Source organism: Acinonyx jubatus, chromosome A1, assembly GCF_027475565.1.
Source record: "Acinonyx jubatus isolate Ajub_Pintada_27869175 chromosome A1, VMU_Ajub_asm_v1.0, whole genome shotgun sequence".
Classification (NCBI taxonomy): Eukaryota; Metazoa; Chordata; class Mammalia; order Carnivora; family Felidae; genus Acinonyx; species Acinonyx jubatus.
The window spans coordinates 27,265,717-27,394,977 of NC_069380.1; the positions used below are offsets into that span (position 1 = coordinate 27,265,717).

At 40.3% G+C, this 129,261-nt stretch overlaps 1 protein-coding gene across 4 annotated transcripts; it reads left to right on the forward strand.

The window, feature by feature from the left end:
- The first annotated feature begins 24,315 nt into the window (after positions 1 to 24,315).
- Positions 24,316 to 121,224, forward strand: EPSTI1 (epithelial stromal interaction 1). Of its 4 annotated transcripts, XM_027064906.2 has the most exons (12): positions 24,322 to 24,659; positions 41,032 to 41,090; positions 43,096 to 43,179; positions 45,418 to 45,491; positions 46,134 to 46,217; positions 56,671 to 56,744; positions 75,632 to 75,725; positions 83,762 to 83,794; positions 86,207 to 86,290; positions 108,040 to 108,113; positions 114,269 to 114,368; positions 120,680 to 121,224. In XM_027064906.2, the coding sequence occupies exons 1-12, from the start codon at positions 24,481 to 24,483 to the stop codon at positions 120,686 to 120,688; spliced, it is 948 nt and encodes a 315-aa protein (XP_026920707.2). In that variant the 5' UTR covers positions 24,322 to 24,480; the 3' UTR covers positions 120,689 to 121,224. The 4 variants fall into 4 exon arrangements, with proteins under 4 accessions (XP_026920708.2, XP_026920709.2, XP_053071982.1 ...); XM_027064907.2 differs by lacking the exon at positions 83,762 to 83,794 and having other exon boundaries at positions 24,316 to 24,659; XM_053216007.1 differs by lacking the exons at positions 114,269 to 114,368; positions 120,680 to 121,224 and adding an exon at positions 113,905 to 114,243 and having other exon boundaries at positions 24,321 to 24,659.
- Positions 121,225 to 129,261: the final 8,037 nt, after the last annotated feature.

Below are 129,261 nucleotides of genomic sequence, written 5' to 3' on the forward strand. Positions count from 1 at the left end.
AAATGGTTTTGTGCTGACTTGGATGTAGAAAGATCCATTTTATTATTAATGTTTAAGTGAAGCCTTTTGGTGCAAAAATTCACCAACAGATGAAGCCAGTGAAGGGTTTTCCAACTCCTGAACCCTCTTGGCCCCTCTTTTGCCGTTTGTAACCATTGGAAGAGGTGTGAGTTCTAGTGTATGGTCTATCATTTTTCTGGGCTTGTGTCCCTGCAATACCCATTTACCTCTCCAAATCTCTCCTTATCTGTGGAAGGGGAATGACATTGCCCAACATTCAGACTCAGGGAAGTTGCAAGGATAAAATGAAAAAAGGCGGGGGGGAGTGGGGGGAGGAGAGAAGGATATGGAGGCAGTTTGTACGTGCAGTTACCGTTTACTACACACAGTTACTACCACAATGCTGTTGGTATTTATGGGAGGGCATAGTCACTTTTAACAGGGATCTTCAGAGAAGGGTCTGATGACTCCAATTTTAAAGAAAAAGCTTCCACAGAGACTATCAGTTCTCAGCTTTTGGTTCGTTGCTAAGGTCACCCTCACCCCCAAGGAAAGGGTGGAAATGAACAATTAAGTCCCCTCTCGCCTCACACAGATGTCTTGAGCTAAATTCACTTCTATGGTTTCCCTGAGAACGAAAAGGAATGCTTTCTGTGAAACCCGAAAAGGAAGGCACGTTACATTTTCATCAGCCCGTTTTTATTAGTTACACCATTTCAAAGACAGGTTACATTATGTTCAATAGACTTTGTAAAAGAAAGGCAGGTGCTGGTAATATATCTTAGAAACATTTTGGTAAAAGATGTCTTAAACATTTGTTGCTTAAGAATACTTTTAGCAAAAAAAAAAAAAAAAAAAAAAAAAAGACCTCTGTGTGCCTCAGTCTCCTCATCAGGAAAATGGGAGATGATAATGGAACTTCCGTGGTGAGGATTATATGGGTTTTGTAAAGCTCTTATTTTTTTTTAAATGTTTTATTTGTTTTTGAGAGAGCACAAGTGGGGAAGGAGCAGAGAGAGGGAGACAGAGGATCTGAAGTGGGCTCTCTGCTGAGAGCAGTGAGCCCAACAAGGGGCTTGAACTCACTAACTGAGAGATCATGACCTGAGCTCAAGTCAGACGCTCATCCCTCTGAGGCACCCAGGTGCCCCGGCTTTTGTAAAGCTCTTAAAACAGTTCTGGATGCCTTGTAAATTCTATGAAAGTGTTAGTTACTATTTTCTGTTTATTACTTGTTTCACCTATTTGTTTCCTATGTATTTTCTCATTGATGCCCCCTGCCCCCCGCCAGCGATTGTGTTTGATCTCCAAGTGATTGTCCTGTCTTTGAAATGATAAAATGTGATTAAACATTATATATAGTGAGAAAGTGTAAGTGTGGGGAGAGAAAAATTTATTTTTATGAAAATGAAATTAAATGCATTAGAAATACTTCATAAAAAGCAACTTATGCATATATATTTTTTTTAAAAAACAACTCAGGGGTGCCTGGGTGGCTCTGTCAGTTAAGCCTCCAACTCTTTTTTTTTTTTAACGTTTTATTTATTTTTGAGACAGAGAGAGACAGAGCATGAACGGGGGAGGGGCAGAGAGAGAGGGGAGGGGCAGAGAGAGAGGGAGACACAGAATCCGAAGCAGGCTCCAGGCTCTGAGCCATCAGCCCAGAGCCTGATGCTGGGCTCGAACTCATGGACCGCGAGATCGTGACCTGAGCTGAAGTCGGACACTTAACCAACTGAGCCACCCAGGCGCCCCAAGCCTCCAATTCTTAATTTCAGCTCAGGTCATGATGTGGTTTGTGGGATCCAGCCAGATGTTGGGCTCTGTGCTGACAACAGGGAGTCTGCTTCGGATTCTCTCTCTGCCCCTCCCCCACCAAAATAAATAAATGAACATTAAAAAAATAAAAATAAAATAATAGGGCTGCCTAGGTGGCTCAATCAATTAAGTGTCTGACTTCTGCTTAGGTCATGATCTCACAGTTTGTGAGTTCAAGCCCTGTGTCTGGTTCTGTGCTGACAGCTCAGAGCCTGGAGCCTGTTTAGGATTCTGTGTCTCCCTCGCTCTCTGCTCCTACCCCGCTAGTGCTCTCTCTCAAAAATAATAAATAAACACTTAAAGTAAAATAAAATGCTGTTAAATGGTAGGCATGGGGTGAGAATCGTAACAATGGAGCATGATTCTACATTCAGTTTGTTTTTCAAATGTTTTGTTCCCCCTCTATTTTAAAGGAACCCAAATTGGGAATCATATCGGAAGATTATCTATGCGGAAGAAATCTGAGGCAGAGGACCCACATCCATATAAAAGGCCTTAACCCTGAAGATAGACACGGAGCACATGAATAGATACAGCGTGTGTCTGTTGTGTTATCAAAATTTCATAGGCAATGGGAGGAAGGATGCTTTTAGGATAAAAATAAAAGTCTGAAAAAGCTCTTTAGTGAGGAGTGCCTGGCTGGCTCAGTTGGTAGAGCATGAGACCCTTGATCTCAGGGTGGTGAGTTCAAGCTTCACGATGCGCATAGAGGTTACTTAGGAAAGAAGAAGAAGAAGAAGAAGAAGAAGAAGAAGAAGAAGAAGAAGAAAGCTCCTTAGTGAGAAATAGTGATTTATAAGGGATCTTTAAAAAATAATGTTTAGGGGCACCTGGGTGGCTCAGTCAGTTAAGCAGCCAACTCTTGATTTAGGCTTAGGTCACAATCCCAGGGTCATAGGATCAAGCCCTGTGTTGGGCTCCACACTCAGCAGGGAGATTCCCTCTCTCTCTCTCTCTCTCTCTCCCTCTGCCCCTCACCCCAGCTTGCACTCTCTCCTTGTCTCTCTAAAAATAAAATAAAATAAAATAAAATAAAATAAAATAAAATAAAATAAAATAAAATAAAATAAAATAAAACAAAATATTAATAATAATGTTTAAAGCATATGTCATTATCGTTATGATCCCTGATTTATTTGGTTTTTCAATTAACCCATCAACCACTATCCTGGTCTGGTCAGAAAAGAGGGCTCTCCTGTGTGACAAGTGCAGCGAGCATAAAGGAGGATGGGTCTAAAAAAAGAGGAAAGGATTTACAGAAGACAGCATTCAAGCTGACTATGGGAAAATGAATACAGATTTGCTGGATTGATAAGACTGAGACAGGCTTGGGGGAACAAGGTATGAGAAAGCAATGTGTATGAATGGTACTACAAGTAATTCAGTTCTGCTAAAGCTTAAAGTATAGACAAGAGAATATAGATAGATGAGAGTGGACCGATAACCAGAGGAGGGCCAGATATTAAACAGCTTTACTTAATAAGAAATGGCATTTGGAATTGACCTTATAGGTAAAGCCAAGACATCAAAACATGTAGACTGTGGCAGTGACACGATCAGATCTACACGCTAAGAAGATCATTCTGGTAGTGGTGTGGGATTGATGGGTCAAAACAAAAGGAGGGAAATCTGCAAGAAAGTTATTTCAAAAGTCTCAGTAAGAAATGTCGGGTGCTGAACTGGGAACGTAGGCAGACACGGCAAGGAGGGATATGGTGACCTTTATTAGTTTCCTCCCCACTTCAATCCCTCTTGGCCCCACCCAAAGGGACCCAAGGATTGACTCTGCCCCCAACTGTCAGGGTCGGTCCTGAGTAACCTAAGCCAACCAAGGTATCACATCATTCTAAGCATATGTTTGTTTCATGGATGGCACATATCTCTTCTAGGACATTGGGGTTATAGAAAATATTTGCTGGGTGCTTCTGGGAGAGCAGCTTTTTCTCCCTTCTGCTAGACATGAACAGAGAAGCGTAAAGACCTAACTGTGGTTGGCAATCATGGGACAACCATGAGCTACGGTGACCATTTTACTTCCCATCTCAAACTAGGTTACAGGTGAATGAAAGTCAGTGCTATAAATAATTACGTTAGGACTTTAGGATGAAGCAAACACCGTTGAAAGCCACAAGGAGATTAAAAAGAAACTGAGGCCCTCATGATATTAACTACTATTTCAAGCTTCAATTAAAGTCTACCTCATCTCTGAACTTCTTAAAGTAAAAATTCCCTTTGTTTTAATTTTTCTTTAAGTATTTAAAAAGCATAAAGATAGTAGAATGAACCCTCATATTCTGCAAATCCAGATTCAACAATTGTCAAGATTCTGCTGCAATTCTTCATCTATTTTCCTTTTCTGATGAAGTATTTTAAAGAAAATCAAGGTATCATGTCATTTCTGATTATTTCTGATTATTTCAGTAGGCGTTTCAGTGTGGACATGTTCTAATGTCACGTCATTGTGAACCTAACAAAAATTGTTGATAGCCTTTTGTGTTGTCGGGGAGGAAGACTGTCCTCTGCCTTTCACAGTTCTTCTAGCTGGACTTGGCATCAAATTGACATGAGACGGATTAAGAGGAGAAAATCAAATTTAACAGGTGTACGTATGAGGAATCCATACAGACATCGAATTCCAAAGACAATGAGGCAACATGAAGTTTATATGAGCTAAGGAGAGGGGTAGGGTCTGAGAAGACAAAAAGTAGGAAGGCCACTAGTAGGAAGGTGAAAGGAGATGTTTTGGAAAAAGTTTGCTCTATTATACAGGTAAGTTTCTTAGGTAAATGGGAGTTTCTGTTAATAGCTCCCTTTCTGGTACGGGCTCTTCTTTCCAAGGTATATCCAGGCAGTTGAGAATCAGGAAGAGGGCTTTTCCTCCATCTGCTGTGTTCAGATTATATTTATCTCAAAATAGTGTTCATGCCAAGGAAACCCACCTTGGGGCAGCCTGCCCTTGTACAGTACAGTGTCATCTAATATCCAGTACTTATCCAAATTTCCCTGATTGTTACAAAAAAAACCTTTAAAATAGCTGGTTTGTTCATATTGGGATCCGAACAAAATCCAAACAAACATGCAGCAGCTGATGTTTATGTCACACTAGTCGCATTTAATCACAAAAATCCCTTTCCCCACATTTTTCATACCGTTGGCTTGTTGAAGAAACCATCACCCTAGTTTTAAGCCAGGTTTTAGTGGGATTTTCCATATTTGTCACCGAAGTAGCCTTACTAATCCAAGGGGAGAAATCTAAGGAGTGAAGAGATAGTGTCAAGAAGACAGGGGATTGAGCAGATAGAAGGGAAAAGGAAAAGGAAAGAGTTCAAAGTGATTCTTAGATTTCTGCCAGTGTCAACTACTGGGGTAGGAAAACACATATGGAACAGAAAGAAAGAAAGAAGGAAAGAAAGAAAGAAAGAAAGAAAGAAAGAAAGAAAGAAAGAAAGAAAGAAAGAGTTAGACTCTGTGCACACCAAGACTGAGAAAGCAGATGGGAGGAAGGGAGAGAAGAAGGAAACTACGAATAAAAAGCCAGAAAGGTAGAAGAGGTAGAAGTCAGGAGAGAGTGGGGTCATGGAAACCAAGGAAATTTCAAAAAGGATGAAACAGTGGAAAATGCCAGATACCTGTAGGTAAACCAAGTAAGATGAGGGTCTAATGTGCCCATTGAATTTGACAAGTAGGTATGACATAGGCAGGCCAGCCCCAAGGACCCAGAAGGGGTCCTAGAGGACCAGCCAAGGGGGTCCGTGGCTTCACGTAGGTTAGAAATCAAACATCAGCTGGAAGGAAGTGAGAGCAGGGTTTATTGAAGATAGAGAAAGAATGCAGATACAGACAGAGCATCTGGGAAATTGGGAAAGGAAAGGAGAGTGAGTCTCTCCTTTGCTTGGGGTCTGCGGGGTTTTTTGAGGATTGTGGTCTCACGTATGCGTCCTCTCAGGCAACCAGGAACAAAGACAAAGACAGGTATCTAGGCATCCTCCATAAGTCATTTATGTCCTGCAGCCGGTGGTGGTTGTGTCAGGTATCTGGAGTCAGGGGTCTGGAAAACACACATGACAGTCTTAAAGTGACCTGGTCACTCCTCAGATGTTATCTACTGTGCTGGAAGCTTCCAAAGAAATCATGAACTCTTTGACCCTTACAAAGAGGACATACCTATTATAAGGCATGTGTGTGGGGGGGGGGGGTGCAGGTCCCAGCAAAAAAAAAAAAAAAAAAAAAAAATGCAGGAAAATGAACAAAAAAGCAATTCTTCATGGAGTCCCCTTAGTTTCCCTATCTCAGGTGCTCACTTGTGACCAGAGCAAAAATAGTTTCATCCATCACCTCCCATCACACACTCTAGAATATTCTAAAAAATATTCTTCTAAAAAAAAAGTATGAGTTGAGCAATGTGGAATCCTATTCCCCTGTGCACTGATATCAGATAGTTTACATAGCACAAAGAGAAGGCAAAAAACGAGTTAATTTGGATTTTATCATCCATCAGATGATTAGTTTTTTAAAATGACTATTGCTCACTCCATGATGGCTTGGATAATTGCTACAAAGTTCATCCCTTGGAACTTAAGTAGGAAGACAGTGAAATACTCTGCCTTCTTCCCCGTAATAAAATTCACTGAACTACCTAAGGCAAAGAAATACAGCTGAGGCGTGGTTTCAGGACCGTATTTCTAATCAGATAGGAGATTTTAAAAACAAAGAAATAAGCCTCCAGGAAGTCACTAGGGGATAAGCCAAACAAAAATGCATTTTCAGTTTTCCGCTTCAACACGAACCAGCTGGAAAGCTGGTTCTGGCCTATGTCAAAGGCAGTGAAGTAAGTGCCCTTCATGGAGGTGTCCACTCATGGAAAATGGGAATCTACATCATGTAGGCTCGTCTAATGGTCACCCAGAGCAGCTTCTGCTGTTCAGGTGCCAACTAGAGATAATCCCATGAAAGAAAAGCTGGCACCCGTACACACATGTTATTTTCTGGAGCCAATTTACATTTTGTGCTTTTGTCTATCTGAGCCAGAACAGCATAAACAATGCCAAACCCGGTTTTCTGACTATTTTCAGGCTGATTGAATCTGGCACATGACATGGTTTTATCTAATTAACCCACATGTGGTACAAAACAAAACAAATTTGAAATGGAAAGCTCTTTCTGCTTTTATTGAAAGACGGAGGTGAATATGTAATTATTTTGTCCTTGTCTCTCAGCCAGATTTATAGTTGAGAGAGGAGGTCTTTTTCTACCAGATAGCAAAACAAGTTCTTTGTATTACCTGACTATTATGATTAGAATTTATTATGTTTGACATGTTCCCGAATCTGGCCCTTCCTTTTTCTCTCTCTGTTCCAAAAGGAGAAGAAATGTGGGGAAGACGTGTTCTTAATTGTGGTATAATAAGAAATATAGTTGATCTTTGCCCTGGTTCCTGTCATAGATCTCCCAATACAGAGGAGCATCTCTTGTTATCCAAACTAAATTGCTTTGGAGCAGTCTGAGTTTATGCTAATGAGTGGCTTAGGGTGGGGTCCCTGGATAGCCTCAGGATAAGGGGGGTCACAAAAACCAAGTAATTAGAAGGTTGCAAATTTCAGCCCCACCCACCAACCTCTGCGAAGGAGAAAGGGGCTGGAGGCTGCACCTTAGGCTGTTAAAAAGTGCTGAACTAGGAGATTTGATGAGGTTCCAGGTCGGTGAACTCAGGAGCATCCTGCACCCCAGTTCTAAGGGGATAGAAACTCCTGTGCTTGGCACTCTTCTGGACTTTATCCTATGCACCTCTTTATCTGGCTGCTCATCTGTATCCTCTATAGCATCCTTCAGAGGAAACTGGTTAACAAAAGTAAATGTTTCTCTGAGTTCTGTGACTTACTCTAGTAAATTAATCAAACCCAAGGAGGCAGTCTTAGGAACCTCCAAATTCTAGCCAGTCTATCAGAAGCACAGGTAACAACCTGGACTTGTATTTGGCATCTGAAGTGAGACTGAGGTTGCAATTTTGTGGGTCTGAGCCCTTGGCCTATGAGAGGTACAGATACGAAAAAGGGAAGATCAGAAAAACCCTGTGGTATTCAATCAGAATCAGTGTAAATTCCGTTTTATTTTTATCTCATAGTCTATCTGTATAAGTTTCTATTGCTACTATAAAATTACCACAAATTCAGTGACTTAAAACAACACTCATTTATTAATTGGCTCTTAGTTCTGTAGGTCAGAAATCCAAGGGAGTTCAGTTGGGTTCTATGTTCAAGGTCTCACAAGACTAACATCAAGGTGTACGTCAGGCTAGGCTTTTATCTGGAGGCTCTGGGAAAGAATCTGTTTTGGTCAGGTTGTTGACACAATTTAGTTCCTTGTGGTTGTGGGACTGAGGTCCCTATTTCTTTCTGGCTGTCAGGGCCATTTTCAGCCACTGGAGGCCACCTGCATTCTTCAACATATTGTCCCTTCATCTTTATCTTTAAGCCAGCAACATTATGTCAAACCTTCTTGTGCTTCACATCTTTGACTTCTCTTCTGCTTCCAGCTGAAGAAAACTCTCTACTTTTAAAGAACTCACCTGAATAGGCAAGACTTACCTACCTGAAGCATCTGATTTGGGGCTTGAATGATATCTGCAAAACCACTTAAGAGCAGTACCTACATTAATGTTTGATTGAATAAATGAGAGACAAGAATCTTAGGGAAGCTATCTTTAGAATTCTTTTTTTTCCCCATATTGTTATGGGAATCATGGGAATTAATCCCAATGGATTAAAATATCTGTATGGATGGATATGGAAGAGTGTGTGTGTGTGTGTGTGTGTGTGTGTGTGTGTGTGTCTGTATTTCCTATACATGTCTTTGGAAAGAGCTTAGAAACAATGATACCGCAGTAAAAATATATACACCTTGCACTCAAATGGTTTCCAAATATCATTCCTTACTAAATGGAGAGAGGGTTTCTTGGATAATTGTATGGTTGAAGCAGGAAAAGTACAAGATAAGCCTGGAACATCTTGTAACAGTAAGGAAGTACTCAAAAAATGATGGGGACAGGTCAAAAGTATCAGGAGCCAGCATGAAGGGATTTCTCATTGGCCAAATGTGGCAATCTAAATAAATAATGATAATAATGGATTATAACCCATTGAATAAAATAGATACCCATGAGTCCTTATTTGTATAAATGGATATATAAGGGAAAAGAGAAAACTCTTCCTTAAAGCAGAATGTCACCTAATAAGTGTTGAAGAGATGATGGAGCCAGAATTAATTTTGCAATCAAAAATGACTCAGGAAAAAAATATCAGTGGATGTTAAAACCAGTGTGTAAAAGTCTGATGAGGAAAGGGATATTTACATAGTCTCAGAGTATCTTCCCACAGATGACAGACCAGTTGCTTATTAATTATTCATTAAGTATACAATGGAGAAATTGAACATGTACTATTTTCAGCAAATGATAATAGCATGACCAATATTGGAATAAACTGCCATAATACATTTCCCAATCTGGTGTACTGAGGAAAAAAGACAACCTCTGTTGTATTTCTGCCAAAATGCATAGCTTTATTGGAATCTTGAGGAACCATCAGACAAACCTTTGCAAAGAACACTGCAGAATTACTGGCCTGTACTCTTCAAAAAATGTCAAGGTCACTAGCAACAAGGAAAAATTGGGAACAGGTCTAGCTTGAAAGAGATAAGAGTCACGACAGCTAGATTGTTCTAGACTGGATCTTTGATCACGAAGAAAGGGGGCATGGGGGAAAACGTTTGCTCTTTGTTTGCCTAGTTATGAAGGATTTTTTGAGGCAAGTGGTAAAATTTAAGTGGAATATGTGGCCTAGATGGTAGTATGGTATCGATGTTAATTTCATGATTTTTATGTGTATACTATGGTTATGTCGAAGACTGTCTCCATTTTTAGGAAATGCATGCTCAAGTATTTACGTGTAATGGGGCTGTGTGTTGCTGAAGGTTGAATTGCGATCCCCCAAAGAGATAATGTTGAAGATCTAACCCTATCCCTGTGAATGTGTCCTCATTTGGAAATGGGATCTTTGCAGATATAATCAAGGTAAACTTGAAGGCATACTGGTTAGGGTGGGCCCTAAATAAAATTCACATGGAAAAGGACTGGTGTCCTTATAAGGAGAGAGAGATTTAGAGGCACATGGACACACAAGGAAGGCCATGTGATGGCAGAGGCAGAGATAGGAGTGATACAGCTATAAGTCAAGGATTTCCAACAAATACCAGAAGCTAGAAGGCAAACACAGAACACATTGTCCCTCAGAGTATCCAGAAGGAACCAACCCTGTCAACACCTTGATTCCAAGCTTCCAGCCTCCAGAAATGTAAGAGAATACATTTCTGTTGCTTCAAGCCACCCAGTTTATGGTACTTTTGTTACAACAGCCCTAGGAAACTAAGATAAATCAAATCACTTGCTTGCTATTAACAGCAGCATCGTTTGTATGTGATTTTCTGAACGTGAATATTTAAGAGGAACTGAAAGAGCTATACAATAATGTATTTCCATGTACATGTAAAAATATTTGTTCTTTCTCTATGCACATATCTTTTATCCACATACCAATGGAAGTCTTGCAAGTGATGTCACTGTGTCTGCTGTGGTCAGAATATGTGTGTTAGGGTTGAAATCCTAACCCCCAAAGGTGATGGCATTAGTGGGTGGGCCTTTAGAAAGGCAGTTAGGTCATGTAGGTGGAACCCTCATGAAGGGGCTTAGTGCTTTTATAACAGAGATTGACAGAGCTTTCTCCGCTCCTTTTGCTATGTGAAGATACAAAACAAGAAGTCTTACCCAGAAGGCCCTCACCTGACCATGCTGGCACTTTGATCTCGGACTTCCAGGCTCTGGAACTGTAAGTAGTACATTTCTGTCTATAAGCCACCCAGTCTGTGGTATTTTGTTCTAGTAGGCCCAAATGGACTATGACAGTATCTTTTAATTTTTATTTTCTTACTGGATAGTATCTCCTTTAAAATGCCCAATACGATGAAGCAGAGTAAGATAGTGCAGAGGGTAGTAGAGAATTAGAGGAATTCGATTTGAAGCCTACTTTGAGAACTGACATAACACAGGTAAAAATGCCTAACCATGTCTGACACACAGCAGTATATACCCAGTAAATGTATATGTAAATATGTACGCGCGCACACACACACACACACACAGGGGGGTGTGTGTGTGTGTGTGTGTGTGTGTGTGTGTGTGTGTGTGTAAGAATTCTTATGCAATACGGGGCGCCTGGGTGGCGCAGTCGGTTAAGCGTCCGACTTCAGCCAGGTCACGATCTCGCGGTCTGTGAGTTCGAGCCCCGCGTCGGGCTCTGGGCTGATGGCTCAGAGCCTGGAGCCTGCTTCTGATTCTGTGTCTCCCTCTCTCTCTGCCCTTCCCCGTTCATGCTCTGTCTCTCTCTGTCCCCAATAAATAAATAAATAAATGAATAAACATTGAAAAGAATTCTTATGCAATAGTTCTGAATTGCTTGCTTGAAATTAAAGATCAAGAAACTAACATTCTTCACAGGTTGTGTCAGGGTAAATAATGAGATAATAAATGGAAAATTTCTTTTTAACCTTGAAACTCTCCTGCAGAGAACATTTACATTATCTGTAAAAATGCTACCATCACACTACTGCATGCTTACAATACTATTTATAGATCCAGATTATTGGGTATGCCATTGTTAACTTGTTAAGTAATAACTATAAAAAACAAAAACCTTTATGATTTCCAGTGTGGAAGGATCACATTTGGCCCCGAAGTCATGTAAAAGCAAATGGGGAAGAGTGGTTGTACACAGAGGGAAACAGCTTCAGAGAGTCGCATAATTCGCTCAAGGTCATGCTGCTTTTAAGAAGAGACAACATGGGGAACTTTTCTTGTTTAAAATTCCTAAAGTGCCCGCGTCAGTCATCTCTTTGGAACACATCCTAGCCAGAAGTAAACACCTGGTTTGAAGCACAGATTGTTGATGGTACCAGAGAACGAATCCACCTATTACTATCATAATAGAATACTTTTGTTTGCTTCATTTATTTTCCCAGCGGGTTGAACATTCCTCTTGGCATATTCCGTAACTCAGGAGCATGTTTTTTTTTTTTTAATTTTTTAATGTTTTTAAATTTATTTTTGAGACAGAGAGAGACAGAGCATGAGCAGGGGAAGGGCAGAGAGAGAGGGAGACACAGAATCTGAAACAGGCTCCAGGCTCTGAGGTGTCAGCACAGAGCCCAACGCGGGGCTAGAACTCATGAACTGCGAGATCATGATCTGAGCCGAAGTCGGTCGCTTAACCGACTGAGCCACCCAGACGCCCCTTTTTAATTTTGTTTTAATGTTTTTTTTTATTTATTTTTGAGACAGAGACAGACAGAGCATGATCAGGGGAGGGGCAGAGAGAGAAAGGAGCATGTTTTTTTTCTTGGATTAAATACACCCCCTAAAAGGGAATAACAGCATGATGATGCAAGGCCATTTGCGTCTGAAAAGCATTGCTGACAAACACAACTAGAAAATACAAAACATTGATTTTTTGTTAGGGTCCCGACTTCGTGTTTTGTGGCAGCCTCTGTGTGAGTATGTGAGGTTTTGAGACCAAACCTACTGGGTTGTTTTAATCTACCTTGAGCAGTAAAGAACCCCTATCTAGTACTGACAGAGTACGAACTGTGCCACTTCCCGCACATTTTTCTTGTTCTTCCTACTTTACAGCCGTGATAAGTCATTGAATGCACAAGGGAGTATGGCTGATGTGGGCTTGCTCTTCAAAATACTTTTATTTCTATAACACTGTGCCACAAAACTCATGTCATCAAGCTGACGTCCCCATATTCCAGCCACAAGAACAGTGTGAGCTTCTCAGGGTCAGCTGCACGGGGGCCAAGCAGAACCCACAGAATCTCTGACAAACAGATTTCCCAGATGTGTGTTCAGAAGGAGTTTTGAAAGCACTGTCGAACCAGAAATTTGTTACATCGATAAACAATGTTTATATCCTTACCTTTTCCACAGTCTCCTAAAAAGTGTCAGGTATTCCATTCACGGAACAGCCTGTGTTTTAGTACACTCTGTGTGCATATTTTGTTGTCCTTTGTTCACAGGCCAGCCGATGAGTCTGCTCTATGTGGTACAACACCTACTCTATCACAAACCTCAAAAAAAAAAAACCCAAATTGTTGTTCTGCGAGCAGCCAGCACTTAGTCTAGGCCTAATGTTCTGAGAAATGACCTACGGGAAGCAATACAAAATATAAGTTCAAGACTTCTCCCTATATATATATATATATATATATATATTTTTTTTTTTTTTTTTTTTTTTTTTCAGTCTTCTAAGCTGTTGTTTTGTTACAGTTTAGTAACCTCTCTGTAATGTCCTTCTGGACAAAAAGCAAGCCAAGAGCTGCTCCTAAAGGAGCTGATAAGGATGCCTTATGAACTGTAGTGTTGTTTTTCATCTACAGTGCTGATTCTCAACCGTGGCTGTACATGGGAATCCCTGGCAAGTATGTAAAACCCCCAGTGTCCATGCTGTACCCCAGACCAATGAAATTGGAAATCTGGGGTGGGACCCAAGCCTCAGTGATTCTAAAGCTCTCCAAGTGATTCCAAAGTATAGCCAACATTGAGAACCACTGAGCTAGAATATAAAGAGTTGGTTCACCAACTGCAGTGTTGGTCAACAGCTTTTCCACCTTGTGTTCCTGATCGGACTTGAGTTTCGGAGGTTCGGGTATGTCTGTTTGTTCTTACACTCTCAGTGTTCACCCCACACCACCAAAACATTGGCCTGACTCACTAATGCCCACTCCTGGATACCTATACATTCTTACGAACTCATGGGCCTAGATCTGGAGTAAGCAGGGAGAGAATTCTAGTTCTCCTTCGATATTGATGTTTCTCTTCCATAGTGATAAAATTCCTTCTATAATTTAAAACTAGGGAAAAGGACACCCAAATTCTCTTTTCTGTTTAAACTCACTTTCTAGGTAGTCTCATCCAACCACTTGACTTTAAAAACACTTCATAAGCTAATGAGTTCCAAACTTGTATCTTCAGTCTGGACATCTTCCTTGAACCCACACTTGAACTTCAACAGCTTACTCTACTTGGATGTCTAATAGGCTCTTAAAACTCGACATGTCCAAACGTGAGCTCATGACAATACCCTTCCTCACCACCAATACCAGAAACACCCGTCTCACAGCCTTCCCTAACTTCATTGATGGTAACTCTATCTTCTAAGGCTGAAAACCTACATATCATCCTTGACTCTTTTTTTACAAGTCAAATCCAATCTGTTTCTGTTCATCCTACACTTAAAATCCTGTTCATTATACTTTTAAAATATATCAAGAATCTAGGCATTTCTCACCACCTCTACTGTGTGTGTGTGTGTGTGTGTGTGTGTGTGTGTGCACGTGTGCACATGTGCATGGTACAAGCCAACATCATTTCTCATCTGGATTATTGCAGCTGCCTCTCAACTTGCCTCCCTGTTTCTACTCTTGCTTTTCTTCCTATCTATTCTCAAAATATCGGTGAGAGTGACCTTGTTAAAACATGCTATATCATGTTACTCCCCTGCACCAAATCCTCCAAATGCTTCCCATTTCACGCAGAGTAAAAGCCAAAAGCTTTACTATGACTTAAAGGACCCTATATGGTCTGGCCCCATATTAGGCTTTTATCCTCATTTCCTAGTACTCTCTCCTTCTGCTCACATCAAACTTTTTGTTGTTTATCAAAGACAGACATTCTCTCACTTCAGGATATTTGACTATATTCCATTTGCTCAAGGCTGAAATTCAGCTGGGTGTCAACATGGGGCCCTAGGGAATGTTTTTGAACTGTATTAGCTTTTATTGGGTGGGACACATGCTGTGATTGGTCAGTACCTGTGTCATATTGGTTGTTCAATGTTTTGAGTATCAACACGCTCTTCCTGTACCCTTGAATCCCTGAGATCCCTATTGAGAGGTCACAAGAAGATATTCCCTGGCCACCCTATCTAAAATTTCATACAGATTTTACTTCCCATTCAATTTCCACTTTAATTTTTCTCCTTGTACTTGTATTCGTTGTCCATTGCTGCATCATGTATTACCCCCAACATATAGTGGCTTAAAAAAAACATTCAGTATGTGTTTCCCCCAACAGTTTCTGGAAGGCAGAAATTCAGGAGCAGCTTGGCTGTGTGGTTCTTGTTCACGTTGCACCAAGATGTCAGCTAGAGTTAGGGTCATCTTGATAGGGGCTGGAGGTTACACCAAATGGTCGTCTTCAAAGTTGGAGGAAACTACTTAAGGGCAAGAATAGCAGAACACAAGAATCATTAGAGGCCACCTTGGAGACCAGCTACCACAATACGACCACTGGTCCCCACAGGTTCACATGCAAGTTATCCTCATCTCCTCCCAAGACCCCCTCCCCCCAAGTCTCATGCCATTACAGCATCAGCTCAAAATCTAGACTCTTGTTATCTAAAGCAAGTCTGGTGCAGGTGAGACTCCACACATGTAGTTCTTGCGTATAGCTCATCCAGTATGGTTTCTTTTGACCTGAGACCTGTGAAGTAAAGGGTCAAGTTATCTGCTTCCAACGTATCCCACATAAAGTGGTAGGATGTGCATAGGATAACCAGTATAGGTGTTTATTCAAAGGGGGAAAATGGGAGGAAGTTGGTGCCATTGGGCTATAGCGATTCTAAAATCTAGCAAGATAGGGGTTGGTACTTCCTTGATTAGGACTCAAGGCATGAGAATAATTGTTTGTGGCATTTGGCTACACACTGTGGGCTTTAAGTTCTGCCCTTTGAGTTATGTTTCCTTTTCCATGAAAAACAACCCATGTATGTGGTTGCTGGTGTTCCCCGCCTGATCTCTGTCATAATGAGACTTTTCATTTCATCATGAATCTGTCCCTTTCAGTCCAAACTGGTGGTATTTCTGAAAATACAATTGTCTTAAAAAGTCTGAGGGGTTTTTTATAAATCTTACTTGGCCTTATCCCATTGGACAAAAACCATATCTTGTCTTCTGTCTTCTTTGGTCTTCTGCCAGACTGTTAAAGGACAACATTTTTAAGCTTCTGAAAGTTTTATTCTTTGACTGAATGGTTCCTTGAGATATTTATTTCCTTGGATCGTTCTGATGTCTTCTTAACAAAGGAATTAATAGCCACTCTCGCATTTTCCACTTTAAATCAGGCTTTCATGATGGTTCTCTGATTTGATCTCTTCCTGGAGCCAATTCTTAACCTTAGCATAGTTTGCCATTTACAGAGGTTGAGAACTGCCAAAATCAGCAATTCCTAGCTCCTTTTTGGGCAATAACCTTTCATTTAGGTTATCTCTATCTTCCCACATCTTACTATAAGCAGCAAGAATGAAACAGGCAGGACCTTCCATATTCTGCCTGGCTATCTCCTTACCCAGCTCACTTAGGTCATTAGGTACCTTTGCTTCCCACGTCACCACAGGTAACGGTGCTGCTATCTAACACCAAATAACAGGGACCCCTTCTATAATGTTCCTAAACTTGTGCCAGCATTGTCCCCAAAGACTTTCCAGCTTCTGCCCTCAGACCAATTCTGAAGCCAAGCCCATGTTTTCATTTTAGACTGCACCACACTTCCAGGTGCTATAATCTATAAGTTGTTTCCTGCTGCATTACAATTTATCCCAAATTTGGGGTAGGAAGCGAGAATCACTGGAGGCTGGCTTGAAATCTGATTGCCTCAGTATTTAACAGTATCTAACACATTACATATTTTACTTACTTGCTTTGTGAGTTGCCCATCTAGAATGAAAGAATGTGGCAGAGGGATTTTTCTTTAATGTTTATCTATTTTAGAGACAGAGAGAGACAGAGCATGAGCAGGGGAGGGGCAGAGAGAGAGGGAGACACAGAATCGGAAGCAGGCTCCAGGCTCTGAGCTGTCAGCACAGAGCCCGATGCGGGGCCAGAACTCACAAACTGCGAGATCATGACATGAACCAAAGTTGGACACCTAACCAACTGAGCCACGCAGGTGCCCTGAGAGATTTTTGTTGGGTTTATCCACTACTATAGCCTCAGTGTCTGGTTTATACTAGATACTCAAGAAATGTGTGTTAGGTGACTAAAGTAAGACTACACTTCCTGGCCTTTCTTGTAACTAGGTGTAGCTGTGCAGCTAAATTTGACCAGTGAAGTGTGAGCAAAAGTGATGAGTACAATCTCTGGGTTGTACACCTAGAGGTAAACTCACCCTGCAGTTTCCCTTTCTCCCTCCTCACTGGCTGGATTGTTTATGCATTTGATGTAGATAGGGGAAGCACCCTAGAGAAGGCAGAGCAACACAATAGAAGCCTGGACCCTTGACACCATAGTAAGTAACACCATCACTGTGCCAGCCCTGGCCTGCGTGTGCTGAGACTAGCACCTAAGGGACAATTTCTAAGCTGCTAAATCACAGTTATTTTGAGTCTCGACTATTGCGGCCGAACCTGTAGTTTAACTAATCTAGGTGACGTGAGTGAGAGGGGCTAGATAGAAACACCATCATGCCTGAAAAGAGCTTGAGGAAGTTAGAGAAATGGCCAACTAGCCCTTTAGGACGACAACTATAGAACTTCTCATATGTAGTATTACACTGTAGGAATATACCACCGTTTATTCGTCGGTTATCTTGTCTTTGCCTTATTTCACGTAGTTTTCTGGTTTTGTTAAGATATAATTGATATCCGTCGCTGTATAAGTTCAAAGTATACAGCAGGATGGTTTGATTTACAATCCATCTACTATTGATAGGTATGTAAATAGTTTCTGTTTTAAACTCAGATGAATCATGCTTGTACTGGACTTGGTGAGCACGTGAACAGTGGAATGTCTAGGTATGAAAATACTCGGCCCTAGAAGGTTCTGCCAATTTTCCAAAAAGGCACTAATTTACCAGTCCTCTAGTGGAGCACGAGAATTTCAGTTTCCCATCCTGACGCATGGTAGCTTTTTTTTTTCATTTTAGTAATTCTGTTGAGTGTATAGAGGTATCTCATTGTAATTTTAGTTTGCATTTCCATATATTTACTAGCCATTTGGCTGTCTTCTTTTTTTTTTGAAGTTTATTTACTTATTTTGAGGAGGGGGGAGGGGCAGAGAGAGAGAGAGAGAGAGAGAGAGAATTCCAAGTAGGCTCTGTGCTGTCAGCACGGAGCCCAATGTGGGGCTTGAACCCACGAACCCAGAGATCATGTCCTGAACCAAAACCAAGAGTTGGAGGCTTAACTGACTGAGCCACCCAGGTGCTCCTGTGAATTTAAACAGTATTGATCACTATATTTATTGAGGATACCATGTTGGATACATGGTACTGAGCACTTTATGCTTACCTAACATGTATGACAACTATCTTCAGTAGGTTTAGAACTCATTCCATTCTATAGTTGAAAAAACTGAAGCCCTGAGATGTTCAGTGGTTCACCCAAAGTCTCTCGTGTTATAAGTACTGGAGACAAGATCTAAACACAGGTCGATCTGACAAAGCCTGAAGCGTGCATGCTGAACCCTTGTTGAATAACATGGGATTCACTCCCTTTCTTCAGACTGCATGAAACTTCATTATTGTAACCATTTTCATCACCCTCCCTTTGTCAGAGATTGTTTTACTGGAGCCCCAAAAGAGAAGCCATATAGTTGGGTGGCTGCTGAGGACTACTCAGGAGAGTCTTGAACTCCAGCCGCTGTGGTATGCCTGCAGGGAATTCCTACCCCACATCGCACTCTTGGAAGCCTACAAGGCCAAGGGAATTTCTAACATGACTCCTTTCTACAAGTAAAGCAAAATAGGAGGATCCTAAGTTTTATCCATAGAAATGGAACTCTTGTTGGCTGCCAGAAGATATTAGGGATGGAATACTGCCCCAAAATGTCTACAGAGTGCTCAGGGCCTTCCAGTTATGCCAACGGAATTCCAGCTGCACTGGGGACTGTACTCCTGTGACAGGCGTTTATATATTGGTAGGTAAAACTATATACTGCTTTATTTCTATTCTGAAAGGGATTTCAAGATAAAACACACTGAGGATATAGCCTTATGATGTTTTAGCAATTGAAAGCTGGGAGCTGGTAGAACCAAAGTTAAGAACTCTTTGAGGACAAATTTAAGTATTATTGGAAAACATATAAAGTGCTTGCATTGACAGCTCAAAAAAAGCCACAACACGATCTTCCATTTATATGGCATCAAGGTGCAATTTACGAACCACTTCCACAAATGTTATCTCATTTGGCCTTCACAAACCCCCGAAGGTAGATTAGACAGCTGGTCTTATTATGATTAATATTTCATCTTACAAATGAAGCAACCAAAGCTCAGAGAGTTTCAGTGTTTGCCCGAGGTCACAGAATTCTTAAATGGCTCTGCCGGGTCTCAAGTTCAGGTCTTTCTGCCCTTTGCCCCTATGCCATACTCTGTTACATACCTGGCTATACTTACAAAGGATGTGAATACCCACAGGAGTTGGCTTGGAGTTAAGACGTCAGGACAGTCAGAAGTTCCCTAAGAGAGGGCATTTTTGGAAAAGGCATAGTGGTGGGGTTTAAAATGGGTAGTGCTATGGAAAGTTTCTGTTTGGTTCATTTATCATGGCTAAAGAAACTCTTCAGGGGAATTTCTCTCCCATGCCACTGACAGAGTCTTCAGAACTTTCCCCAGTGAAGGGAAATTTCTTTCATCCCTGTAGCCAGCAGAGGTCTGGTGACAGCTACCATACAGTGTGACAACTCAGAGATGGAAGCCATTACGTTTTCCTCAGATATGAATTTATAAACAAAGAAATGCAGCCACCTTCCGGATGATCGCAAATATTATTAAAAGCACATTTCTCCTCATTTCCCCAAGTGACAGTATTCATTGTCATCAGAAAAACAGAGTGAACAAATGTACATCTTTCCGTTTCTACACTATGAAGCTCACTATTTTAACACAGTTAAAGAAGAGGAATTCTAACCCAAATTTAGCATGTTTTCTATTCACAAAAATTTGACAAGTTGTACAAAGCACTGTCTATTGTAAAGATTATTTGACCACATAATTATAGGGATGAATGTTGGAGTGCAACGGTTTTTATTAATGTTGATTCTAATAGGTTTACAGACTTTGCCATAACCGTTCTGGGAAATAATACAAAGCTGCTCGTGGGGAAATTATAACAAATGAAAAGCATTCCAAATTCTGGATTTTGTCAAAAGATATATATTGTCACAATCATCTTCCAAAATGTAGAAAGCTCTATGTGGACTCAGAAGACCTAAATTCGGTTCTGCCACAAAGTTGTCACACAATACTGGAAGTCACTTGACTTCTCTAAGTCTCTGTTTCCTTCTGTCTAAAATGAGGTGATCTTAATCAAGGGGTTAGCATAAGAAGGTTCTGTCTGTTCCCCACTGTAGCTGCTGGGTCTGATGGAGTGAATGGTCTGTGCTTATTATTAATAAATATTTATTACCTGAACTTAAGGTGACTTATAATTGTAGCATTCCATGATTTATGGCATAAATTTAAAGAATTTCTAAAGAATGTGATATTGCCACAAATATGCTCTTATGCAAACATACACACACACACACACACACACACACACACAAAATGAGGAGTGCCTAGTAAAGTAGTCACTGATTCACGTAGATCCTTTGTTGGAAAAGAGAAATCAAATCTTTAACTGCTGTCCTCACCCTACTGGATTAATCTAACTTTTCACTGCAGAATCAAATTTAAGGAAGCATGACTTTTTGGAATTTTCAGAAATTAAGATTTTTCTCTTTCTTTCTTCTTTCTTTCTTTCTTTCTTTCTTTCTTTCTTTCTTTCTTTCTTTCTTTCTTTCTTTCTTTCAGTAGGCTTCATGCCCAACACAGAGCCCAGTGTAGAGCTTGAACTCAGGACCTTGAAATCAAGACCTGAGCTGAGAAATTAAGATTTTTCTTTCTTTCTTTCTTTCTTTCTTCCTTCCTTCCTTCCTTCCTTCCTTCCTTCCTTCCTTCCTTCCTCCCTCCCTCCCTCCCTCCCTCCCTCTCTCCTTCTTTCTTTCTTTCTTTCTTTCTTTCTTTCTTTCAGTAGGCTTCATGCCCAACACAGAGCCCAGTGTAGAGCTTGAACTCAGGACCTTGAAATCAAGACCTGAGCTGAGATCAAGAGTCCAATGCTTAACCAACTGAACCACCCAGGTACCCCTAGAAACTAAGATTTTCACTGAGACATTTTATGACAAGAAACAGCTGAGAATCTATGTCTGTATTTATTCACACTAATGAGAGAGTAATCGAAGGCAACTAATTTAAAAACCAGATATGTATCTTCATTTAGATCCTTGGAAGATAAAAGACATACTTGGATATGTTAGCATAAGCCCAAATTGGTGAAGTTTCTTTTTGATTTCATCTTATCTTTAATCTTATCCCAGCACGCTGGGCTAAAACTGCTCATTGTAGCCTTGAATTGCCATTTCCTATCAATGTCTCATTTTACAACGTTTTCCTTTGTGTATCCTTTTGAATCGTCTTTTTCTTTCCACTTTAGCTTCCCTCTTCCCCAACCAAAATATCTTTTGCTCAGATTAAACTCCTTTACCTAAGGAATGAATAAATGATTATTTCCCGGATGCAGTTACATTTTAAAAGAAAGCCATTTCCTAAGGGAATCTTTAATTGGCCAAATTTCAGGCCATTTAACAATCTCCCTAGATTTCAGGTAATCCCCCTTGTCCTTTAAAATATACAGGTAATTGTCTAGTACAATGATTCCTTGAACTTTCAAAGCCATGGAGCTCTTACTCAAACAAAATCAGGTAGCAATCCAGTAAATAGAAGAGATAAGGGCTGAGGCAGGGGTGGGGATCCAGAATCTTCTCCACTCTCCCTATTTCTCTCCACTAGCCATTGCTGCAGAGGCACACATCTCTGAGCAACCCTAGTAAAAGGCCAGCCCATATCTTCACACAAATACACAGACACATAAGGTGAAAGAATATGTGATATGCAAATAGATAACCCACTCTCAAGTATCTTAAAGGAGCCTGTAATGTCTACTGCAATAATAAACCACATTCACATTTTTTAACACTTTAGGAATGTAGCAAAATGACAAATGAACAGAATAAGCAATCTAGATTTTGCCTATTATCCTCTATTTCTATTTCATGTTTGCAACTTGGGTGTGCTACGCGGTCGGGTTTTAAAATAAATACGGTCAACCGACTGTATTCCTTGAAGTCAGCGTTACTCGTACTAGTTCCTTTAGAAGAACTGATTTTCCTTTATTCAAACTTTGAATTGAATCCAATCACCAAAACAACTTCTTTCTTATCCTCTGAAATAAAAGTTCCAGTGGTATTTTCCCAGCAGTTGACAATTTGAAGAAAATTGCCTCCAGGAAGATCACCCAGATCCACTTTTGGGGGGACTCTGGAACTGCTTTTCTCACCCTGCAGGCACCTACAACCCGGAAGTTCCCCAATCAAAGTCTTTCACCCTTGCCAGAAACCTGTCCCTCCTCTTGGTTACTGATGAATGGTTCTGCTTTCCTCCTATACACAAAGCTAAAACCTTATAGTTACCATCAAACAGCAACCATTAAGTTACTGGGACTCTAAGCTAGGCATATTACCTAGATCAGGATTTTCCAACCTCAGCACTATTGACTTTTTGGGCAGGATGATTCTCTGTTCTGGGAGGCTGCCCAGTCCATTACAGTATATTTAGCAGCATCCCTGGCCTCTACCCATTAGATGCCAGTAGACATACCCCTCTCCCCCTTCTAGGCTTCACAAAAAATGTCTCCAGGCATTCTCAAATGTCTGCTGGAGGCAAAATCAACTGCGTTTGAGAAGCGTTGTTGTGGATTGTCTCTTTATTCTTCACAGTATCCCACAAGGTACATATTGTAACTTCATTCCACATAACGCAGATCAGGAAACTGGGCCTCTAGGGAATTGAGTGACTTGTCCTTGGTCATGGGGCCGGTATGTGGCAGAGCTGGGTTTCAGAGTACTGTACAAACTGTCTCCCCATCTGTCCCATTTGCTACCTCTGGAGCTCAGGTCCCTTCTGCATCTAGTTTTTTTTTTTTAATTAAAAAAATTTTTTTTTTAACATTTATTTATTTTTGAGACAGAGAGAGACAGAGCATGAACGGGGGAGGGTCAGAGAGAGAGGGAGACACAGAATCAGAAGCAGGCTCCAGGCTCTGAGCCATCAGCCCAGAGCCAGACACAGGGCTCAAACTCACGGACCGCGAGATTGTGACCTGAGCTGAAGTCGGACGCTTAACCGACTGAGCCACCCAGGCGCCCCTAGTTTATTATTTTTTTAATCCAACTATGTTAACCTTTCATTTGGAACGTCACGGTTTTGTCCCCTCCTTCCTATTTCCCATGCTGTTGCTTTAGCTCAGATTTCCCACCTAGATTATAATAACTAGGCTTTTAGTTTCTCTCTCAGATTTCAGCCTCTTCGTTTTTCAATCTGTCTTTCACATTGCTGATAGAACTTTCTCAAACATATTATTACATAACTGCCCTAGGGAAAAACCTTCTGTGCCTCCCACGTTGCCCACAGCAGGGTTCTCGAAAGGTGGTCCCAAACCAGCCTCATGGGTATCTGTAGGAAACTTGTTAGAAATGCAAATTCTTGGGCAAGCTGAGGGCTAGGCAGCAATGATTCTCCAGGCAGCCTTGCTCAGTAATTGATCAAACATTCAAGAAGTATTAGTTTCATACCCGGTCTGTGCAAGACATTGGGCAATGATTCGACTATGGAATGGAGAATTTTTTCCTTCCAAATTTGGACTTGCAAGACTCTGTATCTGTAGGTCTGGGGGGTGAGTCTCAGCATCCATATTTTTAGAAAGCTCCCAGACGATTCTGATGTGTAGTGGGTTGATCATGACTGTCCTAATGCTGGCTATACAAAAATGAGAGAAATCTCTTCCCTCCCATAACCTATGTGGTAGGAGACACGTAAGCAAACGCTAATGCCGCCATCATAAATAACAAGAGCTTGCTTCCCCTCTTTTGGGCTTTGGCTTTTGGTTTCACTTTTAGCTTTTGATTCCACTTCACATTTCCTTTAACTTGAATGTATGTGCACAACAACGTAAGGCAAAATTTTGTTCAGATGATTTTATTTATTCACCTAATCTCTGACGTTCCAAGGTTAATCCATTGTTCAGGGTCTCAAATTTCCAGCAGGAACCTCAAATTAGGGGTTACCTATTACACAGCCCTAAAGTACCTTTGAGGGTTCTAGTCCCCTTGCGGCCACCTCCTCATCAGGCGTCCGTGGTTGACCACAGGTCTCTTCATTATCCTCTAAGGTGGCTGCGAGACCTTGAACCACCACGGGTAGGGGCGGAGCAGGCTCACTTCTCCCCGCCAGGGCGGCGCAGCGAGAGCCTTCACCCGCGCTGAGGTCAGAGGGCGCCCGAGTGGAGCCCAAATGGGGAAGTCCTCCGGGGGCGGGCGCACCTGCCGCTGTTGGCGGGAAATCGAAACTCAAGCTGTTGAAACCGCTGCCCCTGCCCTTTCGAATCTCATCTCGAGACTCCCGAGGCGTCCCAGCCCGCGTCCCCGCCGCAGCGGCGGCCGGGCACCCGCGGACTCAGAGCTATGTTCACCCGCACTCCGATGGTGGGCTCCGGGCTCGGCGCCCCCCCCGCGCCCCGCCCGTCCCGGGACCCCCCCGGGCGGCCTCGGGAGCCGGGCCAGCTGCAAGGTCCCAGACCGGGTTCGCAGGCGACCCCCCAGAGCCCTTCGCAGGAGAGCCCACGGCTCGCCGGCCAGCGGTGGTAAGTACTTAACAACCCGGCTTGGGGGCGGGAGCCCAGACCTCAGACAGACTCGCGAGCACTTCCTTGATCATCGGAGTTTGAAACCACGGGGGCCCAGTAACGGGGTTTCTGAGAGAGTGCAGGCTCGTTTGCCTACCCAAAAGCTTTCAGGAATTATTACCTTATAAATTGAGTGTGCCAGTCTGCGGTTCTTTGCTAAATAACAGCTCTCGTTCCTTTCAAGAACATTGCTTCCCCGATTCTCGTGACTGGCTACAGGATTGAAAAGACGTGTGGAGAACTCGCCTGAGCTTCCTACGAACTTTACAGGTGTCTCCAGAACTCATACTCTTTAGCATGAATTATTGTTTTCCTTCCTGGTTTAAACCATCGATGCCCTTAAGTGGTGTCTCCGCGTCAGCTGCCGGGGCAAGGGCGGAGAGGGAATGTGTTATGGGGTAGATGCTCCAAATGCTGGCTTTGGGAGCACGCTTGCATCTCAGCCAAGTTCCCAGATAAATGACCTCTTAGGACCAGAGGAGTGGGACCGGGTGAGGTCGAGAGTGGCCGCAGGGTTTCCTGTCATATAGGTAACCTTGATCTTGGTCTTTGGTTCAGAGTCTACAGTTGGTACCCTGAAAACGTTTGTTACGCCGCGTCAGTGATCCTCGCTTTCCTCCCAATGGAAGGAGCTTCTTTAACAGGATAGTATGGCTACACAGGGCTCCGGAAGTGCTGCTTCTGTGCATTGGAATCCTCTGAATAGTTTCATTTTCAGTTCCCCCCTTTCCATCAACTTGTAGTCGCACAAAAGACCTGCTGGTTGCCAAGGAACAGTGTATCACCGTATGACCCGTAAACAGTAACTTTTCTTTCATCCCTTAACTTTGAAAGAAGTCATGAGTACTGGGCTTTCGATATTATTCCACTTAGGGTTGCCCTTAGATGGGGTGGGTGACCCGGGTGGTTGCAGTTAGAGATTGCCGCGTTTGTCACCTTTGCGGAATGAGAGGTGTCTTGCTACAATAGAGGTTCATTAAATTCAAGTAATCTCAGTAAGCTGTAGCATTTAATGTAGCAGAGGTCATGGGCATACAGTCTCAGGTTGATGATGAACGCCCTTTACATGCCTTTTTGTTGTTAAAGAGCATCTAGTTAGATACAATCATTTATTTGCAAGCTCATATCATCTCATAAATATTAGCATTTGCATCTATCTGTTTTTTCTTTTTCTTTTTCTTTTTTCTTTCTTTTTTTTTTTTTTTTTTGGCTGTCAACATCCCCAGAATCTTGCTGGACCAAATTGCTTGGAAAGGGGCGGTTTTCTAATTCATTGTCCAGGCCTCCATACCTGAAGACCTCACTGCATACTATTTTGTGATTTTTAAGATTTGCCGATAGACCATTAGAGAGTACATGGGAGAGTTGGCTTTCACAGAGCTCTTTTATTTTTAAAAAATGCGAACTGGTTGCAATAAGTAGAGTGTTATAAGACTCATTCCCTTTTAGGTGTTCAGTAGAGGAGATCCTGTTTGGACCACTCCGAATTCTTACATCTCCATTAGTCACTTCTATTGTTTATTCTCACTTGTATCCTTTAATGGAACTGGAAAACCAAGGAAAATGGTTGAGTGGTAAATAATATCTTAGTAAAATGCACACACAAACCCTAAAAGAGGGCTTTATTCTTTTTTTTTTTTTTTTTTTTTTTGGAGCAGAATTATAGCATTTTCTGGTGGGAAGTAGAGAAAAAGGAAGGATGAAGTGCTTAATAAGCTTCATTTGTTCATTCTCAATATGCGCTTATTTACATGACAAAGGATTGGGATTTAACCTTGTATTGTGCACATCTTTCCATTAATTCCTTAGGGAAGTGCCAGTGAGGGCACAGGAGCATGGGCTTTGATGCCAGACTCCATGTTCTCATTCTGCCATTACTTGCTCTCTGAACTTCAGCAAGGTGCTCAAGGACTTTATGCCTCAGTTTCCTCATTACTTAAAATGAGATAATACCAACCTCTGAGGGCTTCTTTATTTGTGTGTAGGTGTATGCGTAAAACAGAACTTCATGCCTGGCAGGAAGGAAATGTCCAGTAAATGTGGGATGCTGACAAACTTAAATTCATTTAACAGATGTTAATTGATCAAGTACTGTGCCGTCACCCTGAAGCGGAGTATTTGTACATTGTAAAAACACACTGGTTTAAAACACCTACTTCCATGTGGAGATGTTAAGGCAATCTCTTAATATTTTAAATGACTCCTGAGAACCTCCAAATAGACTCTAAGGCAAGGCTGTGTTCTTGACTATGTTTGGATTTAAATAATTATAAGTGCTAATTCATGTTGGCTTTCCCAATTATTTTTAGTTGGTGATTTTTATCTTGTCCCTAGGTATCGTAAGCAATTTACACAGATTTAAAGAGAAGAAAGGCTTATATATACTTCGAATCCAAAGTAACAATTTACCTTCACTGTCCCTTTCAATATTTTGCTTTTGTAAAAAAATTTTTTTAAATGTTTGTTTATTTTTGAGAGAGAGTGAGAGAGCACTAGCAGGGGAGGGTCAGAGAGAGAGACAGAGAGAGAGAGAGGGAGACACAGAATCCAAAGCAGTCTCCAGGCTCTGAGTGTCAGCCCAGAGCCTGACATGGGGCTCGAACCCACAGACTACAAGATCATGACCGGGGCTAAAGTTGGATGCTTAAGCAACTGAGCCACCCAGGTGCTCCAATATTTTGCTTTTTTGTAAATATCTCCCACTCACTTATATAATTTCTAGATAAGTATATGATTAAAGCATGGGTTTAATCTTATATATGAAGAAGGAGATTTTTCACCTGACTTTACCCAATTCTGGGCAATAGACTCTTGCTTGTGATAGCAACACAGGGTTCCCTCAATTCAGGTACTTGTCTATAATCATACCTGGAAATAGTCCTTTAGCTTGATGCCATTTAAAGTAAATAAAAAGATATTCTGAAAATGAACCTATAATGTGGAATCTTGCTATACAATTTACTTTAACATCAGGTGAACTGAATTTGTATATAAATTAACATATTTGTGGCCTACTTTATGCTGAGAACTGAAGAGAGTTAAAGATAAGCAATAAAATAACATGTAACAGTTAACATGTGAAAGTGTGTTATGTATATTAACTCAGTCCTCACAACAATCCTGTAAGAAGAGAGGATCTCTAGCTCTGGATATTTAATTACGAATTCAGGGACAAATAACTACTCAACAAGAGATAAGCCCTTATATGGCTTATAGTCTAATTGATGGGGTACACAGTTATTAGATAATTATAGGAATAACAGTATATGCACTATAAAGGAAAGCCAGGGTCTGAGTTCGTCTTGGGAGCAGGAGAAGCGTTACCAAGAAGTGATGTTTGCGCCGCAGTCTACAGGCTGGTTAGGAGGCGTGTGGTTTTTTTTCTGCCATCAAACACATTATTCCAGCACCAACCAGCTTCAGTTCAATTCAGTTCTGACACTACCCAGAGTTAGTGCAGACCCCACAGGTTAGAGCTCAGTTTCACAAAACTGCCCCTGTTTCAGACACCAGCCACAAATGGGGTCCCCAAACTACCCACACTTCTGCCTGGCTGACTACAGATGTGGGGGTTTCCGTGACCTCTCTTCCCCTAGTTTTCTAGAACGAATCAGAGAAATCATGGAAACTGTTGTGCTTACGATTACAGTTTTATTATTAAGGATACAATTCAGGAACAACCAAATGGGACAGATGCAAGGGTAGGGTAGGAGGGTGGGGCATTGCACAGAACTGCCAGGCCCTGTTTAGGTGGGCCACCCTCTCCGCACTTGGATGTGTTCACCATTCTGGGGGCTCCTCAGTCCTTATTCAAGAATTTTTATTCAGCTCCATTACACAGGCATAGTCGATTAAATCATCCTCTAATCTCATGGTTGGTTTTCCTGGCAAATCACTCCTATCCTGAAGCATTCTGGGGTCCTCTCGTTAGCATATAATCAACACTCTTATCACGTGGAATCCCAAGGATTTTTGGAGATCTGTGCCGGGAACCAGGGTTAAGGTCTAAGTATTTATCTTTTATTATACCACAGGAGTTTATGTGGCCCCTATGACAGCCAGGGAAACTTTGTGTTCTGATGTCCTTCAAAAGAACTTACTGTGGGGAGCGTAGTCAACTGGTAGCCCCAGCTGCCACCATCCATTATGCCCTTTGTTCTGAGAGCACTCTTATTCTGCACCCTTCCAGCCAGTGTCCGAACTTTCCAGGGTACTCATGGAAGCGTGTTCCTGGCCTATGTGGGACTTCTCTATTGGGCAGCTTTTGCCAGAAGACTCCCCACTGAACTCTCCGAGATTTTCTCAGAACTATACAGCAGTCTGAGGCTCTTCCCGCTCAATCCCCGCCTCCCCTCTCTCCTTTCATAGGTATCAGACCTGCTCTTGTTCTTGAGGCTTTCACGGCCTACCCGCGCGCATTCCACTTCGGTCCTTCCTAAGCGTTTTCCCCCAAAACATCTTGCATGTCTAACCCTGTCCTGATGTCTTCGAAGTGGAGGACCCAAGCTGACACAACCTCTCAGATACACCACAGCCCTGATTACTAACTGCTTAGACTCGATGCTGTTGAAGTGCTATATAAGTATGCTAGGGAAACCCACTCCTTTTTCTTATTTCCTCCCTTTGCAGTCCTAGTTCCCTCATTTCCTTACTCAAAACTTCAATACTTTTCCCAGTTTGCTGTGCTCCAGGGAAGGAAATAAACCTGGTAACTCATACCCTTTGTCCTTTTCCCTTTGTCCTCAAAGTCTCAAGGAACAGTGAAGGGAAATAAAGGATGGCTTGATAAGAGCACTTATTAATGGCCACTTCCCAATTTTTCTCTCTTTTCTCCTTAAAGAGCACTGTGAAACATTAGTATGAAGCATTTTATAGATATAGGATGGGGTATAAAGTAGAACATATAGTCATTAAGTTATAGCGTTCAATTTTTATGAGCATCACTATTGGAATAATTGTTGAGTATATTCTGAATCCTGAAATATAATGTCTTATGTCTAAGACAGATCATCAAAAACTTATGTTCTTGACTCACCTCACTTGATTCTGAACTGGCTACATAAAATAGTCTTAAATTAAGTACAAGTTTTTACAAACTTATAAGAACTGCTTTCACTATTTCTTCTTCACCGCAATGCCCCAAATTTCTCTTCTGAATCCTCATATGACTCTGAGAAAGTAAGCTTTTGTTTATAGATGTTAAATGGCATGAAAGCATCAGGTTATTATTCCTCCCTGGGGATGGAGAGCTCCAGGCCCTTTTAGCACTATGAAATAATAGTACATGGGAAGAGAAAAATCTATGATTGATTCCGATGAGTAATCTTCTTGACGGCTCAATATAGATGGCTATTCATTAGAGGACTATAACTCAATCTTCAGGCAAGGCTCATAAGCATTCAGAAAGTTTGTAAAACAACAGTGTTTAACTCTTAATGATAATTATATGGCTCAATGAGCTTGTTAGGTGTCTCAATGATTACTATATTCTACTAGCAAACTAATCAGTAGAACTCTGCCTATCTGACTTATTTTAGAAATGAGCTGTATGGCAAAGCATTCCAATACTATGGTAGCTTAAAGTAAATTACTTGTGACCTAGAATAGTCAAAGTGGGCACCCCGAGAGAATAAAACCGAAATAGCAATCAATAGCTTGAACTCTTATGTCTTGAACTCTTAACCATGTGCTAGACCTCGTACTACGCATGTCCTATAATTGCTTTTTCTTGATACAGTAAACACTTTGCCACTTTACAGTGGAGGAAACTGAGTCTTTGGAGATTAAATGATGTCCCAGAGTCTCATGGCTTTTTTTTTTAGTAAAAGAAGCAGCACTCAAACCTGAGTCTATCTACCTAAGTCTAGATCCCGAACACGATACAGAGCGGGAGGAAGGAGTGGGAGTGCAGCTAGCTAAGCTTCCATCAATTGTCATATTTTCACATCAAGAAAATAGAAATTCTGTAGGCTAAAGGGAGTGGCATTGTACAAACGGTAATGTGACCTTTATGTACAGCTTTAAAATTATTTGGACAAAGAAGTCGTTTGCAAGAATGAAGTTTCTGTGGGGGTTCTCTTGTCTCTGCTGCTTTTCTTAAATGACAGCTTGGTGGGCTTGCATTAAAATAATTCTCTTACTGTTTCTGTTTATGAGCAACCTAAACAGCATCCTGCCTTCCAGTGATCTTTCAGACTTCTGACCAAAGGCTAGTGTATGCAACGCACCTGACGTTCATGATCTGGTACATGTGTGGGTAGGTAGGAGTTCATATATAACTGAAAAAGTCTTCACAAAACAACTCTCACCTTCCTTCTATGTGATGAACACTGACCTTTTCTACACTCATTTGTTAAAAATAAGCCCGTTAAATTGGTTTCATGACCCATTAGTGGGTTACCTGTATAGTGTGAAAAGCATGGTTCTGTGCGTGGCAGAAGAGATTGCTGGAGTGGATGGAAAGGAGAGACAGTCTGGTTTGCTTAGATCCACTTTCTCTTCCTGTTTAGACAGGAGGATCGAAATTATGGTTGTGTTTAGAAGGAATTTCCAACTTTTCTGCACTGGATTTCACCCCTCGGTATGGAATACATTTGGCAGTCCGCCAAGTCTTGGGGCGCAATCACTTTTGCTCAAATACAATATCAAAAATGAGTGGGCATTTCTCAAAAAGTCTTTGACAGCTAAAACAGTGAAACAATAAATCAACAGGATGATGAAAGCCTGAAAATACATAATACCTGCAATAATCAGTAGACGCATAGCAGAAATGAGAAAAAAGAAACTTAGTTCAATTACACAGTAAGGTTACTTAACTCAAAGTCAGTAGAATGCTGTAAGGTTATACATATTGTTAAGGTTAATTGCGTCTATTCAGAATCTATTTGAATCTGAAACAAAAGCTTAACAGGAAAAAAAAATCATCAAAGATGAAGACTGCTTTTGAAGGGTCTGTTCTGTATCAGAGAATCAGCTAATGACGATCGTCCTTTGTTCTGTAATGTTCATAATTTTCCCCCAAATATGAAACTTAAAAGGCAGTCTGTTAAAATCCGATAGAAAACCTAACGACGTTTATCATCATTAACACTCAAGGGCTAGTATTGCCCAGTGTATATTTTACTGGTGCACCAGAGAGTGGAAATCCTATGCGACCTAATCTTGTAAGCAAATCTGAGCCCCTGCTTGAAGTCTTAATTTTAAATATTTCCTCATTGAAAAATTCTTTTTTTTTGGAATGTTTCCCCTGATTGTAAAAATAAAGTTATATCTGCTTATTATAAGAACTCAAACATTACAAAAATAATATACAAAGTGAAAGTTCCCTGCAATTCTAATCCTTAGCAATAAACACTTCAAATGGTTTGATATGATGACATTTAAATTAATTAATTAATTAATTTTAATGTTTATTTTTGAGAGAGAGAGAGAGCGCATGAGTGGGGGAGGAACAGAGAGAGGAGACACAGAATCTGAAGCAGGCTCCAGGCTCTGAGCTGTCAGCACAGAGCCTGGTGCGGGGCTTGAACTCATGGACTGTGAGATCATGACCTGAGCCGAAGTCAGATGCTTAACCAATTGAGCCGCCCAGGTGCCCCAAGACATATTTATTTTTAAAGTGTAGGCTGTGCTTTTTGACTCTTTAGGCCAAGTAGAAAGTCTTAGAGCCATTATGCCTTCTGATTTCTATTGCCAATAGAAGGTGACAGGCAGGAGAAGATATGTTCTCTTTCTAATCTTTATTTTAAAACGTGATTGCCCGCTAACTTACAGGCAGATTCTATTCTCACATTGATTTATTATTTAGTTGTGCAAGGAAACAGCCCTTGTTCTAACAATGGAATCTTGGATAATATCTTTTATGTAGTACTCTTCCCCCACGTTTCACCTGACTAATCATGAGGAAGTCATCAATGTTTCACATTCAGATTGTGAGGCATTCTATAAATTCTATTAGACAGTTTACCTGGTGTATTAGGGTTCTCTAGAGAAACAGAACTAATAGATTACATATATGTACTATATATTATATAGATTATCATTATAAGTATATAATATTTATTACATATATAATATGTATTATATATGTAATATGCTTATATATTGTATATGTTTGTATTAAGAGATTATTATTTCATATATATAAAGAAATTTATTATAAGGTTATAAGGTATTGGCTCACATAATTATGAAGGCTGAGAGGTCCCACGATCTGTCATCTGCAAGTTGGAGACCCAGGAAAGCCACTGTGTAGTTGGAAGTTCTAAAACTGAGAGAGCCATGGTGTGCATTCCCCTCTAAGTGTGAAGGCCTGGGAACCAGGAGTACCAAGGGCAGGAGATCAATGTCTCAGCTCAGCAGTCAGGCTGAGATTGGTTTCCACCTTCCTCTGCCTTCCTTGTTCTGTTGAGGCCCTCAAGGGACTGGATGATACCCCCCCCCCCCCCCCCCAAGAGGAAGGGCCATCTGCTTTACTCAGACCATGGATTCAGATGCTTACATTTTTCAGAAACACCCTCATGGACAACCCAGAAATAACGTTTAGCCAGACACGGGGGTATCCTGTTGCCAGGTCAAGTTGACACACGTTAACCATCACACCTGGACTCTTCAGAATTGTTAGTCATGAAAGGAAGAAAAAAGTCAAGGAAACAGTCCAGGATTATAGGAGTCTATAGAGACTTGTCAAAAAACAGGCGTGTGTAATCCATGATTGGATCCAGGGTGTGGTGGGGGTAGGGAAGAATACTTAAAAAATTGGAACAGTTTAGAAATTTGTACAGAGACTACATAGTAATATTAATTTCCTTGGGTGTGATAGTTTTTAATGTGTAAGTAGGGGAATGTCTTTGTTCTTGAGAGACACAGGTGAAAGTATTCAGGGTTATGCATTAATGACTCTGCAGCTTGCTTTTATATGGTTCAGAAAAAATAAACATGAAGGGAGTGAAAGAAATATGGCCAAATGTGAGCAATCGGTAAATATAGGTAAATAGTATATGGGTTTTCATTTTACTAATATTTTAATTTTGCTTATAGGCTTAAAATTTAAGATACAAAAATAATTTCAAGTAATATTCTAAAGTTTTCTATGCCTCTCTCTTTTTTCCTTTATTCTTTTGGAATCTGGATAAATTAAAAGGAAGTTTGTCATGGAGCTGTATACTTAAGATTTGTGCAGTTTGCCTAAAAATATTATATCTCAATAAATAATTTAGCAAAAAACCTGGGCTCAGAACCATGCTGTCTTCTACAGAAGACTATATACTAATCTTTAACGAGAGATTTATCAACACTACTTTGTTTCATGTAGTGGTTCTTATGACTCCTAAGACATGGATGAAAGGAAAGAATCAGGAACTAGGATATAGATGTGAGCGGCAAATGCCAGAACCAGGAGGTAAAAAGACAGAAAAACTAACTCACATACATTGTTGAAGAAGATGGGGCAAAGAAATGGAATCGCAGAATATGATTCAGGACTAGGTTTTATTACATATGGTAAAGGAGGTGTCATATTACACATAGGTTATATGTAATTATTATATTACAATTACATATAATACAATATCTCCAATTAGGTGTCTTGAGCAGAGATGGCTTTGTCTATTTGTTTCTCGCCTATGAGAGAGGTCTGAAGGTAGCTAGCCTACGGGTGATGTAGTACAAATAACAGGAAGACATAATAGAACATATATTTTCTAGCATTGTCCTAAGTACTTTATGTCTGTACTCTAAGAAGTAGGTAGTGGTTAGCCCCATCTCACAGGTGAAAAAAATAGAAAAACTTAGTAATTTGCCCAAAGTTGTAGGTAGAACGTAATGGAATTAGGGTTTCAAGCCAGGCAGTTTGGCAATAGATTACCACTAATGTGGAGGTTTTATAGTCCCAGAGCACCAGATTGCTTTTGTCTTTCTGTTCTGCCATTTTTAAAAATGTTTATCTATTTTGAGAGAGAGAGAGAGAGAGAGAGAGAGAGAGAGCGCGAGCGAGCGCACGCGCATGCACACGTGGGGGAAGGGCAGAAAGAGAGGGAGAGAATCTCAAACAGGTCTGCACTATCCGTGCAGAGCCCGACACTGGGCTGGAACTCCCAAACTGTGAAATCATGACCTGAGCCAAAATCAAGAGTTGGATGCTTAATTGACTGAGCCACTCAGGTGCCCCTCAGTTCCACCATTTCTTTTCTTTTTTTTCATTTATTTTTATTTATTTTAATAGAGATAATAGAGAGCGAGTGGGGGAGGGGCAGAGAGCGAGGGAGACAGAATCCCAAACGGGCTCTGTGCTGATGTGGGGCTCAAACTCAGGAACCGTGAGCCACCCAGGTGCCCTATTTCTGCCATTTCTGATGCATATCTTCCATATTCAAGTTGCCTCGTTGACCAAGATACCTGTCTGAGCACCAGCTACCACTTCAGCCTTCCAGGTAGGAGAAAGCAACAAAAAAGCTTTTCCTGCCTGTTTCCATTTAAAGGAGCTTTCCTAGAAACCTTTCTCAATAGCTTCCCCTTACATTTCAGGTTTCCCAAACTTAATAGCATGGTCACACCTAGCTATAAAAAAGGTTGTGGACTGTAGTCTTTTAATTGGGTACTTCGTGAAGCTGAATAATACAAAGGTGCCATTTAATAAGAAGGAGGTGAAAAGTCAATGGTTGGGTAGGGCCAGCATCTCTCCTAGTTTAAGAATTGAGGAGAGTCAGGCACCAGAACAGAAATTAATCATTTGATCATACTGTTTCTGGGATTTTGGAAATGCAAATGAGATAGCTAAGGAAGAAAAATTTAAATGTCCACATTCCTGTTCAAAGTATTGATTTTTGAGGACTGTTGTTTATTTATTGTTGTAGAGTTTTGTTCTGGTTAATATTCTGTGCAAAGCTGTATTTTTATGCTTTGTACATGGTGCAGTATTGTTTAAAACTGTGAACAGTTGAAACACCTGACATAGTTGAGTGGCTACATTATGATGCATCCATGTTGTGAAATACTATGTAGCCATCTAATATTAAGCTTGTTACATGAATAGTTGGGAAAGCACCTACAAGTGAAAGTAAGACATAAAATTGGACTTAAGATATGTTTGCAATGGTGTAATAATATGTACAGAATATAGATTGGACTGAAATTCACTCAAATGAAACTAATTGTGATCTCTGAGGCGTGGGATTATGAGTGCCTTTTAAATACTTAAAAATATATTTTGTGATTTTCTTCTATAAGCATATGTCTTTCAAAATCAGAAATAAAAGATGAATTTTGTTTTTAAATATTTTATGCAGAGATTTAGATAAAAACCCCTCATGCCTTGCATTTATCTCTGGCCCAGGAGTCTCGTGGCTTTTGCCAGTATCTATGAAACAGTAACATGGCTAAGGTTAGCTTGTTAGGTTAAGCAAGTAGTTTGCAAGTAGGCTCAAATCAAGTCCCAGATCCAACATCTCTATGTTCTGAAAATATGAATTCAATTTCATACATTTTGCAAGTATACCTAACAGTTGGTCCCCATCTCCACTCCCATCATTAGTTTTTGGCCTCTTAAAGATGGTGAGTCTCAATAATACTATGTTTCATATATATTCTTTGTATCTTTAGAGTGAATCCTTCTTGCTTTTCTCAAAGCCCTTATCATTTATGTCTGTATATGTGTTTTAAGTGATGAAATGTGACATCTTTCAGGTCTACCCTGTATGGTTGTGCAGGTTGGTAACTACACAAACTTGTCTGGCTAAGGTAGTAATTTGGAGCTGAAATACATACCAAACCATGCACCCTAGTGTAGGGTTACCTCTACCTGAAAGAAGGAGCACTTTTTTCTCATTTGCATAAATTTTCCATATCCCACTAAACCACGAGCCTACATAGGAATGCTGGGATGGAGGGTGTGTGTGTGTGTGTGTGTGTGTGTGTATACCTTTTCGACTTTCCATAAAGTTATTCTATGCACAAAGGTGCTGATGACCTGTGATCTCTTGCGTATCTTTTCCCTCTGGGTGTCTGTTCTGCCCTCTGGGTATCTATTCAATTGTCCACCAGAAGCTGTGGGTTCAAGAACTAACTTGCTTCACATCAGCTTCTTGGATGTGTAGACAGTGTTTTGGGCTCTGTAGATTTTGAGGTCAAAGAATTCATGAGCCCTTCCTCACTGGAGTTGTGGAGTGCTGGATCAGGGTTGGTGTAACAGGTGTAGTGGTTAAGTATGATTTACTCAGCCGGATCTTGTTATTTTTTGTTTTTCTTGGGAATATGGTCTGTTTATTAAACTTTTGGAAACCTGAATGCTTCAAGTTTTGACACATGTTGGCTAAAAACAGTAAGCTTCAGATGCCTATATTGAAGGTCATATAACAAAAACCAATATGGAAAGCCATAGCAAGAAAAATCCAGTGCCTTTGATTAACCAAAAATCTTTTTTTTTCAAGTTCATGCAAGGTTAAGGTTTTCTTGAACTAAGAAAACCTCAAACTAGTTTTTTGAAGAATGGTAGACTTTACATGTCTCCTGTACTGCTTGAAAAGATCTGTTTGTTACTTAATCTTCTGTTTCTGAATTTTTGCTCCTATGTTTCTTTTTCAGTCAAACCAGTGTTGTTCCTAATTAGAAATTTAAATTACATCTGCTGCAGTTTGTACACACCAGGGGATATATTTATGTAATACTTTTAGCCAGCCAAGATATTTTTCATAACTTCAGCATAACATTTTCATAGGGCGTTTATTGATGAGATGTTATAAAAATTGTGCAGGAATGGACACGAGAGAAGCAATTGTGTAGCTCAGGAGAGACCTTGCAGGAAAAACATTTCTTAAATATATTTTTCTTCTCTCTATTTTTTTTGTATGGTGCAGGAACACATTTTCTCTTTGTCTTCTGCTCTTCTTTATATGTTCTCCCTCAGTATGTCTCCTGGATGTGTGCTGTTGGAAAGTGAAAATAATCTTACAAATTGCGAGATTTCATTAAATTTCAATGAGGTAATTAAGGAAACTCATTTTCAAAGATATACATTTACTTCAGCGGCTTGAATGTTGCTTAATCGGGAAATGCCCAGAATACTAAATATAGGCAGGCTGGGCTTGTCTGGATCAGCATCTTTGAGAGTCAGGCTGTTGAAAGGGAAGACATGCAGGTTAAAACAGCAGAGGCCCTTGCTGTGGGTGGAAATTAATTGGCTGAAAACATGAATAAGTTATACTTGTTATTCATGTCAAGAAAAAGGGAGGCGAGAAGGGACGGATATTTGTATCTATCAAGGCATTACTCTCTGCCACATGATAATAAAAAACCTAAAAAGCAGATCCTTAGAAGTAGGCTCCTCTTTCCATAGCAAGTCAGAGGACTAGAAGCCCAAATACTTGCCATGCTTTCTTCTGAATATTATGTTTCAGATTTGGCAATTTCAGCCGAGAGAATGTTACTAAGAAGGTTACTAAGGAATTCTCTAACATGAAACATTTATTACTGGGACCCCTCCTTGAGCCTGGGGTTATGTTAAAAGGCTTTCAAGTTAAAAGGCTTTGAATTTAGGGTTGGATAATTCTTTCCCTCTTTTCATGGCCCCACACTATGTCTGGGTACGTGTAGGCTACACAAATTGCAATGGATTGACCGCAGTTCTATTCCTAAAACTAAAGATGCTACTGTGATGTTATCAGACTTGAACATATTCAGATTAGATATTGTGGAATAAGATCCTTTACCTATAGAATGATTTTTCTTTCCAGATCTTTAACGAGATTTCAATTTTGGGCATAAGGGAGGCCCATGGGACTTGGAAAATTCTGTGAAGCTGCTCTTGGTAAAACCCTAGCAAAGAAACCCTTCTTTGGCCATTTCAGACCCTGTCTTTTAAACCTCAGCTAGCTATACTTCTCATTTCTATCCCTCTGTGACTGTCCCCCACCTTGAATTTCTACTTAATGTCCTCTTACTTTGACATTTGTTTGGATATTCTTGTGGTATGCTCCAGAGGCTTCAGAAATTGTTCCTAACTAAAATATAAGCTCCATTAAAGTGGTTGGTCTGCTTTTTCATATCTCCCTTCATTCTTCATAAACCCCTTAATGTGAGTCCATAAATAGGTGCTCAGTAAAGTAGGTTACTTTGGAAGTCTATCAAGAGGCTGGAAATGAGTGACGATCGTATCTTCTACTCTCTGTGTCAAGCTGAAGGGTTAGCTGCAAACACCCACCTAATCTAAAACAAAAGTCCTGCATTTGAGTCTGAGTACCATTGCTTAATTAACCTTGTGACCTTCGGTGTGTATCTGTATCTATATCTTTATCAATGATTTAATCCCTAAATTCCCATCAGTCTAAATGTTCAAATATAACTTGATTGATCTACAGCAGTGGTTCTCATAGTGTGGTCCCTAGATCAAGAACATCAACATTGGGGCGCCTGGGTGGCTCAGTCGGTTAAGCGTCCGACTTCGGCCCAGGTCATGATCTCGCGGTCTGTGAGTTCGAGCCCCGCGTTGGGCTCTGTGCTGACAGCTCAGAGCCTGGAACCTGCTTCAGATTCTGTGTCTCCCTCTCTCTATGACCCTCCCCCGTTCGTGCTGTCTCTCTCTGTCTCAAAAGTAAACGGATGTTAAAAAAAAAAAAAAAAGAACATCAACATTACCTGGGAACTGTTAAAAATGCCAGTTCTCACCCCTCGCCCCCGCCCCCAGACCTACTGAATCAGGAACTCTGCGCTTTAACTGACCCTCCAGGTGATTCCGATGCGTGCTAAAGTTTGAGAACTGCTGATCAGTGTAGAGTCAAATCCCTGGGATGGCGAGAAGCTCTGTGCCACGGTGTGGCTAGACTTGAAGGATTGTGCAATCATGTCACGGCGAGCATTTAAATCCAGTATCTTGCGTTTCATCTTTAAGGCTCTGTACAGTGGCTCACCATTGCATCATATTCAAGTGTGTAGCCATTACCCACAGAATTGCAGCTCCCAAGCTCCTGTGAATTGAGGAGTGAAAAATCTTTCTAAGGGTGAACAAAGAATATGCAATGGACAAGGGATTAATTTTCAGTAGCAGCCTCCTCATTTTGTATTCATAACGTTGTATGCATGTGAGGCTACAAATGCAATGTCTGCTGATATATGTTAGGTAATTGGGCATCTTGCAGCCCCATTTGCATGCAAAGGTGATTGTACACTTCCCATTTACAAGTCTAAAATTAAAGCCCAGTTTGAAGCAGGCTGAAGTCTCACTGCTAGGAAAATAACAAGATAAGGAAGAAATGACTTCTGTTAATCAGCACTTTTGGCCTCTACTGTTCAATCTTTGCTAATTTGTCCTTTGAAATTGTACATTCTGTGTTGAAGAGAGAGAATTCTAAGAGTAGCTGGGGCTTTTTAAAAAAAACAACCTTCACTTACAAGCTGATTGTGTGTATTCATAGCATTCCCCCTAAAATTGTACCCACACATATGCTGCAGTCTGTTGCTCTGTGAGGTATTGGTGCTCTTGTGGGGCCACATCCATCATCTCAGAGAAGAGCCTCTCTCCCCCTGCCAAACAGATTTACAGACTGGGTCTGTGGCATCATTTCATTTCAGTTCAGCCCCACAGTCCTCAAGCAGGTACCCTGTGCCAGGCATTGTGCCAGAGGCTGGGTGGGTACAGATCAGTCAAGTTCCAGCCCTCAAAAGCTCACGGTATTTTAACAGCCTCCTGGAATCTCAGTGCTGTGTATATTCGGTTAAATGCCATCTTCCCAGATCCGCACCCCATGAATTAAAATGCTTCAAGGATGCTTCTCTGAGCTCCTGATTATGTTCTCTCTGTGTCCCCAGGAGAAGAGGAGACCTAGTAGATCCATGCCTAGGAGAGTTAGAGCCTGGAAGCACAAGATGTGGCCACATGGCCACTCAGATGGGTCATGAAGAGAAGGTGGCTGCGTTGCAAGTGGCATGGATTTCCAGTTTGTAGGACCCAAGAATGCATGAATGTTTTCTGTACTCCCAACGTGGGTCATGATGGAAGAGAATGCCCGGCTAACGCCATCTCAAAGGGACTTGCCCCTGAGTGCCACCTGGAGGAAGGGTGGATCCCTACAAAGACAGTTTACTAGAGCGAACTGTGAAGCAGTCACTTGTCGGTCTTGATCCGTTGCTTTATATTTCCATATTTGGCCATGTGTACTCGTTTTACTTGACAACTAGATTGTAACCTCCCAGAGAACAGAGCTGGGTCTTAAGAAGATTATCTTCCACAGTACCTATTTGATGGTGATGATCATAAATATAGTATATTAGCAGCAAGAGTGTCTGGAAGTTATATGTATTAGTTTCTCATGATAATCGATTTTTTTCCTCTTTATTCCAGCACAGGCGCATATACCTTGATAACACCAAATGAAAACCGAAGAAATCAGATACAAAGGAGTATGTATATTTATTCATTTAACGTTCAGAATGCTTCTCATCTTAGAGAGTAGGATTGATTTACTTTGGTTTATAGTTTTATTTTCTGGTACGAATAGACTCACCACATCTTACAGAGTTTTTTCTTTTTTTAACTTTAGCAGCTTTAATTATAGCTTTTAAAATTATTCTATTGTTAATCCTTCTAAATTAGTTTCTCTATGTTAATAGCAGAACTCATAGCACAATGGCAAATCTCAGATTTCTGTTGCACTTAAACAATTTCACATCTATTGCCAATAAATTATCTAGTTCCCATGAAATTGGGTTGACTGCAGATATTTTTACAGGACTATGAATACTTGCAGAGCAGATGAGTTATATATGAAACAGATCATGACATAATCTGTCCCCTTCTTGATCTGTCCTGTCCCATCCCTTCTTAATGGAATTTTTCTTTAACCTCTGTGCTCCCATAATTTTGTAAGTATCAGAGTCTGCCCTCAGCTGTTTTTATTTGAGAGCGTCCATTTCCTTGCTCTAGATTACAACCTCTTTGAGGGCAGGGACTACACTTTACTCATTTTTGCCCTCCTTGTACCTAGTGGGTGCATAGCCTATTTGAAGTTGTACCGTAAAATAAATGCTGCCATTTAAATTACAGCATTATAACTTAGACGTAGATGGAGAACTCAAGTTCAACCAGTTCACAAAGAAGTTATGAGGCCTGTTCACTTCAAGCTGTGGGGCTAGCGCTGACATTCTGTGCTCTTGTGTATTAGATTTTTTTTTTAATTAAAAAAATTTTTTTAAATGTTTATTTTTGAGAGAGAGAGAGAGAGAGAGAGAGTGTGTGTGTGTGTGTGTGTGTGTGTGTGTGAGTAGTGTAGGGACAGAAAGAGAAGGAGACACAGAATCTGAAGCAGGATCCAGGCTCTGAGCAGTCAGCACAAGAGGCCAACACGGGGCGCAAACCCACAGGCTGTGAGATCGTGACCTGAGCCGAAGTCAGACGCTTAACTGACTGAGCCATCCAGGTGTCCCTCTCCTTTATTAGATCTTGATAGGAAATTTAATATTGTGACTAAGAATGGACATACAAGCACAACAGGGAAGCAGTTGTCTAAATTAGAGACTTGAGTCTCCACCGGACATGTTGCACCCTGGATGGTACACCTGCATCAGTGCAGAGTATGACGGTCATAGCTATGCAGACAGAGACTGTGGGTATTGCCAGCAACTGAACCAGCGACCCAACTGAGTCCCAAAGGTTCTGGCATTTTACGAACTTGTGATTTAAATACTTTCCAGGAATTTATGCCTTAGTGTGGTCTGGATTTGGGGTATGTTTCAGAAGTTCCCCCCCACCCCCCAATTAAAAATACTACATATGGACATTTGAAACAATGGGGTCTAAGGTGGGGGAGATCTGGATACGCACTGAAGAACAGAATTAGTATCTCGGGCGCCCCCTGCTGTCATGCAGAGTGTGTTATTTGGGCAGTGAGCGCTGCTCCACCTAGAGGAGGCTGTCCTGCCTGGTGGTATGGAGTGCAAGGGGCTGGAGCCCTCACCCCTAGTTGCGGTAAGCTTGGGGGACGTTTGAAACACAGTGCTGTGGGCATCAGAATTCTCTGGGGCTTTGTTTACTGTGTGCAAAGAGTTCTTACTGACATACGAATATTCTAGTTTTATACACACTCTCTATAGAAAATTCAAAAAACTAATTGGATCTAGGGTTTTGAAAATGCCAGAATGAGAGGAAAAACAAAACTCCTTTATTTTAGTAAGAGGTCAGGATTTTCCAAATTTGGACTTTCAGTTCATACTCTTGGAGAGAGAGAGAGAGAGAGAGCCTCAGGGGTGGGCGCAGCGTTGCCCCAAAGGGTGCCTTCCTTTCCTGGCAATTTTGTGCACTCATGCTTGCATGGAGTTAATTGCCCTCTGATGCTTGTTTCTTGTGCTATCAACGGAACTGTTTTCACATTCTAATCATTGATGATTTGACATTTCTCACCTGGCTTAGTTGCTGAGAAAGAGCTGGAAAATCTTGAGAAGTGGAAAGAACAACAGCGAGCGAAGCCTGTTAGCCTGGTCCCAAGGCGCTTAGGTAAGCCAGTAAACCAGGTGCCTGGATTGGGGGAGACAGGGCCACCCAGGGATCCTGTTAGCGCCTTGCCTGCATCTGTCTTTGAACGTGCGTTATTGGTTTGGGGGTCATTGTGCTGCTTGGAATACAATGCATTTAAACTTGAAACTCTTAGGTATGAAGGTATGTTGTTTTGGATCTTCTGCGAGAAGCAAATGTATGATGCCCCAGTTATGTGGGAATAAAGTGATGGCTTAATTGCTGAATAATTTAGAGTCTCTTAGAGGATCACTTCTGAAGAAAGTACCTGGGACGCTGCATATGCCTTGTCATAGCACTCGACAGGACGGGAGTAAAAGCTATCACAAGCATATTAATCCTGGCAGTATTGAATGCTAATGGGAAAAAAAAAAAAAAACCAGATGGAGATTCAATTCTAAAGCGAAGATGAGAGTGAGCTGGGGACACGGTGGTGGGTATAAAGAGAACTTCACCTGTGTTTTCATTATACAGATAGAGACCTTTGGGCCCCCAGAGCACATGCCAGTGTGATGAATTGTGTGGGCTGCCTGTGCCTGGTGTTTGAATCATTCAACAGGGATGCCACCTAATGGGAATCATTCACATCCTTTCTTCGCTTTTCCTTTCTCCAGCAGCAGCTGGGAACTGAAAAGACTGGATACACGGTTCCCACAGATTTCGTTAACAACAAATGCATTAGAGTCAGGGGTTACTTACTGTCACAATAGTTTTAGGAAAGTATTTTTTTCCAGGACAAAGGTAAAAATAAGCTAATTTGGAAATGATTTAATGGGTGAACGTAATGGTATTATCACTATCATTCCATTGTATTTCACAAGCGTCTAGGAGGTAAAAAAGAAAATCCTAGAATATATGAAACTTTGAGATGAGTTTGGAACAAAGCCTTCACATTCTTAGACATCTGACTTTCATTATTTCTTTTTTTAAATGTTTTTATTTATTTTTGAGAGAGAGACAGAGCGAGCACATGCATGAGAGCATGAGTGGGGGAGGGGTAGAGAGGTGGGGGGCAGAGGATCTGAAGCAGGCTTTGTGCTAACAGCAGCAAGCCCCACGTGGGGCTTGAACTCACAAACTGTGAGATCGTGACCTGAGCTGAAGTCTGGATCTCAACTGAGCCACCTAAGAGCCCCTTTCTTTATTTGTTTTAACTCTTCACTCCTCCCCTATTCATCTACCCTTTAAAATATTGGAATGGTTCCAGGAGATACTGACAGTGGCTGTAACATTAGATAATAGCTTCCATATTCCTCACTGTTTCTTTCCCTTTCCCCAGTTCCCCACAACAGAGACCGAAGGGCCACAACCAACTAGGCCTTATATATCTTTTGGGACTCAGAATAAATGTCTCTGTGGTGTGTTTATCAGTTCAATTACAAAAACTACAGTGAATGCAAATTGTTTTAATGCAGCTTCTGTGCGAATGAATCTTTCAGAGAACTGACACTTTTAGTGACCAAAGCACCAGAGAATCATTTCAAAGGAATCTTTATAATACACATACCAAGCTTGCATAAACACCAAGAAATCCCTAAACAGCAATTCTTAGATGATTGGCAAGCTGCAAGGATTTCTGTCCCCGAATTATTTTAGGTTTAAGAGAGAATAGGCAAATAATCTCACTTCCATATTTTTCTCTTGAATACCTCAAGAAAGAAAACTAAGGGGTATGGATTGACAGTCACTAACTAAAATATTAGTAGTTTTAAAAACCTGGTTATAAAGACAGTGTAATTTTCTGGTGGCAAGACCCCTGAGGATTTCCTACACTATGCTACTAAAGAATGAGGCAGTAGGGTCAGGAGAAGACAAGACAAGCAAAGCAAAGCATCATCAGCCTGAGTAGGCTAAGGAATGGCCATCCTCAAGTAGGAGGAATGTTGTAGAGTATTTAAGACCGGCACTATTTAGCATGTACCTTCAGGTGTAAATTCAGTCTAAGTGAAGACGTGACTACCCACATGACTGAAAACCTTTGTAGGATTCTCCTCTTCTTTTAGGCATATGGTACCATGCTCTGTCCAGAGCATGTTTCTCTTTTAAGAAATTCCCATTCTCTAACGTCTTGTTAAGAAAACTGTTTATATCCTCATTTCCGGGGGCATGAAAATGTTAAAGAAACTCCTGGCGTAGACTTATCATGTATTAATTAGTCTCTGATGGCTGACATTTCAGCTTAATATTCATGTTTCACCTTTGTGACTTTTTTCCCCGTAGGTGGAAGCCAATCGGAAGCTGAAGTCAGGCAGAAACAACAACTCCAACTGATGCAATCGAAATACCAACAAAAGGTCAGAATCCGTCTCTTTTAGTTCAGTTTTGGCAAGGAATTTGAGTACTGGCACTTTCAGTCGCCATGAAATAATACATTTACCAAAAGCATAAAACCTTGAAACCAATTACAAAAGGAAACTCTCAAAATCAAAGAAGTCAGGAAGTAAGAAATGAAGAGACGACTCTCTAGACTTCTTATCCAAGCCGTACATGAGTCAGCAGGACCCTTCACAAAGGGATTTATTTTTTATAGTTCAACCCCTGCCACGTTTTGAAGGTTTTGCACCAAGAACATGGGTTTGCACAAAAGTAGTACAGAAAAGATTGAAGATGCCAGTGACTTTTTAAAAATAATGAGGCATGTGAGTTTTATAATAAGGAAATATCATCTGCTGTCTCTCCTCCCCAACCTGGGTGGGTGGGGTGGGAGGACAGAGAGACAGAGACCAAGGAAGAACCATGAGAGAAATGTCATGGACAGGAGATGCAGCCTGACAATTCTCTGTGATCTTAGTAGTGGGAAATGCCAGCCTATCATCATGGCGAGGTAGAACACAAACAATACTGTAATTTGTCTCTCATCATAATTTCGTGTTCCAGAGGTTCAGACTGAAAGATAGTAACTGTTTTTTGTCCTCTGTAATTTCAATACAATTTAGCTAAAAAGAGAAGAATCTGTAAGAATCAAGAAGCAAGTGGAAGAGGCCAGAATACAACAGATGAAGGCAGTTCAGAGACAGAAGGTAAGATAGTGGCAAGGATGCTGAGCTACCACTGACCGAAGGCTCCCTGTGTATGCCAGGCTGTCTTCTGCACACCGCCCATATGCAAATTCGTTCAATTCTCGAAACAGCCTTACGAGTATAGATTATTCTTATTACTTGCATTTACAAATGAGGAAACCGACACAGAGAGGGTAGGTAACTTGCCCAAGGGCTCACGGCCAGTAGATAGGAGAAGTAGGATTCAAATACAGGCGGACTGGCCTCAGTGCTAGGTTTTTGTTTTTTTTGTTTTTTGTTTTTCCTGTGTTTGTTTAGTTCTTTTGAGAGAGAAGGAGAGAGGGAGACAGAGGGAGAGGGAGATGGTGAATCCCAAGCAGGCTCTGTGCTCTGGGTGCAGAGCCCGACGCACAGGCACAGCTCAAACGCAGGGAACTGTGACATCGTGACTTGAGCCGAAATCACGAGTTGGATGCTTAACCGACTGAGCCGCCCAGGTGCCCCTCAGAGCTGGAGTTCTTAGTGACCACACAATCTCACCTCCCAGGCAAGTGATCAAGTAGTGGCTGTGTATTTGACCAGAAGGCAAAGCGGTTAGTAACACCAGCCATTCACGGTGCACTGCCTTTTTCAGGGTGAGTGTTAGATAGGTGAACATGCCTCTCTTACCGGTGCAAGAAAAAGTGTGCATTTGCATTTCAGTATTAGTGACGTGATAAAGCTCACAGTGATGTGTTTAGTTTTGATAACTCTTTCTGGAGCTTGGCAAAAAATCTCTCTTAAAACATGCTTTTCTGCTACAAAAGAAGGAAGAATGTAGTGTTGTTCTACCCCCACCCTTCTTCCTCTTCCCATTCCCACAAGGTCCTAAGCTGTAGTAGGTTTTAAGTATTGGAGGTATGGAGGTGAGGGGTTGGCTCATGATACTGACCACCAAGTATGGCACCTGCTCAAGTATAAGTCATGGAAACACACTTCCTGTTCTTGCTGTCCTTCTGCCTGTCTGTCTGTGTAGCTCTTTCTCCCTCCCTCCTTCCCTTTCGTTTTTTCTTTTCAAGATTGAGGGTTGGTCAAAATTTAAGCCTGGTTACCAAGCAATGGATATTTTTACCAGTCACAGTTAATGAAGCCGAAAGGTGATGGCCTGTAAAACACATGAGAGTATATGAGCCTTACCTGCTGTTTACTTGGTTGGTGAGCAGACTGTCTTTCTTTATAAGGTGTCTTGTTGTATGATCTCGGGCAGCTCTCTGCCATGCCTCTACACTAAGCCCCACCTCCTCTTCTTCCCTCACGGCTCCGGGAACATCTGTCAAGTGCAGAGATGTGGGCTCTAGGGTAGAGATAAGACTGGACTTCTGCATGCGGAACTGTAATGAAATGCTGGAGGTGTAAGACAAAAGAATATAGGAACTTTGCTCGCAAAATTTGATTTGGCAGTCTGTTTCCAATTGATCAGCTATTACACCTTCACTGAAAAGATTTTTGTGACACTAATTTGTTTTTAATCTTCAAAAACATGATTTCGTCTTTCTACCTCTCTGTTCCCCATTCTTTTTCATCCAACCGCCCCCTCCCAATTTTTCTTCCAAGGGAAGTTCACACTTTGGTCTTGTGATTGTAGAGGAGACAGCCCCTTTACATAGTCCTTCTGCATTTCAGTTGGAACTGAGAAAATCGTCAGATCATCACCAGGAATTGAATTAAGAGTCTTGTAGATCCTGAAGAACTACTGTGTTGCAACTTCTTATTCTAAAAGCCATTTATTAGTTGTCATTTAATACCCATAATTAGCTGACTTGTGGGTTATTTATAGCTCATTTCTTCATGGGATCAAATAATGTATACTATTCAGAAATGTTAGTGGCCAAAATGGTCTTCATTTTTTTTAAGCTCGTTTATTTATTTATTTTGAGAGGGGGTGGGTGGGGGAGAGAAAGGGGGCAGAGAGAGGGAGAGACAGAATCCTAAGCAGGCTCCACACTGTCAGCACACAGCCCAATGAGGGGCCTGAACTCAGGAGCCGGGAATTCATGACCTGAGCTGAGATCAAGAGTTAGATAGATGCTTGGGTGGCTCAGTTGGTTAAACGTCAGACTTTGGCTCAGGTCATGATGAGTTCAAGCCCAGCATCAGGCTCTCTGCTGTCAGACTTATGTCGCCGACTCTCGCTCTGCCCCTCCCCTGCTGGTTCTCTCTCTCTCTCTCTCTCTCTCTCTCTCTCTCTCTCTCTCTCTCAATACATAAATAAACTTAAAAAAAGAATCAGAGTCTTACCCAACTGAGCCACCCAAGTGCCCCTGAAATGGTCTTATTTAACACTGAGTAAAAGCAGCATTTTCCTCTTTCCAAGTTGTACTATAACACTAGGTGTATAACAATCATTAACTACAGAAATCTTAATTGGATTTGCTTTTCTAATGTGATAATTGTAATGATTATTGGTATAATTTTGCCCAAAAGTGAGAGATGGGGAGAGAAAGTTGATATGTTGATCCTTCCCATTCAAAAGATGTTCCTTGAACCAGCCCCATGGGCATCACTTGTTAGAAATGCAGAATCTTGAGATCCCCAAACCTTTGAACCAGAACCTGCATTTTAATAAGCTTCCCAGTTTATTCTTGTGCATATAAAATCGAGGAGCATTAATGTAATCTACATAACAACATAAAGAGCAGCCTCCCCTGGTCCTTCTACGGACCTGATTTCTTTGGTAAATTGCCCTGCGCTGCCACCGTGACCTAGCTGTTCTTATTGTACATAAATCTGTAGCTTTTCGTAGTAAATGTGAGCCTATTTAGTAGCATGTGTCAGATAAAAGAAAAATGGACATTAGCCATCTAGAAATGGCATACTTCACATTGCCAGTGTGAAAATGGCCAAGGGAAGCAATAATGGCTGTGCTTATGGAGCATTTATTCTTTAAAATGCACGGCAAACACACATATGGACACCAGCCTGCAAAATACCGCCCTCCTCCCCAGGCGAATGGCTACTGTCCAGGAACACCGAGTCAAGTAGAAGCTGAGCAGCCTGTTGCCACCCGAGAACCCCTAGCTTGGCCTCTTGTCTTAACCCTGTGCCCTTCAGTTTTCCCCTCTCCCAAGAGGGGTCACCTCCCCCCCAACCCTGGGCCTCTAATTGCTTACTACCTGTGTGTGAGTGAGGGTCAAGTAGACTATTCTCTGCTAGCACATGGGGGTGTCCTTTGATCTTTAATAAGCAGAACGTTGTGAAAGGCAGCCAGCCCTTTAGTATCCGGTCTTGTCAATGGGTTCAGGAAGAGTTAGCCCTATAGGTGAGGGGGAAATTTGGAAAGGGCACTAGGATACGTTAGTCAAACTTTTATTCCCGGTCCTAGACTAGGTTGATGTTATGTATTCTTCCCCTGGTGTATGAGAGCCGCTCAAATCCACCTGTGAGAGTGGATTGTTACGTTTTCGGGATTTTTGTAAACTAGTTGACTTCACTGTGGTAGCTTGAAACCCTCCCTGTTGGGAGTATTTTCACCACGGAAATCAGTAAACGCTGCAAATCAACCTCCCCCTCCTCCTCTTTGCTAGAGGAGGTTGCTGAGTTTATCAGTATACCCCTGTTTGGCCCTAAGCGAGAGAGGACCTCGCTCACCTCCCCCCATCACACACATTCCAAAGCCAAGTGCCTGGGGGCTAAGGAGGGCAACAGTTTTGTGAAGTATCTGGCATATTATATGTCTGATACTTATTGACTTAAAACTAGATTATAGCCCATATGGTAGGCAGAGTAATGACCCCTCCCCTGCCCCTCCGTTCTAATCCCTGGAACCTAGGACTATGTTACGTTACGTGGCAAAGTGGAGGGATTACATTTGGAGGTGGAATTAAGGTTGCTAATCAACTTACCTTCAGGTGGAGCTCTGCACTCTCCAGGTAGGTCCAGGGTAATCACAAGGGTCCTTAACTTGGAAGAGGGGGGCAGGAGATTGAGAGCGTGAAGAGATGTTAGCAGGGGGAGATTTGGCCTGCCGCTGCTGGCTTTGAGATAGAGGGAAGGGACCACGAGCCAAGGAATGTAGATGGCCTCAAGAAGCTAGAAGAGGCAAGGACAGAGATTCTCCCCTGGAGCCTCCAGAAGGAAAGCAGTCCCGCTGACGCCTTGATTTTAACCCAGTGAGACCACCTTGGACTTCTGACCTCCAGAGCTGTAAGATTATTAGTAAACTCATGTTTTTTGAAGCCACTAAGTTTTGGCAAATGCGGCTTCATAATGATGTATTCATTTCTCTTTCTGGAATTCCATGAAACAGAGAGAATACCTCGAAAATTAGAACGTCAGAGTGAAAGGAAGTCGTTACATAAAAGCAGTGTACGAGTACTTTGTACATACGACTGCACATACAGGGGTACAAGTAATTTGTTTGCCACTGGATCCTGCAACATAAGTAGACAGATTTTCATAATCCTCCCAGAAAGCCTTTTACCTGCAATTCTGCACTGTGGGAGCAGACCTCCACTGCGGTTTCCCCCCATAATCCTATTGATGAATTAGGTAATACTTCGATTCCTCCTCCAACCCCCCCCCCCCCCGCTTTCATAATACCCACAAACTTGCAAAATGAAAACCTTCTGGTTCCGTGTTAAAGAACCTCCCTACCTCCCGGATTACTCTGATTCTGCCTTTGTTCTACTTCTGTTTGAAATAATATTACACAGTGGCATCTAGTTTCTGCCTTTGTTCTACTTCTGTTTGAAATAATATTACACAGTGGCATCTAGTTTCTGCCTTTGTTCTACTTCTGTTTGAAATAATATTACACAGTGGCATCTAGTTTGTAAATACTTTCACTTAATACACAGAACGTCCTGGGGTATCATCATGTCAGAAAGGGCAGAAGCCAGCCCGAGATCTGAGTGGCACCTGATGACTCTCCTTGTTTTTTTCCGCTAAACCAAAAGTCATAAAGCTGATAGTTATTTGGAGCACCGGGAGTCACTGGGTTTTATGCAGGCCCTGAGAAGCCTTGTTAGTTAATTTTCATGCTGTAAACTGAAGTGGGAACCAACGAGTAGAAAATAAGTAGATGCAGAGATGCATACTTATACATATTTTTAAGGAATCATGTGTCACTATTTCTAGCAAGCGTGTAATAGCAAGGGCTAACAGTTTAAGACAGATTGCAGGGTAAAGCCACACTGAGGAACCACTTTCAATATTGTCTTTATAAATTAGGAAAAATGTCCATTTCTGACATCTCAAGGAACACTAGTATTTCCCAGAAATATGGTTCCTATGTTTTGCATTTCATGGTGGATGAATTAGTGTGGGCAGTTAGCGCCTATTGTTAAAATCTAGTAGGATCCCGTTAATCCCCTAACGTTGGGATGTCTGTCTTTGAAATATAGAGGTAGTACTAAGAAGGTAAGCTGTTAGCTTCTCTATGCCTCACTTCCCTTATCTGCAAAATGGGTACAGTAATAATACAATGGACCGGAAGGCTTAGAGGATACAGTATGTGCAAAGCCCTTAGTACAACGCCTAGTACGTAGTAATCACCGACTAGGGGTTCCTTAACCTAATTCATTGTAAAGGAAAAGAAGTGCTTTAACACTATCTCATTTGAGTCTGTTGTATCAAGCTGTTTTGTGGAAGGCAAAGAATTATTCTTGTGTTACATATGAATTGATTCCATTTTTTCATTTTTACTAAACCTACACGAACGAGGTTGCTGGCGAGAAACAAACACACATGACGCGCGCACGCGCGCGCGCGTGTGTGTGTGTGTGTGTGTGTGTGTGTTGTAATTTTGCCCCACCAGATTTGTGGGCTTCCCGCTCAGCTGGGTCTCTACCAATACCTACTCTGCATTCCTGGCCCACCCCTAAGTACCAAGATCTTCCTCTCCTCATGTTCTTCTTACTGTCTTCTTTCATTTTCAGCTCACGATCTCCTCTCTCACTTGCTAGGCAAAAAAGTCCATCAGGCATAAGCACCTTTATCTTCCTGTTTCCTTTACTCTTCCTTCGCTGTTTTTACTCCTATCCCATCTCAGGAGAAATAAGAAAGAGTTTTCTTCATTGCTACGATAGATGCTTCCACCTGTGTTTGTTTTCTCCTCTTTCATCTCCTCAGGAACCTTGCTGCCCCATCGGTTAAGCCTCCTTTTGTCCTGTTTTGTCCCTGTGCCACCCCCACTCCCTCAGTCTCTTGGTGTAAAATCCTGCTCAAATCTCTTCTTTTAAAAACAAAGGATCTCTCCCTGTTCTGGTTTCCTTTCAACTCCTCTGTGCCACACATCATCGTGGTTCAGCTGCTTGAAGGCCTTTCTACCACATTTGGTTCCCAAGTGCCAGTCTGTGGACTGACTTCTAGCAATCACCTGAACCAAAGAATCTCTTGTTTTAAAAAAAAAATGTCCCTTAGGTGATGCTGAGCGCAGCTGGTCTAGGAACCTGCTGTCTTTGTGTTCTCCCCTCTAATTGTTCCTTGGTGGACTGAGTTTGACTTCTGTCTCTAGTACTCCACAGTACTGATCTAGCTAAGAACACCAGAGGTGCTCTTAATTGAAAAAACCACCACCACCACCAACAATGGAGACTCTTTAATTCCTACCTTACTTAAACTCTTTGTAATATCATAACTGTTAAGTACTCTGTCCTTCGAATTCTACCCCTCTGGATTTCTAGATCCGTTTCCCCCATGTTTTTCTGCTACTGATGTTCTATCCAGGTGCCACCTGTGGGGTCGTCTCTCATCCCTGTGCCTGTGCCACCGTAGTCTTAGGTGAAAGTCCTCACTTTTCCACATTTAAGGATTAGTTATTGCTTGTGCTGGCGATTTTTGAAATCCGTATCTCTAGCCCATATTCCTGAGTCCCAGAACCATGTATTATACCGTATGCTCGATAGTTCTTTCCAGATGTTCCCCAAGTAGAGCTCAAATCCAGTAAGTTCAAAATGAAACTTCTGTTCATTCTGATGCTCTTAATGGCCACCCTGTACCATTCCCCCTTGCCTCACCCATTCTTTATGGATGTAGTCCTCCTCCTCTTATTTTCCCCCTGTCCTATTATATCTGGCCCCTGAATGTTTCTGGAATTTGCCCGTCCTTCTCTGTCCCTGTTGCTGTAATTTGGGACTCCTAATTTATGGGCCGATTACCGTGAGAACTGCTCCATTGGTTTTTATGTTTGTGGTGCTTTCTGCAGCTCACTTGTCTACACTGCTTCCAGAGTGAGCTGCTTACTGTCCTGCTTAAAATAACATAATGGCTCATCATTGCCTTTACTGAAGCCCAAACTCCTTCACTTGGCATATAAATTCTTTTGTAACTACCCCTTCCCTTTTCCTCAACCTTCTCGTCCACCGTGTCACTACAAACACCTTTTAATTTATCCATGAGCTGCTCCAGGCTTCCTTAAATTGGCTAATTCTCTCATGCCTTTGTGTATTGAAAAAATTGTAAGTTATGGGAATATCCCTTCCCTCTCCAGGGCCACCACTAGCCCATCATTGCCTTTGTGCAAATTATAAGCAGATTCTTCATCCAGGTGGTCAGTTCTGTGGGTGCTCAGGTTGGTGATTGATAGTACTTTTGTGGAACATAGAAAAAGATACTTGTGCTGCGCTGAAGCACCCTGTGCTGGGATCTAGGGTTTGGTGAGCTGAATGCCAGCCGTCCTTTAGCCTCCCCAATCCCTTTGCCGGCCCCATGGGTAGTGAGCAACCTGTACAATGGAGTTAAGTAGCCCTGTTCCCATCACCTCTTCCTCCTCCTGGAAAACTTGCTTAGATTTGTCTAGAATTTCTACCTTTCGTTAGACCATGGTCCGTATCCTTTAATTTGGTCATTAACCCCTTGGTGAATCTGAACAAAGCTATGGATGAGCCCACTCTCTGTAGAAATGAGCATACTCTTAACAGAGTTCATCATGAACCCAGGGGTTAGAAACTACATTCTGAATGTCACTCAACTTGGCTCCTGTGCCCAGGGTGGGGTCTGCCGCTCAGTAGACGCTGAATGAATGTTCATGGAACTGTTGAGAGAGTACCTACTTCCGTGCTTTTTCTCTGTTCATATTATTTGCAAACCTCTGATCCCCCAACGTATTTTACAGACTGTCATCATTGGTTCCTTGTCTGTGTTCCCAGCTAGCCTCTGAAATTTTCCAGAGGAGGCAGTACTCTGCTCATATGTATTCTCAGCATCTAACATAGGACCAAGCATATAATAGGCATTTGGTAAATGTTTGAGCAAATGAGATTTGGTAATATTAAATGATTTGTTTAAGGTCACCCGGTGAGGATGGGTCTAGAGCTGGTTACAAAATTTTTTTTTTTTTTAACGTTTATTTATTTTTGAGACAGAGAGAGACAGAGCATGAACGGGGGAGGGTCAGAGAGAGGGAGACACAGAATCTGAAACAGGCTCCAGGCTCTGAGCTGTCAGCACAGAGCCCGACGCGGGGCTCAAACTCACGGACCGCGAGATCTTGACCTGAGCCGAAGTCGGCCGCCCAACCGACTGAGCCACCCAGGCGCCCCACAAAATGTTTTCTTTTAGACCCCATGCTTCTAGACATGTTATACTTGTGTATATATGTATAAGTATGGTTGGATGACTTCTACTCTGTGCAAAATGAAAAGACCTAAACAGTATGGCTAAACTTAAGGATTTGGATTATTATACTAAAACAGCTCCTACGTTGTTAGGTATTGACTATAATTTTCTTTGCAGATACTCTGGTATTTTGCAGTACTTCTCCATCAACCTCTGAGAGATAAACAGACCTTTGTTGGACAGAATTTAGCTACTGAATAACTCATGAGTTAAAAGTTATCAGTTATTCATGAGTTGAATTCAATGCTAATCTATTAGTGGCAAGATTAAAACTGGGTTTCCATTTTGTGACCTTGCTAAAGGAGCCCCGGTCTCCAGATCCTTGTGTGGTTTTCTTGCCATTTTTGAAGTAGCATTTCTAACAGTAGGCTAATGAATACCTACTGCGTGCTTACTGCCTTTTACCGCCCCCCACTTTTTCCCAGAGATGTAGGGGCTCCTCGCAGTCCACCCTTTTGGTCTCATGAGTCAGGATTTTTTTCTAGGTTGAGATCCTGTTGATTTATTTTCACAACTCCCTATTTGTTTGCTTCCTAGAACGTGTTTAATTAATAATCCAATTGCTTTGTATTCTAATTGGTTCCTTTGGCAGTAAATTTCCTTTATGGTTTTTTTGTTTTTTTTTTCTTTTTCCCTGAAACTGAAATCCTCTGTTTCACCTTTCAAAATGGGACCAGTAAATGGTTCTGGGTGAATGAAGACTTTCATGGAAATGAACAATATGAACTGTTTTCCCCCCTCTTCGAAAGATGGGAGCCAAACTAATGTCAGGGTTTAGAAATGATGAGTTCCTTTATTCCCTTTTCACAGGTCTTCCTGCCAGGAAAATCCAATTCCTTTTATTAAAGCAAACCCAGCTGCTTGCCGTCTCCCTTGGATTCATTTAAAACTTCAAGTCTCTCCTGTGTTGTAGAATTTGTTTCGACTCCCCATTAAGCTTGTTTTCTAAGAACTTTACTTGTTTTCCATAGGCAAGTTTTAAAAAACAAAAACACAACAGTTTATGTCATAGTGAACAAAAAGCTCCAGGATTATTTAAATTGGATTAAAATATGCCAGAGCCTTGGTGACTGTAATCTCAAATATGAAGTCCTTTGTTTCTAGATTCTCCAAACAACTAATTAAAAAAAAAAGAACTCTTTTCCATTCCATTTTTTTTTATGACATTGGCTGTTCAGTCTCTCAACAGCTTTAAGTATATGATTCTGAGTCAGAAGGGACTTGAGTTGGCTTACTGAAAATCTTTTTCCGAATGCTTTAGTGGGATGTGGGTTTATATGTATGAATTTTTTATGAACTACTTAACCATTGCTTATAATTTTCATTTAACATACTTGGTGTGGAAATTTCATGTTTCCCTTAAAGCATCTTGAAAACACTTCTTAAAATATAAATGTTGCTATCATTTGAAGTAAAGAATAAAAATGTGAATACTGATTCTGCGATTATACCAATCAAGTTGGGAGAGGGGAACCATGGAAGGAACTTGGGACTCCTCGCTTTCAGTAAATAGTGACCGTGGGTTGAAAGAGCACATCTGGGAGCAAACCGTAAGAGACTCTTAAAAACTGAGAATAAACTGAGGGTTGATGGGGGAAGAGGGGTGGGAGGGAGGGGAAAGTGGGTGATAGGTGTGGAGGAGGGCACCTGTGGGGATGAGCACTGGGTGCTGTATGGAAACCAATTTGACAATAAATTTCATATTAAAAAAAAAGAAAAAGAAAAAGAAAAAAGGGCACATCTTGGAAGCCCTGGTAGGTACCAAATTGAATAACTGAGGCCACTTGAACCTAAGGATTTGGGACCTTGGATAACTTTAATACCACAATTCTGCTTCAAGTTTCCCTAATAGATTGCATTTTGATACTTGCAATTTCAGAGCAATAAACTAGAGGAGAAAAAAAGACTTCAAGAAAACCTCAGAAGAGAAGCATTTAGAGAGCACCAGCAGTAGTAAGTTTGTATCTTCAGAACTTTGTACCTTTAAGACATTGTTTACTCTGCTTTTGAATTCTAGGTAACTTTCCAAGACCTCTGCTTTGGATTATGGGCTGTTATATTAATTATGTCATTGAACTCTGTCATTATGTAAGGTTTGAGGTTGGATACCTCTGTACTCACCAGAGTATTCTTCATCGATTTGAAATAATACTGCTAAATTTGAGAAATCCTTGATTCTAAATAACTTGGAGGGCTGATTCTTTGGCAATCCAAGGTACTTCTGATTATGTTGACTTTCAAAACACTGATATAAGGAAGATAATATTTGAAAAGAAGCACTCTCAACAATAGCCAAATTGTGGGAAAAGCCTAAATGTCCATCAACTGATGAATGGATAAAGAAATTGTGATTTATATACACAATGGAGTACTACGTGGCAATGAGAAAGAATGAAATATGGCCCTTTGTAGCAACGTGGATGGAACTGGAGAGTGTGTTGCTAAGTGAAATAAGCCATACAGAGAAAGACAAATACCATATGTTTTCACTCTTATGTGGATCCTGAGAAACTTAACAGAAACCCATGGGGGAGGGGAAGGAAAAAAAAAAAGAGGTTAGAGTGGGAGAGAGCCAAAGCGTAAGAGACTCTTAAAAACTGAGAACAAACTGCGGGTTGATGGGGGGTATGAAGGAGGGGAGGGTAGGTGATGGGCATTGAAGAGGGCGTCTTTTGGGATGAGCACTGGGTGTTGTATGGAAACCAATTTGACAATAAATTTCATATATTAAAAATAAATAAATAAAAAAATAAAATAAAAAATAAAAACATAGGGATGCCAGTATCTCTCCCATAAGCCATTTGTAAGGATGAAATAAAATAGTTTACATAAATGGCTTAAAAGTGCCTGAATTCTATGGAGACAGAAATGAAACTTACAGGAGTCCTTGTTGAATGGATCAGCCAACTTATATTTTGTAGAGACTGGATAGTGATTCTGGTCCCACCCAGAATTAGCAACTGGCTTCCACTTTCAGATGGATTATCATCTGACTTCCTCCTGTTCTCTCTTTCTGTTATTGTACCTCATTTTCAGAATTTCAGATCATTCTAATGTGGAGGTGAGCATATGTGACGCCCTGATGCGTGTTGCTCTTCTAAGTACAGGGTCCTCTGTTTTTCTCCTTCCGCCAGAATTATCCTGCCTCTATCCTAAGCAGCTCCTCCTTGCTTTGAGTCTCAGAGAGAGGAGTGGGAAGAAGTTTCTCAGTGCTTTACTTTGCTTCTTGGCAAATTAGGTTACTTGGCCTCTGCTACCCAGGCCACAAAATGGGAGATGGGGTGGGTTGGGTACAAGTGCCAATGAGTAACGTCATCTTTTTAAAGTTAATATAGGCATTGCCCTCATCTGAGTCATTGATTCCATAGCGTGTCTTTCCCCGCTGTTCTTCTAAGATAGGCATGGGAGTGAGGGAGCTGGTGGGAAGCTAAATACCAGGAAGGATGAACTGTCTTAGAGCTGGCAGGAGGGAGGCAATAGATTAAGGGTATATTATTGCCTTTCCCTTCATTGCTTAGAGGATGGATGAGTGTATTTCTAGGCCAACCAGAGGAGTTGAAGGAAATAAGGGTACAGTTGTAGCCTAGAGACACAATAAGAACAAATGTATTTATCCCCGTGTCATTCTAGTTTTAGGCTGGAGAAGGGAAGACCTGCTTGCCAACGAGGGGTCTTAAGTACAGGGCAAGGAAGTTGAACAAACCCATTCTCTGGAGAGTTTTAAACATGGTAAAGTGGAGAATAAGAGGTTCTCAGAGTCTGAAAGGACATGGGAGGTTGTGATACTCAGTCACCTTTCTTTCATAGTCCAGCTTGTTTTATTTTTTATTTTTGAGAGACAGAGAGGTGGAAAGAGGGAGAGGGGAAGGGGGGGAGAGAGAGAGAACCCCCCCTTCCCCCTACCTCATGTGTGCACAGGGGAGGGGCAGAGAGAGGGAGACAAAGGATCCAAAGCAGGTTCTGCTCTGGCAGCAGAGATACCCGTGCGGGGCTCAAACTCACGAACTGTGAGATCATGACCCGAGCTGAAGTCGGACGCTTAACTGATTGAGCCACCCAGACGCCCTGTCTTCCAGCTTCTTGAGGTGTGTTTTACTAAACGCTGGAAATCAATCACCCTTTTTCTCTGAAGAAAAAAGTTTTACCCTTAGCCGCCTCCTATACCATCAGTGGAGCTGAATTCAATTACACGCACATTTCACTCTTGCTCTTTCTTCTGCTTATCATGAAAGTCCCAGTTAACCAGGAAAAAGGAGTTGAGTAAAAATGAGAAGTATCTCAAATTGATTTTTAAAGCGTATTGAGAAACATAAAAAATATATGTGAGGGGTTTTTTTTTTGAAGGGTATTTTGTTTTGAACTACTTTTGAAATTAAAAGACTAATAGCTCATGAAATGAATGATCATTATATAGCTAGAAATATGAAAGGGACTCCTTGGAAAACATGGACCCTCTGTATAACAAGCCTTTATCATACCTTCTTATAATCGATGTTTTATGGTACAAAAATTGCCTAGAAGAACTGTTAGGATTGTTTTTTAAATTTTTTTTACATTTATTATTTATTTTTGAGAAACAGAGTGAGACAGAGCGTGAGTGGGGGAGGGGCAGAGAGAGAGGGAGACACAGAATGTGAAGCAGGCTCCAGGCTCTGAGCTGTCAGCACAGAGCCTGAGGTGGGGCTCAAACCCACGAACTGTGAGATCATGACTTGAGCTGAAGTTGAACGCTCAGCCGTCTGAGCCACCCAGGCGCCCCAAACTGTTAGAATTTTAATAGCACAAAGATTTCACCAGACCAACCAGGCTGCTCTCCATTCCCCAATGCGCCCTTCCCCCACCAAAAAATTTACATTATCCTGAAGCTGTCAAACCAAGGAACGCAAAATAGAACACAGCTAAAATTCTTTGAAACCCGTCAATACCTCATGTCCTTGCTAGTTTCAGCATGCTGTGATATGTGGTTCAAATAGCAGACCAGGAATGGTGGTATGTATGTGTGTGTGTGTGTGTGTGTGTTGGAGAGGAGTGCATCCATGGACTTGAGCAGACTATAAATCTAAGCTGCTGGAGAAAAAGCTCATGATAGTATCCTGGGGCACCACCATGAGAATCTTAATGTGCTCTTTCTTAACACCTTATTCCTGACTTCGTTCATTTGCTTCTGATTATTTTTAGTGTTGTCAATTATTTAGCTAACAGGCAGAAAACTAGGCTTTTATTGACATCCAAAGGGACTCTCCTGAGTGTAATAATGAAGGCAGTTTATTGAATGCCTGTGAGGTTGCTTTCTAATTGTACGCATTAATCTGCCCATGCAAGCTGGCTGGAAATACACAAGCAGATTGCGTGTGCAGATGGAGCACACAGGATGGCTTTTGTGAAAAGACCTCTGGAATGTACTTCTGCAGTACTGTCTTTTCCTTAAAAATCGAAGGACTGTGACTATTTCAATTGGCAGCTGAGAGCAGACCAGATTAATGGTGCATTAAGTCTGCTACTCTGGCTGGGGACAGATTCATTTCACAATTTAGAATTAGTTCTAGGATTCTTGAGCATGAAAAGCAAAGGGCACAAATAGGCCTCTAACCTTGGTGTAGTTTCCCCCATTATTTTTACTCTCTGTAACTACCTATAAAAAGTCAAATGTGGCACTTTTCAGGAAGGCCTTTTCTATTAATCATTATTACTGGTGGATTTGAGGGTTTGAGGTGATAGTTAATAAACTTTTGATTGTGCTTTTTAAAAAATATCAAAGGGAGGACGTTGGGATATAGGTGATTTAAAAACACAGAGTAAATACATCTCCACATTTAAAAATTTGAATGGTAGCTGATTTGGGGAGTTCTAGTCGTTTTTCTAATTATGTTTTTTACATAGATATAGAGACAAGTTTGAATTTTGAGCCTATTTAACCAGTGGCGGGGGCTCACATAGGGTGGGAGCAATGGGATACATTTTGTGTGTGGGTCTTAGGAAAAAACAAGGTTCTTTTAAGGATATGCTGGAGAGCTAACAATTGGGTATCTTCCAAACATTTGAAATGTTAATTCATATCTAATAACCATTTAATGTAATAGATTATACATTTGCACAGTTTTTTTTTAAATACAAAATGCTTGGCTCTTTGAAATAAGCAAAATAATAATAAAAGCTGCTGTATTGCTGAGAGCCTCTAGAGTATCAGGAGTATTAGGTATATTATATGCATTTTTTATTTTTTATTTATTTCTTTTTAAATTTTTTTTTAACGTTTATTTATTTTTGAGACAGAGAGAGACAGAGCATGAATGGGGGAGGGTCAGAGAGAGAGGGAGACACAGAATCTGAAACAGGCTCCAGGCTCTGAGCCGTCAGCACAGAGCCCGACGCGGGGCTCGAACTCACGGACCGCGAGATCGTGACCTGAGCCGAAGTCAGACGCTTAACCGACTGAGCCACCCAGGCGCCCCTATTATATGCATTTTTTAATCTAACTTTCAGATCAGCCCTATGAGGGGTATATCCTCCTCATTTTACAGATGGAGGGTTGAGTAAATTACCTGAAGTCCCTAAGACCATAAGTGATGCAGCCAAATCTTGGTCTTGAGATTTGGGGGTCCAGGGGGGCTGGGGAAAATAGGTCATTGAGAGGCATGATCTAGTTGGAAGGTCAGGAATATCTGGCTAGGGTGGGGGGTGATAAGCCCTGGAGTTAAGGGGGGGGTAAAGTTCAGTTCAGAGAGCAAGATTTGGCCAGTGTTGACTTCTGTTTCCTTCTACCAAGATGTACATTTTGCCTAGGGTAGGTGAAAGAAAAACTGAGGAAATAAGTTGACTTTCTCTGATTTTCATCGTAGATGAATGCTATCCTTTCCAGTCCCAACACTGGGTTAGTACCACACTTAAACTTACTGTAGGGTATGTGGGTTTTTGTGATCTTTCCAGGCAGTGCTCTGCTCCTACGTACTGTTTCCAATATTTCTAGGGGATGGGATGGGGGGGGGGATGCTTAGTTCTTTAAAAAACTAGTTGAAAAAGCTCTTGGAACCAAGCTCATTCCAAAACAGGACCTTCCTATTCCTCAACTGCCAAGCACTACCTTGAGCTCAGCCTGTCGATTGAAATGTTGGGAAGTTTACTTCATTTCCACCATCGGAACCGTGCATCTCTTTTATTTCCATTTGAATAATAGTGTGATTAGGTCCTAAGAGGCACATCTTCATCTGTTTTAGTTTTCTAAGAATGGAGGATCTAGGCAGGTCTGCTGAATATGCACACTTAGGCCCCAAGTTTGCCTTCTAATGTGCTCACGAAACTTCTAATGCCCTTCATGGGAGCTTGCAAAAGACACTTAAGGGCTAAATCGATCCCTTATCCATATGGTAGGCTTAAATCCAACTTCACATTTTATAATCCAAGTAAGGTGAATTGAAAGTCATCCTATTCATAACTTTCTATCTTATGCTAATGAAGTGAACTTATAGATACAAAAATCCCCTATCTATTTTGTTCAGAGTAAGACTGAATATTTTATGGGAAATCTGATCTGAGAGAATCCTTGCCTACTGAATGTTAAATCATGCTGATGGTTAAGACCGTATCAATATTTCTATCACTGTCCGTTCTTCCTGTGGATGTCCCAGCACACATTTACTTTTTCATTCCCACTGCCACCACCTTCCGACAGGTATTCCTCACATTCCACTTGCCTTATGGCTTCTGTCTCCTTGTCATCCCCTGGCATACTCGAATGGCTTCATTGCTGTCTTCACCAACTGTCTTTTTCTTTCAGTTATCTTACATGTTTTGTTGGATTTCATTTGCTGAAGCACGGCTTTCATCATGTCACTACCCTATTCTAAAAGGGTATTATTTCCCATTGCTTATAAAATGAATTCTAAACTTCTTAGCTGCATCTTGGGGGAACTGTGGGCCACCTTGGTAAGAAGATGTCAGAACATGCTAAGATTTGGGCCTGTGTCAGGTGACTGCAGGAGACTTTGCGGAAACGGGGCTTCATTCTGGGTTGAACGTTATCAGGAGGCAGGGGTGATTGTGATTAGGTATCTTTATTTTATTTAAAAGGAGGGAAGACCTGAGTGGTTAATTGCAATTGTAATGTAATTGATAAAGAAGCACTGTCACACAAATCAGGTAGGAATTTGGGGGTGTCTGGTTACTTTGGTGGTTTAGACAGGCTCGCGTATCTTTTTTTGCTCAGACATGTTAATGAGGGGGTCTTATTTTTGTCAATATCCATCACAGCCCCAGGGTGACTCTTTTGATGTTGATACTGTGTGAATTGCTTTCACCAGGAGAACACCAAGGCCTAGCTCTGAGTGCTAGACTAGCTCCTGGATGTCAGGGACAGCTTCTAGCTTTCGCAATATGTAATTAATAATTAGTAAAAGGTGAGAGTTGACTAATGTCTTTTTTATAAACTAGTTTCCCTTAGTTATCTCATCGCTGTGACCTGGTATACCTGGGGGGATATGTGTGCACCGCCCCTCCACCCTTCAGAAAAGCTGGCTGCAGAGCCAACTTTATCACTTCTGTATGAGTTCTAAGATCCTTACTGGAAAAAAAAATTAACACCAAATGAACTCCAACCAAACAAAGAATGAATCCAAGAAAAAGGAAGGGAGTAGGTATTAGAACAGTTGTGAACAAAGATTATAGTGACATGTATAGTCAGGTATGTGATAGACTTTTCTCTTTTCTAAAAATTAAGAATAAGCATGATCAAATTAATATAGAGGATTTTAGTGCTAGAAGAGGCACAAGGAAGAGGAGATAGGAAGTAACGTTGAGTGTTTTTTTCTTTGTACGAGTGAAGGCTTGTGAATTCCGCATATTGATAGAAGACTAATTTGTGTTTTATGTGTTTCATTATATGGGATATAGGAAATATAACATAAAAACAGGTGAAAAAATACAGTGAAATACAATGAATACAACGAAAATTTGATCATTGTAACATAAGGCAGAAAAGAGGAAGAACTATGAACAAGTCAGCAATCACAGAAAAGGTATACACGCCAAATCTCCTTATTAAAAGAAATACTCTCGGGTGGCATAAAAAGATGAAATTCTAGCTATCTGCTACTTTAAGAGATGGCATAAAACAAAAGAGATAAAAATAAAGGAATGGAAAGTATAACCATAAATGCTAACAATAGAAGGCAGATTAATTAATATCACTGTTAATAGGAGACAAAATTAAATTCAAGGTGAAAAGCATTCAACAGGATGAAGAGTATTTTATAGAGATAAAATATGTCAGCCAAAAGATAATGTGAATAATAGGTCTTTATCAATTTGAAACCCATAAAACAAACTGCTAAATTCTGTAATATAGATAATGGATTTGTCACCTTCTCCTCTTTTTTTTTTAAGTTTATTTTTGAGAGTGAGCAAACATAAGCGGGGGAGGGGCAGAGAGAGAGGAGACAGAGAATCCCAAGCAGGCTCTGTGCTGAGCCCACAGGGCCCGATGCAGGGCCTGAACTCATGAACCGCAAAATCATGACCTGAGCCGAAATCAAGAGTTGGACGCTTAACTGACTGAGCCACCGAAGGGCCTCAAATTTTCCTTTTTAACTAATTCTCCATTGAAATTAGCAGATCATGTGAACCAAAAAATGATATAAGGAATAGAAGATTTGAATAATAATCAGTATGATTATATAGACAGTTATAAAGTGCTGTACCTAGTTTATGAAAATACAAAATCTTTACAAATATTGACGTAACTACAATTGGCCTTCACTAAGGTTTCAAAGTTTCTCAGAAAATCCCCCCAGTACTCCCAAATCCTAGAGAACCACCATTCCTAAGGAAAATATAATAAAATCATAAATTAAGCAATAAGAAATGTTAATGTCAGGGGCGTCTGGCTGGCTCAGCTGGAGGAACATGTGACTCTTGATCTCGGGGTCAGGAGTTTGAGACCCATATTGGGTATAGGGATTACTCAAATAAGCAAAAAAAAGAAATTTCATGTCTATTCACATAAATGTTTTTCTAATCACTTTTCTGAATGACTGTTAGGGTACAAATTGAAACCAAAACTGAAATTACAAATTACTTGGGGATAAAAGAATACAAGTTTTAAAGTATCCTGTATTATATAAATCTATAGAATGTGGCTATAAAATTATTTAGAAAATAGTTTTAAAAGCATTTAGTAAAAACAGAAACAAACAAACTAAACATCGTATTAACATAGTAATAGAACAATAAAATAAGTACAAATAGGTAGAAGGAAGGATAATACAGGAAAAAAAGTTTTAAAATGTTTATATATTTTGAGAGAGAGCACATGTGCAAGTAGGGAAGGGGCAGAAAGAGAGGGAAAGGGAATCCCAAGCAGGTTCCGTGCTGTCAGCACAGAACCCTACGCGGGGTCAGTCTCAGGAACCATGAGATCATGACCCGAGCTGAAATCAAGAGTCAGATGCTTAACTGACTGAGCCACCGAGGCACCCCCACCCCCCATATTTGTTTTAATGATGTAGAAAACGAATTTATCATCTGTAAATTAACCCCAAAACTAGTTTTTTGCTTTTTTAAAAAAATTCTTATAAAATTTCAGGCCGATTTTGAACTTGTCTGACTTAAAAATAAAAAAAGAAGAGCCCCAAGGATAAGAAAGGAAGTACAACCAGAATTCTGGAAGAGCAAAATACTCCTAATTATCCTACTTCTAATTGTTAATTTTTTGTCACCCAGATTTCCTCATTTATTTCCTGGGGAAAATATACATGACTAGACTTGAAGCCTGAATAGAGTAATAACTAGAAGTGGAAGAGAAAATACAGTTTGGCTTTTACCTAAAAAAAAAGCCCAATTGGGTTTTGGTTTTGTTCTGTTTTTGTTTTTTCAGTGAGTTCTACTAAACCTTCAAGGAAGGTGTTAGATTTCATTTGAAATCCTAAGAAAGAAGCCAGCTTTTCCAGTGAAGTCTGGAACAGGGTGATGAGAATGCTTGTTATTACTGCCCTGTAACTAGAGACTGTTTCTATTTTTAACAAAGAAATAATCTAAATATTGCAAAGAAAGAGATCAGTGTCTCTGATTATCCGTCTAAACCATCCCGAAGGGATCAACCAAAAAATTACTGGACCTAATACTAACAGTTCAACTAACATGAATGAATCTAAAGCTAATATGCAAATATTTGTCTATCTTCTATACCATCAAAAGCTCATTAAAAAATATAATTAAAGAAAAAGCCCACTTAAAATAATCATCCACTGTAAAACAGGTGAGTCGAATAGATAGATCCTACATAAGATACCTAAAAGAAGATGAAAATAAATGTAGACCATTAACTCTAGAAGGAAAAAAAAAAGTCAGTATTATAAAGATAGTTCTCCTGAACAGGACCTTTTGTGGAATTTGATAAATCAAGTTTAAAGAGAAAATACTAAAAAAAAAGATACACTTGAAAGAGAGAAATTGAATGGAGTTGGGAGAGGCTTGTTGTACCATGTATCACGTGTATTAATATAAAAGTATGGTAGTAATAAAGTGTTATTGGCATTATAATAAATCTATTCAGTGAAAGAATCTAGAAGCAGGCCCATGAATAGAAGGGCATTTGGTATTTAGGACTTCAGCTATTGATAAAAGTATCCTTTCAAATCAGTGTCAAAAAGACAATTTGACAAATTGTATTGAGCCAACACAATTAGAATATGATGAAGAATGTTTTTGGAAAGGAGATTCTACCCCCTAAATCATAAGTCACACACATAACTCAGAAGCCATAAGGAAAAATACAGATTTGACTGCAGGAAAAAATTGTGGTAGGTGACAACAGTCAACAGTATTACAAGTGAGTCTAGGAGAAAATATTTGCCTCAAGAGTAATGGACAAAGGCTTAATTTCACAAAGAACTCTTATAAATTAGTAAGAAAAAGACAACTCTAGAAAAATTGACAAATGGCTTGAACTAGCAGTTCAAAGACAAGAGATATAAAATTGATAAAAATATTTGGCCTCACTGATGATTAGAGAAACATAAAAAATTTTATTTTGACACTGGCCAAAATGTAAATGTATTGATAGTATCTAGCATTAGGCAATGGGCTTTCATGTATTCAACTGTGAGCACCTGGTATAGATCAAGCACTATACTAGGTTACTAGGTTCTAGACACGTATGATGAATAAAGCAAATCTAGCCCCATGACCAAGTGTGGAAATTCAGATAATAAACCAGATGACCAAGGAGTATACAGGATAATAGACTATAATTCCTATGAGAGAACATAGGGGAAGATAATGATCTCTACCAGTGATCAAGAATACTGAAACTGGGAGGGGAGAATGTAGGGGAGACCGGCATCTCTGAGAAAATGACAGTTGAGTGAAGGGATGAGAAAGGAACGAGTCCTGCTGAGAACCAGGGAAGTGGGTCCTAGGCTGCGGGAGCAGCACCCAGTATTTTCGGAAAGGAAGCTGATATATTTGGGTTGAAGTGGGGGAAGAGAGATCATGAAGTTGACAAGATTGGTAGGAGCCAGAGAGATCATGCAAGCCATGGCACATAGTTTGGGTTTTATTTAAGCTACAGGAGCAAACCTTCAGAAGCTGTTTTATTGTTTTTAAAGAAGTGATTACTGCTTGCTGTGTCAAGAATAGATTTGAGGAGGCAAGAATGGAAATGGAGAAGCTAGAGACAACGTTACGGCGGTAGTCCAGGCAGGAGTTGGTGTTGGCTCTGATCAGAGTGATGTCCGTGTTCATGAATTTCATGTGAAGCCTGTCTACACCCCTGCCCCCATCCTCCTCCATGTCTACCATCCCCAAACATCTGATAGGTTATTTTTCCCCAAGTTTGATTCACTTGCTCTGGTGCCCATGCAGAGAAAGCAGATGGTCGGCTTTATCTTAGAGAGTCAAAGACATTTGTAAAGGAAAGATTGTAAAAATGCACTGTGGGCTCTAAGCTGCACAATAAATAGAGATGGGTAGGAACTGATGGTGAGAAAAAGGGAGGAATGATGGCTTGGAAATCCCAAACCGGGGAGAAAATTGTTGTAGTGACGATGTTTGTGCCAAGAACACGGAATGATGGAAAGTTCTGTCCAAGAGTGGTGTTTGTCAGTTCTTCTGTTGGAGGGAGGATACTTGTTCATGACGGTAGAGTTTAGGGTAGGACTCTAGGAGTGTGGCTGAGGCAGACTGAAGAGGTGTTGGAGATGAGAAAATAAAAAGTGGAGCCTGGGAACTGGAAGGCAAGGAGGAGATCCGGGACATCCATGTCTCCAACAGTAGTTGAGATAGGGAGGAAGCCTGGTCGTGATGAATGAGAGATGCTTCGGACCAGAAGGTTTGGAGTGTGTAATAGCAAAGAGGGGAGAAGAACGTAGGGTATACTGATGTCAAGGGCACTAACCGGAACATACTTTTTTTTTTTTTTGCAAGTGATGGAGGGAGAAGTAATTGTCTGAAGTAACGTGAGGAGCAAAGAAGAGTCCTGTGTTCCCCCCCCCCCCCCACCACCCTCCAGGCACTGAGGAAAATGTATGAGAAATAAGATGCCTCCATTTAGGGAACTCGGAGGCAAATGCTGTCTTTAGGTTTTGTCTTCTCTTGGTTTCAGGTAAGGAAGAGAGCTGAGGGAGATTCCTTTTTTTTTTTCTTTTGAAATAATTTTCAGCTTAGAGAAAGGTTACAAAAATAGTACAGAGTTTTGCACTGAGACTTTCTAGCTTCCCCTAATGTTAAGATCTTGTATAAACCATAGTGCATTTATCAAACTAGGCAATTAAGATTGACACAATAAACTACAGGCTTTATTAGAATTTCACCAGTTTCTCCACAATGTTCTTTTTTCTATTTTAGGATCTGATTCAGGATCACATAATATAATTAGTGGTCATGACTATTTAGTTTCCTCTAGTCTGTGACAGTGCCTCATTTTTGCCTTATGTTTCATGACCTTGACACTTTCAGTCAGTACTGGTTAGTTACTTTGTAGAAGGTACCTCTAATTCGGGTTTATCTGATATTTTCTTATGATAAGATTGAGGTTTTAATTTTCAGAATACTAAGAGGTGATCCTGTGTCCTTGGAGCATCCTATCAAGAGGGTATATGATGTTGATGTCCTCATTACTGGTGATACTAACTTTCATTATTTGGTCAGGGTGGTCTCCACTGTAAAGTTAATTGTTTTTTGCCCTTTGTAATTGATATTTTGTAGTTGGGGGAAATACTTTAAGACTATTCTAATATCCTGTTATCCTCAAACTTTTCCCCACTGATTTTAGCTTTGAGTGCTTATAAGTGTATGAATGTTTTTTGTTCACACCCACTTATATGAAACTGACTCAGTCAAAACCATCTCTATTTAGTTTATTCGATAACCCATATTACTAAGCACAAAGCAGAGACTGAGGAAGAATTTGTTGCTGGCGCAAATGCATATGTGAACGTAAGAATGATTACTTGCTCACCTAAACCTCACAGTGGCCAAGTTCAGGTTTGTGAAGCTATTGTGAAAGACAGGAAGAACGTATTGTTAGTCCTCCTAGAGAAGGATTCCTAAGACACGCTAAGATTGTGTTTCCAAATGTGTGTGATAGCATGATTTAATCATTAAGTCAGAATCCTGTGGACCTCAGAGAATTACGCATGTTAAATATCCATCGGTACCTCTATAGTAGATCTCAAGATCACCAGGGGTGCTTTTGAGAAACACGGGTTCCCGGATCCGATACCAGACATGCTGAATTGGAAAGTTTAAGTCTTGAGTCCAGGGCTTGACAAGAAGCAGCGTAGATGATTCTTATGGTGTGAGCCACACGTGGGTCTTCCTGGTGGCATTTTGGAAATTATTGCTCTAAGGAATCCAGAATGGCATCTGCAAAACTTTCCCCCATAAGCACCACAATAGTGTGTATGCTTTTTCTCTCTTTGAGAAGCATTGCAAAATCACAGAAAATATGTATCAATCACTAAGGTCACACTTACGATTTTGCCTACATTTGTTTCATTTTTAAAAAAGAAATTAAATGGCATAGTGATGGCTAAAGTGTTAGTTACCCTTTCACTCTCATCCCTTCCCTCCATTTTTTCTCTAACAGCAACAGTGTTCTGGTGTGTAACATTTGTCAGTGCCCTTCAGCAGAAGACCACCAGGGACATACCTGTAGTTGAACATTATGGGTTTATTACAAAAAAGGAAAACATGGGACACCTGGGTGGCTCAGTCGGTTAAGTGTCAGACTTCGGCTCAGGTCATGATCTTATGTCTCATGGGTTCAAGCCCCACGTCTGGCTCTGTGCTGACAGCTCAGAGCCTGGAGCCTGCTTCGGATTCTGTGTCTTCCTCTCTCTCTCTCTCTCTGCCCCTCTTCTACCTGTGTTCTCTCTCTCTCAAAAACAAACAACTAAAAAAGAAAATAGGGAAAATACACACTGTAAGAAATGGAGGGATATCTCAGTAAGAGTGTTAGAAATAACTGATGAGGATTTAGGTTTCAGTTAGGTAATTTGGGGAAGGGTCTAAAGAAGCAGGAGATTGCTCTAGATTGTGTGTTGTCAGCATGTGGGGACAATTCTGTGATTGGATGTCTCACTAAATGTTACCTATAGGGAGGACAGCCTAGATAAGTATGACACTGTAATTGGTAAGGAAGTCTGCATTCATTTAGCAAGATGAGGGATATTTGGTAATTTGTGAGGTCTACTTGGGTAAAGTGGATATTCTGTGGGACCATTTATGTCCATCAGTAGAACAACATGGCTTAGCTGTAAATGTCGGATTAGTTTGTAATAACATTGAGATTAAGATGTGTCAGAACAGTTCCTAAATATCTTGGGCTGCTTTTCTTTTTCTCATCATGTACATTGTTCCAATTTTATTACATATATGTGAATCCACACAAGGTACAGACTGTTGTTTTATGTCCTTCAGATACTTTGGTCACTGTATCATACCTTTACAACTCCTCCCCCCCTCCCCCCGCGCCCCGACTGGATACTGTTTTTTGAGATTTCACCATATCGATTCTTGATGTAGATCTAGTTCATTCTCTTCTTCCTTTCCATTCTCATCTTCCCCTCACCCCACTCCACATCTTCTTTCTATCTCTGGGACTCTCTCTCTCTCTCTTTTTTTTTAATGTTTTATTTATCTTTGAGAGTGAGAGACAGAGCACTAGCAGGGAAGGGGGCAGAAAGGGAGGGAGACACAGAATCCTAAGCAGACTCCAGGCTCTGAGTTGTTAGCACAGAGCCTGATACGGGGCTGTGAGATCAGGACCTGAGCCCAAGTCAGACGCTTAACTGACTGAGCCACCCAGGTGCTGCCCCCCCCCCCTTTTTAAATTCTATCTCTGGGACTCTTATAGCAGTGCTGGATTAAATTATCTTGTTCAGGTGTCTTTAAATACCTATGCAAGAGTTTCTCTAGAGTTGGTACCTAGGCATTATGCACATATTCATCTCTACTAAGCACTGTCAAATTACTCCCTGAAGTGGTAACACCAATTTTCCCTTCCATTAGCAATTTATAAGAGGACCAGTTTTGTAAGACACCCTCCCCAGTATTTGGAAGGTTCATGCTTTTTTATGCTCTGAGCCTAGGTAGCTCCTAGGCCTAACAGGAAGACAGCTCCAGAATGAAGCCCCTTTCCCACCTTCCCCTCCCCTGACTAAGGTTCTGAAATATCTGCTTAGCTGAATCCTTGAGAATCCTTGTTTCTCATCTTCCTCAACTCTTCTTGGCTGCCTCTTACACTTTTGGAATTGATCACTTAATTGAGAAATGATTCTCTTGTACATATTTCTTTTCTTTCTTTTTGTTTTTAATTTACATCCAAATTAGCATATAATGCAACAATGATTTCAGGAGTAGATTCCTTAGTGCCCCTTACCCATTTAGCCCAGCCCCCCCTCCCACAACCCCTCCAAAACCCTCAGTGTGTTCTCCATATTTATGAGTCTCTTCTGTTTTGTCCCCATCCCTGTTTTTATATTATTTTTGTTTCCCTTCCCTTATGTTCATCTGTTTTGTCTCTTAAAGTCCTCATATGAGTGAAATCATATGATATTTGTCTTTCTCTGACTGACTAATTTCACTTAGCACAATACCCTCCAGTTCCATCCACGTAGTTGAAAATGGCAAGATTTCATTCTTTTTGATTGCTGGGTAATACTCCATTGTGTATATGTGTGTATATATGTGTGTACACACACACACACACACACACACACATATACACACATATACACAATGGAGTATTACAATATGTATATATTGTAATATATATATATATAATATGTAATATATATATACATATACATACATATATGTATATATATATATATATATATATATATATATATATATATATACACACACACACCACATCTTCCTTATCCATTCATCCATCAATGGACATTTGGGCTCTTTCCATACTTTGACCATTGTTGATAGTGCTGCTATAAACATTGGGATGCATGTGTCCTTCAAAACAGCATACTTGTATCCCTTGGATAAATACCTAGTAGTGCAATTGCTGGGTCATAGGGTAGTTCTATTTTAGTTTTTTAAGGAACCTCCATACTGTTTTCCAGAGTGGCTGCACCAGCTTGCATTCCCACCAACAATGCAAAAGAGATCCTTTTCCTCCGCATCCTCCCCAACATCTGTTGTTGCCTGACTTGTTAATGTTAGCCATTCTGACAGGAGTGAGGTGGTATCTCATTGTGGTTTTGACTTGTATTTCCCCGATGATGAGTGATGTGGAGCATTTTTTTCATGTGTCGGTTGGCCATCTGGATGTCTTCTTTGGAGAAGTGTCTATTCATGTCTTTTGCCCATTTCTTCACTGGATTATTTGTCTTTTGGGTGTTGAGTTTGATAAGTTATTTATAGATTTTGGATACTAACCCTTTATCTGATATGTCCTTTGCAAATATCTTCTCCCATTCTGTCGGTTGCCTTTTAGTTTTGCTGATTGTTTCCTTAGCTGTGTTGTACATACTTCTTATGTTGTGTTATTAGGGTAGTCTAGGGGTTGTGACAGACTTTAAAGTATACAATAGTTTGAATACTATGTTGTTTTTTTCTTGCTCATTTAAGGAATGGGTGAACAAGTTTGGGTGGAGGCCCTCTCCACTCAGATATTCAGGCACCAAGCCATATGGGCTCTCCTACCTTCAATATACAACTTCTGGGTTTGTGCTGGGGGTTGTCTTTACTCCAGCCAGCCAGAAAGAGAAAAACATATGGAGGTGCATGGGTAAGAAGTTTGTAATTAGTCCTGGAAGGGGTGTGCATCACTTCCTTTCACAGTCTATTGGTCAAGACTCAACCCCGTGGCCAACCTTCACTGCAAGGGAGGCCAGGGTATGTAGTCAAGTTGTGTCACTAGAATAAGAGAACATGAATTTGATGGACATTTAGCAGTCCCTGCTGCATCTGAATTGTATTGAAGTGAGGTTAGGATAAGCTATGGGAATCACCCTAACAACAAACACAAAGTACCCTTGAAGACCTTAAGTTGGATGTGAGTGAACTAAATCTTCTAAACCAAGTCCGACTTAATGAACCAATTAAGTCTACTCCACAGAGTAGAGTAAAGGAAGGAGTCCTGTATTTATGCTTATGTCAGAATGATGAACAAAAGAGGGTCATCCCTTCTACAGGTGGCAGAGTCACAGGGATGACAAAGAGCAAGAAACTCCCAAGGGAAAGGTGACCTAGTGCTGCTGTCAGAGTTCTCAGTCTTGTTGGACTTCCCACCAGGAGATTCTCCTGGGGAGAGGGGCAGAGAGAGAGAGGGAGACACAGAATCTGAAGCAAGCTCTAGGCCCTGAGCTGTCAGCACAGAGCCCGATGCGGGGCTCGAACTCACCGACCATGAGATCATGACCTGAGCTGAAGTAGGATGCTTCACCGACTGAGCCACCCAGGCACTCTGAGATTCTCCCACTTTTGCCCTCAAGAAGGTTCTTCTGTATTTTATTTTTATTAAATGTGACCATAATTGCCTACAAGTATCCCAGTTCAGTTTAGTCAATATATGGAAATTACATTCTATACCTAGGCCTATACTAACAGTTGAGAAATACCAGTCAGTCAGTTTAGTAACTTGGAACGTGGCTTGTCAATATGGTTCATCTTTGGGAATAATCCACATTCTCCACAGACCTGTACTTGAATTCCTGTGGCAGTCCTGTGGCCCTGTCATTATGATTTAATCCTGTGGCATAAGTGGGGCAGTGATAATTGGTAGAAGGGCCATGGCTAGTGGTTGGCTATGCAGGCAGTTTTGTCCTTGGCACCAGCAGGTAAGAAGCCACTGTCAGAACACAACGTGGGGCTGCCCGTCAACTTGGTCTGAGGTTCTTTCCTTGTTTATTGCAGTGTTTCTTTTTCGCCGCTTTTCCTAGGTCTGAACTCAGGATATTCAGAAATCTCATCCAAACTGCTGGCAACTCTCTTCTTTTAACTCTTTTGACTGATGACTTCATAAAGCCCCAGACAGTGGGGCAGCTTCCAGGCTCTGAGACTTCATTAGTCTCCTTGTCTATTCTGGGCAAGATAAGCAATCCTAGACAAATGGAGAGGCTGTTTGTCTCCAGTGCCGAAGCCTTATGTTTCTCAGGGTGATGTACGTCGCTTACCTTTTTGCTCTTCCTTTCCCAGCTCAAGCTTCTGACCTTGTTCAAATGCCATGTTCTATCTAAGTAATTATTTGAAGTGATGTTGGCATCCCTGTTTAGTTTTGAATTCCTTGTTTTGATTTTCCTCCACTGGATACCATTTATTTTTACCAGACCATTGATGCATTTTTGGGTGTCCGTATCTTAAGTGCTTGACAAGTTGAGGACTAAAATATCAGGGGGGAAGAAGGGGGATAACTGAGGGAAGGAGGCAGGCAGTGAGAGGGCTGCAAGTGGCTGGTGCAATATGCATTAGGCCTCCATGAATGAAGTATTTGGTTGTGCATCGGAAATAAGGGGGGAAAATCCCACAAATTACATGGGGAAAGGACAAAGAAACGGAGATCAGTGGTAGGCCAAATGGGGAAGTCACTGAAATAAGGTCTAGGGAACAATTCTAGTGTTCTCTGCTTGACATAGGTGAGAGGAGAAATTGGGGTGATGGTTTGGGGTTTTTAAGGGAAAAACAAAGACCTTCTTAAAACTGAGGCTATTTCTCGGCCAATCTTTCTGAGCTAACAAGAGATGTCGGAAATGCAGGCCAGAACCAGCAGCATTTCTTACCTTTCATGGAAGGTACAAATCAAATGCGAAGGTGTGTCTGTGTGCATGTGTCTGTGTAAGGGGCCATAACTGCTTTCAGAATCCCATAGGGGCTCCACGATCCATATGTGGTTAAGAGTTACAGGATTGGAGGGCCTGTATCCCTAGAGCAGCCAAAGCCATGAGGGCAGCGAGAGGAGAAAGCGGGCGAAGGGCCACAGGAAACCAGCGTGGAATGCGGTCTCATAGGGGACCCAATGTGCCACGGCTCTATCGTGCGGTCTGAATGTCAGGCTTTAAATACTGAGACGGGAAGTTAGGACCCCACACTGTAGAATCTGAGGGAGCATTTATCTCCATGTCAAGGAGATAAAAATGAAATCCCAGTTTCACATGCCACAAACCTAATTTTATACTTTTCAGATGAATGTTCTTCAACAAGGTGGTCTTATGCTAGCGTTTTATTTTGGTTTTCTACGCGACCTTTTTCTCACACTAACCTTTTGTTCTACCCAGGACACTTTAAGTCATCACCCAATGAATGTCTTGGCTAGTATCCAGAGGCACGATGAGTAATGATATTTCTGTTTTTATGAAGGCCCTAACACCTGTTTGTGTCCCTGCTAGCAAAACTGCGGAGTTCCTGAGCAGACTGGACACAGAGTCGCCAGATAGAAGTACCTGTCAAAAGGCTCTTCATGACTCACAGTCTTCAACTTGGGTAAGTGGGAGGCCATGCAGGGTTGCTGTCTGGTACTTTATAAAGAGGCATTTGGTGAATGAAGGCTAAGGTCACAGAGTGAGCTGTGTATAATAGATGGCTGGAACTAAAGGCAGATGGACCTGATCTGAAACTTAACTTCAGCTGTTGCTTCCTTGAGCTATAAAACAATGCTTGCACTTGGTTATCTACACTACGGGCACCTGGACTAAACACCACCCTTTGAAAAGCCTTTGATCTCCTCCAGTCATCCATCCATTTATCTATCCTCCAAATTTTATGTTTACGTAAGGTTACGTAAGGTCTACCAAGTGCATACAGTTTCTGCCTGGAAGGACTGTAATTTGGGTGGGACAGTTCATTGTATGGGCTGCCGTGGGTACTGCAGGATATGGGCACAACATGCTAGAGGTGTCCCCCAGACATCAAGACATCCAGAAATACCTCACATGGGAAGCCAGCAGAATACCACTGCAGAAATTTGTATGCTGCATTGGAGATCTTGGACCTCATTCTTTGAGTGCTGAAGGCACTAAAAATTTTCAAACAGGGAAGGTTCAAAGTCAGGTTTGTATTTTAGTGGGGTCACACTGGTAACCATGTGAAGGATGGCTCTGAGGGAATGGAGAGGCAGAGAGGCCTCTGAGAGGCTCTGCGTTAGTCCAGGTAAGGAATGATAAAGACATGAAATAGGGCAGTGGATGGGAGGATGGAGATGAGAGCACAGGTCAGAGAACCGTTTAAAAGGTGAATGGAAAGAGCCTACATGTCCATCAACTGACGGATGGATAAAGTAGATGTGGTTTATGTATACAATGGAATACTACTTGGCAACGAGAAAGAATGAAATCTGGCCATTTGCAGCAACATGGATGGAACTGGAGGGTATTATGCTAAGTGAAATAAGTCAGTCAGGGAAAGACAGATACCGTATGTTTTCACTCGTATGTGGATCTTGATAAACTTAACAGAAGACCATGGGGGAGGGTAAGGGGGAAAAAAAAGTTGGAGGGAGGCAAACTATAAGAGACTCTTAAGGACTGAGAACGAACTAAGGGGAGATGGGGGCTGGGGGAGAGGGGAAAGTGGGTGATGGGCATTGAGGAGGGCACCTGTTGGGTGAGCGCTGGGTATTGTATGGAAACCAATTTGATAATAAATTATATTAAAAAAAATAAAAGGTGAAGTTGGCAGGGCCTTGGTTATTGACTAGTTAACTGGGGACAACAAAGTAAGTATAATTCAGGATGCCTCTGGAAATGGTTGTAGTTGAAAGAAAGGATGGGTTTAAGTTTTTAAAAGTGTGCGCTTTAGTGACCATGATTTAAAATGTCGAGAAGCTATTATGACACTCCTTGGGATAAGTTCATTGTACTCTTACTTACAAATGTTTAAATGTTCCTCCCCCCACCCTCATCCCCCACTTCTAAGGTGGTGCTCCAAAGTCTAAGATTTGCCATGGGTCCTGTCACATCTGTCCTCTCTCCTCTCACTGCAGGGCATGAAAGGACAGACTTGAAAACTGTAGGTAGAGAGCTAAATCCTGTGTAGGGACAGTCCTTGACGTCTGTCCAGATACCCTGTGGCCATGAGGGAGGGAGGGAGAGAAGACAGGAATTGGATAACTTTATCAACTGGGTGCTTGGCTGCCAGGATGGTCTTGACCCTGTTTGAAGGCTTCCCAAATCCTACGAAACACCCGGCAGAATTGTGTGTGCCTGGCCTATTGATTTTGGTTTGTTTCTTCAAGTTAACAAGATCATCCTGAATTTTAATATTGTTGTCCATAACATGAGTAATGTCTCCCAGGACTGCATTGTCTGTGGATTGATTAGTGCATTAGTCACAAGATCCTCAGAGCTATTAATAGAAAATATGGAGCAGCATTGGACCCAGGATGATTCTTTATGAACTGCATTCAATAGCTGCTCCCATTTCGACAGCAAACTATTAATAATTTGTTGGTGTTCAATATATTTAAGTGACTTTTTTTTTTTTTTTTACCAATATTGTACTCTTCTTCTGTCTAATCCATCTGCGCAGAATTCCTCTGAGAATGCTTTGCAGAACCATTTCTAATGCTTTAGGAATGACACGCCTTTACAGTGCACTTTTGTAACATGGAAGGAAGACAGCTGTAGTTTGCCTTAACTGTGGTCAATGTATAGAATGTCAGCGCTGTGTGACCCCCATTGCTATGGGGGTGTGATAAGCTACAAGCTTTCAAGTTTTTTAAAAAAAATTTAATTCTCACATAATGTACCTTTTCAGAGACAGTTGTTCTTATTACATTTATTTACGTGTGGCTCTTCCATGGGCAGTTGGGAATTTAATACATACTCTATAATTACATCAGTGGAAAAGACGACAAGAATATTCCTTTAAGCGATACGTAAGAGAACTTCAGACCAAAGATACTTACAGTGTTTACTTACACATGGGTTGATACAGTTCTCTGTACCGTGTGTGTGCCTGTGAGAAGTGCCAGAAAATATGCCGCCTTCCTCAATCATAATCATTGAATATTTCTGGTTGTACACTAAATGGTTTCCAGTCTGCTTTGTTGCCTCTTGCCGCCTCCTCTACAGCGAATAGTCGTTTAAAAACATCTCATCCGGTTGTTCCACTGCCCGTGGCTCCCTGTATCTTCAAGGATAAAGTCAGAATGCCTTAGCTTGAGCACAGAGCCCTTTCTGCCCTCTGCCTTCCTCCCTTCCCTCACGACTCACTTAGAATCTAGGTCCATGGACCAGTAGCGTGGGCATCACCCGGGAGCCTAGAGGGGTGTAGATGAAGCTCAGGCGCCACTCCAGTCCTGAATATGAAGCTGAATTTTAACACGGTCTGTGGCGACTTGTGCACACTTGTGCACACATTAATGTCTGCGGAGCGCTGCTCTATAGCTTGTGCCTTTCCAGCCATTTCCTCTCACTCCTGCTTGGAACTCCTTGTGCGGATGGTTTAATTTTTATCCATGTGCCACATGTTTTTTCAAAAAAAGCCAACACTTGAAGGCCTGTGTCCCTTGCACTCCTTTAATCTCACTCCCGCTCCCAGTATTTTAAACCCTCTGTATTAATTTCCCATTGCTTATAAAATAAGGCCTGGGGGTGCGTGGGTGGCTCAGTCGGTTAAGCGTCCGACTTCGGTTCAGGGCATGATCTCGCGGTCCGTGGGTTCGAGCCCGCGTTGGGCTTTGTGCTGACAGCTCAGAGCCTGGAGCCTGTTTCAGATTCTGTGTCTCCCTCTTTCTCTGACCCTCCCCTGCTCATGCTCTCTCTCTGTCTCAAAAATAAATAAATGTTAAAAAAAAAATTTTTTTTTAAATAAATAAAATAAAATAAGGCCTGGCGATGTAATGCACACAGCCTGTGGCCACAGTTAACAATACCGTACTGCGTATTTGGAAGTTGCTAAGAGAGATCTTAAAAGGTCCGTCACAAGAAAAACATTTTTGTAACTACGTGTGGTGACGGATACTAACTAGACTTATTGCCGTGATCATTTTGCAGCACACACGAACGTTGAATCATTATGTTGTACACCTGAAACTAATATAATGTCATGTCAGTTATGGCTCAATAAAAAAATTTTCCGTCGCTGGTGTAACAAATTGCTAAGGACTTAGTGGCTCAACACAGCACAGATGTATTGTCTTACAGATCTGGAGGTCAGAAGTCAGGAATGAGTATGAAGGGGGTAAAATCAAGGTGTCAGCAAGGCTGGCTTCTTCTGGAGACTCTAGAGAGGAACCTGTCCCTTGCCTCTCCTAGCTCTCCTTGGCTGCGGGCACTCTCGCCCCCCTGGCATGTGGCTGCGTCCAACCTCTGCCCTCCTCCTCATGCCGCCTTCTTCCTGCTCTTCGACTTTCTTGCCTTCCTCTTACAAGGACCCTTGTGATTCCACCCGGATCATCCAGCGTCCTTTTCCATCTCAGAATCCTCAATTTCTGCAAAGTCACCTTTGCTAGATAAGGTGACGTTCACAGCTTCCAGGGATTGCAAAGTGGGCATCTTTGGGGGGGCCATTATTCCTCCCACCACACTCGCCTAAGCAGTTTCTTTGTTATGTGGATCCACGTACCTTTCAATGTAGGTGTTGCTGTTGCTTGGCTAACCAAGTTCAGATCTTGTTAATTTATCCCTTCCCCTCCATTCCCCTAATTATTCAGTATTTCAAGCTTTCTCTTACTGTAATGACTACATGAATTTTTTTCTCACTGCCAAGCCAGTTAGTATACTTCACAGTTTCTTTCTGTTAGGACTTCTTAAAATTTTTGCTTTAACATTTGCTTGGTTTCCTCTGAACGTTTGACTGGCTTCCTTCAGATTTTGTGACCGTTCCACAAAGTGTCTCTGATGCAGATTTCCATACAGTTTTCTGTTTTGTGTCTGTCAGGTAACGTATCAGTTTCAGATTTCTTTCCCTTCTGGAAACATCCCTCTTCTGCCTTAACCTGGCTGGTGGTTCATTTGGCCTCCTACACAGCGGTTGTTCTGGGACTTTGCTTTCACAGAATGGTTCTCAACCTCCTCTACACATCGGAATCATCTGGGGGACTTTAAAATTCACTGATGACTGGGTCGTACCCCCAGAGATCCTGCTGTATTGTGGCCTGGGCTTCAGGGCTTTTAAAGCTCCCCCGGTAATTCTAATGTGCAGCCTAGGATGAGAATCATTGTTTTAAAGTCATCTGGGGAATTGTTCTTACTGCTTTCCTATGTTGGGTCCCCTGATTTCTAGGCCTCCTGTCTTCTATTTTCTTGTTTTATTTCCTTGTTTTGATGGAGCATATTATTTAGTAGCTTCCCAGGAGAAGATGTATGGTCAGGTCATTGCATATCTGAAGGTATCTTTATTCAGCCCACACACTTAGCTTGTAATTTGCTGGTAAGTAATCCAAATTGGGAATCCTTTTCCTTCAGAATTTTGAAGGCCTTTCTATTCTACTTTTGAGTATTTGTTCTTGAGCAATCCAAGGCCCTCTGAATTTCAGTCCTTATATATAAGGGCTTTTCCTTGCTTCCCCTGGAAATATTTTAGTATCTTCTTCTTTTTTCTGGTATTCTGTAATTTCATAATGATATGCCTTGGTATGAGGGTCATTAATATTCATTTTCAGTCTGGAAACTCATTTCTAGTTCTAGGTGATTTTCTTGTGTTATTTCTTTGATTTATTTCTCTTCATTTTCTCTAAGGAATTCTTACTGAAATCCTAGGCCTCCTGGATTTATCTTCATTTTTGTGAAAAAATTTTTTTTTTCTCCTTTAATTTATCTCTGACATTTTTTTCTACTTCTTGGCATATTGGGTTAGAAAAAAAAAACCCAGTCCTTTCCCCACTGAGTGTCTCCTTTCCTCTCACATGACTACCACATGCACACTTCTGACAACAGATGTGGGGCGACTTGCTTTACCCCGAGTAATTCTGTGACACCAGCTGGGGATCCTACAATTTAATTCAGTTCTGACACTGTCTATCTGGAGGTTCCCAAGGTAAAGGGACCCGCAACCCTGCCCTCCCCTTAAGATGCCAAATTGCACGTAGTAGGTCCCCAGGTTACCCACAACTTCTGTCTAATATGGCTACAAATTGGGGGTTCCCATGACCCCCTCCTGGGTTCCATTAATTTGCTAGAGTGACTCACAGAACTTGGGGAAACTTTTACATTTACCAGTTTACTAGAGGATATGATAAAGGATACAAATGAACAGCAAGATGAAGAGATACCTAGAGCAAGGTCTGGGAGTGTCCTGAATGCAGGCGCTTCTGTCCCTGTGAGTTGGGATATGGTGACCCTCGCAGTGTGAATGTATTCACTTACCTGGAAATTCCCCACCCTCAAGTACTTTTGGGATTTTGTGAAGGCTTCTTCACACAGGCAAGATCAATTATTGACTCCATATCCATCCCCTTTCCCCTCTCTGGAGGATTGGAGGGGATGGTTGGGTCTGGAAATTCCAAGCTTCTAATTGTGGCTTAGTCTTTCTGGTAGCCAGTCCCCATTCAGGAGCCCACCCAGTGAGCCTCATTCGAACAAAAGATGCTCCTACTGCCCTGATGGCTTAGGAAATCACAAAAGTTTGAGGAGCTATGTCCCAGGAACTGGGGTGGAGACATGTGTGTGTGTGTGTGTGTGTGTGTGTGTGTGTGTGTACATACATGTATATTTTTTTCTGTTTTCTCACACATTTTCTTGAGTATCTCCTAAATATTTTACTGGTCACATTTTTGTGACGGGAAGGAAGATCTTTTTATTTTCCAAGAACTTCTTTTTTCTCTGTTGCTTCGTAAAAAATAGCAACCTGTTTTTGTTTCTTGGATGCAATGTCCCCTTCTAGCTCTCGGAAGGAACCGTGCGGGGAGCAGAAGACGACTTCAGAGAAGGGGGCCCAGAGGCTCACCACTTAGTGTGCAGCATTTTATACAGGCCTTTCATTCTCAACCTGGGTTTAACCACTGTGACCTTCTGTGCTAGGTGTGTCCGATTTAGTTTATCCAGAGAATACACTTCTGATTTACTGTCTGGGTTGGGAGAATTAATGCCTGAATTCTCAGGGTGGGAGCTGGCGTAGGTACTTTCCTATCATCCATCTGTCATACTTGATAGCTGTTACATGCATGTCTTGGGCCCTCATGTTGCTCTGTGGAGAATATTGGCTTCTTGTGGGTATCCTACATCCCTACCAGAACACCTTCTGTTTTGCTCTTTTCCTCTTAGTCACTTACCATTTCTTCATCTAGTTTGTCTTCATAGATTTTTGTCTGAGAACACAGATGTCTCTTGGTTTCTGAACGTAGAGCTTGTTTCATTTTTTCTTCTGTTTAGCATAATTAAAAAATTTTTTAATGTTTATTTTTGAGAAGGGGGGCAGAGAGAGAGGGAGAAACAGAATCTGAAGTAGGTTCCAGGCTCTGAGCTGTCAGCACAGAGACCGACGCAGGGCTTGAACTCACGAACCATGAGATCATGATGACCTGAGCTGAAGTCAGACGCTTAACCGACTGAGCCACCCAGGCGCCCCAAATTTAGCGTAATTTTTGAGAGAAGGATGGTGCAGAAACATTTTTACTCCACCGTCTTGAAGTGAGGACTTAATGTTTGTCAGGGATTGAACTGTGATCTCCCAGGTCATCTCAGAATTCATATGTTGAAGTCCTAACCCTCACTACCTCAGAATGCGACCTTTCTAGGAGATTAGGTCTTTATAGAGGTAATCAACCTCTAATGAGGTCATTAGAAGGGGGCTGTAATCCAACAGGAAAGATGTCTTTATAAAAAGGGGAAATTTGGGATGGACACGCATAGAGGGAAGATGATGTGAAGACACAGGGAGAAGGTGGCCATCTACATGCCAAGGAGAGAGGCTAGACCCTTTCCTCACAGCCCTCAGCAGGAACCAACAGCACAGATACCTTGATTTTGGACTCCAAGCCTCTAGAACTGCGAGACGATAAATTTCTGTTTTTTAAGCCTCCCGGACTGTGGTACTTCACGGCAACCCTTAACAAACTACTGCAATGCTATTTTTCCTTTGTTCACACACTGCCCCTCCCCCTGCTCAGTCTGTTTCCTATTCACTCTTGAAAACACAACTCAGTGTCACCCACTTTGAGGAGGTGTTCTTGATCCCATTTAATTAAATGTCCTTTTTAGCTTCTTCTGTCATAATACCCTTCACGCTGTGTTTCAATCCTCAGTCCTCGCATCAGCCTTCCACACTAGGCTATTAGTGACTTGCTGTCTGAGAGATCGTGTCTTATGACAGTGCCTACACATAGAGGCTTAAATGTTACTTGTTGACTGGGCGTATTATAAGCATAGCTTTTGGGGTGAAGCAAGTAAAAACGTGTATTTTAATTGAATAACAAAAATTTAGTATTAGTATTATACTAATACTTAGTGATAGTGAATACAATGTTTTCAGTACAGTAATACTTCGTGTAGGTGAACACAATGACAGAAATTTCTGGGATTTAGAACTGAGAAAAATAGTGATCAAAGGTTTTTTTCCTCCCTGTTATTTTTGAACAGAAACTTCCTGTCCTGCCTGGGAATCCTACCTCGGTAAGCCTTAAGATAGCAAGTAACTTTGAACTCTTCATAGTTGATGTGCCATGTGACTGCCCTTTTAAATGACATTTTGTGTCTAATCCCTCCTTTTTTTCTTCTGAGTCAAAAACTAGCACCCATATTCTGATAAAAGACCAATTAAGTGGTTAAATTTTTTGTTTTTAATTTTTTCATTCATTTCGTTTATTCATTTTTGAGAGACAGAGTGTGAGCAGGGGAGGGTCAGAGAAAGAGGGAGACACAGAATCCGAAGCAGGCTCCAGGCTCCCAGCTGTCAGCACAGAGCCTGACACAGGGCTCGAACCCGCGAACTGTGAGATCATGACCTGAGCGGAAATCAGATGCTCAACTGACTGAGCCACCCAGGGGTCCCTAAGTGGTTAAGTTTAAAAGGAAGGTATGCAAATAGAATTTAGGTTCTCACTTAAGGCATCACATTTGCTTTCACCAAGTATTTTACTACTGCTTTTAATCTCTTGAGCAGAAGTTGTGTCCCCTGGTCCATTTTCCTCTTTGAGGTCGTATATGGAGTATTTGTGGCAAAGACTAGCTCTCTCTAGTGTAAAGTGAAGAGGTCACTGGGGAACCACTCTCCGCTTTCAGTGTCTTATCACAGTCCTCCTGTGTTTAGGACTTAGATAAGAGAAAATTCGAGGATATGTTTTTCTGTCCCATGAAGCAGGGTTTGAATATGTGAGGACTTTCTGAACACAGCTGGAGTTCCAACATTCCAGTTGGTAGTGCTGTAGATGATCCCATTCCGGAAGCCTCCCCTCTTTCTGGCAAGTGCCTATTATTTGATGGAATATGGATTTTTACAGTGACATAAATGGGGGAATGAATTAAGAAGTGCTTGAGAAAAATTATAGTAAGGAAAAAGGCGGGAACCAGCCTTCATAAGCTTTATGGATTATTAGTGTGAAGAACTAGGCCTGAAATATGTGGTCTGCTGCCATGATGCCTGCTGGTAGTTTTATGACAACAGTGGAATTTCCTACGTATTAGCTTATCAGGCTGCCCGCAGAGGGTGGGCTACAAATCACTGTGAGCAGAGAAAGCATATGACAAATGAACAGACAAACTACTTGGAATCTCATAAATTCCAGAATGCATGGTCACTTTGCCAGTGTGTGAAACCCCGCCATGGTGGGTCAGTGGGGCTGAAGGACACCTTACTGCATGTACTGGTCCTCCTAAGACCGCCCCTTGAAACTCTAATTCAGCCAGAAGTAATGACTCCTGTGTTCCTGAACAGCCTTTGTTTTTCTTCTCAGAAATAAAAATAAGCTTCAGGTACTGCTTAGGGAGGCACGGACTTGGAAAGAAATGCATCTCTGGAATTCTATGGTATCAGTCACCAGTTGACAAGCTATTTAATAGGGTACCATTAATGAGCAGTAGGCATGTCAGTGCTTCTAAAGTCACTGTCTCTATTGCTTATCTCTGATATTAACTGATCAGCTACTTGGAATATATATATATATATATATGTGTATAATATATATATAATATATATATTATACACATATATATTATACACACACACATACACACACACACACACACACACACACACACACACATACAGAAGAATATAGCTTTGCTGGGCAAGGCCCACCTTCCAGAATCTACATGTGTGAGCCATTGTTTGAGTTCTCTGTATGTTGGATGCAGCAGCATTTTAGCTGAGCAGCAAAGCAGTACGAAGGGCTGAAGGAAGGACGTTCCAGGCAAGGATGAGGAACAGTGGATTTGGGGCTTCAGCATCAGATAAACAGGAGTTTTAGATCCATCTTCGCCTCATGATCTTGTCAAGTTATTTCACGTATCCAAGTCCATTTCCTTATTCACAACATGAGGATAATATCTACTTCATAGAATTTAAAGGTTAAATAAAATAATAGAAATAAAATGCCTGGCAGTTTAATGCATTGGCATTGCCGTAAGTGATGTAAAGTCTCCTCTTCCTTGGTTAGCTTATTCTGAGTCCAGTTGGATCTCTGTGCTCTCTCCTTACCAGAGTCTAGTTAGAATTGTTGCCAGTTAGTTGGAATATCCTTGAAAAGCATATTTAACTTTCCTCTGTTTCAATCCTTATCACTAGAAGAATAAACCATGTTGATTATCTCTGAGGGGACATTTTTTTTAAGCTTAATTAAACAAACATTTAGATCATCCTTTAAAATGTGCTGGATGATTATGCTTATACTAGCCTTCTTTTTATATATCCCCAGGGACATCTTCAGACGATATGCATAAATCACTCAGTAAGCAAGTGTGTATGGAGAGCTTAGTGTATGCTTAGTACAGAGGTTGAGTTATTAGAACCAGTCCCATGGTAGGGAGACTAGTAAATTGTGGTGGTGATGTTTTTTCCTATGGTTTTTTTTTCCTATACATTCACAGGCCAGAAGCTGGGCTTACAAGGATTCTCTAAAGGAAGAAGAAAATAAGAAATTGCAAAAGATGAAGGAGGAACAACGTCAGAAGGTAGTCACAAGACCTTATTGGTCACTGCTAATTGTTTGGTTGTAGTACTAGATAATTCTTAAGGTTTTCTGAACAGAAATACTTACATATATGAAAATTGTGAAAAAAAACCCATTAAATATAAAAGGTGAGATTTTGGTGTGTTTTAAGAGTATGGTGGGGTGTGGTCAAAACTTTGGGTCAAAACTCTCATGACACTTAGCCTCATGGGGTTTGCCATCTAGTATGTGTGCTGGAGGGAGGCCAGCAGTTTGCAGAGAAGTTCTGATTTGCAAAATGTAATCACTGTCACTGCCAGTTTTTCAAACCAAAGATGTATGAAATTACAAATCATGTCCAGAGAATAATGAATAATAGATATCCATACAAAGTTATGAAACTGGCTTAAATGTTCACCTAAAAATACACCTGTTATACAACAAAAGATACTCCACACATATATACAAATTTGTGAGGTATTCCAAATTATTTTGAGCAACAGAAATCAGGGAAATGAAGGCAGAGCTTCGTAAGAATAGCGCTTAAAGGGTAATTCTCGTTAGAATCTAAAACTTCTGGTATGTTGACTGAAAACATTCAATGTTGTGACTTAATGGTCATACCTGCCTTTCCTACATCTGCTCAGATGGGGCCAGTGGCTCCTCAGCAAGGGATCAGATGATGATCAGTGGTTAGCTCCAAGGCACCACCTCATTCCAGATCCTTTAAAGAAGCAAAATAGACTATTCAGCTAGTTGGACACCATTACCTTCCCCATCATTATTTTCCAATTTGCCATATTGGTGGCTGATAAATCCTGTCCTTTTGTCCAGAATCTCTCTCAAAGCCATTTCTTCATTTGTGCAATTAACTTGACTTCTAACTCCCATTTGATTTCCTTGATTCAGTTCAAATTATTTTCCTTATGCCTTTGCTGCACAACATAATTTATTATAGCAATTGTGTGTAAAATCGTTTTATGAAATAGGCTGTATGTATCGTCACTGCTATAATTTGACCCTTCTAAGTGCTACCCTCCTTCCAACAGTGGTTCCTCCTTCCTTGTTTGTTGTTTCTGCCAGCATGCAGTCTAAATGACTGTGTCACTCAACTGCTTTGCGCATAGGAGGTAATAATTAAATTATTGAAGGAAATAATGTAAGTTGTGTATTTAGTTATTAAGTTACTATGTAAGAAAGGAAGAAACCAGAAAACATTTTTATTCCTTGGTGTTTTTTTAATATCTTTGTTTTGACAAAGACCTCATAATGAAAGCACAATTAAATAATATTATAGTAACAGTCAGCAGTAATTAGCACATAGAAGCTAAGTCTGGTATATACTCGTGGTGTATTTTCAATAATGTCTGTCAAGGGATATGTAAATGTTAGTCTGTTTCTGTGACCTTTGAAGTCAATATCAAGTCCTGAGGTGTTTAGATACTGAGGAGAATGTTGTGAAGTCAGCGTAGGATATGATTTATATAAAAATAACTTCTAGTGAATTTTAAATAGTGCTTTATAAAGTTTGGGGGCATATTTGGAACGTGAAAACCATTAAAAGTAGAACATTTCACAAAGAGAATGCTCAACAGATTAGAAAATCAGATCTGGGATTTAATTTTCAGGTTGAGCAGTTATTTTAAACAGTGAGAATTAAGCTTTTTATTTCTTAATCTTGTTTTTCTTCTAGAGTTAGACAAATATTGATACATACATATTTTCTGGTTATTGACTGAGCGTATGTTTCTTTTGCATAAATTATTTCCCTTTACTTACTGTAGCTTTCAGTAAAATGAATAACGTTGACATACACATAATTCCATCATTAGAGTTTTCAGTATCAGTAAAATATATGAGGGTATTTACCTTATTTTTATTTCTCTTCTTTTTTCCACTCTATTATTTACATGTCCACAGAAGGGCATTTCTTGATTGGTAGAGTCTTATTCCGTATCACTTCAATGATTTAGCTTAAAAAAATAAGGATCATGTTTATGGTAAGAAGATACAGGAAAAAAAAAACATGTATAACATCACATCTATTCATGTGTTTGTTCTTTTCATTCATTCAACAAATATTTAGTGAATTCCCGCTATGAAGTGAGTCATCAGCAAATAATCTAGGTTAGGTTGAGATGATAGCACATTTATTTTGTTCTGTGTCTCTTTCATATTCTTTCATTACTCTGGGAACAGTAGGTTCTTCCTTAAGGTTACCCTTTCAGTATTTTACATTTGATTCAGTTTCTTCTAGAAATTTTTTTATAATTCCCCTTTCCCCCTATACACTCAATATGTTCTTCTCTTTTCACTACTTTGTGTGTGTGTGTGTGTGTGTGTGTGTGTATGTGAACAGTTACACTTACTCTTGCCTTTCTAAAATAACCCCTTCCTTGATTCTGCTATCCTCAGAGATACTATCTTTTCTGTTTCTACCAGAAAAAAAAAAGACAAAGACAAAGGTATCTTCCACATATTTATTAGCCATTTTGCCCTTTGTTCCTTATGTTCTGGTTTATATTTAGCAATGATCATATACTGAAACTGCTCTCCAAAGGTAAATCCCTTCTGACCATTCAATTCAGTGGTCTTTTGCAATCCCTCTCTCTCTCTCTAACTCTGTAACGGTATTTAATACCACTTTAAAGCTTTCCTTTTCTGGTTTTTTTTTTCACTCTATTACTCTGGTGGATCTACCTCAGAGTAATCTATCCCAGTATTCAGCCAGCCAGCCAGCCAGCCAATCAACAAACATGTATTGAGCTCCTATTATATTTGGAGTCTTTTGTAAGGTGCTAGAGCAGGATAGACCAGAACCCTAACCTCCCAAAGTTTACTTTTTAATGGAGGAGATAGACAATTAAAAGGAGACAGAGAAATAAAACACTATATTTTTAAATTTATAGTGATCAATCACTTTGTAGTAATTAATGCTGTGAAGGGATAAATTGTGTGTTGTGATGACTTCAGGGTGATGTATTGAATGCTATCGATTGCCTGCCTTTCTCTTAAAACACTGATTTTTTTTTCCTCAGTATACATTTTACTTGGCATGGGCCATGTTTCAGAGAAGGCAGGCACTTCCCGGTTCCAGGGATCCAATCCCAAAGGGTCTAACTGCTCCTGGGAGTTCCATTCTCCTCAACGTGATTGGTTCAGCTATGGACATAGGAAATAGTTCCAACCAATGAGACTTACAGGAAACCTGTCATTTAGTTCAGATTTTTATCAATATGAAATGGACTAGTCTTCCTATTCGGTGATTTTCAGCTTTATTTCTTTTTTTGTCTTTTTATTTTGTCCGATTCTACTATTTTCTCTGCTAGCTTTTTTGTTAGAATTTGGCGATATCTTTTTCTATCACTTAATTTGAACCTCTCTGTGTCATTTGGTTTAAATTATATTTCTAGTGATAAAAAGTGGCTGATTTTCTTTTTACCCAGTATCATAGTCTCTTTTAATTTAGTATATTCTCATTTATTGTGATTACTAGTGCTTTTGCACATATTCTTGGTACATAATTTACTTTGTAGCTATATTTTCTTGTTTTCTGTTCTTTATTTTTTTTTTGACTCTTTGAATTTTCTCTGTTCCATTTATTTACCTTTCCTCTTTTCTTTCCTCTCCTCCTTCCTTTCCCCTGGCTCCCTTCCCCAGTAGTAAGAAATTTCAGTGTTTTTATTATTTTATTTTTTACTTTCTATAATTTATTTATTTTTTTATAATTTACATCCAAGTCAGTTAGCACATGGTGCAACAATGATTTCAGGAGTAGATTCCTTAAGCCCATTACCCATTTAGCCCACTCCCCCCCACACACAACCCCTCCAGCAACCCTCTGTTTGTTCTCTAAGAGTCTTTTATCTTTTGTCTTCCTCCCTGTTTTTATATTGTTTTTGCTTCCCTTCCCTTATGTTCATCTGTTTTGTATCTTAAAGTCCTCATATGAGTGAAGTCATATGACATTTGTCCTTTTCTGACTAATTTCTCTTAGCATAATACCTTCTAGTTCCATCCATGTAGTTGCAAATGGCAAGATTTCATTCTTTTTGATTGCCAAGTAATACTACACACACACACACACACACACACACACACACACACATACATACCACATCTTCTTTATCCATTCATACATTGATGGATATTTGGGCTCTTTCCATACCTTGGCTATTGTTGATATTTCTGCTATAAACATTGGGGTGTATGTGCCCCTTCGAAACAGCATACCTGTATCCTTTGGATAAATACCTTGTAGTGCAATTGCTGGGTCATAGGGTGGTTCTATTTTTAATTTTTTGAGGAAACTCCATACTGTTTTCCAGAGTGGCTGCACCAGCTTGCATTGCCACCAGCAGTGCAAAAGAGATCCTCTTTTTCCGCATCCTCCCCAACATCTGTTGTTGCCTGACTTGTTAGTGTTAGCCATTCTGACAGGTGTGAGGTGGTATCTCATTGTGGTTTTGATTTGTATTTCCCTGATGATGAGTGATGTTGAGCATTTTTTCATGTGTCGGTTGGCCATCTGGATGTCTTCTTTGGAGAAGTGTCTATTCATGTCTTTTGCCCATTTCTTCCCTGGATTGTTTGTTTTTTGGGTGTTGAGTTTAATAACTTCTCTATAGATTTTGGATACTAACCCTTTATCTGATACGTCCTTTGCAAATATCTTCTCCCATTCTGTAAGTTGCCTTTTAGTTTTGCTGATTGCTTCCTTGGCTTTGTGGAAGCTTTTTATTTTGATGAGGTCCCAGTAGTTCATTTTTGTTTTGGTTCCCCTTGCCTCTGGAGACATATTGAATAAGAAGTTGCTGCAGCCAGGGTCAAAGAGGTTTTTGCCTGGTTTCTCCTGGAGGATTTTGATGGATTCCTATCTTACATTTAGGTCTTTCATCCATTTTGAGTTTATTTTTGTGTATGGTGTAAGAAAGTGGCCCAGGTTCATTCTTCTATGTCTCTGTCCAGTTTTCCCAGCACCACTTGCTGAAGAGACTGTCTTTATTCCATTGGATATTCTTTCCTGCTTTGTCAAAGATAAGTTGGCCATACGTTTGTGGGTCCATTTCTGGGTTCTCTATTCTGTTCCATTGATCTGAGTGTCTGTTTTTGTGCCAGTACAATACTGTCTTGATGATTACAGCTTTGTAATACAGTTTGAAGTCCGGGATTGTGACACCTCCAGCTTTGGTTTTCTTTTTCAAGACTTCTTTGGCTATTCAGGGTCTTTTCTGGTTCCATACAAATTTTAGGATTGTTTGTACTAGCTCTGTGAAGAATGCTGGTGTTATTTTGATAGGGATTGCATTGAATATGTAGATTGCTTTGGGTAGTATTGACATTTTAACAATATTTGTTCTTCCTATCCAGGAGCATGGAATATTTTTCCTTTTGTGTGTGTGTGTGTGTGTGTGTGTGTGTGTGTGTGTGTGTCTTCTTCAATTTCTTTCATAAGCTTTCTATAGTTTTTAGTGTGTAGATTTTTCACTTATTTGGTTAGATTTATTCCTAGATATTTTGTGGGTTTTGGTGCAATTGTAAATGGGATCAATTCCTTGGTTTCTCTTTCTGTTGCTGCATTAATGGTGTATAGGAATGCAACAGATTTTTGTGCATTGATTTTATATCCTGAAACTTTGCTGAATTAATGGATCAGTTCTAGCAGTGTTTTGGTGACATCTTTTGGGTTTTTCATATTGAGTATCATGTCATCTGCGAAGAGTGAAAGTTTGACCTCCTCCTGGCCTATTTGGATGCCTTTTATTTCTTTGTGTTGTCTGATTGCTGAGGCTAAGGCTTCCAATACTATGTTGAATAACAGTGGTGAGAGTGGGCATCCCTGTCTTGTTCCTGACCTTATGGAACTGAGACCTTAAGCTCTTAGTTTTTCCCCATTGAGGATGGTATTAGCAGTGGGTCTTCCATATTTGGCTTTTATGATCTCGAGGTATGGTCCTTCTAGCCCTACTTTCTTGAAGATTTGTATCAAGAAAGGATGCTGTACTTTGTCAAATGCTTTCTCTGCATCTATTGAGAGGATCATGTGGTTCTTGTCCTTTTATTGATGTGATGAATCACAGTAATTGTTTTGCGGATATTGAACCAGCCCTGCATCCCAGGTATAAATTCCACTTGGTCATGGTGAATAATTTTTTTAATGTGTTGTTGAATGCAGTTGGCTAGTATCTTGTTGAGGGTTTTTGCATCCATGTTCATCAGGAAAATTAGTCTATAGTTCTCCTTTTTAGTGAGGTCTTTGTCTGGTTTTGGAATCAAGGTAATGCTGGCTTCATAGAAAGAGTTTGGAAGTTTTCCTTTCATTTCTAATTTTTGGAACAGCTTCAAGAGAATAGGTATTAACTCTTCTTTAAATGTTTGGTAGAATTCCCCTGGAAAGCCATCTGGCCCTGGACTCTTGTTTTTTGGCAAAATTTTGATTACTGATATGATTTCCTTACTGGTTATGGGTCTGTTCAAATTTTCTATTTCTTCCTGTTTCAGTTTTGGTAGTGTATATGTTTCTAGGAATTTGTCCGTTTCTTCCAGATTGTCCATTTTATTGGCATATAATTGCTCATAATATTCTCTTGTTATTGTTTGTATTTCTGCTGTGTTGGCTGTGATCTCTCCTCTTTAAATCTTGCTTTTTATTTATTAGGGTCCTTTCCTTTTTCTTTCTGATCAAACTGGCTAGGGGTTTATCAATTTGGTTAATTCTTTGAAAGAACCAGCTCCTGGTTTCATTGATATGGTCTATCTTTTTTTTTTTTTTTTTTTTTTTTGGTTTTGGTAGCATTGATTTCTGCTCTAATCTTTATTATTTCCTGTCTTCTGCTGATTTGGGGTTTTATTTGCTATTCTTTTTCCACCTTTTTAAGGTGTAAGGTTAGTTGTGTATCTGTGACCTTTCTTCCTTCTGTAGGAAGGCCTGGATTGCTGTAAACTTCCCTCTTATAACTGCCCCAGAGGTTTTGGGCTGTGGTGTTATCATTTTAATTGGGTCTATGTACTTTTTAATTTCTTCTTTAACTTCTTGGTTAGACCATTCATTTCTTAGTAGGTTGGTCTTTAGTTGCCAAGTATTTGTTACCTTTCCACACTTTTTCTTGTGGTTGATTTTGAGTTTCATAGCATTGTGGTCTGAAAATATGCATGGTATGATCTCAATCTTTTTGTACTTGTTGAGGGCTGCTTTGTGTCCCAGTATGTGATCTATTCTGGAGAATGTTCCAAGGGCACTGGAGAAGAATGTGCTGCTTCCACTGCTTTAGGAAGAAGAGTTCTGAATATATCTGTTAAGTCCATCTGGCCTAGTGTGTCATTCAAAGCCATTGTTTCCTTGTTGATTTTCTGTTTAGATGATCTGTCCATTGTTGTAAGTGGGGTGTTGAAGTCCCCTACTATGATGGTATTATTATCAATGAGTTTCTTTATGTTTGTGATTAATTATATATTTGGGTGCTTTCACATTTGGAGCATAAATGTTTACAATTGTTAGGTCTTCTTGGAGGGTAGACCCCTTAATTATGATATAATGCCCTTCTTCATCTCTTGTTACAGTCTTTATTTTAAAGTCCAGATTGTCTGATATAAGTATGGCTAGTCTGGCTTTCTTTTGGTGACCATTAGCATGATAGATGGTTCTCCATTCCCTTACTTTCAATCTCAAGGTGTCTTTAGGTCTAAAGTGGGTCTCTTGTAAACAGCACATAGATGGATCTTGTTTCCTTATCCATTCTGTTACCCTGTGTCTTTTGATTGGAACATTTAGTCCATTGACATTTAGAGTGAGTACTGAAAGATATGAATTTATTGCCATTATGTTGCCTGTAGAGTTGGAGTTTCTGGTGGTGGTCTCTGGTCCTTTCTAGTCTTTGTTGCTCCCCACCCCGCCCCCCCCCCCCCAGTCTTTTCTCCCTTCAGAGAGTCCCCCTTAAAATCTCTTGCAGGGCTGGTTTAGTGGTTACGAACTCCTTTAATTTTTGTTTGTCTGGGAAACTTTTAATCTCCCCCTCTATTTTGAATGATAGTCTTGCTGGGTAAAGAATTCTTGGCTGCATATGTTTCTGATTCAGCACATTGAGTATATCCTGCCACTCCTTTCTGGCCTGCCAGGTTTCTGTGGATAGGCCTGCTCTGAACCCGATGTGTCTTCCCTTGTAGGTTAAAGACTGTTTTTCCCTTGCTGCTCTCATGATTCTTTCCTTGACTGAGTATTTTGTGAATTCGGCAGTGATATGCCTTTTTGATGTTTGGTTTTTGTTGGATCTAATGGGAATCCTCTGTGCTTCCTGGATTTTGATGTCTGTGTCTTTCCCCAGGTTAGGAAAGTTTTCCTCTATGATTTTCCCTCATAACCCTTCTACCCCTTTTTCTCTCTCTTCATTTTCTGGGGCTCCTATGATTCTGATGTTGTTCCTTTTTAACGTCACTGATTTCTCTAATTCTGAAATCTTGCTGTTTTGCCTTAGTCTCCCTCTTTTTTTCTGCTTTATTGTTCTCCATGAGTTTGTCCTCTATATCACTGATTCGCTGCTCTGCCTTATCCATCCTTGCCGCTGCAGCATCCATGGAGATTGCAGCTCAGTTATAGCATGTTTTATTTCATCCTGATTAGCTTTTACTTCTTTTATCTCCACAGAAAGGGATTCTAATCTGTTTTCAACCCCAGCTAGTATTCTTATTATTGTGATTCTAAATTCTGGTTCAGACATCTTGCTTGTATCTGTGTTGATTAAGTCCTTGGCTGTCGTTGCTTCTTCCTGTTCTTTTTTTTGGAGTGAATTCCTTCATTTTGTCATTTTGAAGGAAGAAAAGGAATTAATAAGGTAAAAAAAATTTAAAATTAAAAAATTAAAAACAACACAAAATAAATCAAATAAAGGATGCTTGATCTTAGGTGTGTTATGGTCTGGTTGTTGAAAGGAGCTTGATAGATTAGAGAATAAAGGGAAAGATAAGAAAAGAAAAAAAAAGGAAAGTGTTTGAAAATTTGAAAAAATGAATACAGTGTAATAGAATAAAATGAAATTGTGGCAGTATAAAAGTAGAATTTGAAATATTTACAAAAAAGGAAAACATTTAGTGGAAAAAAAATTAAAGAAAAATATTTTTAGTAGAAATGGGAATAAAAAATAAATTTTTCCTCTTTCTGTATTCAAGTATAAGAAAAGAAAAGAAAAAAAAAATTGAATAGACGGACCAGCAAACAAACTGAAGTACATTTGAAATTACATCAATTTCCCCTAGAAGTCGAACTATGAAGCACTTTGTAGTCCATAAACTAAGCAGGGTGGAGAGACTTGTGTTGTTCCTGAAGAGCAAGGTTGGCCAAGTTGGGCAGGGCTTAGTGTAATGGCTCCATTCTCCACTAGGTGGTGCTGCTCAGCTTACTGGGGTGGATTGTTGTGGCACCTGTAAGATGTGTATGCGCACGTGTGGGAGAGGGAAAAATGGCATCACCCAGCTACCCAGTCTCTAGTATTAGAACTCTTTGCTCTCCCCAACCAGCAATCATGCTCTTTTGTCTCTGGCTTCCATCCACTCCCCGCTTCTACACTGTCTGTGACCAATCTGTTAGGCTGCCAGGCGGCACTTCCCTCCTAAGTTTTATCTCAGCTGCGGCTGAGTTTCCCAACCCCTCACCTCTGAGGGACTGTGGCTTTGACCTGCTCAGTCCCTCTATGGGAGGGTCTCACTAAGCAATAGCCGAGTACCAGCCAACCCCCAGGAACATTTGGGAGACCGCGCTGCTGATGTCCAGAGACTGTGGCTGGGTGCTAGGCCACTCAAGAAAAAGTTCCACGATCATGTAGCAGCGGCGTTTCGGGGGTTATGGAAAATCTCAACATACATCTCGTGCCAGGTTTCCCCCTTAATGTCCTTGTTCCATCTCCAGGTAATGTGGCTGTTCTCTGGGGTTCACTGGGACCTTTGCCTGTGGGGATGCTGAATAGCCTCTACGAGATACCCTCCCAGCAGGGCAACTGCCTCTGCCCGTGTTGCCTGAGGACCCCTCGGACCTGGCTCTCTGCTCCTGGAGATTTGCCCTTCCCACCAGAGCACCACCAGTATCGAGCTGCAGAGTTTCAGACTCTGCACTCCCTGTTTATAGAGTCTTAATGGGATTTAAACTCTCTCCTTTCTCCTTTCTCCCTTTTTTTTTCCAGTCCCTTGTGTATTCTTTCTTTTCTCTCTAGCTGCTTTCGGGCGAGGGGCGGGGGGTGGCGAGGGGGGTGCTTTCCATGCTCTCCCCTCTCTCTGTCCTCTCTCTGCAAGCAAAAACAGGTCCCTGCCCTCTGCAGCTGTCTCCCCTGGTTCACCTCTCCATGCTTCTGGTACCTGTAGAGTTCTGTGGTTCGGGTTGTGCGGATTGTTGTGTTTATCCTCAAATCAGTTTTCTAGGTGTGCAGGATGGTTTAGTGTTGATCTGGCTGTATTTCAGGGATGAGAGACGCAAAAAAAAACCTTCCGTGCTGTTCTGCTGTCTTGGCCCCTCCACCTCAGTGTTTTTATTTTTAATCTTGTATGACCTTTGACCCATTTAATTTCAAAATGTATATCTCACTTTAGGGAAATTTCTCTTATGTTTATTCTACTATATCGTCTCTGTTCTTTATTATTGGGATGTGTATCAAATGGATTTTGGAAATCTGTTCGTTATGTCTCTTAATTGTTTTCCTGATACTTTCTGTCCATTTGGACTTTTTCATTGTGTTCTGGGAGAAATCTTTGATTAGATCATCCAGCTCACTAATTTATTTCATAAGTTTCCATTCTGCTTATTTGGCACATGTATTGAATTTGTTTCTTTACCAAGATTGCTGATTTGTTCATGACCATGTTATGTTTTAACAGCGCCATATTCTTTCTAGTCTCTTCATTGAGGGTAATTACACCAACATTAAAGTTTTGGATTTACTGTTTTAGCTGTACTCTTTTCCTTTCCATTTTAAGTTTTATCTCCTGTGGTTTTCTTTCTTAAATGTACGATTCTTGGTTATCTTCTTTCTTTGGGCGTGCTGTCAAGTGGGGTATGTGGGAGCTCAGCTTCTGGGAGGAGTAGCCTCTTTTCCTCCTGTAGTCCGTAGGCATCAGGGACGTCATCCCGTTTCTCTGAGCCTGGACACCCCTCCTCTATTCACTGGTTAGCCAGTGGGCCATGTCCGTGCTGTCTCCTGTGTACTGCAAGTGTGGGAGGAGAAAGGGCCCAGTTCCCAGCTGCTCTCACTGTACTTCTCCAACTCATCCTCTTAATGACCCCTCAGTATTCCCTCCTGCAGCTCTTTCAGAAGCACAGCTAACTCAGTCCCGTTTATCCTACACACTTGTTTCCCTGTGTAAGTTATCCTGCCTCCTTCCTACCATTCAGGAACTTAAACTTCTGATAGGCCAGTTGCACGTACCTATTCTGCATGTTTATTGACTTCTATGTAGCCATTTGGAAAGTACAAACAAGCCAAAAAGTAAGAAAACACTGAAATAATTGGGTGGCAGAGAAAATTATTGTAGAATATATCAAAAAATCATGAGAGCATTTTATGGGGCGTGCTTGCAAAGTTGTATTTTGAGATGTTGTACTCAGAAAGGAAAAATCATAACTTTTAAATCCAATCGGTACTAAAAAAGAAATGAATTAAGCACCCAATCTAAGAATTTAGAACACGAACAATAAACGACACTGAAGGACGTAATTAAGATAAGAAACATAAATTCATAACAACTTCAAGAAACAGCTGTTATAAAAATCCAACAGTTTGTTTTTTGATAAGGTCACAAAATGAACAAATCTATGGCAAGTCCAATCAAGAAGAGATGAGTAAAAATGCAAATACGCAACATTAGAAATGAGGAGCCAGGACCGTACATTTGGAAAAGATTAAGCTTATATTACTAGAGATAATGCTATGCTAATAATTTGAATATGTGGATTAAGTAAAAGATTTTATAGGAACATATAAAACTCTAAAATGACTCAGAGTTAAAATACATAAAGACAATTGCAAATGCATGTGATTTGTAAAGATTTATGAGAATTACTCTCCCTCAACAAGCTAAACTTGGAAAATTTTACAGGCAAGTTCATTGGAATTTTCAAGGAACAGGTTTTTTTCCTATGCTTTACAAATGGTTTTTGAGCAAGGAAAGAGATTAATGTAGAATTAATATTGAACTTGAATCTCTATATGTCACAGCCTGATAAAGGGAGCACAAACATGGAAACTTGTAGAAATTAACATTTGAAAGCAAACTTTAGTTAATGATATTTTTTCCTCTTAGATAATTTACCAAGGCAAAGTAAAGTTTATTCTAAGAACATAAAGATGACTAGCTATATGTTATAACTTTTTATATCTTTTCCCTCCAGTAGGGTAGGTTATGAAAGAAAATCCATTGGATTTTAGCAACAACAACAACAAAAAGCGTTGATAAATTTTAATCTTTACTACTAATTAACAACAAAAAAACAATTATCATGAACTAGATATTTAAAAGATTGTGTTAACATACATATAGTTTTCCAAACCAATAACCAACATTAATTCAATGGTGAAATATTAGAGCACTAAACAGTATCAGGATATCTGCAACACCTACTACCAACCAGTATTGTTCTGGAAATTCTAACCTAGTGCTTCATGGGTTAAAGTTATTTGATGGAAAAAAATTTTTTTAAAGCTGAAAACTCTTAACATAGTGTGGAACAAAGTTTGGGAATTGTTTTAGCTAACTTGATAAGGCAAAAATACAAAACGGACCTTTTCTAATTATTGGAAATAAGTTCTTATTTTTGGGTGAGAGCAATTTGCCTGTACAGCCTAAGAGAGTCTACTGAAAAATGATTAGAACAAATGAAATCAAAGAATTGGTTATAAAATAGAGGAATCAACAACTTTCTCAAATAGCAGCAAACATTAATTAGAAAATATAATAGAATAAAAAGTCCTTATCAAAAAGCAACCATGTAACCATTCCCTCCCTTCCAAAAAAAAAGTGAGTAAGCCAGGAAAAAACCCCAGGACTTTCCTACGATCATGTCAGTTTGAATAATATAGAGATGGGTGATGGTTCCGAGTGGTAAAATTCAATATTGTCATAACTGTAGTTCTGTTCAAGTTAATTTGTGAGGTTAGTGCAACTCCAATAAAATTTTCAGGGGAATGAGGTGGTTTGAAAAGACTGTTTCTACATTTCAACCGTGAGAATAATCACAAGACTAAACAAGAAGCTTTACAGAATATGGATAATAATTTGTGTGTGTGCTGGGGCAAGGAGAGCTTAAGGTATTAGCTGTTTAAAAATATCTGAAACTCCCTTGTACTGCTGTGCATAAGAGGTGAACTGAAGGGCTCTTTGACAATATCAAATTATAGTTTCCTAAATGTGAAAGTATTAGGTATAAAAGGTGTAAGTTTGTTGTGTGGAAATAATCAGAGGTCAGAGATGAACACAAGGTGTACATACAGTGTTGTTTATTTTTAAAATGATATTACTGGAAAGTTTGAAACCATTTGTTCAAGAGGTAAGAGAGGATTTGAGGATTTTGACGTTCGGAATACCACGGCGCAACTGCTGTGGTTTTTTTTTTTTAATTTTTTTAAATAAAAAAAATTTTTTTTTCAATATATGAAATTTATTGTCAAATTGGTTTCCATACAACACCCAGTGCTCATCCCAGCAGGTGCCCTCCTCAATACTCATCACCCTCCCTCCTCTCCCTCCCACCCCCCCATCAACCCTCAGTTTGTTCTCAGTTGTTTTTTTTTTAATTTTTTTTTAACGTTTATTTATTTTTGAGACGGAGAGAGACAGAGCATGAACGGGGGAGGGTCAGAGAGAGGGAGACACAGAATCTGAAACAGGCTCCAGGCTCTGAGCTGTCAGCACAGAGCCCGACGCGGGGCTCGAACTCACAGACCATGAGATCATGACCTGAGCCGAAGTCGGCCGCTTAACCGACTGAGCCACCCAGGCGCCCCTGTTCTCAGTGTTTAAGAGTCTCTTATGCTTTGGCTCTCTCCCACTCTAACCTCTTTTTTTTTTCCTTCCCCTCCCGCAACTGCTGTGTTTTAATGACATGGGAACGTGATCACCCATATAAAAATGAAACAAATAAGTTTTATTAAAAATAGACTCTGGGTGAATTTTGAAGGCTGCCTCTTCTTCTTGTACTTTGTGCATATTATTTCATCCCCCTAAGCTTTATTATGTATGAGAGTTATTTGCCCCGTGATACTGTTTCTAGGGTCAGCGGAGAGAAAGCTTGTAGAAAGTTTATCTTAATGCCTGGCACGTGATAAGCACGTGATAATGTGACCTGGGGTGCTGATAGGAAGTTATGATCTGTGTGTATAAATCAAGAGATGAAGGAAATACACTGACGTGTTATCAGTAGAGAGATTTTATGAGTGATTATTATGTCTGGCTTTATCGCTTCTGTACTTTCTACGCTTTCTACAACGAACAAGTAACTTTTATGAGAAATATTTTTTTTAAAAGAAGAAAGTTGACAGGCAATATTTCTGGGCTGAGAGAGAGCTGTGTGATTCAATGATTATTAGTAGCTGGAAGTCCATATGTCTTTAGATTAAAATGCTAGCACTAACAATAATTAGTAAAAGGGGAATGCACATTATTGCTATTTTTTGACTCCCCTACTTTACCCATTAATATTTACTTCCTCTGATTTGGTTATCTCCTCTTAATTTCTTGAAGTAGTTTCCACTTTGTTCCCCAGTGAAGGCCATCTTTGCCCTTCTGGGCAAAGGTATTCCCGTGGGGGGCCCCAAAAGCAGGAGTTCTCTGAACTGCCCCCTCCCCCTGGAGCTCTCTCTCTTCTATTAAAAAACGTTCACAGGAAGGGGTTCTTTAACATTCATGACATCACCTCTCCTGCTTCCACTGTCCTCTTCCTCTTGAGTTGAGAGAACATCCTCTCCTGGGAAAAGTTTGTCCTGGCCAGGCGATGGCACTTCAATGTTTACATAAAGCGGTCAAGCTGAACCATGTCGGAACGCGCCTCACTGGGATTCAGACATGATTTCAAAATGACCCTATCTTCGTCTTCAGTTACTGCACGAGACCCTTTCTCTGGAGTATCCCTGTCCTTCTGGCCTCATCAGGTTTCTCCAGCGTTCAACTTGCACACACCTAGCTGTTGTGTGGTTGACCCTTTGGTTCAATGGACCACAGAGAAGTGATTTCTACAACCTCTGGCAGGAATTGGTGAGCCCTCTACTTATTGCTGTTAGCTTGGGCCCCGGCACTGATCCTTGGAGCTCCCCAGCCCCGTAGCCCATCCTCTGGCGAGAGCAACCCCCCCCCCCCCCGGCCCAACACACACCCCGGAAGCGTGAGCAAAGGGAGAGGCATGGATGGCTGTGTTGTCTGCATTTCCTCCCACCACTTTGGCCAATGTTCACAGCAGATTCTGCTGTTAGCATCTCCAAAATGGTATTTTATTTATCCTATTTCTTTAGTGCCCTCTTAACATGGAGCTCTGTTAACGTAGGGAGACGTGGGAAGCGTGGGGAGACATGGTCTCTTTCCTCTGGGAGTCTTCACGACATGCTTGCATTGTTGAGCCACACCCAGCACCATTTACTCCTTGTTTCTCGGCATCCCTTCCTTTGTAGCCCCACGCCCTATTGCTTGAACTGGTGTTCAGTACTACATTTCTTTGGGCTGTGTCTCATCATTGCTTCTGGGTCTGTCTCCCTCACTGCACTTTGGCTTCCTTCGGGGTGGAGCTGTGTCTGTTTGCATCTGTACCTTCAGCATGAATCTGGGTGTCTGGAAAATGCTCGCTGCTTAGCAAATCGGTGTGGAGCGGGACAGGACTTGACAGCGTCTCAGATGCCGTGTGTCACATTCCTCCTGCTTAAAGCATTTTGATTTCCTTAAGGTCCAAAGCTCAGCCCTTGGAACAAGAACCACTTATTTGTATCTGTCCAACTAGATATTGCACTTCTGTATGAGAAGCCAGTAAATGAACCAAGGATGTGTTTATAAGGCATGCAGATGCATCTGCAGTGGCTGTCAATTCAGCAGAACAAATGAATTAGTCGAAATTATCCTTCGTGGTACCAAAGGAGAACCAGCCTCTTCCTAGTAAATACGCTTTGCTAGATATAGAATAATAACCCTGAGTGCGGTGACGCCAGAGCCTCCCCGCTGCCATCTGGAGCAATGTTCTTGCGTGGTGATGCCTCATCAGCTCTGCCCTGGTTTCCCGCCTGCTCTGGGTTTTCTCCTCTCCCTGGCCTTGCTCTGTCATAGGATGATGCACGTCACTCTCTTCCCGTCGTCCTCTTTTCTTCCTGCCTGGCAGTTCTTGGCTTCGTAATGTAGTGTTTTTCCTTTTTTGCACCTTCATGTATTAAAAACTGTATGAATTGATGAGGATTCTTTTTAAAGTTCGTTTGTTTATTTTTAGGGAGAGAGCTGCGGGAAGGGCAGAGAGAGAGAGAGAGAAGAGAGAATGCCAAGGAGTGCACAGCCCGATGTGGGGCTCAAACCCACAAACCACGAGATCATGACCTGAGCCAAAGTTGGACTCAACTGACTGAACTGCTCAGGTGGCCCTCATTAGGATTTTTAAATAGAGGAAAACCTACAGAACCGGAAATGGTCTCCCACACAGATAAACCTCTGTGGTTGGTATGAGAAAGTAATATATGCACATGGATTAAAAGTCAGAAAGCAAAAATTATATACGATGTTAAAGCTTCCTACCCTGCCCATGCACTCCACGCTTCTCTCCCCAGCGATAATCACAGTTAACATTTTGGTGTATGTTTTTTTTTATAAAATTGTTTTAAATATGATACACATCTATAGATAAAAGTTGAAATGATATATGTATATCTTTTCTATTTACGTGGAACAGTCCCAAGAAAAGTGCTCTGAACCTACCTTTTTTTCTATTTATTTTACTTATTTGTCCCATAAAAAATTTTGAGTACTTGACACACAATGTTACATTAGTTTTAGGTGCACAACTTAGTAAATTGATAAGTTTATAATGTTGTATGTTATACATTACAAGTGTGGCTACCCTCTGTCCCAGTACATCACTATTAAAATATCATTGACTGGGGGCGCCTGGGTGTCTCAGTTGGTTAAGCGTCCGACTTCGGCTCAGGTCATGATCTCGCGGCGTGTGAGTTCAAGCCCTGCGTCGGGCTCTGTGCTGACAACTCGGAGCCCGGAGCCTGCTTTGGATTCTGTGTCTCCCTCTCTCTCTGCCCCTCCCCTGCTCATGCTCTGTCTCTCTCTGTCTCTCAATAATAAATAAACATTAAAAAATTTTTAAAAAATATCATTGACTGTATTTTTATGTTGTACTTTTTATTCCCATGACTTGTTCATTCCATAACCGGGAGCCTTCACCCATTTTGCCCAACCCCAAACCCCTCCACTCTGGCAGCCATCAGTTTGTTCTCTGAACCTTTTATTAATGTATCTTAGAGATCCCTCCATAGGTACCTCTCCTTCTCTCCCATCTGTCTTATTCTTTGTATCTCCTGCATAGTATTCCATTATGTAGATGGTTTAACTTTCTGGTCCAGTTCCTTATTAATGGGCAGAGACTTTCTCTTGAACTTTTACTGTTTCAGTAATACAACTGTGACTATCCCTGTACGTATATCTTTGAACAGTTCTGCAAAGGATGTGCATGTTTTCCATGTTGATTGTTGTTGCGAAATTGTCCTTCAAAAACTAAATTGGTTTTCACTAATTTAGATGTACCACCAAAGTGCTTGAGTGTACTTGATTCCCTGTCAATCTTTTCTAGTTTTTGCCAGTATGATAGAAAATTTTTCTCTCCTTGTTCCGATATTTCTTGGATTGTGTGTGAAGATGAGGACCATTTTGAATTTATAAGCAATCTGTACTTTATTTGTGAATATTCTCTTCCCATCCTTTGGTTCTTTTTCTGTTTGGTTGTTTTTTGTTTTTGTTTTTGTTTTTTCTCATTAGTTTAGATGAAGTCTTATCAACCTCCTCAGACCTTTCTTGAGCCTTGATCTAAAATTGTAACTGAGTCTCACCTCAGTGTGTTTAATCCTCTGCATAGGATTACAACTGTATATATTTCCCACTTGTTTGTGGGTTTCTCTTTTTCTAGAGTAGAAACTCTTAATCATGGATCTCATCTGTCTTGTTCATTATTGTATCCCATCACATAGATCCACACCTGGCTCATGATAAGCATTCAGGTGTTGTTGAGTGAATGAAAGAATAATTGAATTAGCCTATATGGGTTATAAAAATTTTTTGTTTTCTAATTTTGTTTATGGAATTTTTCCCAGTGGCAGCTTTGAAGTGTTTATGCAACCACATTTATCAATAATTTTCCTTGATGATTTCAGAAACTTCCTTGTTCCACATTTATAAATAAATTTACCTCTGTCTCCTTTAAAGACTCCTGTGGCTCCACCTTCTAAGTTCAAGTGTTAGACCTCTATAAAATTTATTTTGATATTTTAAAAATCTAGTTTTAATTTTTCTCACAACAGTTGGCTAGTTCCTTGTCATTCGTTGAATTGGCTCTCCTGCATGCATTTAGCATACAACTTTATGGTAAACTACATTTCCACGGGTTTCTGGCCTCAGTCAGATTGTTTTAATTGCCGCAGTTTCATGATATGTTTTCATATTTGGCGAAGCTGATCTCTCTCCTTTCTTTTCTGTTCTTCATGGTATGATTGCCTATTAGCTTTTTTCCAGATGAATTTCAGAATCATTTTGCCAAGGCTGAAAAAATATTTTAAAGCAATGCATAATAGTATTCACATATACTCAGAATATATGCCTTGTATAGTTTTTGTCTCATGTTTCGAGCTGATGAGAATTTAATTTGTTCAGAATTCATGCTATTAAACTTAGGATGGGCTGGATATCAGAAGTTGCTTGTTGGAGAAATGCATGTGAGAAGAGTTGGCATCCTTTGGCAAGAGGGATTTTGATTTAGGCTGGATATGCTCTGTTAGAACTTTTGAGTGTCAGTGGGTGCTATATTTCTGGATGTGGCGTTTATACTTGAGTGTGATGAACTACTGACGAGTTATCCTTAATCTTAACTGCCTGTTTTGGATGCATCTTGCAAGAGACACTAGATACAAAAAAAGCCTAAACTTTAGTCTTTCTTTTGCTACTAATGAGCCATTTAGCTCTTGATAAGTTAAACGGAGTTTCTGATCTTGTTCCCTCATCTGTAAAACGAGCATAATATGCACTCAATTCATTCACTCATCAGATAATACCTTATTTTTCTGCCTACCTTTGGGAATTACTGTAAGGAACAAATAACAGAATTCTGGTAACATTTTTGTTTGAAAATGTTAAGTCCTGGTTAAGCATTGTTCCTTGAAAAACTTTTCATTTGCTTACCTCCAGTCCCCCTCTCCCCAAATCCCATTGAAAAGATGATAAAGGAAAAAAAAAATTAAAGCCAGGAAGAGCAAAAAAAAAAAAAAAAAACAAAAAAAAACAAACAGGCCAGCAATTGCAGCAAAGAAAAGAAATCGGCAGAATTTCGGGAGCTGAAAAGTAGAGCAGAAAAAGCCAAAACTCATTTGCAAGATGTAGTGAGGTGCCAGTTGAAGCAGTCCCAGTGCCATTCTGGAATTGGAGGCACCTGGTGCGTCCAGAGCTGGGGTTGAAAAGATGATGATGAATTGGAAGTCTAAATGAGGACCTGTAGGACCCCAGGAACCCCTCCCTTGCCACAGTGAATGTTGGAAAACGTGGTAAAGATGAGGGTTGAGGAAGGTGATGTACTTGGGAGGGGAAGTTGGGACTGGGATGGGGGTAGTAATGGAGACATAAATCTTCTCCCATAGCAGGAAGTCAAAAGATAATATGTTTTTTAAAAGTTAAGACATAGAAGACTTTGCATGCTATTAGGAAGGAGGCAATTGAGAGGTGAAACGACACACAGGAATTGAAAGTGATTCTGTGGGAGGGGCGCCGGGGTGGCTCAGTTGGTTTAGCGTCTGACTCCGGCTCAGATCACAGTCTCATGGTCTGTGGGTTTGAGCCCCACATCGGACTCTGTGCTGACAGCTCAGAGCCTGGAGCCTGCTTCAGATTCTGTGCGCCACCTCCCTCTGCCCCTCCTGCACTCACACTCTGCCTCACTCTGTCTCTCAAAAATAAATAAATGTTAAGAAAGAAAGAAAGAAAGAAAGAAAGAAAGAAAGAAAGAAAGAAAGAAAGAAAGTGATTCTGTGGTTGATGGGGAGGACAGGAGCTTCTTCTTTTTTTTTTTAAGTTTATTTATTTATTTTAAGAGAGACAGAGACAGGGTGTGTGGGGGAGTGGCAGAGACAGCAGGGGAGAGAGAGAATCCTAAGCAGGCTCTGGGCTGCCAGTGCAGCTCCCAATGCGGGGCTTGAACTCAAGAACTGTGAGATCATGACCTGAGTCAAAATTAGTGGGTCGCTTATCTGACTGAGCCACCCATGTGCCCCCTTTTATTTTTGTATAAGCCTTGGTAGTATTAATAACTAGCACGTTGCTTGGTAGACTTTTAAAACTAGGTACATGTATTATAGTGACAAAAAATAAAATGAAATAAATGACTTCATGCCATTGTAGAAAAGTGAATCTCTAGCACAAGGCTTGCATAAATGCCTGTAGAATAGTTAAGTGAATATTATTCAGTTATTTAGAAAACCCTTTTTCCCTTGTTGATGGTGCTAGATAGGAATTAGAATTAAATAGTGTGCTTTATGGATTGACAAGTAATATATGTGGAATATCACAGTATATAAAACCAGTCTCTTTATTTTGAGGACTATAGCATGTCAGAAGGCCTTTGAATAAAGTTAAAAAAAATACAAAATGTCAGTCTGGACTTTGGATTTACTTTATACTTTTAATTAAGGAAGTTTTAGGGTTAAAAATACATGTGTTGGTATGTTTTTATCAAGACGTGTCAGTATTTTCTCTACCAGAAAATTCTCTGACTCAGGCATTAATTTATGACACGGTCCTGATAACTCTCTTCCCTTTGCCTTTTTCTGTTTTTGAGAAGAGGTTAAAAATCAGTCTGCCTCAAGGAAGGCAGTTGAGTACTGGAGAAATCCTGGCACCTAGTTCTTTGGTTTAATATCAGAAACAGAGTAACAAAGTTTGGAAGTTGCCTCTTCTAAGAGAATAATTGGAATGTCAGGAGCAGAGATCTAGTTGTAGTAACATGATCTCCTACCTGAAGCAAAGTACCCCTCCAGGGAGTCCTAAATTCTGCTGGTATTAGAAGTAACGAGTCAATAATCGGTAAGTTGGTTATTTTCCAGGATGAAGGATGTTTTACCAATGGAATTGTACTACAAAATTGAGTCCAACATTTATTTGCAAGTTACTATAAATCTGGGGGGAAAGAAATGCTAGAGAAATACCCGGAAATAGTACTGTGTGGCATTTCTTCAAGAACTAATTTGATTTTTCTTTGTAAAACACAGGTGAGTTTGACTCACATTGCATTTTCCTCTGTGTATGTTGCACCTATTAGTCTAATATCTTGAGCATGCACACTGGCTTTTTAATCTTACGATTTTACACTCACAGAGCTATTGTTTGACTGAGGCACAATCATTTTTGCTACCTAGTTATATAAGAAAATTCACATGGAAATGGTACTTAAGTAAAAGTTTCAAAAATGAAATATTATACCAGCTAAGGTTAAATATGTAATTGATTTGGGTATCTTCTGTACAACCATGTTACTCGAAAGCCATATTTTAAAACTTTTATTGTTCTTAGAGTGAATTACTGGAATTTAACCGGCAGCAACAGGAGGAAGAGAGAACCAAAACCCACCGGGCTGAACACAAGAGGTATAAATGGCTAATAAAATTAGCATCTTTGGTAAAAACAATTACTTATAAAGTTTCTGCAGTTGTTTTAAGACATCACTATAGTTATATTGAATGTGTTTTAGAACCTGTATTACCTTTTTAATCTTTATATTATTGGGGTATTATATGTATATGAGGATGCCCACTGTTACACGCGTGGGCGCGCGCGCACACACACACACACACACACACACACACACACACAATCCAGTTTTTCTGGATAGGTGGCATAAATTCACACTAGAAAACAGAATCATGCTCTTAAGCTATTTATTTGGGTTATACTTAATTTGCCTCCCAGGGAACAAAGCATTTAATTTGAGATGATCCTTTACTGTTTGTAGACCATTTTAGAATAATTGAACTCATCCAGATGCTGAGATACTCATACGAAAGCTCAGACAAGAACTATCTTATATTGACTAACATATTGGGGAAAATAGCTTAAAATAGAACCACTAAGCAAAATTCAAGTACTCTCTGTCTTATTCCTAACACCCAGTAAAATATCATACTGATACTGGCCTGGTATACTGACTCACATTGGTATACTGTTATGATAGATACCTGTCATATCTATCCTTATTCTAGGATTCTCCTGGGGGCACTTGGGTTATCCTAGTTTATTGCAGTGTGGTTGAAGATCTCGGAAGTATTTAATGTAGAGGCTCTCAAGATCTAAAGGAGCAAATTCTTTTTCTAAAACCGAGTGCTTTCACTTACAGGTTTAACCTTCCCACTGTTGCTAATGTGTGGTTTTAAATTGTGGTGCTTTCATTTTGTAATTGAGACTTTAAAAAGTGTTCACGGAAGCTCCCGATTCTGCTGGAGCTGTGAACTATGGATGGGTACTCATATTCTTTTGACTGGATTATTATTGTGTTTCCATAATCCAGTCAAAATAGTTTTAAAATGTCAAATGTGAATTTATATGTTTTTTTCCAATTAAAAGAAAACATCAAAACTCTGAGACACTGGTTAGGCTATTTTGTTAGGTAAGGGGTAACGGTTACTGCTACCTTTGTTTTTGTTTTTATTTTAATAAAGTAGGTTATAAACTAGCTTAGTCTCTTATTGGTTTTTCTCATTTTCTGTTTAAAATTCTTTCTATTAAAAAAACTAAATAGGGGCGCCTGGGTGGCTCAGTCGGTTAAGCATCCGACTTCGGCTCAGGTCATGATCTCACGGTTTGTGAGCTTGAGCCCTGTGTCGGGCTCTGTGCTGACAGCTCAGAGCCTGGAGCCTGCTTCGGATTCTGGGTCTCCTCCTTTCTGCGCGCCTCCCATGCTCATGCTCTGTTTCTCTCTGTCTCTCAATAATAAAGAAATAAACGTTAAAAAAATTTAAAACTTAATAGTGTATTTCTTTAACACCGCTTGTTAGTGGTAGCCAGTTATTTCTCTTTATTTCTCCCCCCCCCCTTATTTCTCTTTATTTCTGAGGACTGATTGGATTGTAAAGCTTTAAACATCTTAAAGATAGTGTGATATGTCACATTAATAGGCCCTGTTGCTAAGAAATTCATCTTCAATGGGCCTCCAATAAAAATGCAAGTTATTTGATCAGAGGTGGAAAGGATTACTTTCTTGTTATAAGAAACTTGGCCCTCATTCTTTAAGTGTATTTCCATACTGCTGCATATGTAAGTATTGGGGGGGGACTATTTATTTTCTATACTTTATTTTCTCTTTTTATGGATTCTAGTTAAATATAGATACAAATTTAATAGGAAATCTCTCTGGGCAATAAACTCAGTAACCAGTTTTGAGATAACTGATCAAGGTTTTACACACATATTTTATGTTCTCAATCAGTTTTTGAAGACAGTGTATGTTTGTATTGGGCTTTAGAGTTTATAGTGAGCTTTCCCATATTATATGAAAATACTCATTTGGTAGTCTTATAACGAATAAAATGCTGTGACCATTTCTGCTGAGGGCAGCAACACCAACTGTGTGTGTGTGTGTGTGTGTGTGTGTGTGTGTGTGTGTGTGTGACGTAAGTTAGATTTTCTCCAGGGACATAATTTTATTGGAGTCAAAAAGACAATGTGCTTTCTACTGTTTAGAGGTGAGTTTTATAAGAGAAAGTTTATGGTATTCCTCACAAGTTTTTCAGTGTATCCAATACTGACTGAGCTTGGCTGCACCTGACCTGACCCATCATAACTTTTTGAGTAAGAGAAGAAAGTTGAAACCTCAGAAAGAAAAGACAGAGCATGAGGGTCAAGGACTTGAAAGGATCTGGGCCATGAGCTGCAAACTGGAGTGAATTGAATCAATTTATTGAAACTTGAACCATCCTTAAGTAGTTTTTATCCATATATATATTTTTTAAATCTTTATTCACTTTTGAGAGAGAGAGTGTGAGCAGGGGAGGAGCAGAGAGAGAGGGAGAGACAGAATTCAAAGCAGGCTTCAGGCCCTGAGCTGGCAGCACAGAGCCTGACGCGGGGCTCGAACTCACGAACCGTGAGATCATGACCTAAGCCGAAGTCAGGCGCTTAACTGACTGAGCCACCCAGGTGCCCCAGTTTTTGTCGATATTAACCCTTAGAAGAAAATCCAGAGTACTGCAGTAAAGGGCATGCACTTTCTAACGCTAGTAAACAAAACTATATAAACAGGTACTTTTTCTTTTGTTTGTTTTTCTTGATTCCTACTGAGAATTCAATTTCTTTAGTAAGTGATGTCCTCTTAGTAACTGGTGCTCAGAAGTGAATCATACCACTTGCATACATGACAAGCCATCAGTCCTCCCAGTGTGTGAGCAAACTGAGAGCAGTGGACGACGGGCTGTTCTTCAGCCGGTACTCACCACCTTTGGGGGTTTCACGATGCAACTGCAGTCACAGAAGCAGACAGATGTGGGGACCACGCACCTGCATGATTCATGTATTCACCTTTTACGTATCAAGGCACACTGTGTGAAGGCTTTGTTCTAGGCACTGGGAACAGGCGTAAAATAGCAGAGAACATCCCTGACTGCATGGAAATTACAATCTGGAGACGAGAAATAGAAGTCAACAGGTTGATAGCAGTGGTATTTCAGACAATGATATGTACCGTGAGGAACACATCCGGGGTGAGATTAAGGGAGAGATGGGAGGTCATAGTTCCTCCATGAAGAGGTAACATGAAAGGACAAGAGACCATCACATAGAGATTGGGGTCCAAAGTATACACTTAGATGTCCCCTGTCATCTGGTATGGGAGAAAATGCAAAGGCCCTAAAGTGGGAGTGACTTTGGAGTTTGAATCTTTCATGATTGGATTATAGATGGTGAGGAAGAGAATACGGTGAAATGAGGTTGGTGGGAGCCAGGAAGTACAAGGTTTTGGAAGCCAGTGATTTTATTCTAAGACTAATGGGAAATCACAGGAGGGTTTTAAGCAAAGGGAAGGCATGATCTCTTTTATAATTTAGGCAGGTGGTTGTGTGGAGACCAAATTATAGAGGGTGGGAGTGGAAGCAAAAGCAAGGCCTGAGAGGATAATGATTTGGACTAGAATGATGGCCATGTAAAGAAATGGGTGAATTCAGGATGCGTTTAGCGGGTACAGTCAACAAAACTTCTAGTGGTTTGGATGTGGGGTGGATGGGGGATGTTGAAGGAAAGCCCATCTTCGCTGACAAAAATACTAGATGAAAACAGTCCCAGGCACATGGGCAATCCAGAATACCCTTGGTTGTGTGGTTAAGGAGGATGAGGATCAGTTTTCTCTCTCTCTCTTTTCTTTTTCATCATGATAAGTGTACTCTTTAATCTCTATCATCTATTTTATCCATACCCTACCCACCTCCCCTGTGGTAACCATGTTTATTCATGATAGTTAAGAGCTTGTTCCTTGGTTTTCCTCTCTCTCTCTCTCTCTCTCTCTCTCTCTCTCTCTCGGTCTCTCTTTTTCCCTTTGCTTGTTTTGTTTCTTAAATTCCACATAAGAGTGAAATCACATGGTATTTGTCTTTCTCTGATTTATTTCTCTTGGCACTATAACTCTACCTCCATCCGTGTTGTTGCAAATGGCAAGATTTCATTCTTTTTGATGGCTGAATAATATTCCCTTGTGTGTGTATGTATGTCCATTCATCTATCAATGGACACTTGGGCTGCTTCCATAGTTTGGCTATTGTAGATAATACTTCAATAAACATAGGGGTTCATGTTTCCCTTTGAATTAGTGTTTTTGTATTCCTTGGGTGAATACCCAGTAGCACAATTACTGATCATAGGGGGTAGATCTACTTTTAACGGTCGTATTTCTCTTAATATTCAGGTCTCTAGCTCAGTAACATACTGTTCAATCTGCATGCTGAGAAGTCTAGAAAAGGGGACATAAATATCATACTCTTCAGTGAACCAGGCTGACTAGAATATGGCACTTGGGTATACTTTATGGTGAGAGAGGAAAAAAGAAAAACCTTTCTAGCAGCTAAGATGGGACTACCACCTGATAGGTCTTGAAGTTGTTGAGAAAATAGCAACCCAGTAAGCCAGAGAGAGCATTCTGGGTCAACATGCAGTTGGCGTTTTAGCTAGCACTGAACATTTTAGCTAGGCACAAAACAAACCCAGCCTCTGGCTTTGCCACCCAGCAGTCATTATCCTCAAGGTTCCCAAATTCCCCAGTCATTGACTTATAGCCACCTACCATGACTACTTTCTGTTAATCTTCATGACTGAAAAGGAGGCTGTGAATGGGGCCTGCCTATCCTTCCTTCCATAAACATATACTGATCTGCTGGTATGCATCAGGCACTGTGTTTCTTTTCTTTTAAAATATTTTATTATTTTGGGGACAGCACAAGTGGGGAAGGGGCAGAGAGAGAGACAGAGGATCTGAAGCTGGGTCTGCACTGACAGGCTGACAGCAGTGAGCCGGATATGGGGCTTGAACTTACGAACTGCGAGATCATGACTTGAGCTGAAGTCGGGTGCTCAACTGACTGAGCCGCCCAGGTGCGCCAGACCTGTTTCTGCCAAGAAGCTTATGGTCTTAATGATGCTATTCCTTAAGAATCAGTTGACATCATAGGGTACCTATTACAGCATTGTTTCTTCAGCTTCCACGTCCCTGACTCAACAATACATGGGCAACTGAGAGCATGGTGTTGCCTTTAATTTACTTTTTTTTTTAAGTTTGTTTGTTTATTTTGAGATAGACACAGTATGAGTGGGGGAGGGAAGAGAGAGGGAGGGAGAATCCCAAGCAGGCTCCATGCGGCCAGCACAGAACCCAATGTGGGGTCCGAACTCATGAATCATGAGATCATGACCTTAGCCAAAACCAAGAGCTGGATGCTTAACCGACTGAGCCACCCAGGCGCCCCTAATTTACATTTTTTAATTCAAAAGTTGTAATATGTAACACACAGGAAAGTCCATGGATTAATTATAGGGGGAGCCTCTAAGTAGCCAGCTCTAGAAGTAGAATACAACCATCGGTTGTATTCTGACCTTTATGATAATCATTTTCTTGCCTTTCCTTAAGGTGTCAACTCCTATGTGTTAAATTTAATTTTTGAAATCAGTTGCTGCAAGCATCACCAAACACGAGGGAAAGCTCTGCCCATTCTTTCTTTTGAAAGGTTGAGTTTCCCTCTTCTGATATTTCCCCTTTCTTATACTCTCTTCCCATTTTCCTCCTACTCTTCACTTACAGGATTTACTTTAGCGAGACTGACAGTGGGGTACAGGGCATACGGGAGGGACATCTGTGTTGCAGCAGCAATGCCACAGAGCTACTTCGGGCTCCCCTTCACGTTTTAGGTCTTGCTGAAGGTTCCGTCTTCCTTCAGCCTCCGGAGCTCACACCTGGCATGGCCCGCGAGGAGACAGTTGCTCGGGAACAAAGCTCTTGTTGAACTGGTAGAAGATGAGGGAATGAAGCTCTAAAGTTCAGAACTGTTCCCCCTCTGCCCACATCTGGCACCAGCTCCAGCCGATGGCTATTAACAGCCTGTCATATTGTCATATGGTTAATGTGAGAAGAAGTTTCTGTAGATTTCTTCTAAGCGGTGGGGGTAGGGGAAAGCAATCCCCACGGTCAGTTCATACAGCACTGTAGGTTCTCAAAAATCTCTCAGCCCTGTAGCACGCTTTCCACTTACACACATTTTTCATTGTTTTAAAGGGTAAATAATGCTTTTCTGGACCGACTCCAAGGCAAAAGTCAACCAGGTGGCTTCGAGCACTTTGGAGGCCATTGGAATACGAATAGTGGTAACAGCTGGGTGAGTTTTTTCTTGTCTCTTAAAAAAAAAATCTTTGAAAAGTAAAAACAATGAAAATTTTAAAAATATGTTGGGCCTTCTCCCAAGATATTATTTTTTTGGTGTGCTGTTCAGCTGTGTGATGGGCAGTCAGCCAGGGTGATTACTGTAAATTCCACAATAGTTTCTAGAGAGAAGGAGAAAGTCCAGGTTTCAGCTCTGGCCAATCACAATAAAAAATGACACCTGCCCTTTGCTCTCAGGGTAATTGCCTGGACTGTAAGGATTTTTTTTTATCACCCCTTTCCCAGACCCTACAACAAAAACAAATGAAAAAACAATTTTCAAGAAGACTTTAAGTGCAATATGGTTATAAAAATAGTAAGCATTCTCTAGTAATATAGTCTTTCGGTGAAACGACCACATCAAAGAAACCAGTATTTAATTTTTCACTACAAAATGATTTTTAAAAAACCCTACAGCAAAAGGCACTTTCTGAAAATGAAATGTCTTTCTGGATTTCTGTGAAGAAATCATTGCAACTGTGTTGTAATATGTGTTTAATGTGTTTTGTGTGCACAATATATCATCGAACCCACACCAGATCTTCTGAATGTATGATTGCGGGGTTTGCAACGCGTACAGAATCAAAACTAACTATAGTGGGTTTTATAATTTAATTTAAGCCAAGTACATATGTATCTACTAAAAGAAATGGAACAGGTAGAGATCTTTAAACTGGTAAAATACAAGAAAACAAGTGTTTGCTGGCCCGGAAACTCTAGAGATCACCCTTTAATAAATATTTGATGGACAAAAGATAATTTTTGAGAAGACAATCTGTTGGAAATCTTATGGATGTTTTCTTGAAAGGTGTTTAGTAGTTAAAATTGATGGATAGATCTAACAGTTCTCTTCAGTGTATACACTGGGCATGTCTTTCCATAACGCGTGCCCACGTGTATCACTGTGGCATTGAGAATAGGGACAAGATGGAAGAACAAGAAAAGAATCAAAACACAGTATCTTTCCATCATGAATTACAATTTACAAATTATTGACTTCCTTGTAAGAATATGTGAGTAGGAGTCATGTGGAAAATGGGGCATTGTGAGTGAGTTTGAGACGTTATCCAAATTCGTGGAATTTGTATGTCGTGAAACACGACTGGAAGTTTGATTTTGGACAGGACTTGGGAACTCTCTGCACGTTCTCTCCTCTACCTACCAACTCTCAAAATTTAGAAACTACTTAGAAAAATACCTGGGATTGAGGGGAGGATAATGGGAGAGAGTAAATGAATACCACATGGACTGCTGTTAAGGGAATGAGAATTTGGGAATCTGGTTCACCACCGACCATTGGTAGGCCTTAAGGAAGTGAGCTATGAATCTCTGCTTAGATTCTTCATGGGTAAAAAGAAAGGAACACCATTTTCTCATGATAGGAGTGAAGGCTATTAAAGTTTCCTTAGTAGGACAATCAGAACCAAGTCCAAAGTGGTTATCAGCTCTTCCCTTACTTGAAGGAAGCTGTGACAAAGATGAGAGTTTCTTCAGGCTCCCGACTCCACCTCCCTATAGACATCCTTACCTATATGCCTGTTTTTCCTTGGAGACCAGATTCTTACTCCTCCACCTACTGAGGGACTTTGCTCTAATGACACTCCCCTCTCTTCTGAATCATCAAATATTCATCTCAACTAGAAAATTCCCATCAGCATAAAATAGAGATATAAATTATATTGATATCCCCCTCCCTCTTGCTACTGTTCTATTTCTTTGTTCCTCTTTCAAGCAGAACTCCAAGAGGTATCTGTCCTTCAGCTTTTCTAATTTCTTTGTTCCCATTTCGCTTACACTTATTTAAATCAGAATTTAGACCTTATCCATCCAACCATAATGCTCTTGTCATGGTCACTTACAATGTCCACATTACAGAGTCCGGTGGTTATTTTTCAATCTTCGTCTTTTGATGCACCAGCATCATTTGTCATGGCGAGTCATTCCCTCCTCTCTGAAACTGTTTACTTGGCTTCTGGGGCACTAGTCTGTCCTGAGTTTCCACCAACCTCAGTGGCTACTCCTTTTCATTCTCCTTTGCTGAATCCCCTGCATCTTGTCCTCTCACCATTGGAGCACCTCAGAGATCCACCTTGGACCGCCTTCTGAATTTTATGTTCACTTAATACCTTGGTGGCCTTATTGGTTATCATTACGTTAAATACAATTTTTGTGCTTATTACTCCCGTGTTTCTTTTTTTTTTTTTTTTAACTTTTTAATGTTTATTTTTGAGAGAGAGAGCAAGCACATGAGCAGGGGAGGAGCAGAGAGAGCAGGAGACACAGAATCTGAAGCAGGCTCCAGGCTCTGAGCTGTCAGCACAGAGCCTGACCCAGGGCTTGAACTCGAGAACCACGAGATTATGACCTAGGCTGAAGTCAGACACTTAGCCGAATGAGCCACCCAGGCTCCCCTTAATACTCTCACATTTCTAATTCCAGCCTCTACCTCTTCCTTGACTCCAGACTTGCATTATCGATTTGTCCACACAACATCTCTACTTGTATGTCTAATGGACATTTCAACCTTCACATGTCTAAAACTTGGTAGGACGTGATTGTCCTACTAAGGAAACCTTTGATCTGCTCTACCCAAAGGTTCCATCTGCACTCTTTGCTGTTTATATAATGGTACAACCCATCTCACATCTCATAACTGATCCATCAACAGATCTTTTTTTTCTTTTCCTTCAAAATATATACAATCCAGTAGCTTTTCACCACTTCCACTACTATTACCCTGCTTCTAACCTCCATTATGTTTATCTAGATTCTCGAAAAAGTCTCCAAGATGGTTTCATTGCTTCCACACTTAGCCACTTAGAACCTATTCTCAATATAAGAGTGATCCCTTTGGAACAGAAGCCAGATCCTGTCACTTTCCTGCTTAAAATCCCTCAGTGGCTCCCATGACTCTCTAAATCCAATGGAGTGAAAGCCAAAGTCCATATAGTCACCTACGGGGTGCTACCTGATCTAGACCCCACTTTACCCCGCTGGTGCTCTCCTGCCACTGCCCTTCTTATTCCTCTCAGCCATGCTAGTTTTCTTGCTTCTCTTTGAAAACTTAAGGACCTGGATGCTTTCACCTTAAGGCCTTTGCACTGGCTGCTCCTTCTGTACCTTTCTCCATATGATTTATTCTCCAAGCATTTTGTAGAATTCCACCCCATTGAGGTTTCCTTGGCCATTTATTTAATGCTGCCACCTGTGCCCTCATCCCTGGCTCTAGCCATACGTTTTCCAACCTCCACTTCCTTTTCTCTGGCACTCTGCAATTTCTTACATCTTTCTAATATTATTTGCTTATAGGTATTGTTGACTGTTTACTCTCAGTCTCTCCCTGTGATAATGCATGTTCCGTATTGTGTCAATCAGGGTCCTTTGATTGTTTTGCTCACTGATCTATCCCAAGCATAAAACAGTAATTGGAACTTAGCACAGGCACAAGGAAACAGGTGGCTGTGATTGAAGGTTGGCCAAACAACAAAGATTTAGGACCAAATGATTTGATATACCAAAATGCTTAGATACCAAATTGAAAATAGCTATGTATAAAACATTCAATGGACCAAATTTTGGATTTGAGACAATAAGGGAAAACAAGAGACAAAGACAAACAAAAAGATTTGAAAAAAGAACAAAATAGAACTTCTAGGAATAAAGAAATTTAATCTTTGGAATTAAAGCACTCAATGAACTCATCACAATAAAAGGAATTCGAATTAGGAATTAAATCAAAATACCATTTCTCATCTATTATTTTGGCAAAAGAACAAAAGTTTGGCAATATACTCTGTTGGCAAAGCTGTGGGGATAAAGGTTCATTCACACACTGTTGGTGAGAATTCAAAATGATGTAAACACTATCTAAATTAATTTGTCACTGTCTTTTCATAAAATAAAAACCAGACCTAGACATATTGCAGAAAAGTTGTATGAAATGTTGAAGGAACAGATAATTTCAAATGTCTAGAAAGTTTTCCAGATAAATGAAAAAAGAGAAAATATTCTCTCAAAGGATTAAGCAAGTGAATATAACTTGAATTAAAATTACACAAACACTATACAGAAAAACATATATGTATGTAAGCTCACTCATAAACAGATTGAAAATATCACAAATTTTGACAGATTTATCACAAATTAAAAAACAAAAAAAACTGAGATGGTTTATCTCATAAATTATAGGAAAAATACCATATGATCATCTCAATAGATACAGGAAAAAGAAACAACTTGATAAATTTCAATACTCATTTGTGGTAAAAATTGCTAACAAAGGAGGAAGAGAAAGGACATTTCTTTAGCTAATAAACTGATCGAAATTCTATAATAAAAATACATCAAAAGCATTTCCTTTAAATCATATATAAAGGTTGGAAGGAAAAGAAACATAATTAATAGATGATACAATCATTTACTCAGAAAATCTGAAGGCATTGATATTTAAGTTATTAGAATAAACGAGGAGCCAACAATGTTGGTAGATGCAGGATCAATATGTAAAAACTCACTTCATTTTTATACATTGTGAATAAACAAAAAATTTAATAAAAAGATAAAACCAAAAATGCACATAACCTTTAAAAATATATATAAATTTTTTATAGAAAGACCCTAAGGAACAAATGAAGAAGTTATACCTTGTTTAATGGGTAGAAATAGGAATGAGCTCTCAAATTATCTATAGATTTCATTAAATCCTAATCAAAGCAAAGAACCAAGAATAGCCAATTCACTCCTAAAGATAAAGAAATATGTACGGGGACTTAGTTAAATATTTATATGGTCTGGAATTGGCCCAGGTGGACCCAGCCATTTCTGGAATTCTGATGTATGACAGAAGGCAGAGCACATTATTGGGGGAAGATGAACTCTTTAACAAATTGCTGGCGGGACAAATTGAGAACCCACATGGCATTGTAACCAGTTAATTCCAGGTGGATTAAGGCTTATAAGTAGAAATGAAGAATTTTTAGATTTTAGAATAGACTACAAAATTGAGGATTTTGTAAGACCCCAGGTATAAACCAAAAACTAATGATAAATATGCATTAAAATGAAACATCTGTTCATCAAAGGACACCGTACAAAAGAAAGAAGTCATATATGAAGATTTTGTAAATAAGTGGACAAAACGTTAGTATACAGAGGTGTTTAGACTGTGTCATTTATTTAGAAGTTGGTTGCTGACACCTGAGCTACCCTGGGAATGATCGAGAGGAGCTCACAGATAGGGCTTGGAGGAAATACTGGAATCAGTAAAAGGCTCAAAAAGAAGAAAAGGAAGAAGGCAGAAAATATGACAAAACAATAATGAAAGCCAAAGAGAGAAAAACTTGATTTTTGAAACATCATATAAGCACTTAAGTAGCAGGCCTTTAATAAGTATATTTTGGGTAGACAAATGAGATTCATCTTTATCTTTAAATCTTTAACATTTAAGTCACATTCTTCTCATATTGCTTTATATATATGTATTTTTTTCTTTGACAATTTAAAATTGCTGTTACATTTAAAAAAATTTTGGTTTTCTCGACCCCTCGACTTTTCATGATGTACGTAGGGTAGGGTGTTGAAAGAATCACTTCAAATTCTCTTTGATGTCAGTAGGTGAGACCCTTTGAAATGCTGTGGAACCCTAAATCCTATGTCTTCAAGGGCATTTGAGCATTTGACATGACCTATGAGGCAACCTGAGATTTTAGTTTCCCAGAATCTTAGAACAGCAATAGTCTGAATGCCAAGTCTAACTTGGCCCCAGCATTCTGGTGGCCTGATGGAGAATTCTTGATCGTTTGCACATGGTAGGGGGCAGAAGGAACTCATTTAGTCCATCTCCCTAACTCAAGGTCGCCTTAGAAGTCAGCTTTCTGCTGTATAATATGGCGCCATTCTACTCCATACATTTCCATTTAAATTGTTCTGCTTCACACTGTGCTTGTCCTGTCCTTGCTGTAACTATGGAGGTGGGTGACAATATTTGCGAACACTATTATTTGTGACCTATGTTAGCCTATCTCTAAGAACACAGCTGATGAGCTGTCATTCAACCAGCCATTACATTGTTGACAGAGACTATTTTGTGAATCCAATGCAATGGGACTTGAAAATTAAAACATGTCACTGGGACATTAAATCATTAAAAAATAGGCATTAAACTCAATATAGTAAGAGTATTCTTTGAAGGAGCTTCAGATTGGACTTTAAAAGGTTTTGAATTTTGTTTTGCTGCTTGTACTAATTTTTGTTTTCTTTTGCTTCCAGGATGTATGAGAAATATTTACTTACATCTGTCCTTTGTCAACGGACCTTGAAGAACATCACTCAATGCTTTTCCTTCATGCTGCTTTGTTTATCCTTACTGTTTTCACCTTGACTTCAACTGCCCACTCACTCAGCTGAACACGTGGGAATGACCCGTTTTCCCCTGTCATTATTTACACATGCTTGCAGGAGCTGATTGCTGAGCTCATACTTAATTTCTACTTCCAGTGAAATGTTGCACTGTTTTTCTCATTGGTTTCACATCTTATTGGAAGTATAATTACAGCCATGTTAGTAAGATGAAAAAGGAGGGAATCATTTGCTGCTTTCAGGTGGATAAGAGCTATACGGGTGCTACAGGCTTATCTCTCTGAGTAGCTAACTCTTACGTAATTCTCATATCAGGTTTGGGGAATCTTGGGCATTTTTTTGGATTTTAAGCTCTACTTAATCCAGGGTACAAACTTGAGAAAAAGATAAAAAATAAATCTTTTATATTCTTTTGAACACACTTTTAAATAAATTTTGAAATACTTCTGTGTAAATGGTTTGTTTTATTTTTAATGAAAGGCTCTAGAGTTTTTCTCTCTTGATGGGTCTCATTTTTATATTCTTTGTAGTTCATATAGATTAATTGTAAGACCTTAATAACTATCGGATATGCCTTTGGTCTTGATTTACTTACTAATACTGTTCCTCTGCTTTTTCATAGCGGTTCAGTTAATTCCCTGAAAGGATGTTGTTTATATGAAAATCAACTAGATACAAATGTAGATACAAAGTGTGCTTTATAGGTGTTTGGGAATCCTGTCTTTTCTCTATGCAACCTATTTATTATTTACGATAGCTAATTCAGTAGGCTTCTCTATTCTACTTTTATGACCTTTAACCAAGTTAAAAAACCTTAGAGTGTAAGAATATTGGTTTTCCATGCTTTATACTCCACCCCACTCCATGTTATATAGGAAAGCATTGCATTTAGTCATAGAATGAAGGTTGGAAGAGCAAATAATTTTTGCAGCTGGGCAATTAATGCTGTTTTTTTTTAATGACGGGTAGTTGACATACAATGTTATATTAGTTTCATGTGTATAGTTTAGTGAATTGACATTTGTATACACTGCAAACTGATCACCACTATTAGTCTAGTTACCCTCTATCATCTCACAAAGTTAATACAATATAATTCAGTATATTCTCCATGTTGTACATTATATCTCCATTACTTACTTATTTTATAATCGGCAGTTTGTGTTTCTTGATCCCTTTCATCCACTCCCCCATTTCTCCAAAACTCCTCTGACAACTTCTCATCTGTTCTCTGTATCTGTGTGTTTGGGTTTGTTTGTTTTGTTTATTTGTTTTGTTTTTAGCTTCCACATAAAAGTGAAATAATGCAGTATTTGTCTTTCTCTGACTTATTTCACTTAGAATTATGCCTTCAAGGTCCATCCATGTTGTCACAAATGACAAGATTTCATTCTTTTTTATGACTGAGTAGTATTCTGTTATATATATCTACCACATTGTCTTTATCCATTCATTCATTTTTTTAAAGAATTTTTTAAATGTTTATTTATTTTTGAAGGTGAGAGACACAGAGTGTGAGTGGGGGAGGGGCAGAGAGAGAGGGAGACACAGAATCTGAAGCAGGCTCCAGGTTCTGAGGTGTCAGCACAGAGCCCGACATGGGGCTTGAGCTCACAAACCACTAGATTGTGACCTGAGCCGAAGTTGGACACTCAACCAACTGAGCCACCCAGGTGCCCCTATCCATTCATTCGTGGATGGGCATTTAAGCATTGTTTTCATATCTTAAAAAAATTTTTTTAATGTTTGTTTTTGAGAGAGGGAGAGAGAGAGAGACTGTGAGCAGGGGAGGGGCAGAGATGGAGACACAGAACTCGAAGCAGGCTTCCAATCTCCGTGCTGTCAGCACAGAGCCTGACACAGGACTCAAACTCATGAACCATGAGATCATGACCTGAGCTGAAGTCAGACACTTAACCAAATAAGCCACCCAGGTGTCCCTGTTTTCATATCTTGGCAACTGTGAATAATGTGGCAATGAACATAGGGGTACATACATCTCCAATTAGTGTTTTTATTTTCTTCAGATAGATATCCAGTAATGGCATTGCTGGATCATATGGTGGTTTTATTTATAAATTTTTGAGGAAACTCCATACTGTTTTGCATTGTGGCTGAGCTAATTTATATCACTACTAACAATGCACGAAGTTTCCCTTTTTCTCACATCCTTGCCAACACTAAATTCTTGTCTTTTGGTAGTAGCCATCTGACAGATATAAAATGATATCTCCTGTTGTTTTGATTAGCCTTTCCCTGATGATTAATGATGTTCAGCATCATTTCATTTGCCTGTTGGCCATCTATATGTCTTCATTGAAAAAATGTCTGTTCATCTCTTTTGCCCATTTCTTATTTGAGCTTTTCGTTTTGTTTTGTTACTGAGTTGTAGGAATTCTTTATATATTTTGGATATTAAACCCTTACTAAATACATGATTTGTAAATACCTTCTATTCAGTAGGTTGCCTTTTCATTCTGTTGGTTTCCTTCACTATTCAGAAGCTTGATGTAGTCTCATTTGTTTATTTTTGCTTTTGTTTCCCTTGCCTATGGAGTCAGAAAAAATACCCCTAAGACTAATGTCAAGGAGCTTACTGTAAAGAAGTTTTCCTTTAGGAGTTTTGTGGTCTCATGTCTTATATTCAAGGCTTTAATTGATTTGAGGTTAATTTTTGTTTATTGTATAAAATAATGGTCTAGTTTCATTATTATTATTATTTGCATGTAGCTCTCCAGTTTTCCTGGCACCATTTGTTGGACAGTCATTTACCCATTGTGTATTTTTGCCTTTGTCATAAATTAATTGGTCATATATGCACGGGCTTATTTCTGGGCTCTCTGTTCCATTGATCTATGTGTCTGGTTTTATGCTAATACCATACTGTTTTGATTACTATAGCTTTGTATTATAGTTTGAAATCAGGGAGCCTGATACCTCTGGCTTGTTCTTTCTCAAGATTGTTTTGGATATTTGGAGTCTTTTGTGGTTCCATATAAATTTTAGAATTATTTGTTTTAGTTCTGTGAAAAATGCCATGGGAATTTTTATAGGGATTGCATTGAATCTGTAGATTGCTTTGGGTAGTGTGGACATTTTAACAATGTTAATTCTTCCTTCTAACATATGAGCACAAAATACTTTCCATTATTTGTGTTTTCTTCAGTTTCTTTCATCAGTATCTTACATCTTTCAGTGTATGTGTCTTTCACCTCCTTGGTTAAATTTATTCCTAGCTATTTTATTTTTTGGATGTGATTGTAAATAGAATCATTTTTAAAATTTCTTATTGTTCATTATTAGTGCATAGAAATGCCACAGATTTTTATATATTAATTTTGTATCCTGCAACTTTACTGAATTCATTTATTCTAATAGGGTTTTTTTTGGTAGAGTCTTTAGGGTTTTCCATATATAGTATCAAATCATCTGCAAATAGTAACAGTTTTACTTGTTCCTTTACAATTTGGATGCCTTTTATTTCTTTTTATTGACTAATTGCTCTGGCTAGGATTTCTAATATGTTGAATAAAAGGGGGGGGGAGTGAGCATCCTTTTCTTGTTTTCGATCTTAGGAGAAAAGCTTTCAGCTTTTCACCATTGACTCTAATATTAGCTGTGGGTTATGAATGTTCCCTCTATACTCACTTTATTGAGGTTTTATCATGAATGGATGTTGAATTGCATCAAATGCTTTTTCTGCACCTACTGTGATGATCATATTTTTATCTTACATTTTATTAATGTGGTATATTGCAATTGATTTGTGGGTGTTGAACCATCCTTGCATCGCTGCAATAAATCCCACTTAATTGTGGTATATGATCCTTTTAGTGTTGTTGGATTTGGTTTGCTAAAATTTGGTGAGCATTTTTACATTTGTGTTCACTAGGGATGTTGGCCTGTAATTTTGCTTTTTTTGTGATGGCCTTGTCTGGTTTTGGTGTCAGGGTAGTGCTTATAAAATGAGTTTGAAAGCATTGTCTTCAATTTTTTTTGGAAGCCTGTCCCTCAGGCTGAAGCTCCAAGCTGAGTAAATAAGCCTTTTCATAGGAAGACTGGATTGTTTTTCAGTCTGCCATCTGTACAGTACCCTGGGGGTGGTGGGCTTCCAAGAACTGTCTTTCTTACTGTTCTATTCCTGGGAAGCTCACAATGCTAGCCTCCTTGGCCACCAGGGCCAAGTGATTAAGAGGAATTCCTGTGTGTCCCTGTTGGCTTTAGCTAGGCAGTGGAAAGTGGGGTGGGGAATGCTCTCTGGCTTCAGAAAATGTCTTGACTGAATGTGCCCCAGGGGCTTCAGAAATGCAGCGACAGAGTGCCTTGTCTGTGTGCATGTACCAGCTTTAGGCTGGGAGCAGAATGCCATGACTGCTACACTTGTTAGCCCCAGCCAAGGATTGGGGGAGTATTACAACCTTCCACACTTCATAGACTTTAGCTGGGGAACAGGAGAATGCTGCCACTGTTCAAATTTGCCGGCTCCAGCCAGGGACTAGGGGAATGCTATGGCCACCTGTGCTCTCTGGCGTCAGCAAGGCGGTAAGATAGTGCTGTGACCACTGGCTTCTGGCCGTCTTAGCAAAGTGCTGGGAGGGTTCTGTGTCCAGGCTCACCCATCTGTGCCAGCGGGCTAGACAGAGGGTCCAAAAATGACATCTGCCAATACCTCCATCTCTGGGGGGCGTTTCAGCTGTCTCCTACCCCTCCAGCAGCTATGTTTAGGTTAGTAAATGTATCTCTTTCACATATAGTCTAGGTGCTTTTCAAACTGCTGTTTATTCCTGCTGGGTCTTGGGACAAATGACACTGTATTGAGCCCTTTACATGGAAAATCTCAGTCTCCTACAGTACTTTGAGTCCCTTGAATGTCAGCCCTATTGATTTTCTAAGTCAGATGTTTGGTGGAGGCGGGTGTTCATCTCTCTGGTGCAGATCCCAGGGGTTTGGGTACCAACCCCTCACTCCAGCAGAAGTGCCAGACTGGTGAGATCCCTATTGTAGGTCCCAAGCTGGGGGTGGGGTTTTTTGGTGAGATTGTGCCTGTACTTTGCTACCCATCTCAATATTGGTCTTTTTATCCTTTTTGTGGAGAAGCAGTTCATCTAGTTTTCAGATCTTTATCAAAGAAAAAAAAATGATCCGTATGTAGCTGTAGATTTGGTGTGTCCTTGGGAGGAAGTGCGTTCAGGATCTTCCTATGCCACCATCTTGTGGAAATCTCCCCAAAACTAATAATACTTCGTAGCATTAAGAGATCTTCTGTGCTGCCAATCACTCTTGAAATTGATTTTCCAAATGTGTATCCAGGGAAGCATGGGGAGTTCAGGTTCTAAGGCCAAGACTGAGGGGGCTCATCGAAGCAGGACAAAGGTATAGTATAGAAAGGGCTGCATTGGGGGTGGTGGGGGCTGAGAACAGACGGCGTTCAGCTAGCTTCTCTGGAGTAAATAAGGTAGATACGCTTGGTTTTCCTCTCTTCTGCCAGCTGAAGCTGCGTTAGTGCTGTTGACACTAATATAAAATGTTTGGTCCATTTGAGGTCTTTGTCATTGCCTAATATGGGGAAAATGAAATCCTTCAGCCTGGGCTGGAAGCATCGCCAAAATGACTGTAAATGTGTGAATGTTGCAGGCATTTTACTGCTGTGGCATGCTGCCATTTAAGCCCTACACCTGCCAGCCTGGCTACCTCAGAGTCCATAGTCATGTTCTGGTGTTTGTGTCTAGGGCCAACATTCTTCACTTGCTGCTATTTTCCAGTATGTAATCAGGAGTTGATGTAGGGGAAAGCGATGCCTTCTCACGTTAGTGGACCTCAGGACAGTTGGCATGAATTTCTCATCCACTGCCTGCTGTATCCTGCCTCCCCAAGTGAAGATTTTGTTCAGGTCCTTGGTCTCACTAAAAAAAGAAAAAAAACCATTGTGCCATTGTGCCATTGTGCAGGTAGGGAAAATTGTGACTTCGTGGCCAAAATTATCTAGAATATGTATGGGGTTGTAAACATCTTCCTTGAACAATTCTCTCTGTAGGTGGAAGGAAGCAGAAAAGACACACGAGTTGCTGTGTAAAGGAGCCTCCCATCAGCTTTTCACAGTTAATCTGCCCTGTTGAATCAATTGGAATAAAATTTTGACTTGTGGATAACTTTGGAAAGGAATCTCAAAGTTCTCATCACAATTTCTATGCTTTTGAAGTGCTTTCTTCTTCTGAAAAAGAGAATAAAAATGAGACAAATTGTTACAAAAGAGGTGTTTGTTACAGAAACTGTAGACATATGGAGGAGTAATAAAAAGCAAAAAACTAGTGATTTTTTTCAGGTTATTTATAAATAACCACAGTTATTATTTTGGCATGCACCCTTTCAGATACTTTTCTGTATGATTGTATATCAAAATCCCTGCAATAAAAATCCTTACAGATACTTGTGTGAAGATTGGATAAGGACAAACACCTTGATTAGAATTGGTGGTTTAAAGTAATCCGCATTTATAGAGGTTTTAATGTAGGTAGTCAAATTACTTTCTCAAAAGGTGGCACAAATATTTATTACCACCAGAGGCATGCCCTATAGCTAATACTGTTAGTGGTTTGTAAGTCGTTGCTTATATCCTAGGCAAAAAAAAAACCAAAAAAAAAAAAAAACCCCACATCATTTGGAGAGCTTAACCGTTCTATTTTCCACAGGTTTACTGGTCATTCTTAATCTTCTGTGTGTGTGTGTGTGTGTGTGTGTGTGTGTGTGTGTGTGTGTGTATACAGTTGATTTTTGTTTAATGTTTTTATTTTTAAGAAAGACGGTGTGAGTGGGGCAGGGGCAGAGAGAGAGAGGGAGACACAGAATCTGAAGCCGACACCAGGCTCCGAGATGTCAGCACAGAGCGCAATGCAGGGCTCTGCTTCCTGAACCATCAGATTGTGACCTGAGCTGAAGTTGGATGTTTGACTAACTGAGCCACCCAGGTGCCCCTGTATATAGTTGATTTATCAAAGATATATGTAATGATACTGTGTTGTAAATATTCTAATTTTTATGGATCTTTTAATACAGCATTATTTGACTTAGTATTGAGTTTTAAATATTTATGTCTTTGGATATATCAGTCTTTTTTCCTTTGTGGTTTCCTCTTGGTCTTATGTTGATAGATTTTTTTTTTAATTTTAGTTAATTTTTTTATTTGATTATAGTTGACGCACAATGTTGCATTAGCTTCAGGTGTACAACTTAATGACTTGACAAGTTTATGTATTATGCTATGTTCACCACAGGTATAGCTACCATCTGTCTCATTACACTATTACAATATAATTGACCCTGTTCCTTATGCTTTGCTTTTTATTCCTGTCACTTACTCATTCCGTAACTGGAGGTCTGTGTCTCCCTCTCACCTTCACCCTTGCCCTGCATCCATACCCTTACCCTTGGGCAACCATCCATCTTCTGTCTATATTTATAGTTCTGATTCTGCTTTTTGTTCATTTTTTTAGGTTCCATTTATGAATGGAATCCTATGGTATTTGACTTTCTCAGTCTGACTTCTTTCACTTAGCATTATACCCTCTAGGTCCATCCTTGTTGTCTCAACTGGCATGATCTCCTTCTTTTTTTGTAGTTGTGTAATATCGCATAGTATGTGTATGTGTGTGTATATGTATATACATACATGTATGGATACACACACATATACAGACACACCGTTTTCCTTATCTGTTTGTCTATTAGTGGACACTTAGTTTGCCTCTATGTCTTGGCTATGGTAAATAACAGAAGTGCATATATCTTTCCACGTTAGCATTTTTGTTTTCCCTGGGTATATTCCCAATAATGGGATTATTGGATCATATGATATTTCTATTTTTAATTTTTTTGAGGAAACTTGATACTGTATTCCACAGTAGCTGTACCAATTTACATTCCCACCAACAGTGCACAAGGGGTCCTTTTTCTTTATATCCCCCACCAACACTTGTTGTTTCCTGTATTTTTTATTCTAGCCATTCTAATAGGTGTGAGGCGATATCTCATTGTGGTTTTGATTTGCATTTCTCTGATACTGATGTTGAGCATCTTTTCATGTACCTATTGGCCATCTGTATATATCTACTTTGGAAAAATGTCTATTCAGGTCCTCTGCCCAATATTTAATCAGATTGCTCTGTGTGTGTGTGTGTGTGTGTGTGTGTGTGTGTGTGTGTGTGTGTGTGTACTGAGTTGTATAAGTTCTTTACATATTTTCTATACTAACCCCTTAGCAGAAATGTCATTTGCAAATGTCTTCCCTCATTCAGTAGGTTGTCTCTTTGTTTTGTTGAGGGTTTCCTTTACCGTGCAAAAACTTTTTATTTTGATGTGGTCCCAGTAGTTTAGTTTTGCTTTCGTTTCCCTTGTCTCAGGAGACCTATCTAGAAAAACGTTGCTGTGGCTAATGTCAGGGAAATTACTACCTGTGTTAGCTTCTAGAATTTTTATGGTTTCAGATGTTATGTTAA

Excerpts from the sequence above, each read along its gene's own strand:
- EPSTI1 (XM_027064906.2), top strand. The coding sequence starts at position 24,481 with ATGTTCACCCGCACTCCGATGGTGGGCTCCGGGCTCGGCGCCCCCCCC. Across the intron at positions 43,180-45,417 it reads CCTGGTCCCAAGGCGCTTAG|GTGGAAGCCAATCGGAAGCT; the intron begins GTAAGCCAGTAA and ends TTTTCCCCGTAG. Across the intron at positions 45,492-46,133 it reads AATCGAAATACCAACAAAAG|CTAAAAAGAGAAGAATCTGT; the intron begins GTCAGAATCCGT and ends AATACAATTTAG.